The sequence below is a fragment of the Chiloscyllium punctatum genome, chromosome 21, assembly GCF_047496795.1.
Source record: "Chiloscyllium punctatum isolate Juve2018m chromosome 21, sChiPun1.3, whole genome shotgun sequence".
Taxonomy (NCBI): Eukaryota; Metazoa; Chordata; class Chondrichthyes; order Orectolobiformes; family Hemiscylliidae; genus Chiloscyllium; species Chiloscyllium punctatum.
In genome coordinates, this window is record NC_092759.1 from 40982051 (window position 1) to 41126229 (window position 144179).

Consider the following 144179-nt stretch of genomic DNA (forward strand, 5'->3'; position numbering starts at 1 on the left):
AGACTGCTGACAGCTCTAAACGATGTCAGCTTGTGAGTGGATGAGGAGGATGTCAAAAAGGCTCCAAATTGATTGAGACAAGTGGAGTGACTGGGCAAATACCTGGCAGATGGAGAGCAATGGCAGAGATGAGAGGTTGTGTACATTGATGGGATCAATTGAATGGCAGCCTATCATTTGAAAAGGGATTGGTTGAAATTTGTTGATATATAAGTGAACTTAAGCTGCATTTTTGTTTAATTCTGCGCAGCATTCCGAGTCCATGTAGGGCAGTGAGTTCTGAACACGGAAGTCAATATTGGGAATGGCATTGGCGCGCTGTTTTTCAGTGTACGTAGACCCAGCAAGTAGGGAGCTGTAACATTGAAAAGAATCTGGATCTCCCTGTACACTAGTCACTGAAAGCAATATTGCAGGAGCAGAAAGCAGGTAGGAAGATAAATGGTTTATTCACCTTCATTTCAGGGTGATTTAGAATACAGGAGTAAGGGTCATTTACTGCAACTATACAGGGCCTTGGTGGGACCCCATCTCGAACATTGTGGAGTATTGTGTGCAGTTTTGGTGTCCTTAGCTAATAAAGGGCAAATCTGACATTGATGGAGTGCAGTGAAGGATGACAGACTGATCTCTGGGATGACAGTTAGTTGTGGGAGCAGAGTTTGGGGTGACTGGGCCTATATTCCATGGGCTTTAGGAAAATGAGTGGAGATATCAGTGAGATATATAAACTCTGACAGGATGTGACAGATTGGAAGCAGGGATGTTAGTTCACTTTATAGAAAATGGTTCGTGAATCACATTGCAGTCAAATCATACTTAATAAACACGTGTTATCAGAGAACTCCCAAAATATTGATGGGCCAAAGGCACTATATTTCATAATGTTTAAACATATTTTGGGATATGAACATTGTGTGGGGAAAACTGCTTTGAGGAGATGTTCGGCCATGAAATAGTATGCGGAAAGCTCAATGTGCTGAATGACCTCCTACTCTCCCGATGTTTCTGTTCAGTCTGTTGGAAAGCTCTGTAAAGGTTGTCATAAGCTCTCAGATGTTAGGAAGGATGTCTATGCAGGGTCGACAGAACTGTGTTTCTCACTCCCTTTTCTGATAACGAGGCTGATGCTAGATGATCTGTCAGGTTTTATCCTTTAAGACCTCAGAGTAGTTTGATACTATTGAGTGTCTCACTTGGCCGATTCAGAGACCATGTTTGTGTATCTGGAGTCACTTTTAGGCCAAGAAAGCACGGGAGATCACTTGGGGAAGGAGACCGATGTTTACAATCAACATTGGACACTATTACAGACACCAGATTTTAGGTATCGAGATTTTATTAATTATTTTTAACTTCCAACAGCTGCCAGATCATTGGCCTGGACTGGATTCGTAAACCAATGATATGTCCACTGCAGCACCATCCCCACATGGGGACCTATCAGAAACCACACTGACCTGATTATTTCGGTGCTACTTGACAGCTTTATCGAAAAGTATTCCCACCAATTTGTCTGTCGAGATGGGACTGAGAGTGTGGTAATTGGTCAGATTGTAATTATTCTCCTATGCAGGGACTGGATATAGTTGAGTAATTTTCCTCATCGCCAGGGACATGTCAGAGTTGGAGCTGGAATGAAACGTAGGATGGCGTATTTACAGGGGGCAGGGTGGGAAGAGGTGTAATCTAGGTCGCTGTGGGAGTCAGTCGGTTTAGTGTATACGTCCGTGTTGAGTCGGTCGTCCGAGATAGAGATGGAGAGGTCTCGGAAGGGGAGGGAGGAGTCTGAGACTGTCCAGGTAAATTTGAGGTCTGGGTGGAAGGTGTTCGTAAAGTGGATGAACTGTTCAATCTCCTCGTGGGAGCACGAGGTAGCGCCGATACAGTCATCAATGTAGTGGAGGAAAAGGAGGGATTATATTCCCAATTCCTTCGCCTTCACCGCATCTACTCCCAGGAGGACCAATTCGAATACCGAACAATCCACTGGCTTCCTTCTTCAAACACCGCAATTTCCCCTCAGACGTGATTGACGATGCTCTGCACCGCATCTCCTCCACTTCCCGCTCCTCCCCCCTTGAACCCCGCCCCTCCAATCGCCACCAGGACAGAACCCCACTAGTCCTCACCTGCCACCCCACCAACCTCCAGTAACATCAGATCATCCTTCGTCATTTCTGCCACCTCCAAACGGACCCAACCACCAAGGATATATTTCCCTCCCCACCCCTATCAGCGTTTCGGAAAGACCACTCCTTCCGTGACTCCCTTGTCAGATCCACACACTCCACCTACGCAACCTCCGCTCCCGGCACCTTCCCCTGCAACTGCAAAAAATGAAAAACTTGCGCCCACACCTCCCCCCTCACTTCCCTCCAAGGCCCCAAGGGATCCTTCAATATCCATCAGAAATTCACCTGCACCTCCACACACATCATTTAGTGCATCCACTGCACCCGATGTGGCCTCCTATATATTGGGGAGACAGGCCGCCTACTTGCAGAACGTTTCAGACAACATCTCTGGGACACCAGCACCAACCACCGAACTGGCCCGTGGCTGAACACTTTAACTCCCCCTCCCACTCCGCCAAGGACATGCAGGTCCTTGGCTTCCTCCATTGCCAGACCATAGCGACACGACGCCTGGAGGAAGAGCAACTCACCTTCTGCCTAGGAACCCTCCAACCACAAGGGATGAATGCAGATTTCTCCAGCTTCCTCATTTCCCCTCCACCAACCTTTTCTCAGTCCAAAGCCTCAGACTCAGCACCGCTTTCTTGACTTGCAATCTTCTTCTCGACCTCTCCGCCCCCACCCCCTCTCCGGCCTATCACCCTCACCTGAACCTCCTTCCACCTATCGCATTCCCAATGCCCCTCTCCCAAGTCCCTCCTCCCTACCTTTTATCTTAGCCTGCTTGGCACACCCTCCTCATTCCTCAAGAAGGGATTATGCCCGGAACGTTGATTCTTCTTCTCCTTTGATGCTGCCTGACCTGCTGCGCTTTTCCAGCAACATATTTTTAAACAACTACCTCATTGTCCACTTTAATTTGAGGAATATCCGAATCAGAATCCTCTGAAGTTGTTTTTTTCCTTCTGTGCCGTAATCATTAACACCTAGTTCTCTGGCTGTCCTTACCTGTCAAAGTACATTTTGAGCATATTCACATGACATACGCTGTGAGATTTCTTTCTGTCTGGAGTCCCTATCATGTAGTTACTCTCACTCAATATCCGTTGTGTTTGATAAGGTCTACTAAACCTTGCTTTTCAAGGTTCACCTACAACTGGAAGTAACAGTAATATCTTATCCCCGATCGCAAAATTGCATTTTTTTATTCCCTGTCCACTTCCTGTTTTATTGTATGTTGCATTTCTTTTAAATGCTGTCGAACCAACTCCCCAGCGCTATTAATCGTTCCTTAAATTTTGAGACCTAGTCCAAATATGTGGCCTTTGAACTCTAATTTACTATTTTCTCCTTAATCAATTTTAATGGTCCCCTCACTTAATGCCCCAAAAATAATTCCAATGGAACGAATTTGCTCTGTTAATTTGGGGTATCCCTGATCACAAAAAGTGGAAATGGAATTCCCTCACCCTAATCATCTGGATAATCCTGATTATAAGCCCTCAACATGGCATTTAATGTTTAATGTCACCTTTTTAGTGCTCCCTGCAATTGTGGATGGTTTGAAGTAGATTTGAATTGCTTCATTCCTAAGACATTATCGTGATTAATTAGATGTGAACTTTGAACCTTAATCTCACTGTATCTTCATTGGTAGTCCGTATCTATTTTTAAAAAAAGACTAATTCCTTTACAATTCTTTTAGCTGTGATACTGCACCTTGGGATGGCCTCTAGAAATCTAGTCGATGCATCCATTATTGTAAAAAAAATACTGATGCCCAATCTTTTGATTGTGGTCTGGGACCTAGCCAATCATTTAAGACTCTTGTAAAAGGTTCCTCAAATGCTGGAATAGTTAAGAAAGGTGTAGGTTTTATTATCGCTTGTGTTTTTCCAATTACCTAACATGTATGATGCATCTGGAAAAATTCAACTACATCCTGTTGCAGTCCAGGCCAGTAAAATGTCTCTGTATTCAGTCTGTTTTTTCATCACTCCGAACTGATGCACCATTCGCACCACCTCCTTTCTGTAACCTATTGGCAATATGATTTGATGAATCTCTTCCCATTTCTCATCTCCTTGAATATATGATAGTCTCCATTTCCTCATTTGGACATCATTTTTAAGGTAATAAAGCTCAGGGATACATTCAAAATTCCTAACATATGTGCTTTTTGATACAACTGCTTTAAACTTTTATCTTTCTGCTGTGACTCAGTTAGTTTAGCTGAGCAAAAAATATTTACATGATCACCTATTTGCTCCTGTTTTGTCTCAACTTTCTGATGGAACAAAGTATCTGTTCATGCCACTTCAGCTTCCTTATCTTTACATTTTTGGTATTTTCTGTTTCGACTCGTGACATTGGGACTTTGTTACCCACAATCAGGAAAATTTCAAGGATAAGACTCCTACATTGATTCAGTTGCCTGCATATCCACTGGCTTTCCAACGAGAGTAGCAGTAATCCTACCAATGAATCAGCTATATTTTCCGCAAGGACAAGTTGTATTCCTGGAGCTGAGAGTTTGTCCAATACCTCTACCGCAATTTTCCCACACTTTTCTGGACACGCTATGCTCACTTTACATGATTTTGCACCTTTTAACTCATGGTGAATTGCCTTTCGCTGTACCTTGTCTGGAAATATTCCTTCAGGAGTACATATCTCCTTTTCTATTCACAGAGGATCCTGTGTCTCTTAATATTCATCCTCTTTAACTGCCCTATGTGAATAAACTTTCCCTTTGCAGGTATATTTTATAAGCAGATCTGGTACTCCCTCCGTAACAAACCTCCAATCAGATTATACACTCTGATGCAGCTTTCTAGTTTCCACTGTGCATTCTGTTACCGCTCCATAAAAACTCCCAGATTTATTCCTTTTTCCTACGTCTGTGTTTTTTTTCTGAATCCACCAAAACAGTGATTTCATGTGCCCTAATTTGTTGCAATGAAAACACCGGAGTTTTTAAAAAAGTCTTCTCTGCCTCCTTCAAGTATTGCCTTCACCGAGATCTACGTCTCCCTTTCTACGTGGGGATTTCTCTTTGCCCCAATTTTTATCCATCATGGACTGAAATTGACTCTGGAAGCCAAAACAAGTTTGATAACAATAATCACTAGTCATAATCATCAGCCACTTCAGCTACCAGTCTTGCCTTTATTACTCTAGTATCTTCCAAATGAGTTTGCACTATGTGAATGCTTAAACTCCTCCAAAGTAATTGTCTCTCTCAGAGCATTGTAGGTTTGCTCTCTTTTTAAAGCTCTTATCCATCCATCAAAATTACTTTGTTTGATTCTTTCCAACTCAATATGGGTTCGACCAGGATCCTTCCTTAAATTCCTCACGTTGTCTGTAGGCTTTTGGCACGTGCTCATACGTATATTTTCCTCTCCTCATACTCCCCAGATCCCTCCTCTGATAGTGTTGCACATACCTCACTAGCTCTACCTACAAGTTTTGTCTGGGTCAACAAAACCTACATGGTCACTGCCCACTGAAATTCTTTAGCCACTTCCCTACTCATTAATCTCGGCAAGGTGTGAATATACTGAAACACATTTCTCACCAGGCTTTGGACGACCATGGGTTTACCCATCTTCAGTCTGTTCCTCATGAAGCTTACCTTCAACCTTCATCCTTATCCTTTTCAGCTGACTTTCCATTCTAAGTGTCCACCTCGGAAGCTCAAATGCTCCCTCTTTTTCTTTCTCTCCTGCTGAAGCTATTTATTTTTTTCTCTTTCCTCTGTTAAACCTATTCGTTATCTTTCTTCCTCTTCTGATTTTAGTCGTAGCTCAAACTGCTTCACCTCTGCTTCCAACTCAAGCTGCCTCTTTTGCGATTGAAGTTTAGTCATCTCCACAGATCCTGATGGAGTTTGCAGCAAATTGGAATGCCGAGCTACTGCTGCAATCATCTCATCTTTCCTCATAACAGACGGTAGCTTTACCTCCCTTTGTCTTCTAATTCCCACGGCTTGGACTTATGTGCATTTTGTAAAACCCCCAAGGTCACTTTCTCCACCTCCAAAACAAGCTTGGTTCCAGCAAGAACCATTGCTGTCTGAAGGTCTGTTTACTCACCAAATCAACACACGAAATAAGAGACATAATACCCGCCACTCGCTGTCTAAATCCCGCGAAGGCCCCTAATCTGTTATGGACCAAACCCGAACCCTCAAAACATTTTAAGCAGGTAGCCGGACGGTAAATTTGCTACTTGTTGAAGGTTAGTGTATAGCTGATATTCCCAGAGTGAATGAGCTGGTCAGACTGCCGAGTTTTAAACAAATGACATTTATTTGCCAAATTACATTAGATTACTTACAGTGTGGAAACAGGCCCTTTGGCCCAACAAGTCCACACCGCCCCGCCGAAGCGTACCCACCCATACCCCTACATCTACATCTACCCCTTACCTAACACTACGGGCAATTTAGCATGGCCAATTCACCTGACCTGCACATCTTTGGACTGTGGGAGGAAACCGGAGCACCCGGAGAAAACCCACGCAGACACAGGGAGAACGTGCAAACTCCACACAGTCAGTCGCCTGAGGCGGGAATTGAATCCGGGTCTCCGGCGCTGTGAGGCAGCAGTGCTAACCACTGTGCCACCGTGCCGCCCATTAAACGTAAGGAACCAAAAACAGAATACCTGAATAACGTATCGTATCCGAACCTGACAGTCTATCCCGATTTAAGGATGCTGTTCCAATATACTTGCAACAATTCCAATAAACAAAACGCCTTCGCACCAAGAATAAAACTGACACAACTGCTTACAGGTTAAAATGTCGGAAGTGCAGAAGGAGGCAGAGAGCGTCCAGTGACTCTGACTCAACTAACCCCGAACTGATCCAACCTGTCCAGCTAGGGAGCAGGACAGTTCCTCCTGATTATACAGGGTACTTTCCAAAGATTTGAAAGGCTTCTGGATGAGGAATTATCTGTTAGGTATAAACAAATGGACCACAAAGAACCTTTCAAAATTCTGACATCTTGGAATCTTGGGTCCTTTAGACCTTCTTTCAAAAAAACCAAGGACAACATAACCCTGTAAAAGGACTGGCTTTGTGAGAACATGCACATTTGGCGTTGGACTGAATTCCAAAAATGTAAGTCTTACAGCTTTGAAGCCAATATAATGTATTAAGGTGTTTGTTAGTTTACATAAAACAGTGCTCAATCATATTGTGTGTTGAAGATTCAGCATTGTCACGAGTGGAATGTCCAGAAATATCCACACTTCCTGTGTATGGTCAGGGCAAATATATCCACTGAGAATCTGTGGCTTAGCGCCTGTTCTAGTCGAGGAGAGACCAGCATGGAAACCACATCTAGATTGTGATTTTTCTTTTGTGGATGGTCATGGTGGAGCGTTCAGGTGGTTACAGCATTGCAAATGAATAACACAGCAGAATCATCTAATCCGCGATAAGAAAACGTCAATAATTCTCCCTCACAATTAACTTCACGAGAGCAAATGGAAATGGGAGATGTGACCATTAGCCAGCAATGTCAACATTCAGTTCAATCCAGTTGTTATTTTGAACTGAAGGTCGCATTCCAAAAGGAGTTATCTGGATCTGTTTGTTCAGTGACTGTGATTGATGTCAGTCTCCATGGATTCTAATTATGTCACTGGATGGTTTTCTTCTTCACTTTGTACGGGGCTTCTTCCAATGCTTTACCTCATTGTTGCTGCAGATGTATCAGCAGCAACACTGACAAGGATCAGCAGTTGCAGCGAACATCAGAATCTGAGAACCATAGACTGGAATGTTTCAACAGTGGATCAGAATCTGACAGCATTAGACTGGAATATGCCAACATTGGATCAGAATCTGAGAACAGTCGACAGGAATGACGCATCAATGGTTCAGAATCTAAGAAAAATAGACTGGAATGCTGCAACAATGGACAGGAGTTTATCTTGGGGTCTTTTGTATCTTTCCTGGTATGGGCACATATTACCAGAGAGGATATACGGTGTACTGCTGATTATTCAGGCTGGTTACTATCCAATGCTCGCTATTGTTGGTGTTCCTGGTAAGTCTTCCCATCACTATCGATTTATTAATCCCATGGTGAACTTCAGTGCTATTTCTGTTATCTATATTTAGTAAATGCTGAAACTGTCATCTTCAGTTTTAAATGCAAATGCATTCATTACCCACAAATTCAGAACCGCCCACACCCCCGCACACATAAACATCTGAAAACAAGACTGTTCACAATCACAAAGTACCTATTTTCCCCGAATTGATTTATGTCTTGGTATTCTTTCCATCACCAAAGCTACCCACTCCCAGCTCCATGGTATCGCCAGACGCCGTCTTGACGTCAGTGCGAGTGCTAAATAACCCATTATCTATACCTTTGTAAAAGTCAGACTTTATGGTTCCTGTTCTCTTCTAATCAGTCTTTCCGTTACAAATGTTTCCATCAAAATCTTGTTCTTGTCTGTAAATTAAATTCATGACAGGGACACTGTGTCAGAGTAGTAATGTCGATGGCCACGTAATTCAGTGGCCCAGGTAACTACACCATGGACACTGTTTCAAATCCTATCACAGATGATGACAGAACTTAAATTCAAATGACAGGAACTGGAAATAAAAGTGAATTTTACTAGTATAATCCCACCAGCACTTTGTCAATAAGTTTATCTATTTCACTGTTGCCCTTTGGTGAAGAAATCTCACATTATTGTCTGGTCTGAATTAAAACTGACGTCAGACCCAATACCTTAAGGTATGGCCTCACAGTAAAAGGCATTTAGTGAGGTCCACAAATGCTGCCCTGTCAGTGATGCAGACATCCCATGAAAGGTAGAGGCAAAAAAAAAGAATGTTGCTAGAGATTAGAAACAAAAGGAGCGAGTAAGTGCCAGAGAAACTGAACAGATATGGTAGCCTCAGGTCGAGAGAATAATAGAAGTGACATTTCGCGTCCAATGACCATACATCAGAACTGAATGCAGTTGGTATATAGTGTGTTTATTGTTGATGACAGAGATGGCTGTTGTGAAAGGGAGAAGCAGTGAGTTGAATAGATAGAGAAAGAGAGAGGTAGAGAGAAAGAGACAAACAGAGGGAATGTTGATGATTAGCTGGAATGGAAATAATAGTCCAGACTAATCTTATTTATTTTTCTCCTGTTCCCATATTACTGAAATGCATGCCCATGTGAGGTGTACCTCCATGTCCCAGTTTGAAGTCACTATGTCCCTTTGTCTCTCTTACTTGAGTGTCATCATCTTCTTTTATTCAGTAATGGGATGTTGGGCCAGTAATTAATTCCTTTCCTGATTGTCCTTGAGAAGGTGTTGGTGAGCCACCTCCCTGACCCACTGCAGCCTGTGGGCTGTAAGTAGTCAGTGTTGTGGTCCGCACCGGTTTCATTTATTTGAAAATTTTAGTGAGTGATATAACGGAGCGGCTGGCTTGGCCATTTCAAACTACAACTGTATGTTAACCACAGTGCTGTGGTCTGGAGTCACAGGTAAATCCGACCAGGTGAAGACAGTAGATTTCCTTCTCTGAAGTGCATTAGTGTTCCAGGTAGGACAAACACAATGGTTTCATTAGATTCTCAATTCCTGATATTTTATTGAATGCAATTTCCAACATTTGCCGTGGTGGGATTCGAAACCGGGGTCTCGGTTATCACCTGAGTCTCTGGGTTATTATTCCAGAGAAAATACAGCTAGGCCATCACCTCTGCAGCATCTGCAACCATCTCCAACCATCTCCAATGGCAATAGTGGTGTTGTTGTTGGCGTGGCTGTGCTTAAAGCATAGCGTTTTTCAAGGCAACAAAATGATTTGGCAAAACATACCATCCTTCCCAGTTTGTATTTATGCGAAGGTGAGATGATGGGAAGTGTTCTTGGTGAAAAGGAGGTGGGTGTCCTTGGTCATGAGCCACTGATAGAATTCATACGGAGCAGTAGGTAATCAGCACAGTAATGTGCAGTGTCCTTCATTGTAAAATGATGGAAGTATAAGTATGAAGACACCTTACTGAATTGGTAAAGTGTTATTGAAACAGTACTTGGGACGCTGTGAACAGATTTTCTCTCCTTTATGAGGAATGATCTCCTTGCCACAATGAGACAGAATACAGGCAATGCGCCAGAGTAATCCCTGCGTTGAAGGTACCACAAGGAGAGTGTGAAGGAAATGAGTGATTAATCTGTAATGCGTAAAAAGAATAAAAAGTGATTGCAATAAAGCTTGAGCGTTCTGGACCAGTATTCATTATTTTCAAAACTAAGCATTGATACCGTTAAATATTACGTGTTTCCCGCAATTTATGTTTTCTCATTTGGACAAATATATGATAGGGAATGTTAAGAAGGACATGGGCCAAGTACAGGAAAATGGAGTTAGCATGGATGGACATTTTAGTCTGAATTGACCAGTTTGGGCTAAAGGGCCTGTTGAACTCTATGACTCTGTGATAGTTTGCATGTCCCTGTGGAGCCCACATGTTGGTTGAGAGACAGCTCCAGGCTCTGACCAAACTCTCTCCGTCTCAATGCACGGTTGGAGTGAGACCCTGCACTGAGCATCATGTTGTTCACAAACTTGTCAGCAGCCACATTCTGACAGGGTTGGTCATTCTCAAAGGCTTCTGACATCCATACAGAAGACTAGCCCTGTCTTCTCGGAGAAGGAAGATGCCTCCTTGAGATGTGCCACATACCATCCGGTGTGCCTCCTTGCCATCAGCGAACCATGTTAATGTAACACGTGTGAAACATTAGCAAAGGAGCCAGGAGGCACAACATGGAGCAATCTGTTTATGCAGCCTCTGCTTCATTAGTTTGTAGTGTTGCAGCATCAATTACATCCTCCAATTTCAGTGTAACTGTTTGGACGGGCTGAATGGCCTCTTCTGTTCATTTGTCAATGTCTCGGGTGGCTGAATGTCCTCTGCCTCGTTCCAGGGAAGAGGTTCATTATTGGGTGAGCCGTGGGAGCTGCTTACCTGCGTGTTGTGCTGACTAGATTCCTTATCTCCCTGTGTAACATTAGACAAACAGGAGGCTGGAAGAAACAGCAAGTTAGGCAGCATCAGGAGGTGGAGAAGTCAACACTTCAAGTATACCCGTTCTTCAGGACTGCGGGTGGGGGTAGGGGGAACTGCAGATAAAGAGGGAAGGGAGTTGTTGGGGTGGGAAGAGCAGCAGGATGGTGAGGTAGCAGATAGGTGGACACAAGTGGTGGGTGCAACCTGGTTGGTCGATGGGAGGGATGAATCCGGTTGGGAGCTAGAAGGTGGGTCATTTGGTGCAATGAAAGGGAGAAGGCGGGGCTGGAAAGGGAGTAGGGCCATGGCTGGGAAGTTTATTCCAAATTGGAGAACCCAATGTTGAGTCCTTCAGGTTGTAGGCTAACCAGGCAGAAGGTAAGATGTTGTTCGTCCAATTTGCGGTCTGACTCACTGTGGCAACAGAGGAGGCCAAGGAGGTCACGTTGGAAAGGAATTGGGAAGGGGAATTGAAATGGGTGGTGCCTGGGAGTTCAGGTCGGCCGCTGTGGGCCCTGTCGTGATGCTCGGCGAAATGAGCCCTTAGTTTACGTTGCTCTCCCCGATGTGGAGAAGACCACACCAGGTGCACCTGATGCAGTAAACTAGGTTGAAGGAGAGGCATGTGACCTCTGTTTCACGTGGAAGGACTGTCTGGGGCCTTGGATGAGATGAGGGAGGTGGTGTGCCAGCAGGTGATGCATTATTTTCATCTGCAGGGTCAGTTACCAGTGGGGCGTGGCGGGTTTGGTGGGGATTGTGGCACGAACCAAAATTGGCGAAGAGATTGGTCCTTGTGGAAGATGTGTCAGGTGATGGGATCCAACCTACTTAACTGTATCTGGTGGTACTGATGTGGTCTTCTCTATGTCAGGGAGACCAAATATAAACTAAATGGAATGCTTTGCTGAGCATCTCAGCTGGGCCTGAAAGGCTGATTTGACCTCACAATCACCTCCGATTTCAATTCCCCCTCCCACTCCATTTCCGACATGGTCATCCTTGACCTCCTCCATTGCCACAACGAACCAAAGCACATCTGGAGGAACATTGAATATTCCACCGGTGCAGCCTAAAGCCCGGGAGACTCAACATTGAGTTATCCAAGTTCTAGTAACCTCCCTTCCAATACCCCGACTCCCTTCCCAGCCTCTCCTCCTTCCTTTCCTCTGATCAACCCATCTTCCAGCTGTCAACTGGATTCATTCCTCCCATTGACCAACCCAGTGGTACCCTCTACCTGTGTTCCCCACCTCACCACACTGCCTCCTCCGACTCGTGCACCTCGACCCTTTATCTGTACACACCGTTACCCCACCCCCAGTCATGAAGAAAGCTTATGCCTAAGGAGTGGACTTCTTCTCCTGATGCTGCCTGGCCTGTTGTGTTGTTCCAGTCTCCTGCATTCCAACATTTGTAATGGGCTGTGCCTCTTCTTATCCAATAGCTTCAATGGGCTGAATGGCGTTCTCACATTTCTGTGACACCAGCTTGGGATACAGAATGAGCTACTCTTTTTTAGTTCTTTGGAAATGTTCAGGGTCTAGTAGTACTGTTACATGAATGTTACCTAGATATTAACAGCATGAGCTTGAATGTTGAACAGGTTTTGATGCTTTATGCGATATTTTCTCTTTCCTCTTTCTGATCTAATGACGGAGGGTAAGACGTTAATGAACCCGCTGAAGATGTTTGTGCCGAGGAAGCTACCCTAAAGATCGCCAACATAGATATCTAGGGACTGAGAGGATTGATCTGCACCAGCCACATGGTGTCCTGAATGGCCCAACCACCTGGGAGTTTACAACTGATTCCCATTAGGTTCAATGTTATTCAGTTTCCTTGACACATTCCTCAGTCACGCCCTGCCGTGATGTCAGGGCCAGTCACTCTGATACTGTGCTCATATATTTTGTTCATGTCAAAGGTCAAGGTAAATCCGTGGGGACTGTTTCCTTCTCTCAGAGGGTAGTGACTATTCTGGCCTCTCTATCCCAGACAGCTACATCTCTGAACTGTTTGGGGGAGCAGAATGGTGTTAATGGATCTTGACACATCAGGGAGTTGAGGGCGACAAAGAATTGGGCAGAGAAGAGAAATTAATGCCGGAAGCGATCAGCCCTGACCTTATTGAAGGGAAGGGCAGGCTTTACAGGCTATATAGTCTGGTGTTATTCCAGTGTACCACATAGGCCAGTCATTTTGTTGCCTCTTCCATTTCCTGTGTTATTGACTTCAAGTAGCTGAATAGCCTGATCATGTTGCTGCATGATCTAGAATGGGTCTAGTTCTGTTGCCTTGAGGGCTGATTGGCCTCCTCCTGTAACTGTATATCATACTCCAGGGGCTGAAATGCCTCATCCTGTTCTGGTGTAACTGAAATCCATATAGTCCAGATCTACCACCCTCGGAGAAAGTGAACACTGCAGATGCTGGAGATCAGAGTTGCAAAGTGTGGCACTGGAAATGCCTAGCTGGTCAGGCAGCATTCAAGAAGCAGGAGTATCGAAACCTTGGACATTCCTGATGATAGACATATGCCGAAAACGTCGATTTTCCTTCCCCTCCAATGCTGCCTGACCTGCTGTTCTTGTCCAGCACCACACATTTGGACGTCTACTGGCCCGCCCTAGTCAACCTTCCTGGTCACATCATCAAAGAAATTTAACAAATTCTTCAGGCATGAACTTCCACTCAAAAAGCCATGCTCACTATTCCTAATCAAACACTGTTTTCCGAATGCATGTAAAACTTATGCTTCAGAATCTTCTCAAGTAATTTACCTACCACAGATGTTAAGCTGACTGGTCTGTATTTCCCAGGCTTTATTTTTTCAGTCCTTCTTGATTAAGTGCACATTTGCTCTCCTTCAGTCTTCTGGGATCTCATCTGTGGTAACTGATGGTCAAAATTATCAGCCACGGCCCCCACAAATCCTTCTCTTGCCCCTTTCAGTGTTCTTGGATATATCTGGTAAGGACCATGAGATTTCTCCAACTTCAAAGATTCTAGTACATCAATTACCTTCTCTACTGTGATACAGACTGTCCCTAAGATATCACCACTAATTTCCCCAAATTCCCATATATTCATATCTTTCTCCAATGTAAATATAGAGGAGAAATATTTGTTGAGGACATCACCTATCTCTTCTGGTACTACACATGCATGTCCACTTTGGTCTTTGAGGGGTGTTATTCTCTCTTTAGTTAATGATTTTCCTTTAATATACTTAAAGTGCCTCTTTGGATTCACCCTGATTTTCTCAGTCAAGGTTATCTCATACCCCCTTTTTCGCCCTCCTGATTTCCTTCTTCAGTGAACTCCGATATCCCCTGTACACCTCCAGGGATTTCCGTGATCCAAGCTGCCTCTACCTGAGCCACGCCTCCACATTTTGTATGGTCAAAGCATAAACATTTCTTGTTATCCAGTGTTCCTCATTCCTGTCAACGTTCCTTTCATCCTCACAGGAACATATAGATCTTAAGCTCCCAGTTGCTGGAGGTCCATTTGCTTGCAAACTGACTACTTCGATCAACCCCTGCAAATGCCTGTCTGAGTTTATCAAAATTAACCTTGCCCCAATTTAGAACTTGAATCTGTGGACCAATTTCTTCCCTCTCCATAACTATTTTCAAATTAACAGATCTATGGTCACTGGTCCCAAAGTGCACATCTACTGTCACCTCACTCACCTATCCTGATATATTTCGTAAGAGTAGGTCAAATATTGCCCCTTCCTGATTAGGACCCTCTATATACTGCTGGAGGAAACTTCCCTGACGCACTGAATTGATTCCATCCCATCAAATCCCTAAATGCTCTGGCAGTTACAGTCTGTGTTATAAAAATTAAAACCCCTATTATGACAACCCGAATGTTCCCTGCAAGTCTCCCCAACCTCTCTAGATATTTTTGTTACTGTAATTCCTGTTGACTGTTAGGGGGTCTATAGTACCACCCCAATAAAGTCACCATCCGCTTCTTATTTCTTAGTTCCACCCACAAAGCCTCACTGGATGATTCATCAGTTATTTTATCTCTGATCAGTGCTTTCTACTCCCCTTGATTAGAAATGCTACTCCCCTCCAACTTTCCACCATCTCTGTCCCTCCTAATGCATTTATCCTTTTACATTCAAGGTCAGTCCTACCCATCCCTCAGCCATGTTTCTGTAATAGCGAGACTATCCAGCGCCGATTATCTATCCACACTCTGAATTCATTGGCCTTACCTGTCAGCCCTTTCACATCGAAATAAATGCAATTTAATCAACAGGAAATTCCTTGCTCCCTATCATGTTCCAGCCTGGTCTGTCTCTTCAACGTACTATTTCTGAATACTGTATCTCCTTCCAGCCTCATATTTGCCTCCCTGCTCTTGAGGATACCACCTCCTGCCAATCTCGTTTAAACACTCCCTTGTAGCACGATCAAAACTGGCTGCGAAGATATTGGTCCCCCGTCCAGTGCATGTGCCACCAGTCCCTCTTGAACAGGTCAACTCTGTCACAGAAAAGCTCCCAATGATCTAAAAATATGAATCCCACCCCCTGCATCAATTCTTTAGTCACATACTTATCCGCCATATCTTCCTGTTCATACCTACACTAGCTCATGACAATGGAAGTCATCAGGTGACTGTCAAGGTCCTGTTCTTTTCACTTTTCTTCGAGATCTCAGTAATCACTCTGAAGGACCACATTCCTATGTCTACCTGTGTCATTTGTGCCAACGTGCATAATGACTTCTAACAGTTCACACCTCCCCCCACCCTCCACCCCGCCAACTCCAGCAGACACTCAGAGACATCCTGGACACTGACAACTGAGAGGCAACACACCATCCTGGTTTGCCGTTTGAGGCCACAGAATCTCTTATATCGAAGACCCTGTTTAGCTTTATCCTTTCCCATTGCTCCCCAGACCCAGTCGTAATGCAACTAAGCTGGCTACTGCTGCTTTCCCCTAAACGGTCATTTCCTGATACCCATTTCCCAACACCACAAAGTCAGTATCAAAAATGGTATACTTGTTTTCGAGAGGAATGCCACAGGGGATTCCAGCACTCTCTGCCTACTCCCTTCCCCATTCCTGGTTGTCGTCCAGCTACTCTCTGCCTGGAACACGACAGGAAGCAAGGAACGCCTGTTGGATTAAATTGCGTTTATTTAAATGCAACACGGCTGACAGGTAAGGCTGATGAACTCAGGGCGTGGATCTTTACATGGGACTGGGATATGACAGTCTTTAAAGAAACACGGCGAAGGGAGGGACTTGGGTGTGACCACCTCACGAAAGCTCTTATCTCTGAAGTGCTCTGTATCTGGATGATCCGGAGAACAGCCAACTCCAGATCCTGAACACTGTCTCCCAGGAGCTGCAGCTGGTTGCACTGCCCACACGTGTAGTCATCAGGGACAGTGGAAATCTTCCTGAGCTCCACATCCCGCAGGTGGAACGTGCAACTGCCCTAACTGCCATCTCAACTGTTGTCAAACTAGCATTAAAAAGACTTTACGTGAGCTAACCTGTACCTTTGGCTGAGCCTCTGCTCACCAAAGCCTCTGGAACCAAAGCATTACGACCTATTCTGCCACTAACAGCACGTCAATAGACCACTCCACATTTAGTTTTGGTTAAGGCAGGAGGGAAACACGACAGTGATGCATTGTTTGGGACTTAAGCACCCCTTGACACCAGACCAAAAAACTTGGACTTGGAGAGTGTCTTGCTGAGGTTTTCTTTCTCGTCGTGGTGACTGCACAGATGCAAATATTCACCCTGACAGCCAATCCACGTTGTCGCAGTCCTCTGATCTTTTCTGTCTATTAGTACTGCATTTGTGAATTCTTTGAATCTATTGATTGCTTTCCAAACTGTGTCTCATTCTGGAGGAAGAGATGCTGGTGTTCCAGTGAATACAGGCTATTTGAAAAGGTTTACCATTAGACATATGAGCGATATAATGCCCATCCGCTCGCTGACTCAGTTTTTCCTTTCAATTAGGGTACATTTATTCTGATAACCTTCAATTCCATTTTCCAGCATTTTCCCTGCAACCCTTGTTTAAAACTCTGTCCATCTCAGCCTTGAACATATTTAGTGATCATTCCTCAACAGCTATCTCAATTTTCTACAATTGTTTCCCTCCCACTGATGTGAGACTTGGTGGTCTTTAATCCCATGGCTTTTTTTTCTAGCTTTCTGTGTGGAAGTTAAACCTACATTAGATGTTATCATGTTCGATCATACCAACTTTGTGGCCAGAGGCAAAACTAAAAAAAAAACGAAACACAACGTTTAAGAACCTGTAATCTCCTCCCTCATCTTCCACATCAGTCTAAGATACAGTTCATCCGGATCAAGGGATTTGGCCACATTTTATCATACACCAACTTCCAATTCTTCCTCAGCTTCTGTGTCAATTTGCTCAAGGTCACACTGTCAGGAACAGACATTGAATACAGTAACTGCTCCTCCAAATTGAAGACCAATATGTAATAGGTCTTTGACATATTCTCTGGCTCTAAGCACAGTTTGCCTCCTCGGATCCTAATACTCCCTATTCTTTCTCTAGTTATCCCTCTTACCCTTAATAAACCGATAAAATGTCATTGGAGTCTTGAAAATACTGCCCACTAATATTTTTATCACCGCTGCACCCCTACCCTCTTTTTGCTCTTTTACTTACTTTCTTGAGTTTAGACCTTCACGTTCTCTCCTCTTCTGGGACCTCCATTGACCTGCTCCCTTTATGCCTGTTTTAAGCTTCTCTTTCATTGTTAATTCCATTCTGAATGTGTGTAGATACCCCAGGCTCTCCGGGCTGGTTTTCCTACATTTCATCTTTGGTGTAACATGTTGTGGTGACACTCTCATCAATTCCATTGTGAGCATGTGATTCCCCCCCCCCCCCCCCCCGCCCCCACCTATACGCTGTTCTGTTACAGTTTCACCCAGAAGTAACTGTACTGTGGACAGATCCTGTCTTTCTCTTGGTAAGATCTGCCTCCATCATCCAAATTATTTTTAATTTTCAAACCTTTTTCTTTTGGTCTTTTCCTTAACAAGCTAAAAATGCTTGAGTCACGGTCACTGGTCCTGCAATGCTCTCCCAAACCTGCCTGGCACCTGACTGGCTTCGCTCCCCACAGTCACGCCTATGCACTGCTCCGCCCATCGTTGTATCTGCTCCATGTTGATATAAGAGTCTCTCTGGAATAAATGTCAAGTCATCTTCCCCTTTTTAAAAAAAATCACAGTCCTAATGAATATTTGGAATTGAAATGTCTAAATATAAAAATCCTATTATTGTTTTTACACACCTCAGTGAATTGGTTATATATCTGCTGCTGTATTTTCTTTTATCTGAGAGTCGGTATTATATCCCCAGCAGTGCATTTGTCATCGTTTTGATCCTAACCTCAACCCACAAAGCGTCATTTGAATACCCTTCCAAGATATGATGCTAGCTAAATGCAGTCATTGACTCCATAATTAATAAGGCAACGCCACCTTCTCTTTTACCCTTCTCCTGTGCTGTCCATAGTTCTTGTACCACAGAATATTGAGTTGTCAGCCCTGACCACCCTCAAACACATCTCTGTGATGGCAAAAATGTCACACTGCAAAAATGTCATCTCATTCGCTTATCAGTCTTATAATATTCCCAACATTAAGGTAAAGGACATCCAGCCTGGAATATAGCACACGGAATACTCTGTACCTCGCAGTTCTTCAGTCATTTATTGTTTGTTATCAAACTGCCTTTCCATGAACTAAAACTGTAACTCTGGGACTGAATGAATAATTGTTGAATTGTAATTTCTTTTTTGATTTATGTGTTAATCAAATGCAATGTTCCAGAACTGAACAGTCAGCTCCAAATATCTTACTTTGCTTCGTGTGTAGAGGGGTCAGCCCTCAGTAATGGAAAAAGTGAGGACTGCAGATGCTGGAGATCAGAGTCGAAAAGTATGGTGCTGGTAAAGCACAGCGAGTCAGGCAGCATCCGAGGAGCAGGAGAGTGAAAACTTTGAGCACAGTCCCTTCATCAGGAAGACATTGGTGCATTCACATTTTTTCCATTCCATGGGAAATTTGGAACTGTACTTGCTCAGGAGGGCAGCACTGTATATAGCCCTGAAATGGAAAGCAGTCAATCAGTTGTTTGGACAGGGGGTAGACAAAGTAAGGTGAGTACAGACTGATTGAAGTACAAACATAAGGATAGATAAGTCCCCTGGACCAGGCAGGAGGCACCCGAGGTTACCAGAGGAAGTGAGGGAAGAGATTGCTGCGCCTTTGGAGATGATCCATGCGTCCCCACTGTCCACTGAAGTATTGCCTGATGATTGGAGGGTGGCAAAAGTTATTCCCTTGTTCAGGAAAGGCAATAGGGATAATCCTGCGAAATACTGGCCAGTCAGTCTTACTTCTGTATTGGGAAAAGTATTGGAGAGGATTCTGAGAAACAGAATTTATGATTACTTGGAAAGTGATAGTTTGATTAGAGATAGTCAGCATGGCGTTTTGAGGGACAATCATGCCTCAAGGAACTTATTGAATTCTTTCAGGATGGGATCAACCACATTGATGAAGATAGAGCAGTGGATGTGATGTACATGGATTTTAGCAAGGTGGTTGATAAAGTTACCATAAGATCGGCCCATTCAGAAAGTAAGGAGCCATGGGGTACAAGGAAACGGAAACCTGTGTGTGTGGATACAAATTGTCTGACCTGTAGAAGACTGATGGTGGTAGAACATGGAAAGGATTCATCCTGGAGGTTGGTGACCAGTAGCGTTCTTCAGGAATCGGTTCTGGGACTGCTGTTCTTTGTGATTTTTACAAATGACTTGGATGATAAAGTGAAAGGGTGCTTTAGTAAGTTTTACAATGTAATAAAGATGTTAGAGTTATGGATATTGTTAAGGGCTGTCTTAGGTTGTAATTGGACATTGACAAGATTGGCTGGTAAATGGAAGATGGAGTTCAACTTGGATAAGTGTAAAGCGATTCATTTTTTAAGGTCGAATTCGAATGCAGCATACAGGTTTAAAGGCAGGATTATTGGTAGACTGGAGGACCATAGGGATCGTGTGGTCCATATCATAGGATGCTCAATGTTGTCACCCAAGCTGATAAGGTTGTTAAGATGTCTGGTGTTTAAATTAGCCAGGGATTGCGTTTAAGAGCCTCAAGGTTACGCTGCAGCGCCAAGAATCTCTCTTGGGATTACACTTGGAATATTGTATTCAGTTCTAGTCGCCTCATTACTGCAAAGATGTTGAGACTTCGGAGAGGGTGCCGGGGAGATTTACCAGGATGCTTACGAGACTAGATGGCATGTCTTACAAAGAAGCGTTGAGGGAGCGAGGGCTTTCCTCCTTGGAGCAATAAAGAATGGGAGTTGACTTCATAGACGTGTATAAGATGATGAGAGATATAGGCAGAGTTCATAGCCAGAGACTTTTTCGCAGGGTGGAAATGGCTATCTCGAGCGGGCATAAGTTTAGTATGATTAGAAGAAGGTTTGAGGAGATGTCAGAGGTAGGTTCTTTAAACAGAGAGTGGTGGGTGCTTGGAATGCACTGCCAGCAGCGTTAGTGGAGTCAGCTGCATTACGGATATTTAAGTGACTATTGGATAGACACATGAATGATAGTACAATGAAGGGTATGTCAGTTAGTCTGAACTTCGAGTAGGATAAAAGTTCGGCAGGACAAGAAGGCTTGAAGGGTTTGCACTAAGCTGTACTGTTCTGTGTATTATGTTTCACCCAGCCTCTGGATTCTTTTCAATTGTTGAATGTGTGAGGGAGTGATATGTGTAAGATCAGGAAGCTGGGGTGGGGCGTTAGCCCAACACTTCCAGTTATGTTGTTCATTGTTACATTATCCAGAATGCCAGTGCAATATGTGACGTGTCCTACACCAGACAGGCTCCGTCAAGTTCAGTTATTAACGTAATTCTTGACTTGTCATTTGCTGCCGTTTTCTTCAGATACAATCTGTTGGGTGACCCATGTATTAATCAGATATTTGCTATGTTTCGTGAATTGCGCAAAAATAAGACGTCAACTATGATTATTCAAATGAACTATAATCTCTGAAAAGAATTAGGCTGATTCTATATTTATGGAACAAAACTATAAACTCCTGTCAAGATTTTCTAACACAGAAATAAAGAATGTACATTTTATTTTGTATCAAACAAACAACATGGATGTAACTTTTTTGGTGATCAGAATTACACACACAATGTCAGGATTCAAAACAATGCATTATCACTAAAACATTTTGAAAGTGGTTGGCTTCTGAGTGATTACATGTTCAGGGTGAGCAAACGATTGAATAATCAAATAGAATTAGCATTCTTATATATTTATATATAATCAATCAGTTCAATTTCTCACTAAAATGTACAAGCTTCAGCTATTTGTCAGCGAATTAGAAATGGCTATAGTTCAAAATGCTCTGTGAATATTAAACTAACTAAATGATTTGTGCTATCAAATTTTAGTGAACGACAATTTGAAAACGTTTAACTTTTAGAAAGAATGTCATTTAATTTGAAATGCAGACAGTGAACAAAAACGATGAGCATATTATCGTGTAAGTGAAAAGTCAAACCTTTTCAAAGAGATTTGTGCCAAAGCAATGACAGATTTGTTTTCGTAATTGGAATTCAACATTTCAAATATTCATATTCTGAGTAATAATTAGATTATTTAATGAAGCTGACCTTGCAGTAGTTGCATTTTAAATGCTTATGCTGCACTAAATAATCAGATATTCGTGAGTATTTACAATGGGAAATAATCGGATCCTGACTTTTATTCACATCAGACACATGATAGAGTGCAAAACCTTAAAGTACAGGAGGAGGCCATTGGCCACTGTGTGTGCATCAGCTCCAGGAATGTCTCCCAAGCCCCTCCCATTTGCCAGCCCTATCTCTGCAGCCTGTTAAATTCATATTTCCAAATGCATATCCAGTTCTATTTTTTAATGTTCATCCACAACTCTCCCAGGCAGTTCCATTCCAAATCCTAACAACTCTCTCAATAAAGAAGTGTTTCCTTATCCCATTCCGGGCTCTTTTGCTGACAAGCTTGAAATTAGAACTCCTTGATGCTGTAATGCCAATTAACGGAAACAGAGTATTCCTGTTTTACTCTACAACGTTTTTTCATACTTTTGAGCACTGCAATAAGTTCACATATTTGTCTGTTCTGCTCAAGCAAAAATAATCCTTGCAAGAACTGTTACAAGCACTACATCGGAAAAACAGTCAGAAAACTAGCCACCTGGATACATGAACAACAACTGGCCAGAAGAAAAAGACATGACCCACTATCACTAGTATCCTTACTTATAGATGAGGAAGTACACGATTTAGACTGGGTCTGCAAATCCATCTAGGACAAGCCAAACAGAGACACGCACAAGAATTCCTAGAAAAATAGCATTCCAACCTGAACTCTATCAACAAACATATCGATTTTGATTCCATCGAACACTCTCTGACAAAAAGAACTGGACATAAAATCACCAATACTGGAAATTACATCACTGACTCAAGGAAACCTAAACACATAAATAGCAAATGGGACATAATACCAGCACTTCACCGAAGGCTCACTGATAATGTTCCCTAGTACAGTGATGAACCATCTGAAAATGAACTCTCCAACTCAGCGAGCAAACTGACATCCAGAAGAAGCACAATTTCTCTCATCCTCCCTTTAACTAAATACTTCATTCCACTTGTCATTCCGATTATTTTAAGGTTATTTGCATTCTTTTGCAAAGTAATATAGTGTCTTTCTGTGTGTGTTTGAATGTGTGTGTGTATATGATAGAGAGAGAGAGACAGCGAGCGAGAATGAGAAAGAATAATCCTCTGTAATCCCTGGATTACTCCCCGTGCCATGTGGAAAAGAGAGAAGGATGAGGAAGACACTAAAGCTTAACATGTTGTTAAAAATCTAGTTCAGGGGTGAGAGTTCCAGATTGTTGTATCATTGGGATCTCTTCCAGGACAGGTGGGGACCTGTACAAAAAAGACAGATTGTATCTTAACTGTACAAGCACCATCATCCTTGTGGGGATGTTTTCTAGTACAAGTCAGATGGATTTGAATAAACCAGGAGAGTGAGAACCAAAGCAGAAGATCAGGAACTGAACAGAAGGTTAGGTGAATAGGACATCAGGCACGGCCAGTCTAATGACCATGCCGAGAGAAGGAATCAAAACAGTGAGTTGGGAGTTGGAATAAATTATAGAGAGGAGGTGCAGGTTTTTCAGAGATTAACAAGTAAGGATGGAGAGTGTGGGGGATGTGAGGGAGTGAGGTGTGTGGGATCAGGGAGACAGTGCACAAGAAAATGTTAAATGGGAAAGAGGTTGGGCTGGGAAATTCCATGATAAACAACTGGCAGCAAAACACAGGAAAACTTGCTGCTTGTAAAAGTGAATACCTGGGAAAGAATTTATTATGCTTCAGATAAAGAACACCCTTATTGCTAGAGGTCTGTATTATAATGGAGGAAAAGCTGTCTTCATATTATGGCTGTCGCTTTACTAATGGTTGCATACAGCTCGAATAGTGTCAGTGTTGTTGTTGGACAGCTTCCACTGAGAATATGAATTCCACTGGATGGTCCCAGAGATGGCCTCGGCTGCATTTGGTTGAGTGAGTGCTGAAGATGCATGAGATGATGCTGGTTTCTAATATAGCCACTTACTGAGTACAGTCAAAGGAACAAAGCAGCAACTGCCATTGTTAATTGTTTCAGAATATACCAGAGTGTTCATGGCTGCCACTGCAAAGAGTCATGCAATGAAAAACAGGCCTATCACGTCTGTGCCAGCAAGTGCATATCCAAAGACATTTTAACCGTTTGTGAGGTTACCTGCCTCAACCACCCATCGAGACAAAGTATTCCAGATTCATACCATCCTCTCAGTTCGAAACACATTCCACAAATCCTCTCTCAATCCCCTGACATTCACTTTAAAAGTGTGTCTCTTTGTTTTTGATCCTTTGACGAAGGAAAACAGCTGCTGTCTGTTCATCCCCTCCATACCCCATTTGCTCATGTACACCTGTACCATATTCCCTCCTTAACTTTCCCAGCTGCAAAGAAAAAAGGAGCAAATTTAGCCCTCCTCTTTCATACTCACTTTTGAGTACTCACTTGTCTTGTTACTTCTGACTTGCATCTTCCCAAATTATCGGTGTTAAGTTTCATCAGGCCATTGCTCTGGCTATCTGAATAATCTGTTTCTATCCTTCTGTTGCCTAACACTTCCCTCCTGACTGTGATCCACCCCGCCCATCTTTGTGTCATCTATAACATTGATCATTATTTCACTGCTCCCCACCTCCACATTCTCACAATCGTCATTTCTGAATATCACAAACAACCAGTGATTTCCTTCCTGTTCGCCAGATGTTATTTAGATGATGATTGGACAATTACAGTTTCTTGCTTTTCCTATTTTGGTGAATTTATGAGTGATGTAGTTAACGCATTTTATGAGGGATCCACAATTAACATTTTCGACACAGAGTTGAATTCACCTTTTACACTCCGCCCCTCTGCATGTTTTGTTTATAAACATTGTAAATAATTTAGGATAAACTAGGATTTGGCATTTTGCGGTAGAACATTAGCATTTTGTGTGGCACTGTTCTTTGTAACATTCCCTGCAATACCCAGAGCTGAAGAAATTTTTCATCTGCAGGATGGACATGCACTCATTCATTGTTTGTTTTAATCAGCGAGTGTGATGAGGATAAATATTCAAATAAATTCTATATTATGGGCAAACTGCAGAAGATCAAATCATATTCTCATATCCACCTTGAATTGGAAGCAAATATATACTGTAAAAATAAAATCAAAAATATTGAAACACCACCGTAGGGGAGAAAGAAACATGTCTTCTGTACTTGATGGAGATATAGAAATATATAGTACATGTACAACCTGAACAAGAATCAAGTGATAGATGAGAAAGTACAAGAAATCCTTTCTTAATTTTGAATGGAAACCAGATCCCGATTTTCTTGTACAGTGATGTTTTCTCATCCAATCTCACTTCCTCAAAAGCAAGCTTTTCCCTGTCACTAAAACTTCATCTGCCTTTCTTTCTCCTCTGTCCTACTCTTTTCGTACAGTCCTACTTCCCTTGCACTGCCCCTCCTGCTGCTACATTCTCTTCCACTGATGATCTCCCATCACACTCTTCTTCTGCCACTCCCACTGTAAGTTACACCAATTCCCCAGTTCCTCCCACTTTCTCTGGCTATTCCTTCCCCATTTTGCTTTCCAACTGGGATGATGGGAGCTGCTGGCTTCTGGGCTGCTATTGAGCATCAGTGAATGATGAGATTGAGATGATCAATGTCCAATAGGAACTGACAATAGTTGTTTCTGTCACTGTCTGATGCACCGTAAACAGGGTTGTTTTGTTCCCCATGGTACAGAGTTGAGTGTCTTTCTGTCTCTCTGTCACAGCGCTTAACCAAACAGCCTCATCACAAATAGGACAAACCTCTCCTCACAGTCAGAAATCCATGCATCAGTTTTACCTTAAACATTGTGAGTAGAGTGAGCACATTGTTCTAACAGGCTGTGTACTGGCCTTTTATTCGTTATTCATTTAACTGATCTTCCAATATCAGTTGAGGTGAGATCAGAGTAACTTGCATTGCATTAAAGTAGTATTTGACTCCTGTGACATCAGAGATCCTGAGTAAACTGTGGTCACTGGGAATCGCAGGAAATTTTGCGCTGGTAATTTCCTCACTAAACAGTAACACCTTCCCCAGAGCTATTGGGAATGCCAAATAAACTCTGCCCTTGCTAGTGTCTTCCAAAACCATTGATAATTTTTTCTTGTTAATAACATCAAGACTTATTATATTTTAAAGTTTGGTCTAAAGTCTCCGAAAAAAATAAGACCTTGCCGCTTGAGTGTCACTCCATTGAAATAAGGATGTTACAATAAGTATACCTTCCCAATTATAGTCAATCATTTACTTTCTGAGGTCTGATCGTGCGATATCAGTACCACTGAGATCAACGTTTTCTCTGTCCAGCAGAATCGCATTATATTGTCTAAAGACTGCACCACTCTACAATTCTAATTTATTCACCGGCTCATTCGTCATGCTGAACAGATGCACTGGTCACACAATTTGCAACAAGGTAGAGATGCCCTTGACCCTCTGGAACCTTCCTCCACTCTCATACCTGCCCTCTGACTCCATGCCCTCCCCCAGCTCCACCTCCTATCGTTTATTCACCGTCCCTCCTTAACTTCCACTCTCTGATGCTGAATGTTCTGTACTCAGCAAATATCTGAACATTACCTCTCTGTGCCCCCACTTTAAGGAATTTTAGGCATGACATTTAGTTGAGCTCTTCTGCTGCGTTCGCCTCAGTGCCCATTTCTTTCAGCAATATTCCTCTCCCTGTTCCAAATACGCCGTTACCCAGCTCCAACACTCTCCCTCCACCTGGACTCCTCCCTCTGGCCTTTACCTGAACTAAATCGGTTCGTTGATAAATCTCAACTTGACATTGGTTGTCGTAATTTCTCTGCACTTGCCTCACCAAATCCATACTATCAATGTCCGAACAGCCTATACTCCATGTGCTTAGGTCCAACTCTGACTGTGTTATTCAGCCTGTGCTGACAAGGGTGGTGCTGCTATAGTCTGGTGGACTGACCTCGACATTGCAAAGGTTGAACGCCCACTCTCAGGTACTGCCTCTAATCTCCCCCTAGACCATGACCCTACCATGGCACATCAGGCCATTGTATCAACTATGATAACTGACCACATTTCATCTGGAGATTTCTGCCCCACTCGCCCCACGCCCCTAACTGCCCCCGAGCTGATAATCTTCTGATAGCAGAGCTCGCTTCTATCTCCTCTCAAAAGTTCACAAACAGAACAGCCCAGGCAGACCCATTGCTTCAGCCTGCTCCTGCCACACGGCGGAAGTGCACGGATACACACTTGGGCCCCAGTTATGCCTGTTTCTTCCTGGGGAACATCGACCATTCCCTGTTCCAGTTCTACTCCAGCACCCATCCACAAATCTTTGTCCGATACACAGATGATATCATCGCTGCTGCATCTCTCTCTTGTCCGGAATTGGAAAAGTTCACCGATTTCACTTGGAATTTGAAACTCTCCATCACTTTCACCTGGTCGATCTCTGGCTCCTTACTTCCTTTCCTCAACATTCTTGCTTCCATTTCTGGGGATAGCCAGGCAACTGATATCCAGTATTAACCCACCGACTCCCACAGGTTCCTGGAGTATTCATCCTCACATCTGGTTTCCTGTTGTAGACTCAATTCCATTCCCCCAGTTCCTCAATCTCCACCGCATTGCTTCTGATGATACTAAATTCAACAAGGAAGCCTTTGAAATGTCCACCTTGTTCCTCAATCAAGGGATTCCCCATCACTGTTGACAACAGGGTCCTCAAATGAGTCTGATCCCTCTCGCAACGGGGTTTCCCTTGCACTTGCCTACTATCCCAGCAGCATTCACATGCAGAGGATCATCAGCCCACATTTCCCCCACCTTCAGCGAGATGCCCCACCTGCACAAATTCACCTCTCCTCCCTTGTCCACCTTCTAGAGGGATTATTCCCTCCAGGATACACTGGTCTACTCTTTATTCACTCCCACCACAGGTCCACTTCACTTTCCCCTGCCGGAGGTATGACACATTCCCATTTAGATTAGATTAGATTAGATTACTTACAGTGTGGAAACAGGCCCTTCGGCCCAACAAGTCCACACCGCCCCGCCGAAGCGTAACCCACCCATACCCCTAGATCTACATCTACCCCTAACCTAACACTACGGGCAATTTAGCATGGCCAATTCACCTGACCTGCACATCTTTGGACTGTGGGAGGAAACCGGAGCACCCGGAGGAAACCCACGCGGACACGGGGAGAACGTGCAAACTCCACACAGTCAGTCGCCTGAGGCGGGAATTGAACACGGGTCTCTGGTGCTGTGAGGCAGCAGTGCTAGCCACTGTGCCACCGTGCCGCCCATTTACCTCCCTCCTCATCAGTATCAAAGGGCCCAACTATACCTTCGAGGTGAAGCAGCACCTTACCAACATTTCCCACAATCCAGTCTACCTCATGCGCTGCTCACAATGTGGTCTCCTCTACATTGGGGAAATGAAGGGTAGACTGGGCGACCGCTTCACAGAACATCCAAGTTGGACCGCTGCAGATGACTCTGAGCTTTCAGTTGCTTGCCAGTTTAACAGCCCATCCTGTTTCCTGACCAATATCGCTGTGTCAGGCTTGCTGCAGTGTTCCAGGCAAATTCAACGCAAGCTAAAAGAACTACACCTCATTTTCCATGTGCGGACTCTGCAGTCCTTTAGACTCAAAATCAAGTTCAATAATTTTTGGGCCTGAAATCCCCAATGTCCTAGCCCCCTATCCATACACCAGGCCGAGTTGTCACATTGCCTTCCATTACTCACACCCTATTGTTAGCTACTAACAGTCTCCATTAAGAGCTATCCAGTCTCTTCTGCATATAAAACAACATTTTCCGTGTTACTATCAGTTCTGAGGAAGGGGCACTGGACCTGAAACGTTAACTCTGATTTCTTTGCACAGATGATGCCAGACCTGCTGAGCGTTTACAGCAACTTCTGTTTTGTTTCAACATTTTCATCGCAAGGTCTCACAATGCAATACGTCATCGATATTTAGAGCCCTGTCAAACATAGGAACTGTGTAATTTCTCATTTAAAATCAATAACAAATTACTCGAGATTCAACTAAGATAACAGCTTTGCTGCTATCATTCAGATCAGACACTTTGTCACAGTTCAGAAAGAAGAAAGAAATCAAAAGAGCTGGAGCGAAACTCAGTAAATCTGGCAACATCTGAACAGAGATGCAAAAAATTAACCTTTGATTCTAATAGGACTTTTCAGAACAGTGTCACATCATATTACATATGTTAATTGTGCTGCTCTCTGCAGACACATCCTCACGTTTTTTGTTTATCCAGGATTTTCTGTTTGCATTTCATGTTTCCATTATCACTTTATTGCATGTTTCTTGACAGGTCTACATGTTGACCTTGGTAATGTTTGGACAATGTGGTACTTTCATGTTTCTATTACTGTTGGTGTGTCTGTGATACCTGAATTACAGCCGAAATCTGTCTCTTCTTTAAGATCAAAAGTAAAAAGAAAATCTCAACATCTTGTAAATCTCAGGAAATCTATTTTGTTTGACAATACATTTTAGAGGCAGCTGAACTTCATGAAATAATAGCAATAGATTTTTGATGATGGAACACTTGTGCCCTTCATTGAACAAGCTTGTCTCCCCAATCTCCAAAAGCTTTCAATGCATAACATAGAATTATTACAGCAAAGGTGGTGAAAACTCAGCCCATTGTCTTTTCCAGTTTGGAATGAGCGATATTTCTACAGTCATTTTCTTGTATTGTCACCACACCCCTGTACAGTTTGTTATTAGCATCTGCTTTTAATTGCAAGCATCCTGCCAGATATGAACAACATGATCAATCTCAGACAAAAACAGACGTTGGAGGGAAAGCTCAGCAGGTCTAGACGTATCTGTGAAGAGACATCAAAGTTAATGCTTCAGATGCGGTGACACTACTCAATCTGTATTCCCAATGATGAAATGGTGTGTATATATAATATAGTTCACTTTATCACATTTACAATTATCCGGTTCACTTCACATTGTCATTGAGCATTACATATCCCAAGCCTTGGCTCGTTCCTTGTTGTGAACTATATTTAATTCTATCTGACGTTAAGAGTGATGATGACTGGGGAATATCATTGTACTCCCCATGCAGTCTCCACAGCCACTATCCCCATTCCGCCCGATCTACTCGGTAAGTCTGACTTATTAATTCATAAGTCTTAATGAATAAGTTCACTTTTGGTTTTGGGCTGAGGGGAAAAAAGGTGAAAAATTATTGCTTTACAGCAAATAAAACTGCATTAAGATGTTTGTCAATTTGTATAAATTAATTACTGAAGCATATTCTATATGGAAGGTCCAACGTTTCTTTATTAGAGCAGTGAGAGGACCATTCAGAGAAGTCCACACTTCCTGTCTATGTTCAGGGCAATTGTGCCCAGTGACAGTCTGTTGGCTGGGGTTTGTTCCCGTGAAGGAGAGATCAGCACAGTAACAACATCCTGACTGTGTTTCTTTATTTTGTGGAGGGGCAGAGATTCCGGGTATGATGACGACAGCATTGCAAACGTACATCAAGGTAGAGTATTCTAGCCTGCGATCAGAAAACTTCCATCATTCTCCCTCACAACTGACTTCACTCGAGGAATTGGCGATGGGAGATGTGACCAATAGCCAGCAATGTCAGAATCCAGTCCAGTCCAGTCCAGTTATATTGTGAACTGAATGTGCTGTATTGAAAGCTAGACCTGTTTGCTCAGTGACCGCGATTGATGTCAGTCTCCATGCATTGTAACTGTGCCCTATTGGTGAGGGGCTTCACTCAGTGCGCTGTCCCAGCCGAGGAGCCAATGCATCAGCTTCAACAGTAACAGAGATCAGCAGCTGGAGAGACGTGGAGAGGACAGATCTGAATCTGCGAATAATGGACTGGATAATTACACAAATGGAGAGGAGGCTTTCCTTGGGTCTTTACAACATTTCGCTCTGTCGGAAATGTTTACCTTATCGGATATTAGTGGTGCTGATTGGGCGGAGTGGAGAGTGTGTTACTCCTCGTGGAGGAGCGACGCTCCGAAATCTAGTGCGCTTCCAATTAAACCTGTTGGACTATAACCTGGTGTTGTGTGATTTTTAACTTTGTACACCCCGGTCTAACAGCGGCATCTCCAAATCATAACCTATTCTCGCTATTGTTGGTGTTCTCTACCTCTGTCCATTCATTAAGCCCATAAACAATTTTGAACTTCATTGCAATTTCTATTATCTATATTTGCCAATGAAAAAAACTTTTATCTTCAATTTCAATTGCAGTTTCCATTCATCTGAATTGCAGACCACTCCCTTACAAACATCTGAGAACAAAACTGTGCACAACCTCGATATCTCTTATTGCCCTGAACTGATTTATGTATCTTGTTCTCTCTGTCACGAACCCTGTCCACTACCAGGTCATAATATCCCCAGTCTTCATCTCTGCGTCAGTGCTGTGGCTGAACAAACCATTGTCTGCTCGTTGGTAAAATTCAGACTTTATGTTTCAAGCTCTCTTCTGGCCACTTTTCCAGTTACAAGTATTTCAATCACAAAATTGTTCATGTCTCGGACATTACTTCATGATTAGGACAATGTATCAGAGTAGGAATGTCGCTGGATGTAATTCAGGAGCAAAGCTTATTAAACGAAAGACATTGTTTCAAGCGATTTGTTTCAAGTCCTACCACAGCTGATGGCAGAACTAAATAAAAATAATAAGAATTGGAATAAAAGTGAATTTCACGAAAAACAACTATAAAACCACATTTTGTCTGAACATCTTCCTGTTTCACTGATGACCTTCGGTAAAGAAATCTAATGTTACTACCCATCCGGGTTAAGTGTGACTTCAGACCCATATCAATGTGCTTGACTTTCTATTGGCTTGTGGAATGTCGTCAGAGTCAGGACAATTAGTGATGCTTAACAAATGTTGCCCTGGGCAGAGATGCCGACTTCCCATGGAATAAAAAATTTGAAGGTTAAACAAATTTGAAAGATGCTGGAGATCTGAAATTGCATAAATAATGCAAGGAAAAGATCAGAAAGTTCTGGGAAGCTTTTCTAAACTGAAAGCAGCTGGAAAATAGTGTGAACAATGCTGGTGACAGGGAAGTCAGCTTTGAAGGGCAGGAGGAGTGAGTTGAATCGATAGAGAAAGAGATAGAAGACAAAGAGCAAACAAAGGGAATGATGATCAGCTGGGGTGGAAATAAAATGTGAGAATCACCTCATTTATTTTTAACTTTTCAAATCTTCCTGAATATCACGCCCATGCTGCTACACGTATCCCCCGCTTTTAAAAAATTCGCATTTTGCCATTTCCCTTTCCGAAAAACCTCCATTACGTCCTGTTTTCACTAATCAAAAGAAATCCGAAGAGGATTTTCGCTTTTAACAAGAAACGTAAATTTTCCCCACATAAATTAATGATACCTCACTTTATGCCATATCAGCTTATGAAAGGCTTTGTCGGAACACTCTACTTTCAGATACCGAGGGCAATCTCTATCTATCTAAGATCATGTTTAAAGCGATTTGATCCCACCTGTCTGTGTTCCCTGAGTATTGTCATGTTCTTATATTTATTAATGGGATATAGGTATCGCTGGGTGGGCCAGCATTAGTTCACTTTTTTGATTGCCCTTGAGAAGACCTTGAGCCTCACAGGGCACTTACACAGAGTGAGGCACACAAGGTGACAGCAACACAGGAGCAGTGCGATTCAAGATCGAATTTAGCAAGATTAATATTATTTGAAAAGTTAGAGATGTCAATTCGCCAGTGTAATTAGGGTGGGGAAGAAGGTGTTCCTGAGCATACTGGTCCATGTTTTCAAGTCTCTGTATCTTCTCCCTTTTGGAAGAGGTTGTGGTAGATCATTACCAGTTTGGGAGAGATATTTGATGTTGCCAGCCATTCGCTGACAATGAGAAGTATAAATGGATGGAAGGTTGTCCTCCATGATAGTATGGGCTGTGCACAAAACCGTCTGTAGTTTCTTATGGTCCTGGGAAGAGCAGTTACCGTCACACTATTATGCACGTGAATAGAATGCTTTCAGTTGCCAGTATGCAGAGCACTGGGAGAAGGCAGTTCCAAAATATTTAGATATAACAATTGGTTGTTCAATGGATATCTACATTCTGGTTGCTGTTTTGACAACAATTGAAATTTAACCAATAAATTTAAATTATGTTTAAGATACCAAAACATAATTGAATTTATTGTATTGCCAACATCCAACCAAAGAGCCATCACATGCTTCAAAAGAATAGAGAAGCCATCACCATCACAACGAGAGAGAAAGAGATGGACACGTAGAAGGAGAGAGAGAACACAGCGAGGCAAACAGAAGGACAGTCAATAAAACAGAGAAAGGAAACAAAATAAGAAACAGACATTCACAAGAACAGGGAGAAGGGGAGACAGTAAGTTATGGGAAAGAAACAGAAGACAGATAAAAGGAAAATACAAGGAAACAGACAGTGTGAGAGAAATAGTGAGATACAAAGCACACAGGGAGCTGGGGATGGGGTCACAGTGTGCTGGGGGTGGGGAATGGGAGGTTCTGGGGCTGTGGACCAGAGACAGGTGGAAGTGAGCACTGTAGTAACTGGGGGAAGGGAGGTGAGGATTTACTTTGACCTTTACCAAGAAATGCAGACAAAGCATAGTAAACAATGATGTACAGAACAATGGCTCTAAAATATGTTTGAGAGCCATGCAGGTTACGATGCACAGGGCGTGTGCGAGGCGAGATCAGCAGGAACAAGATCAGCATTATCTGAGAATAGGGAGTCCAATCATCAGTCTAATAACAGTCAGGAAGAAACTGTTCCTGAACCAGCTGCTCAGTGATTTCAAGGTTTTGTACCTTTTAGTCTGAGGGAAGAGGTTGGAGGAGACCATTACTGGGGTCTGATGGGTCATTGCTAATCTTATAACAAAGAACATTCCAGCACAGAAACAGGCCATTCGGTGGTCCGAGCCTGCGCCGATCCAAATCCTCTATCTAAACCTGTCGCCTATTTTCTAAGGATCTCTATCCCTTTGTTCCCAGCCCATTCATGTTTCTTTCCAGAAACATCTTAAAATAAACCACTGGTCACAGTTCTCCATTTTGAGAAAATCCCTCCCCTTACTATTCTCTGCCTCCTGTTGCCCAGCCAGTTCTTTATCCACCAGCTCGTGCATCATGTGACTTCACTTTCGACATACCTCGACCATGGGGAAACATACCAAACGCCTTCCTGAAGACCACAACATGACATCTACATTGCCTCCTTCGTCAATCAACTTTGTCACTTCCTCAAAGAAATCTATTGATTTGGTAAGACATGACCTTCTCTGCACAAAACCATGTTACCTATCACTGATAAGACTATTTTCATTCAAATAAGAATAATTCCAATCTCTGGACCCTGTTTTTGTGGAGTTTATTTACAATCTCCCCGTGTCTGCATTGGGAGAATTAACTCTTTTCTCTCTCCACAGTATGTTTCTATGTTTGTTTCAGTTTTCTGCCATCTGCAGTATATTTACTTGTATTTGATGGAGAATTGATGCAAATATGACGGGTTTATTGTAAAAGTGGCACTGGTGCTCGGGCTCCCCGAGTACATGGGAATCTTGCCCAGCTACTGATGTGAGTGCATGTCTCTGATTACCTACTCCGTCTCTCTCGAGCCCTGAGTCCATCCGTTATTGCATGCAGCCTTTCACCGAGCCATCCCGGGGTTCCCCAAACCCCATCGCCTGGCACTGGATGCTCCCTATGCAAGGGGCGCACAAAGACACTGGGCACTTTCTGACACGCTAGGGATCTGGGGTAAAGCCTCAGCCATTAAAAAAGGAACAGAATAGCTAAAATCCAATTGAACAGCAAAGCAAACAGGCTGAATGACAGCCATCTGTTATGACATTTTCAGGTCTTTTAGACTAATTTCTGTTTATCCACGTCCATCTACAAATAGATACTCCATATGTATACCTTGTCACACAGGTTTGGTGAAGGTGTAAGATATCAGATCCTATGGCCATTGCGACTGATTCGTTGGGCTCCACTTTCATAGTTACTGAGATCACACTAAGTTTTTATTGTCAAGTCTATCCATTTCAAAGTAAAGATCGTGCCGGAGTTATGCTGAAAGGATTTTTGAATGTTGGAGAGAATAGATTATGCCACGTGCCAGTGAAGTTAGGAATAGGAAGGCAGTATAGTTAAAAACATGGCCAAAGAGCTGGTAGGGTAGGCAGCACTTGCAATATGTGGATCATTGGGATTCCCGGGTCAGTAGGATATAGACAGGAAGGACTGGATGCATCTGAACTGGCAGCAATCTCCAATATGTGGGTCATTGGGAATCCTGGGTCAGTATGAAATACACAAGAAGGACGGGATGGACGTGAACTGGCAGCAATCTCCTGGCAGGCAGGTTTGTTATTGTCACTCAGGAGGGTTTAAACTAGTGTGGGGGGGGTGGTGGTAGGGGGGGAGTACGTCCACAAGCACATGACTGAAGAGTAGGTGGCAACTAATCCCAGTACAGCTAAGACCAGCAACAAACTGGCAGTGTGGAGTGAACACAATGGGACTGGCAGTCGGAAGTATGCTGATTTTAATATGAGCAGTATGACAGGCAAGACAGATGAGCTTGGAGTTTGGAGTTTGATTGAGTATATATAACTATGATATAACTATTACAGAGATTTGGTTGAGAGAGGGAACAGAAAACTGTCAATCCAATGGGTCAAGAGAGAGTTGAAGAATGTGCATTGAGAGGTTGGAGACTGTTGTTTGAAGCATAATAATTATCCAGTAGTTTATTGGAATTGGACAGTGTGTGATGAAATGTTCATATAGAAGGGACAATGGAGGAAACAGAAATTGTCTGTTTGCAATATTTTCTGCTTTACTGACAGTCTTTTCTAATCTCCTAATACCAGAGAATAGACAACGAGAATTTACATCAGGGAAACACAAACCAAATATCAGGTCAGGATCTGATGGAGTTGGGCTGAAGTGTTTTTATTTCAATGGAAGAATTATTATGGTTAAGACCGATGAACTGACAGCCTGAATCCGTGCATTGGACTATAATGTTGCAGCTTTACAGAGACTTGGTTGAGAGAGGGAAAGGACTGGCCATTTAACATTCCAGGGTTGCATTGTTTTATGCGAGATGGAGAGAAAGGTAAAAGAGGTGGACGAGGTGTTTTAATAATCGGGAGAATGCTACATCTGTACTTGAAGAGGACATACAGGAGGGACTATCCACTGCAGCAATATGGTTAAAGCTCAAAAATAAGATGGCTGCTAGCACTGCGTTACTATAATCCCTCCAACAGCCACGGAGGGATTGAGGAACAGAAATGTACGTCGATTAAGGAAAGGTGTATTAAAAACAGAGTGGTCATAGTAAGTGACTTTAATATCTCCAATAATGACTGGGAGCCCCTTGGAGCAAGAGGCTTCGACGGGGCAGAATTTATTAACTGCAACAGTTTGTGGATTGTCCAACCAGAGGAAGCGCCATACTGGACCTCGTATCGGCTAATGAGCCTGGCCAGGTGACTGACCTTTCAGTGGGACATAATTTTAGAAACAGTGGTAACAGCTCCTTCAGATTTAAGATAGTTACGAACATGGATAAGTCAGGACATTGTGTGAAGCTACTGAATTGGCGGAAGGCAAATTACGTGAGCATCAGGCAGAGCTAGGCCGTCTCAATTGGGAGGAGCTGCTATCAGGCAAATCCACATTTTGTTTTTTTTATGGGGAAATCAAAATTTTGTATGTGGGATCTGCTTGTTAAATCCTGACAGCATAATCATCTGGTGATCGTCCTCCCGCCTGCACGAATTTCAATCTATTTTGTTTGAACAGATATTTCAAGGCCACTGCACAACAGGCAACAGGAAGAGATAAAGGATAATTCTGCACTGTGTCCTTCGCAGAACCAGCTTGTCTCTCCAGGCACCTGATGTCTTTATTGTGCTGAAGTCTTCATAGTGGTTCAGAGAGCTTCAGAATTAGTAGAGCACTGAACGAAGCCGTTTAGCCAATTGTACAACGATGAGCTCTCCAACATCACAATTTGAAAACAGAGTGAACTGTGTGTGCGTGAGAGAGAGAAAAATTAACAGAGAAAAAGGAAGTGAAGAGAGATAAAAGGAATGGAGGGAAAATGGAGCGACAGAGTGAGTGAGAGCAAGGGGTGTCAGACGAGTATGAAGTTAGATCAGAAGACAGCATGAGGACAAACATACAGAAATTTTATTTAGAAATTCCCACAGACTGCAAGCCCTTTGTCTGGTGCCGTACCCTGTGAGCACTATGCTGTCATCCCAGATCATTTATCGCCAATAATTTCACAGAGCCGGGTTGCTGACGCTGAACAAGTTCCAAAATAACAATAGATTGGTTCCAGGGAGAAGGTGAATTAATTTAAAAATTTTGGGCCAACTAGACAATGTTGAGACAGGGCGAGAGAGTCTCAGTGAGGTGGATCACTGACTGGGGGGAAATCAGTACCTCAGCTGTGGGTCAGATAATGACCAATAAAGCTTGAATACCTCGTCCGTGGTTTTGTAATTCACATTTCAATTCATATAGCTCCACATCGTAAGTGAATTTTAACAGACTTGTCTCTTTGTATTTTTCATGTTTTGGTATGTGCTGAAACGCTTGTTTTTTGTCCCAGTATTTTGTGTTGAATAAACACATTTTATTGTTGTGGTTCTGTTCGCCAAGCTGGGAATTTATGTTGCAGACGTTTTGTCCCCTGTCTCAGTGATATCCTCAGTGCTTGGGAGCATCCTGTGAAGCGCGTCTGTGATCTTTCCTCTGGCATTTATAGTGGTTTGAATCTGCCGCTTCCGGTTGTCAGTTCCAGCTGTCCATTGCAGTGGTCGGTATATTGGGTCCAGGTCGATGTGCTTATTGTTTGAATCTGTGGATGAGTGCCATTCCTCTAGGAATTCCCTGGCTGTTCTCTGTTTGGCTTGACCTGTAATAGTCGTGTTCTCCCAGTCGAATTCATGTTGCTTGTTATCTGCGTGTGTGGCCACTAAGGATAGCTGGTCGTGTCGTTTCGTGGCGAGTTGGTGTTCATGGATGCGGATCGTTAGCTGTCTTCCTGTTTGTCCTATGTAGTGTTTTGTGCAGTCTTTCCATGGGGTTTTGTACACTACATTGGTTTTGCTCATGCTGGGTATCGGGTCCTTCGTCCTGGTGAGTTGTCTGAGAGTGGCTGTTGGTTTGTGTTCTGTTATGAGTCCTAGTGGTCGCAGTAGTCTGGCTGTCAGTTCAGAAATGTTTTTTTATGTATGGTAGTGTGGCTAGTCCTTTGGGTTGCGGAATGTCCTCGTTCCGTTGTCTTTCCCCTAGGCATCTGTTGTTGAAATTGCACTGGATCATTAACGCCACACTCTCAGGAATCCGATTCACTAGAGAGGAAGAAAAGGGCAACCAACTCCCATTCCTAGACGTGATGGTACAGAGAACACCAAACGGAGAATTCACCACAAAGGTTTACAGGAAAGACACACACACACAGACCAAGTCCTGAACTACGAAGGCAACCACCCCAACACACACAAAATAAGTTGCATCAAGACACTATTCAAAAGGGCCAGAACACACTGCAGTACACCAGAACTGCAAAAAGAGGAAGAGGAACACTTATACAAGGTATTCGCCAAAAACGGATGCCCCCGCAATTTCATCAACAGATGTCTAAGGGAAAGACAATGGAACGACGACATGTCACGACCCAAAGGACTAGCCACACTACCATACATCAAGAGCATTTCCGAACTGACAGCCAGACTACTGCGAACACTCGGACTCATAACGGCACACAAACCAACAGCCACTCTCAGACAACAACTCACCAGAACGAAGGACCCGATAGCCAGCATGAGCAAAACCAATGTAGTGTACAAAACCCCATGCAAAGACTGCACAAAACACTACGTAGGACAAAGAGGAAGACAGCTAACGATCCGCATCCATGAACACCAACTAGCCATGAAACGACACGACCAGCTATCCTGAGTAGCCACACACACAGATGACAAGCAACATGAATTCGACTGGGACAACACTACTATTATAGGACAAACCAAACAGAGAGCAGCCAGGGAATTCCAAGAGGCATGGCACTCATCCACAGATTCAATCAATAAGCACATCGACCTGCACCCAATATACCGACCACTGCAATGGACAGCTGGAACTGACAACCGGAAGCGACAGATTCAAACCACTATAAATGCCGAAGGAAACATCACAGAAGCGCTTCACAGGAGGCTCCAAAGCACTGAGAATGTCACCTGGAGAGGCGATGAAACGTCTGCAACACAAATTCCCAGCTCGGCGAACAGAAATACAACAATGAGCACCTGAGCTACAAATCTTCTCACAAACTTTAAACACATTTTATTGCTGAGGAAGAAATAACCTGTTCTGATGGGACAGTCTTCGTATGAACCGTGCTGGGACCAGAGTCCAAGTGAATCCTAACCAAGGATGTTGACAGAGCTTTAAACTGATTAGGAGTGTGTGTGTGTGAGCGCGCGGGGTAGGGGTTTCCTGAAAGGGTTTAATAAGAAAAGAGGAGGTAAGAGCACAGAGCTCAAGAGAGGTTATTAAAATCTTCAGCATAGACGCAAATAGAACAGAGTGTATGGGAAGTGTAAGCAATCAAACTTCAATCACACTGGACAAACAAATGGCAATAGAAGAGGGAACGTTAACACAAGATTGAAGGGTTATATCTGAATGCGAGCAGTATAAGGAATAGGGCATACGAGCTTGTGGCATAGATTGAAATTGGTAGGTGTGACGCAATGGGCATTACAGAGAAGTGGCTGCAAGGGGATCAGGATATTCAAGGACATATATCGTATCGAAAAGATCGAGACAGTGGATTTACATTATTAATAAGAAATGAAATTTAATCAACAATAAGAAAGAAAGTAATGTCAGATAGTGTGGAATCTGCATGGTAGAACTGAGGAACCACAAAGGTAAGACAACCACAGTTGGTGACTTGCTCAGGCCTCCAAAGAGTAGTCAGGAGCTGGGGCACAAGATACACCAGGAGATAGAAAAGATCTGTAGGAAAGACATCGTTACAGGGATCATGGGGGATTTCAATATGCAAGTGGAATGGGAAACCAAGTTGGTAGTGAATCGCAAGAAAAGGAATTTGAGGAATATCTACGGGATGGCTTTTTGGAGCATCATGTGGTGGAGCCCACTCGGGAACAGATGACACTGGATTTAATGACGCAGGCTAGACAAGGGAGCTTAAGGTGAAGGAAAACTTCAGAAGCATTGATCAGAACATGGTTGAATTTATTCTGAAATTTGAGAGAGAAGATAGAATCAGAGATAACAGTATTTCAGCTGAATAAAGGCAACTGGAGAGGCATAGGGGAGAAGCTGGGTAGAATTGACCTGGACAGGCGTCTAGCCGGAAAGACAGGGTAACAGCAATGGCTGGAGATTCCATGATAATTTAAAAGACACTGCAGAGATGCGTGCTGAGTAATAGAGGTATGGTACAGGGAGGATGAGGCAACCAGGGCTGACAAGGGAAGTCAGGGATTGCATATAAGCAAAAGAGCAAGCAGAGTGAAGGGCAGTGGGGAACTGGAGAATTGAGGCCAACAGAAGACAAGAAAAAATAAATAAGGAGGGAGAACATTAAGTATGGGGCTAAGCTAACCAGTAATATAAAGGAAACTGTAAGAGATTCTTTAGATATATAAAATGCAAAAGAGTCATAAATGTGAATATGGACCACTGGGAAATGATGCTGGAGAGACAGTAGTGGGAAGCAAAGGCATGGCTGAGGAATTTTGCATCAGTCTTCACGGTGGAATACACGAGTAATTACCCAAGAATTGAAGAGAGTGAGAGGGCAGTCCTAAATACAGTGGCAATCACCAAGAAGAACATGTTAGAAAACGGAATGGCCTGAATGTGGATAACTCACCTGGACCAGATGGACTACACCCCAGCCTTGTAAGGGAGATCGCTGAAGAGTTAGTACAAGCGAAAGTGGTAATCTTTCAGGAATGACTAAAATCAGGAAAGGGCCAAGTGGCTGTATAATTGCTAACATGACACCCGGTTTTATAAGGGAGTTAGGCAGAAGATGGAAAACTGCAGACTGATTTGCAGACTTGGTTGTGGGTAACATCATGGAATTAATCGTGAAGAATGGGATTTCTGAATACTTGGAGGTCTTTGGTAAAATAGGACAGAGTCAGCATGGTTTCATCAAGGGGAGGTCATGCCTGACAAACCTGCTAGAATACATTGAGGGAGTAATGTGCAGATTTGATGAAGGAGAACCAATAGATGTTATCCATCTGCACCTCAAGAATCCTTTGACAAGGTGTCATGCATGAGGCTATTGAGAAAGATATGCGTCCATGGTGTTAGAGGCAAGGTGGAAGTTGAAGTTTGGCTGTCTGACAGAAAGCAGAGAGTGTGGATTAAAGTGTCCTTCTCAGGATGGCAGCCAGTGACAAGTGGTGTTCCACAAGACTCAGTTTTGGGACCACAACTTTTCACTTTGTGCATTCATTATCTATATGACAGAACTGAGGGCATTTGGGTTAAGCTTTCAAACTGTGCAAAGATAGATATAGGGACAGGTAGCATTGAAGAGGTGGTTTGGCTGCAGGAGGGTGCTCTGGCGCATCTCCTCAACTGCCCAAAACTCCGGCCTTGAGCTTCACCCTTCCAACTACAACAAGTTAGAACCTCTCTGGTGCGTGCCTTCCATCCCACCAACCTCAGTATACAACGCATCATCCTCCGCCATTTCTGCCACCAACAGTCAGACCCCACCACCAGAGATATACTTCCCTCCCTACCCCTATCATCATACTGCTGAGACCATTCCCTCACAGCTCCCTCATCAGGTCCACGCAACCCCAACAAGCCACCTTCCACTCCCAGCACTTTCCCTTGCCACTACAACAGGTATGAAACCTGTGCCAACACCTCCCTCCTCACCTCCACCCAAGGCCCCAAAGGATCCTTCCACATCAGCCAGATTGCATCCTGTGCATCCAAATACCTCTTCTAGTGTGTCCATTGCTCCTGGTCTCCACTACATTGGCGAGACAAGACGTCAACTTGCAGAACAGTTCAGGGAACACTCTCAGACACACACACCCAACAACCCCCCTGACCCGTGGCTAAATACTTCAACTCCCCTTCCGATTCCGCCAAGGCTTTGGAGGTTTGTGGCCTCATCCACTGTCAAATTCTAGCCACCTGACGTCTGAAGGAAGAACGCATCATCTTCTGCCTTGGGACCCTTCCAACACACGGTATCAAGGACAATCTTACCAGTTTCCTCATCTCCCCTCCACCTTATCCCAGATCAAACCCTCCAACTCAGAACCGCCCTCTTGAACTGTCCTAGCTGTCCATCTTCCTTCCCATCTAGCCACTCCACCTTCCACTCTGAACTATCACTATCACCACCCACCTTCATCTAGCTGTCACCTTCCAAGCGACCTTCCTCCCAGCACCAGCCCCTCCCATTTATCTCTCTGGCACCATGTTGCTGTCGGAACTTACCTACACTAACCCACTATCCTCCATATACCTATCCAATGCCCGCTTAAATACCCATAAAGAGGGAGAGTCCACTACTGCTACTGGCAGGGCATTCCATGAGCTTATGACTCGCTGAGTGAAGAACCTACCCCTAACATCAGTCCTATATCTACCACCCCTTAATTTAAAGCTATGCCCCCTTGTAATATCTGACTCCATACGTGGAAAAAGGTTCTCACTGTCAACCCTATCTAACCCCCTAATCATCTTGTACACCTCTATCAAGTCACCCCTCCTCCCTCACTTTCACCTCGTCTTTCTCTGACTCATCACTTCCTTTCCTCGGTATCTCTGTTTCCATTTCTGGGGATCGACAGGCCACTAATATCCAGTATTAACCAACCGACTGCCACTGCTACCTGGAGTATACACCCTCACAACCTGTTTCTTGCTAATACTCCATTCCATTCCACCAATTTTTCTGTCTCCACCGCATTGCTTCTAATGATGTCAATTTCCAAAATGTCCATCTTCTTCCTCAACTGAGAATATCCCAGCACTGTTTTCGAGAGGGCCCTCAACCAGGTCTGACCCACCTCTTGCATTTCTATTTTCACCGTCTCTCTACCTTCCTGCAACAGCGAGAGAATTCCTCTTGTCCTGGCCGACCATCCCACCTGCATTCACATGAAGTGGATTATCAGCCGCCATTTCCCCCACCTCCAGCAAGATGCCATCACCAGACACATATTTTCCTCCTCAAAATTGTCCACCTTCTGGAGGGACCAGGACACCCTGGTTCACTCTTTATTCACTCCCATTACCCCGCCCTCACCCCCACCACAGGTCCACTTCACTTGCCCCTGCCGAAAGTGTAACATGTTCGCACTTCTGTCCTCCTTTCTCACTATCCAAGGGCCCAACCACACCGTACCGATGAAGCAGCACCTTACCAACATTTTCCACAATTAGTCTATTCGATTCACTTCTCACAATGTGGTCTTCTCTACATTGGGGAAACTAACGGTAGCCTGGGTGACCGCTTCTCTGAACATCCAAAGTGTATCTATACAAATGGTCCTGAGCTTCCAGTACCCTGCCAGTTTAATACCGCATCCTGTTCCCTGACCAATATCTCTATGTCAGGCTTGCTGCAGTGTTCCAGGAAAAGTCTATGCAAACTGACACGACAACACCTCATTTACCGTGTGAGGATCCTACAGCCCTTCAGACTCAAAATCAAGTTCAATAATTTTCGGCCCTGAACTCCACAATGTCCTCGCCCCCGACCAATAATACACCAGGCCTAGTTCTCACATCGCCTTCCATTACACACCCTCTATGTTTAGCCACTAACAATCTCCATTAACAGCTGTCCATCCCCTTCTTCATATCAACCAACATTTTCCTAGCTACCATCATTTCTGATGAAGGGTCACTGAACCCGAAACGTTAACTGTGATTTCTCTTCACAGATTCTGCCAGACCTACTGAGCTTTAAAACCAACTTCAGTTTTTGTTTCAACATTTTCATGGCACGTTTTCACAATCTAATACGTCATCAATATTTAGAGCCTTGTCAAACATAGGAACTTTGTAATTTCTCATTTAATATCAATAACGAATTACTCGAGATCCAAGTGAGACAGGGGCTTTGCTGTTATCGTTCAGATCAGACAATTTGTCACAGTTCAGAAAGAAAAAGAAATTGAAAGAGCTGGAGCAAAACTCAACAAATCTGGCAGAATTTGAGCAGAGTTGCATAGCATTAACCTTTGACTTTTCAGAAATGTCACATCATAATCAATATGTTAACTCTGTTTCTATCTGCAGATACTTCTTCATGTTTTTATTTCGTTTCTCCACCATTTTCAGTTTGTATCTCATGTTTGCATATCATTCTGTCTCATGTTTCTTGACTGGTCCATTTGCTGACCTTGGTTATATGTGGACACTGTGGTCCAATTACAGATGGTGTGTCTGTGACACGTGTATTAAGGCCAAAATCTGTTTCTTTTATAAGATTCAAAGAGAAAAAAAAACGTTTCTGAATATCCTGGAAATCTCAGAAAACCACTTTGTTTTAAAAAACTTTTCATTGCAACTGAACTTCATGACACAATACGAATCGATTTTTGTTGATGGAACAGTCTGTGTCCTTTATTGAACAAGCTTGTCTCACCCCCCCTCCATAGGCTTTAAATACATATCACAGAATTATTAAAGCAAAGGTTGCGGAAACTCAACCCATTGTCTCTTCCAGCTTAGAATGAGCTGTCTCTCTTATTGTTATTCTGTATACTGGCAACCGAAAGCATTCTATTCATGTGACATGGTAATTGCTCTACCCAGGACCATAAGAAACTACAGACGGTTGTGTGCACAGCACAGACCATCACGGAAGGCAACCTTCCATCCATTTATACTTCTTATTGTCACCGAAAGGCTGATAACATTAAAAAAAACTCACTGTGACACTCTCTGATCTTATCTGACACTCTCTGAGACACACCGAGACACTCTCTGAAACCCACTGTGACACTCTCTAACAGACTGTGAAACTCTCTGACACACTCTGCAGCACAATGTGACACACTCTGACAGACTGTGAAACACTGTGACACACTCTGACCCTCTCTGACACTGACTGTGACACTCTCTGACTCTCCCTGACACTCTCTGAGGCACAGCACGACATCTGTGACCCTCTCTGACAGATTTTGACAAACTGTGACACTCTCTGACTCTCTCTGACTCACTCCGAAATATACTGACACCTTCTCTGACAGATTGTGACACACTGTGACACTCTCAGAGACAGACTGTGACACGTTCCGACTCTCTCTGACTCTCTGAAACACGCTGAGACTCTCTCTTAGACACACTGTGACTCTCTCTGACACTCTTGAACACACTGTGACACTCTCTGATACTCTCTGTGGCACACAGTGACACTCTCAAAAACAGACTGTGACTCTCTCTGACTCTCTGAGACACACTGTGACACTCACTGAGACTCACTGAGACTCACTGTGACACTCTCTGACAGACTGTGACTCTATGACTCTCACTGAGACTCTCTTAGACACACTGTGACACTCGCTGACTCTCTCTGACACTTTGAGATACATTGTGACACTCTCTGGTCCTATCTGGAACTCTCTGAAACACAGTGTGACACTCTCTGACGCACTCTGAGACACCCTGTGACTCGATCTGACTCTCTCTGAAACACACTGTGACTCGCTCTGACAGACTCTGACACACTGTGTCACTCTCTGACACTTTCTGAGACACACTGTTACACTTTCTGACTCTCTCTGACTCTCTGGGACACACAGTGACACTCTCTGACCCTCTCTGAGACCGACTGTGTGTCTCTCTCTCTCACTCTCTCTGACACTCTCTGAGGCACAGCACGACACACTGTGACACTCGCTGACTTTCTCTGACACGCTCTTAGGCACACTGTGATACTCTCTGATTCTCTCTGACCCTCTCTGAGACACACTGTGACACTCTCTGACTCTCTCTGACACTGTGAGACGCACTGTGACACTCTCTGATCCTAGCTGACACTCTCTGAAACACATTGTGACACTCTCTGATTCTCTCTGAAAGACACTGTGACACTCTCTGACTCACTCTGACTCTCTCTGAAACACACCGTGACACTCTCTGATCCTATCTGACTCTCTGAAACACACTGTGACACTCTCTAACAGACTGTTACACACTCTGACCCACTCTGAGGCACACTGTGACTCGCTCTGACAGACTGTGACACACTGTGTCACTCTATGACACTTTCTGAGACACACTGTTACACTTTCCGACTCTCTCTGACTCTCTGAGACACTGTGACACTCTCTGAGACACACAGTGACACTCTCTGACCCTCTCTGAGACCGACTGTGCCTCTCTCTCTCTCTCTCTCTCTCTCTCTCTCTCTCTCTGAGGCACAGCATGACACTCTCTGACATGCTCTTAGGCACACTGTGATACTCTCTGACTCTCTCTGACCCTCTCTGAGACACATTGTGACTCTTTCTGAGTTATTCTGTCTTTCTCTGAAACACACCATGACACTCTCTCACAGACTGTGACCCTCTCTGAGACAAATGCTGACCCTCTCTGACACTCTCTGAGACAAAGTACGACTCACTGTGACACTCTCTGATTCTCTCTGACAAACTCTGAAATACATGTAACCATTTCTGACGGACTGTGACACTGTGTGACACTCTCTGAAACACACTGTGACACTCTCTGAGACACACTATAACACTCTATGAGACACACTGTGACACTCTCTGAGACACATTATGACACACTGTGACATTCTCTGACGGTCTCTGACTCTCCGAGGCACATTGTGACAATCTCTGACCCTCTCTGAGACAGACTGTGACCCTTTCTGAATGAATGTGACATTCTCTGACAGACGGTTACAGCTGGAGTGAACAAGGTCGGGAACGGGACTGAGGTGTTAGTGGGGGAGCACTTTGGAAAGTTACCACAATTGTATTAGTTTGAAAATAGCGATGGAAAGGGACAGGCCTGGTCCACAAGTTCAAGTTATTCAATGGAGCAAGATAGTATTAGACAGGACTTTTTAAAGTAGATCTGGGGAGGATATTTACAGGTAAAGGGAAGTCTGGCAAGTAGGAATATCTTAAAACCGAGATAAAAGGAGCGTTCAGCGCCAGCGTGTTCCTGTTATTGTGCAGCTCAATGCTGACTGAATTAGGAAACACTGGCTGAGTTTCGAGGCTGTGGTCAAGAAAAAAGGGGTCACATGTCAGATATAACTGGCTGACTCAAGGGAATCCCTTCAGGAGCATCCGGTCTGTTGGAATACACTTAGGATGGAAATCAGGAATGTAAAAAGGGGACACGAGATAGCTTTGGCAGAGAAAGTTAAAGAGAATCAAAAGAGACTCTACAAGGGTATTAAGGGCAAAAGAAGAGCTCGGGACAAATCCGGTCTCCTTAATGATCAATGAAGGCAACGATGTGTGAAACTACAAGATCCAAAACAAATATTTCATTTTGGAACTTACTTTGGATAAAGACTGGGGCGCTCAGGGAACTAAACAGTGTTTGGCCCGACTACTATTCGAATACTGTGTGCAATTCTGTTCTCAATGCCACAGGAAGGATGTCGTGAAACATGAAAGGGTTCAGAAAAAATGAACAAGGATGTTGCCAGGATTGGAGGGTTTGCGCGTTAGGGAAATGCTGAATAAGCTGGGGTTGTTTTCACTTGAATATGGGAAGCTGAGAAGTTAATAGATAGAGGTGTTTAAAATCATGATGATCATCGATCGGGTCAATAGACAAGGTTTTTCCCCAGGAGCTGAAAATCTGCATGAATTCATGTAAAACTCCGTTATCTCAATTTTTAGCTTAGAATCAATCTAAACATCATGGCATAGTCAGAGAACACAGGGGGCCAACACTTTCAAAATTTTGTTTTGCTATCACCATTGTTCACAGCTCACCTGAGAATGCAACTTTTTTTTAAAAAAAGGTTTTGGGATTTACACATGAAAGAAGTGAAACTATCATGGTATTCTAACAGATGAAAGACTTAACAGAGAATCAATTTTTCCATGTATAATTTCAGTTACATCATACTGTAAATTTTTGCTCTAAATTCTGTGTTATGATCGAGCCCTCCACTATCACCTGATGAAGGAGCGATGCTCCAAAAGCTACTGTGCTTCCAATTAAACCCGTTGGACTATAACCTGGTGCTATGTGATTTCTAACTTTGTACACCCCAGTCGCACACCGACATCTCCAAATCAGTACTGTTCTTTGTTCTGTGTTCTGTGGAAGTGCTCAATAATACATGGACATTAAGAAGATTTGAGACTTGGAGCAGGTCAGCCTTGATCTTAGTGAAGGGCAAGGCAGGCTTGGGATGTGAATGCCTTGCCCCTGTTGCTGATGCTCTCCCCTTCTGTTATTGGAAAGTTCGTATGTGTTATTTTCCTGGAAGGTCTTGTATGGAATGTTGCAATCAGGGAGACCCGTGGACTTTGTGAACCATCACGGGGTGAGATTTGGGGGCTGTATTCACGGTGAATCTGGGTCTACAACATGATCAACAAATGAAGCACAAGATACAGAGAGGGGAAGTTTTGTAAAGAGAAATGAGCAACCTCTTCCATATCCAGCCTGGGTCTTCCAATTACATTTTCCAAATCTCCCAAACCGAGTGGGACAGTCTCCAGGGACCGAACTGACTCCTCTATTTCTGTGCACCATGCTATAACAATAAGTGGACTCTAACTGCTCCTGTCTAGCAGGTTAGAGGGGTTGAATGGAACACAGAAACATGGGACTGAGGAGCAGGAGTGGGTCATTAGAGAATTTGAGCCTTCTCCACCAGGCATTAAGATTGTGGCTGATCAGATTGTGGTCTCAGCCTCATCGTCCTGTCTGTGTCCCATTATCTGTGACTCACTTTTCTGTCAAATCTTTTGCTAACTCAGCTGTGAATACTTGTAATCAGAGAGGCACCACAAACTTCCGGGGAAGAGAATTCCCATTCGAATGACCCTTTTAGAATTCTTCCTCATCCCGCTGTGAGAATAAGAGAATCATACAGCGTGGAAAAAGATCCTTTTGTCCAATTTGTCCATGCCGATCAGGCATCTTAATCAGATCTCGTCCCACTTGGCAGCATTTGGCCCACATCACATGATCCATTCCCATTTATGTAACTATCCAGTTACATTTTAAACGTGTAATTGTACCCGCTTTCACTACTTTCTCTGGCAGTACACCCACCAGCCTCTGTATGAAAAGGTTTCCCCTCAGGTCCCTTCTCAGTCTTTGCCCTGTCACCTTCACACTATGCTGTCTAGTTCTGGAAGCCCCTACTCTGGGAAAAAAGATCTTGTCCAATCAGACTATCCATGCCCCTCAGGACTTTATTAAACCTCTGTCATGTCACCATTCAGTCTCTGACAGTCCAGGGGAAAAAGCCTCATCCTGTTCATCATCTCCCTGTAGCTCAAACCCTCAGGTTCCAGATAATCTTTGTAAATCTTTTCTGCACCCTTTCAAGCTTAACAACATCCATCCTTTAAAAGAGTCAACTGATATGTACGCAGTTTTATTAAAGTGGCCTCACCTCCGTCCTGTCCAAGCCCCTCACGCTACCCCGACTCTAATTCTCAATGTTCTGACCGATTAAGACAAGCATGTCAACCACGTTCCTCACTACTCTACCGACCTAAACTCCACTTTCAAGCAACTATGAATCTTCACCCATAGTTCTCTTTGTTAAGCAACATTTCCCAGGGCACTACCCCGCTTTAACTTACCGAAATGTCAAACCTCACCAATATCTAAATTAAACTCCATCTGCCAGTCCTTGGCTCATTGTTGGTCAAGGATCCCGTTATAATCTGAGATAATCTTCTTCATTGTCCACTGAACCAATTCGGTGATGTTATCTGTAAACTTACTAACCATGCCTCCGATAATCACATCAAAGTTGTTTATATCCGTGATGAAAAGCAGTGAGCTCAGCACTGATTCTTTCAGCACACCGCTGGCCACAGGACTTCAGTTTGGAAAACAATCCATTACCTTCAATCCAATTTTGTATCCAATTGGTTAGCTTTTACTAGATTACATATAATCTAATTTTAGTAATCTGTCTACGATGGGGAACCTTATTATATGCCTTGCTGAAATTTATGTAAAAATTGTACACCACAGTGTATTCTTCAATCTTCTTTGTCATCTCTTTATAATACTCAATCACATTAATTAGACATGATTTCACAAATTCATATTGACTATCCCTAATCATTCCTTGTCTTTCTAAATAAATGCAAATTCCATCCCTCAGAATCCCCTCCAAGGAACTCCTCGTCTCTGACCTTGGCTGATTGAGTCGATAATTCCCTGTGTTGTTTTGGCTCACTTCTCCCTTTTCTGGCCCCACTCCTCCACTGCCCACAAAAAATAATTATAACTATGTTGGTGATATGGCCAAAGATATAGTTCTCAGAGTGTGTCAGGGTCAGTGTTCGGAACAAGTCAGGCAGATTTCTTTAATCTACTAAAACAACATGTCTATGACCAAAACAAACTATGATGGAAAGTGGAATGACTAGAGGATATTGCAAATATGTACAGTGATATTTCCCTTTGAAAAATACTGAGAAACACACACACACACACACACACAAAGACACACACACAGACACACACGCACACACAGACAGACAGACAGACACACACACACACACACACATACACACACACACACACACACACACACACACACACACACACACGTATTGTCGATAACAAACTGAAAAGCAAAATATCTGCAAAGTTAACTTGAAAGAACATTGTCCAAATATGATTCGAACTTATGACCTAAGGAAAAATGAGAGTTTGACCCAAATACTGTTCTATGTGTAGAGTCATCAAGTCCTAGATCATGGAGAGAGGCAGAGAGGCCCTTTGGCTCAAACTCGTCCATGCTGACCCAAATATCCAACCACACTAACCTCATTTCCCAGCACTTGGCCAATAGCATTCTCGTCCTTTCCTGTCCATGTACTTGCCCAAATGCCATTTACGTATCCTTAATATAAATGCATCAACCACTTCTGTTGACAGCTCATTCCCTTTGTGTGCCACTCTCTGTGTAAAACAGTTTCCATCAGTTTCCCTTTTATTCTTTCCCCTCTGACCTTAAACTGATGCTCTCCCCTCCTTGATTCCCCAACTCTAGGAAAAATTTGTTGGGTCCATTCACCCTATCCATGTAAACTTCTATAGGCCCCTCTCCTGTGCTGTAAGGAAAAAAAGTCCTCGCTTGTCCAACCTCTCCCATTAATTCATACTGTTGAGTCCTGGCAACATTTTTATAAATTCCGTCTGCACACATTCCAAATTAAAAACATCCTTCCGATCTCAATGTGACTAAAACTGAACACAACACTACAAGTGCAGCCTCACCAACATCCTGTATGACTATAACATAACTTCCCAACTGCTCTCCTCCATGTCCTGACCGATGCTTGCTAGTGTGGCAAAAGCCTACTTCACTACCATATCTAACTATGACCCCACTTTCAGAGAACGGTGGACCTAAACTCCATGGTCCCTCTGCTCAACTACACTCCTTAAGGTCCTACCAATCAACATGAAACTCCTACCTTGATCTAACGTTGCCAAAATATTCCTCGGCCCACTTCTCCAGTTTGATCAACGTCCTGCTGCAATTTCTGATATACTTCCTCATTGTCCACGATACCACCTATCTTAGTGTCATCTTCAAGTTTCCTAGCCATGCCTTGCACATTCGCAAGAATATCATTGATACAGATAACAAATAGCAACGGGCCCAGCAGCGACCCCTGAGGCACTTCATGTGTCACAGGCCTCCAGTCCGAGAGAACCCTTCCACTATTACCCTCTGCTTACTACCATGAAGCCAATTGTATATCTAATTTGCCAGGTCCCTCTGGATTCCATGCGATTCTAACCTTCCAGACCAGCCTATCAATGGCAACCTTGTAAAAGGCCTTACTGAAAACCACACACTCTACCGCCCTACCCTCATCAACATTCCTGGTCACTTCATCAATGAACTCAAACAAATTTGAGAGGCATGATCTCCCACTCACAAAGCCATGTGATCTTTCCAGTATAAAAACAACTATTAATAATAATTATTAAAATTAATAATATCAAACTAATAAGATATAAAACTAATATCAAACTAATAATAAGATGACACTTTCAGTGGAGAATAAATTAACCATGGTATGTGATATTCGAACGTGCATCATGGGTGAAGGGCAGAATAGATTTTGTACCTGTGTCATTGAACTGTGTTGAAAAAAAGCAAGGGTGACATGGTAGTTCAGTGGCTAGTACTGCTGCCTCATAATGTCATGGATCCGGGTTTGGTTCCAGCTTCGGGTGACGCTCTGTATGGAGTTTGCACATTCTCACTGTGTTTGTGTGTGTTTCCTCTGGGTGCTCCATTTTCCTTACACAATCCAAAGATCTATAGGTCAGGTGAATTGGCCATGCTAAGTTACCTATCGTGTTATGTGCATTCGTCAGGGGTAAATATAGGGTAGAGAAATGGAACTGGGTGGGTGACTGTTTGGAGGGTTAGTGTGGTCTTGTTGTGCCAGACGGTCTGTTTCCATACTGTAGGGAATCTGTCAAAAAAACTATTTCTAAACAAACCTTATATTTCCAAATGCATGCATATCGCACACCTCAGAGTCTTCTCAAGCAACCTTCGTACCACAGATATTAGACTTCCTGGTCTATCGATCCCAGATTTTTCTTTTCTTCCCTTTCTGAATAATGGCACAACATTTGCTAATCTCCAATATTCTGGAACCTAACCTGTTGCTAACGATGATGCAAAAATATCAACCAGGGTCCCCGTAGTTTCTTCTGTAGCCTCTTGCAGTGTTCTTGGATGCATCTGTTTACAACCAGGAGATTTATCCACCTTCATACAGTCTAACGCATCCAACACACCTTCTCCTGTGATATTGACTCACCCCAAGATAACACTACGACTTTTGTCAGCCTCCCAAGGTTCATGTATTACTCCACGGTAAAGACAGAGGAGAAATATTCATTGAGAATCTCGCAAATCTTCAGGACATGCACGTCCATTTTGGACTTTGAGGGGTCATATTCTCATTTAGCTATTCTTTTGACTTTAATATATTTAATGAACCTCTTTGGATTCACACTAATCTTATCAGCCAAAGCTATTTTGTGCCCCCTTTTCACCCTCCTGATTTCCTTTTTCAGTAAACTACTGTACCCCGTGTACACCTCCAGGTATTCCCTCGATCCCAGCTGCCTGGACCTGAGCCACGCCTCCTTTTTGCTGGTCAAAGCCTCAATATCTCCTGACATCCGAGGTTCCCTCTTCCTACCAACCTTGCCTTTTACCCTCACAGTAACACATAGACCTTGAACTGTCGACATTTCACTTTTAAAGTCCTCCCACTTGCAGGAGGTCCCTTCGCCTGCAAAGAAACCCCTCCAACCAACCCCTACAAGCTCCTGTCTCATTCCATCAAAATTCGCCTTGCCCCAAGTTTGAACTTGAACATGTGGACCAATTTTATCCTTCTGCATAACTATTTAAAAATTAATAGAACTATTTTCGCGGGTCCCAGAGGGCTCCCCCACTATCACCTCAGACACCTGTCCTGCCCTAGATCTTAGAGTAGGTCACGCTTCGTCCCTTCCCGATTTGCACTCTCTACTTACTGCTTGAGGAAACTATTCTGAACACACTTAATAAATTCACCCCATTTTAGTCCTTAATTCTATGTCATTCCCAGTCTATGTTAGGAAAATTAAAATCTCCTACTAATGCAATCCTATTGGCCCTGTGCGTCTCCCCAGTCTGTCTACATATTTTTGTTCCACTAATTCCTCGTTTATTATTTGGGGGCCTATAGTACAATCTAAATCCTATCACCATTCCCTTCTTATTTATTAGCTCCCCAGACAAATCCTCACAGGATGATTCATCAGTTATTTTATCTCTGATTACTGCTGTGTTACTCGCCTGAATCAAAAATGAAACTCTCTGTCCCGTCTTTCCACCATCTCTGTCCCGTATAAAGCACCTGTCCCCTGGTACTTTAAGCTGTCAGTGCTGTCCCTCCCTTATCCATGTTTCAGTAATGGCTATAATGTCCCAGTCTCACGCAGCGATCCATGTCCACAGTTCATCAGCCTTACCTGTCAGCCATCTTGCATTGAAACAGTTGCGATGTAATCCAACAGACATTCCTTGCTCCCTGTCGTTGTCTAGCCTGACCTGTCTCTTCATTTTACTGTTTCTGATTACTGTATCTCCTTCCAGCCTCGCACTTGCCTTCCTGCTGTTGAGGATCTCACCACTCCCCAACCCCAGCCAATCTCGTTGAAACCCTCCCTTGCAGCAGTTGCAAACCTGCCTGCCAGGATACTGGTCCCCTTCCAGCTCAGGTACAACTTGTCCTTCCTGAACACGCCACCTTGCCCCACAAAAGATCCCAGTAATCCAAAAATCTCTGCCCCCTGCACCAATTCTTTAGCCACCCCTTCATCTGCCATATCCTCCTATTCTTACCCTCACTAGCACGGAGAACTGGAAGTAAACTGGATATTACCGTGCATTTTATCCTTTTCCGTCGCTCTCCACAATCACTCTGTAGGATGTCATCACTATTTCTACCTGTGTCATTCTGTCCTTTGTACCAATGTGCACAATGACTTCTGGCTGCTTCCCGCTCCCACCACCCTCCCCCTACTCCCGGTGAGAACGTTCTGCAGCCACTCTGAGACATCCTGGACCCTGGGCATGTGGGAGGCTACACACCATTCCGGATTCCCATTTGCTGCCACAGAATCTCCTGTCTGTTCACTATCGAGTCGAATAATTACTTCTGTTGTTATTCTACTTGCACAGCCTTCTGACAATGGTATTTCTTCATGAAACAGTTTAATTTGGCAGAATTGTTTTGCTTCAGGTAATGGGGAGATTCCAATGAATCCTCATCAGGAATCCTCCATTAGTGGGAAAGACGACTGGGCTTTTTTTCACTCCCACACATTGCTGTGATGAGCGATTGGGAAGCAGAAAGGGAGCAATAGAATGTTTCTCCACAGATAGGCTATATTTTCCATCTGTAAGTTAAATCAGTAACGTTTCCAGTCCCACACTGGACTCTGTGAGCTCTTCTTGAACATTGTCCGAACTATATGACTCCATAACATTCTCGACTCCAGGTCAGTGTGTTATTGCAGAATCAATTCATTCACAATAAATGGTCCTACTTGTTTTGAAGATGTATTACTATGTGCTTGTATAATGTAAAAATAAGCGTTTCATGTCTTCACAAAGTCTGTGTTAAAATGAATATTCTTAAACATGTACAGTAATTGCTGGAAAAGCTCAGCTTGTCCGTCAGAATATGTGTGAAGAGAATTCACAGTTCAATTTTACTGTCCAATGACCTTTCCTTTGAAACTGACTTATTCTTAAATTATTTCCCCAGTTTTATTCTCCCACACCATAAGAAATATCCATCCAGTATTCACCAACTACACTCTTCTCCAGATCTTATATGGTCAATAAACCATCCCTCATTCTCAGGCCTAACTGTTCATTCTTCAAAACGTAATGTCTTCATCCCAAGAATGCATAACGAGAAACATCTTTGAGACATTTCGAAAGCAATTTTTTTTCAGTTTAGGCAGTTATAACTACACATTATACAACAGATGTAATCTCAGCAATGCCCTGTACTGATGCAAAAAACATCACTAAGATCATGCCCAACACCCCTTGCACGAAACAGGATCATGACATTTACCTTCCAAATCACTTGCTACATCTTCAGGTTAATTTGATATGATTCATGTACTACGACCCACAAATCTCTCTGTAACACTGAGTTCTGCATTCTCCTTGCAGTTAAATAAATTTCTGCTGTTTCGTCTTTTCCACAAAACAGAAAATTTCCATCACATATATATTGTACTGTTTTTGTTTTCTGCTGAAGCTTTGATCACAGCCATCCTCTGTCTTTATGCCATTGCTTATTCTGCCTTCCCCTGTCCGTATCCCATTGCAGATGCTCGGCCCTCCCCCTGTCTGTATCCCATTGCTGATGCTCTGCCCTCCACTGTCTGTATCCCATTGCTGATGCTCTGCCCTCCCCTGTCTGTATCCCATTGCAGATGCTCTGCCCTCCCACTGTCTGTATCCCATTGCAGATGCTCTGCCTCCCCCAGTCTGTATCCCATTGCTGATGCTCTGCCCTCCCCTGTCTGTATCCCATTGCAGATGCTCGGCCCTCCCCCTGTCGTATCACATTGCTCATGCTCTGCCTCCCCGCGTCTGTGTCCCATTGCTGATGCTCTGCCCTCCCCTGTCTGTATCCCATTGCAGACGCTCGGCCCTCCCTCTGTCAGTATCCCATTGCAGACGCTCTAACCTTCCCCGTCTGTATCCCATTACAGACGCACTGCCTTCAGCTGTCTGTATCGCATTGTAGATGCTCTCCCCTCCCCTGTCTGGATCCCATTGCAGACGCTCTTCTCTCCCCCTGTCTGTATCCCATTGCAGACGCTCTGCTCTTCCCCTGTCTGGATCCCAATGCAGGTGCTCTGCCCACCCCATCTGTATCCCACTGCAGACGTTATGCCACCCCTGCCTATATCCCACTGCAGAAGCTCTGACCTCACCCATCAGTATCCCATTACAGGCACTCTTCCCTCCCCCTGTCTGTATCCCATTGCAGACGCTCTTCCCTCCCCCGACTGTATCCCATTTCAGACGCTCTGCCCCTGCCCTGTCTCTATCCCATTGCAGACGGTCCGACCTCCCCTGTCTATATCCCATTGCAGACGCTCTCCCCTCCCCCGTCTGTATCCCATTGCAGACGCTCTCCCCTCCCCCTGTCTGTATCCCATTGCAGACACTCTACCCTTCCCCTGTCTGTATCCCATTGCAGACGCTCTCCCCTCCCCCTGTCTGTATCCCATTGCAGACGCTCTTCCCTTCCCCTGTCTGTATCCCATTGCAGACGGTCCGACCTCCCCTGTCTGTATCCCATTGCAGACGCTCTCCCTTCCCCTGTCTGTCTCCCATCGCAGACAATCTGCCCTTCCCCTGTCTGTATCCCATTGCTGATGCTCTGCCCTCCCCTGTCTGTATCCCATTGCAGACGCTCGGCCCTCCCTCTGTCAGTATCACATTGCAGATGCTCTGCCCTCCCCTGTCTGTATCCCATTGCAGACGCTCTAACCTTCCCCGTCTGTATCCCATTACAGACGCACTGCCTTCAGCTGTCTGTATCGCATTGTAGATGCTCTCCCCTCCCCTGTCTGGATCCCATTGCAGACGCTCGGCCCTCCCTCTGTCAGTATCACATTGCAGATGCTCTGCCCTCCCCTGTCTGTATCCCATTGCAGACGCTCTAACCTTCCCCGTCTGTATCCCATTACAGACGCACCGCCTTCAGCTGTCTGTATCGCATTGTAGATGCTCTCCCCTCCCCTGTCTGGATCCCATTGCAGACGCTCTTCTCTCCCCCTGTCTGTATCCCATTGCAGACGCTCTGCTCTTCCCCTGTCTGGATCCCAATGCAGGTGCTCTGCCCACCCCATCTGTATCCCACTGCAGACGTTATGCCACCCCTGCCTATATCCCACTGCAGAAGCTCTGACCTCACCCATCAGTATCCCATTACAGGCACTCTTCCCTCCCCCTGTCTGTATCCCATTGCAGACGCTCTTCCCTCCCCCGACTGTATCCCATTTCAGACGCTCTGCCCTTCCCCTGTCTGTATCCCATTGCAGACGGTCCGACCTCCCCTGTCTGTATCCCATTGCAGACGCTCTCCCTTCCCCTGTCTGTATCCCATTGCAGACGCTCTACCCTTCCCCTGTCTGTCTCCCATCGCACACGCTCTTCCCTCCCCCTGTCTGTATCCCATTGCAGAGGTGCATATCTCCCCCAGTCCGTCTCCCATTGCAGACACACTGCCCTTCCTTGTCTGTATCCCATTGTAGACGCACTGCCCTCACTCTGCCCTCCGCTGTCTGTATCCCATTGCAGACAGTCTTCCCTCCACTGTCTGTATCCCATTGCAGACGCTCTGCCCTCTCCCCGTCTGTCTCCAATTGCAGGTGATCTGTCCTTCCACTGTCTGCATTCCCTTGCAGACGCTCTACCCTCCCCCTGTCTGTATCCCATTGCAGACGCTCTGTCTCCATTTGACATCTTATTGAATGACTAGCCTGGTGCATGAGCAAATTGAGCTCCATCTCCTTCATCCGGTTCATTAGAATAGATTGTAATTTGTTGATGACCTCATCCAGATCCCTGAAGAATTCCACTCGTTACAGCTTTCCAAACACAAAATGAGTAATGATCTATACTCTGCATTTCCTGACAGCTACCTAGGGCTCACCCTCTTCTGCATAACAGCCTGGGATGGTTATAGGGCGTCCCCCTGTGCGGTAATTTACTGAATACTTCATTCTGTTTGGTGGGGTCTGTTTGGTGCAGCCCATTTTGCCGCAGATGCATTTAGGCACAGAACTATTTCAGCGCAGCTCATATTTATTCCTTTTCAGGCTTAGGTAAAAGCATTAATCAAAGCAATAAAAATAAAAATAATGTTTATTGCCTTTAGTAAAAATGTTAAAAAGACACCTGAGTAAGTATAACATTGACTCAGAGTTTTATTTCAGAGCTAAAATGATAATCGGTCTTGCATTTATTCACATTGAAAACATTCATGAAGCTATTGAACATTTGACTGATACGCTTCCAGATGAACTGCAACCGCTGCTGGACTGGTTCGAGGATAACTATGGAGGTAGAAGATTACGCAGTGGAAATGGTCGGCGTTCACCGCTTTTTCCAGTTGGAATGTGGAATTTATATGAAAGAACTTTAAACAATGACGACAAAACAGACAATAATGCAGAAGCTGCCCACAGGAGATGACAATGCGGACATGATGTGGAACATCCAGTTATTTGGAAATATATTGACAGTTTACCAAAGGTTTAGAGAGGAAGGGACATTTACTATGAGCATTTGATAGCAGGGCACGATAGTCCGTTGAAATTAAAGAAGCAGATGCTAGATTACAAACACTCGTAAGAAGATTTCGTGAGAGAAATGATGTCGAGTATTTACGAGGATTGCCCATAATTTTGAATGAACGTCATGTTTTAGATTTTTCGGAATGAACTTATATCATTTACTTTTTTTCTTTTTAACATTTTTACTGAAGAGAAGAAACATTATTTTTATTTTTAGTCTTTCATTAATGCTGTTAACTAAGCCTGAAAAGTGAGAGAGATTAGATTGGAACTGCCAGCGAGTTTAAATTGAGAATTGCTCTTTACTGAACATTGATACTTACTTGGTTGGTGGGACGTCGATGTTTCAGAATCTCCACACAAGGTGTCCTGGTCCTCTCTGGCTTTTTGAAGGATCCTCCCCATATGTCGAGGTAGACAGTGAGGGAACGGATATCGGGCCCTCTACTTCGTTACAGCATCTGTAAGCCGCCCTCTCTCTCTCTCTCGCCTCCCTATCCCTCTCTTTCATCCCTCCCTCTCTCTCTCACCCACTCTCTCTCTCGCCCCCTTCACTCTCTCGTCCCCCTCCCTCTCTCTCTCGTCCCCCTCCCTCTCTCACTCGTCCCCCTCCCTCTCTCTCTCGTCACCTCCCTCTCTCTCTTCCGCCCCCTCCCTCTCTCTCTCCCGCCCCCTCCCTCTCTCGTTCCCGCCCCCCTCTCTCTCCCGCCCCCTCCCTCTCTCTCTCACCCACTCTCTCTCTCGCCCCCTTCACTCTCTCGTCCCCCTCCCTCTCTCTCTCGTCCCCCTCCCTCTCTCACTCGTCCCCCTCCCTCTCTCTCTCGTCACCTCCCTCTCTCTCTCCCGCCCCCTCCCTCTCTCTCTCCCGCCCCCTCCCTCTCTCTCTCGCCCCCTCCCTCTCTCTCTCGCCCCCTCCCTCTCTCTCACCCCATCCCTCTCTCTCACACCCTCTCCCTCTTTCTCACCCCCCTCTCACCCTCCCTCTCTCTCCCTCTCCCGCCCACCTCTCTCTCTCGCCCCCTGCCTCTCTCTGTATCACCCCACCCTCTCTCGTCCCGCACCCCCCTCTCTCTCGCCCCTCCCTCTCTCTCTCACCCACCCACCTGTCTCTCATGCCCGCCGCCTCTCTCTCTCACCTTCTCCCTTTCTCTCTCGCACGTCCCTCTCTACCTCGCTCCCCTCCCTCTCTCTTACCTCCTCCTTCTCTCTCTTGCTCCCCCCTCTCTGTCGCCCGCCCTCCCTCTCGCTCTCGCTGCTCCCTCTCTCTCTCTCAACCACCCACCTCTCTCTCTCTCTTGCCCATCCCCTCTCTCTCTCTCTCTCATGTCTCTTCCTTTCTCTCTCACCCCTCTCTCTCACCTCCACTTAGTGGAGCTGCTGGGGATGGTTTGCAGAAGGTTGTGCTGTGAGCTGCCTCAGATATCCCGGAAAACCTGATGATTTGGTGACGCAACTCTGAATGGAACATGGGTACTGTAGTTACAGCATCTGGGTCTGCAACATGAACAACAAATGGAGCAGAGGCTACAGAGAGGGGAAGCTCTGAAACCACAGACTGAGTGTATGTGGGGAAAGGGACATGCCGTATTTGTCTGTGCCTTAGTCTGGACAAGTACACATTCTCACTCTCCCCGTTACATACACTGATGCACACTCTCCCTATCTGCCCCTCACACACATTCACACTGCCCCTCTCTCACGATCCACACATGCACTCCATTCTGTCACACACACGGATGAACACAGACCCGCTCTCTCTCTCCCTCCCCCGCACACACGCCCAATCCGCCTCACTCTCTCTCACATACAGAATGGGTGTCTCTCACTCCCCTTCACGCAGACACGCCCTCTCTCTCACACATACACATGCGCGCTACTCCTACTTTGTAAACAAAACCAGTCTGACTCCAGGGCAAGACACAGACAGAGTCCAAACAAGGCCTCAAGCTTAGAATACATTATCTGACCGCAACTGTTACTTCATTTACATCGATAGTACCTGAAGGTGTCTCCAGGCAGTGACTTGAAATAAATTCTGTGATTTGCATTTTAATCAAACAAACCCGCCTCTCCATTCTGACTGATTAAGTACTTAAGAGCCATCTTAGGTGTGTACAATTCATGTGCATGACTTGTACAACCCTTTGATCTTGGATAAAGATGGCTGGAAGTGAAGACTTTATGGTGGAACCGTTGATGAACAGTGGAAGGCTTTCAAAACAATTTTTCAACGTTCTCAGCAACAGCATATAATGGTGAAAAGGAAGAACTATAGGAAAAGCGTAATCTGCCATGAATGTCTCAGGAAATAAGGGAGGCTATCAAATTAAAATAAATGGCATAAATAATGGCAAAGACCAGTGGGGAAGTAAAAGATTGGGAAAACTTTAAATGTCGAAATAATGTCAAAACCTTTAAATGTCAAAATAAAGCAACAAAAAAGTTATCAAGTCACATCCGATAGGTTACAAGAGTAAACTACCTCAGAATATAAAGACAGATAGCAAAATATTCTATAAATATACAAAACGAAATGAATGGCTAAGGTAAGCAATTGTCCTTTAGAATGTGAGAAGTGGGATCCAGTAATGAGATATGAGGAAATGGACAAGGAATTGAAGAGTTATTTAGTTGGTCTACACAATGAAGGACACTAATAACATGTCAGTAATTGTCAAAGACAGGAAGATAAGTGAGTACCTGGAAACAACCATTCCCAAGAGAGAGATATTGTTGGGCAAGCTCATGGAGCCAAAGGTAGATAAGTCTCCTGGCCCTGATGGAATGTATCCCAAGGTACTAACAGAGGTGATGAGAGAAATAACAAATGCACTTTTGGAAATTTTTCTGATTTCACTGGACTCTGACACAATTCCAGCAAATTGGAAAACAGGAGTACAGACACCACTGTTTAAAAAGGGAGATAGACAACATGACGGGAATTATAGACTGGTTAGCCGAACATCTGTAGGAGAAAATATTTCAATCTATAATCAAGGAATAAATGGCAATGCATCTTGATAGAAATTGTCCCGTTGGGGAGACACAGTGTTGGTTAATGAAAGGCAGGCCACGTGTAACTAACCTACTGGAATTCTATGAAGACATTACACGGTAGCACAATGGTTAGCACTGCTGCCTCACAGCGCCTGAGACCCCGGTTCAATTCCCGCCTCAGGCGACTGACTGTGTGGAGTTTGCACGTTCTCCCCGTGTCTGCATGGGTTTCCTCCGGGTGCTCCGATTTCCTCCCACTGTCCAAAGATGTGCAGGCCAGGTGAATTGGCTATGCTAAATTGCCCGTAGTGTTAGGTAAGGGGTAGATGTAGCTGTAGGGGTATGGGTGGGTTACGCTTCGGCGGGGCGGTGTGGACTTGTTGGGCCGAAGGGCCTGTTTCCACACTGTAAGTAATCTAATCTAATCTAATCTACAGGAGCCCAGTAGGTGTAGTGTACTGAGATTTCCAAAAGACATTCAATATAGTGACGCCAAAAAGGCTGCTGCGTAAGGTGTGGCATTACGGGCAATGTATTAGCATGGAGAGAGGATTGGTTAACTAACATGAAGCAACGAGTGGGAATACATGATTGTTTTTCTGGTTGCTGATCAGTGACTAGTGGAGTGCCTCAGGGACCGGTGCTGGGACTGCAATTATTCACAGCTTACATAGATAATTTGGAGTAGGGGAGCACGTGTAGTGTCTCAAAGGTTGCAGACGATACTAACATGACTGGCAGAGTAAAATGTGGAGAGGATGGTTGAACTTTACAAAGGGACATAAAGAGTTGAAGTGAGTGGGTCAAGGTCTGGCAGATGGAGTGCAATTATAATAAATGTAAAATCATCCATTTTGGTAGGACAAATACTAAAGAGGACTCTTATTTGAATTGTTTAAAAATGCAGCATGCTCTTGTGCAGAGGGACCTGGGTGTCCTTGTGCATGAATCACAGAAGCTGCTCTGAAGGGGCAACAGGTAATTAACAAGGCAAATTGAATTTTGTCCTTCATTGCGAAAGGGATTGAGTGTAAAAGTAGGGAGTTATGTTGCAGATTTAAAGGGTGCTGAGGAGACCACACCTGTAGTACGTGCAGTTTTGGTCTACCCGTCTGAGAAAGGAAATACTCGCACTACAATGTATGCAGAGGAGGCTCGTTAGGTTGGTTACAGAGGTGAGGGGTTTGGTTATGAGGAGAGACTGAATACATTGGAATTATACATTGATTGGAATTTGAAAGATTGAGGGAGGAAGGAATAGAAACATTTATAATTGTGAAGGGAGTAGGTACGATAGAAATATAAAGGATGATTCCAGAAGCATGGGAAATTAGATAACAGGGCAAAGCCTCAAAACTATATGGAGCAGATTTAGGATTGAATTGAGAAGGAACGTCTTGATCAAGAAGCTTGTGAACCTGAAGAATTCTTGAGGATTTGTCATTGAATGTGTTTGAACTCTTATAGATAATTATTTGAAGATTAAAGGAATGATGGATTATGGTGAGTGGGCGGGTAAGTGGAGCTGAGGCTATGAAATGATCAGCCATTATCTTATTGAATGGTGGCGCAGGCTTGAAGGGCCCGATGGCCTACTCCTGCTCCTAGTTTGTACGTTCTTATGTAATGGGTCAACATGAAATGGGAATTATATTTGACAAACTGACTGGTCGATGCATACAGAAAAGAAATGGATGCAATGCATTTAGATTTTCAGAAAGATCTTGATAAAGACTATGGCTGAGTGTGCAAATTCAAATGTTACGGCATTGGGACTAAAATATGAACATGATTTTAGAATAGGACAACTGACACGAAACAGTGAACAGGAATAAAACAATCTGTTTTGAAGTTGAAGGATCATGGCGTGTCGTAGGGATTAGTGATTGTGACACAGCTATTCTCAATGCTTACCATCATTTAGATGAGGGAATCAAATGCAATATTTCTCAGTCTGCTGACAGCACTAAATGATGTCGGATTGTTAGTGGGTGAGGAGGATTTTTAAAAAAAAGCTCCAAATTGATTGAGACAAGTGGAGTGAATGGGCAAATATGTGGCAGATGAAGATCAATGGGGGTGGATGTGATGGTGTGTACTTTGATAGGTACAATAGAACAGCAAACTATCATTTCAAAAGGGATTGTATGAAACATGTTGGTCTTTGAAGGGATTTATGTTCTTTCTTTTTTTCCTGTTGCGCAGCCCTCCGAAGTCAGTGCAGGGCAGTGAGTTCTGAACCCAGAAGTCAATACTGGGAATGGCATTGACACGCTGACCAGTGTACATAAACCCACCAAGTGGGGAGCTGTAACATTTTAAAGGATCTGTATTTCCTTGTACACCAGTCACTGAAAGCAATATTGCAAGAGCAGAAAGCAGGCAGGAAGATTAATGGTGTGTTGACCTTAATTTCTAGGGGATTGACTGACAGAAGTAAGGGTGTCTTACTGCAGCTGTACAGGGCCTCGGTGAGAGCCCATCTCGAACATTGTGCAGTATGGTGTGCAGTACTGGTCTCCTTACCTAATAAGTGACAAACCTGACATTGAGGGAGTGCAGTGAAGGATGACCAGACTGATCTCTGGAATGACAGGCTTGTTGTGAGAGCAGAGTTTGGGGCGTTTAGGCCTGTGTTCTATGGGCTTCAGGAAAATGAGTGGAGATCTCAGTGAAACATATAAAACTATAACAGTGTGAGACATATTGGAAGATGATAATTCCCCGGCCTGGGACGTCTAGAACAAGAGGCCACCGTATTAGGTACAGACAGGCCACTCTGCATTGAGATGAGAATAAATGTCTGCACGCAGTGACTGGTGACTCTGGGAATTTCTCTGCCACATAAGCAGTGGAACACAAGGCACTGAATATGAGTAAGGATTTCTCGACACGAAAGGGAGCGGGAGGCATCTGGAGTATGGCGGTCACAAGCTCTCAGATGTTAGGAAGGAGGCCTCTGCAGGGTCAACAGAAATGTGTTTCCCATTCCCTTTTCCGATACTGAGGCTGGTGCCGGGAATTCTGTCAGTTTTATCCTTACAAACTTCAGAGCAGTTTGATACAATTTTGTTTCCTACTTTGCCGTTTTCGAGACCATTGAAAAGTTTATCACATGCATGTGTGTACAGAGTATCGTTTAGGCCAGACCAGGAATGCATGGAATTCACCAGGCCAGAATTAACTTCCTGAATGTACATTGATGAAGCAAATTGGAGTTTGCAATCGGCATTGATTTCAGCATCATCATTACTGATACCAGATTTTAGATCTCGATATGTTGTTAATTGCTTTTCAATTCCATCAGCTATCCAGGGCATTAGCCTGGACCGGATTAGTAACCCAGTGATATTTCCACAACAGCACCATCTCCACGTCGGGACCTATTGGAAACCACACTGAGCTGGTTATTTCTGTGCGGATTGACAGATCTGTCCAAAAGAATTTCTACCAGTTTAACTATCGTGATGGGACTGAGGGGGTGGCAAATGGTCAGATTGTAATTATTCTCCGCTTCGCGGACTGGACATAGTTGAGTAATTTTCCACATTGCCAAGAAGATGTCAGAGTTGGAGCTGGAATGAAACAGCTTCTCCCAGGGACACGGTTGTTGTGCAGCACAAGACTTCAGTCCTGTTGCAGGAATCGTGTCAGGGCCCTTTGCCCTTGTCGTATCTACTCTGTTCAGCTGTTTCTTCATTTCACTTGAAGCAAATCGAATTGATTGAAGACTGGCATCTGTGATTCTGTGGGCATCATGGCGAGGGTGAGGTGGATCATCCACTCAACAGGTCTGGCGGAGTATCTTGCCAAAAATACATCATTATCTTTTACACTGATGTACAGGACTGTTCCATTATTTAGGATGGGGATAATAGTGAGCCCTCTCCTCCATGAAATTGTTTAACCGTCCATCACCATTTATGGCTGGATGTGACAGTACTGTTGGTTTGTTGGTGTTGTGATCATTACACCCTCTCTATCACATGTTATTGCTGCAGTTTGGAATGCAGACAGTTAGTTATGGTAGCTTTAACGGGTTGTCATCAGGTTTAGGTACACACGATTGGGACACTGGCACGTTCACCTATACATCACTAAACCATAGATCAACTTGGTTGGCATGGTAGACTGAGGGATTATCCCAGGAAAAACGTTAATTTAAACAGAATTTAATTCTGTTTCTGCTGCTGCTGTGGTCTGCAGAACCACATCAATATCAGGAATTCTCTATTTCAGAAGGTTTGGAGAGTTGGATCATTTAAAATATCTACAGATGAGCTTTGACCTGGAAATGAATTGAATGCAATTAAAGACTAGTGATGAAGGAGGCGTGAAAAAGTCATAGACTCTTAGAATAATACAATATTCAAACAGACATTTTGGCTCAACTCGTCCATACTCACCTGGTTTCCTAAACTGAATGATTACTATTTTTCTTCTTTAGACGCACACCCCTCCAAACCTTTGGTATTCATGTACACATCCAATTGTCTTTCAAATGTTGTAACTGTACTCCCCAATGCTACTTCCTCTGAAAGCTCACTACATATACACGCCACCCTCTGTGAGAAACAACTGTCCCTTAGATCTCTTTTAAATGTCTTCACTCTCACCTTAAACCTATCCTGTCTGGTTCTGGACACACCCACCTGGAGGAAATGATCTTGTCTATTTATCCTATCCATGCTTCTCATGATATAATAAAGGTCACCTCTAAGCCTCCAACGCAAAAGGAACAAAATCCCAGCCTATCCTTATATCTTAAAACTTCCCGTCTCTGTCACATAATTTTAAATACTTTTGTCCCCTTCTCAGTTTATAACATTCTTCCAATAACAGGACAACAAGAATTGCTTCAAATGTGGCCTTACCATTCTCTTGTAGAGCCACAACATGATGTGCCAATTCCTATAATCAATCCTCTGACCATTGGAAGTCAGCTTGCCTTACGCCTTATTCACTGTCCTGTCAATCTGCGACTCAACTTTCACGGAACTATGTACCTGGACCCGAGGTTTCCCTGTTTGGCAACACTCCCCCCAGCGCGCTACCATTTTCTGAATAAATCCTACACACTTTTGTCTAACAAAATGCAAAATCTCGCATTTATCTGCATGAAGATCCATCAGCCAATCCTCAGCCCACTTGTCAAGTAGATCAAGATATCTTTGTTCTCTAAGACAGCCTTCTTCACTGTCCACCATAACTCCAATTTTGGGGGTTTCACCTCCAAATTCCTATCCACGGTTCCAATATGCTCATCCAAACCATTTACAAAAACCATGAACAACAGCAGCCTGGTCCTTGTGGCACCACGCTGGACACAGGCCTCCAATTGGAACAGCAGATCTCTCCCAGCACCCTCTGTCTACTACAGTCAAGTCTGTTTGTATCTAAGTGGATCGCTCTCCCTGATCTCCTGCGATCTAACCTTATTAAACAAACTACCATGTGGAACCTTGTTGAGCCTTAATAAGGTCCACATAGACAACGTATGTTGCTTTACCTTCATCTATCTTCCTGATCACTTCTTCAAAAACTCCAATCTAGTTTGTGAGACATGGATTCCCAGACAAAAAGACGTGCTGAATATCCCTAATCAGTCCTTGCCTTTCCAAATGCATGTAAATCCTGCCTCCCAGAATCTCCTACAAACACTTATTCACCCTTGACATCAAACTCACTGGTCTGTAGTTCCCTGGGTTTTCTTTGCAGCCAAATTACAAATAATGTAACAACATTAGCTGTCTTCCTGTCCTCCAGGACCTCAACCGTGGCTGTCAATGATACACATAAGAAAGTCAAGAGAACTTCAGATTTCGGAAACCAGAAACTAAGACAGAAATGTGCTGGAAAAGCTCTGCAGGTCTGGCAGCATCTGTGCAGAGAAATCCGATTTAATATGTTACAACACGGGGGAAACCTTCCCCCCCTCCCACCATCTCCACCACCCCACGCTAATTTAAACTTGCAACACAGAAAAGATTTAACCCATGCTGTAATTTGTAAAAATTCGGAAGGCCAATAACCATCCTAAAGGTCACTATTTAAAGCAAGAATTAACATTTTTTTAAAAAATGTCTAACAGGGAATAATTACCTAACAACTTTTTGCAACTCCTTTCTCTGACCAATCTTTTACTTACTCTTCAATAATACTGGTCCGATAATCCCCCCACCCCACCCCTCCCCCAATTAAGATATACCAAAACATTCAAATTTCAGAACCAGCCAGCTGTCGAATCTTCTCTTTGTATCGTCCTCTGTCTTCGCTTCTTCTCCTTAGAGCTTCTGTTTCACAGGTCATTGATAAATAAAGGTACATTTTGGTGACCTATTCTCCGGTCAGTCTGCCGATGTTGGTGCCGTGGCAGTTCTCCCCGAACTGGTCAAATTCCTTTTCAGCTTTCTATCCCAAATCATCGGGTAATTTCCATTTTTTTATAATATTGCCAAATGCCAAATGTAAACTCGATTGTAGTTTAGCTTCTTGGGACATAATTTAAATGAATTGATCAAATTTGATTTTATTTTTTGTCTCATAGTAACCCAGGTACTGCAAGCTGCTGGACCACATGTTACATTGTAAATTTTCCAGAACTCACTGTGCTTGGAAATCCTTCAACTCTCTTAAAGGTACAATACCCTTTACACATTCATAACCCCTTCTCTCTCAAAAAAGAACAATCATAATGAAAACACGGTCTCATTTGTTTTTCTATTCTTTCAACACATTACCATAACACACCGATAACCTAAATCTAAGTTCACCTTAACTTCTTCCCCTTATCCTATATGTAACATTGGATAATTTCAAATCTCGTCTAATCTTTATCAGTTAAATCTGTGAGAACGCATCTGAGATTACATACTTACGACACGCTACGTGTACAATTTTTAAATTAAAAGTCTGTAACATAAGACTCCAATGAAATAGCCTTTAAAGCGTTCAAAAAATGTCAGCAGATTGGGGTCCGTGTACACAACCATCTCCAACACTCTGTTTGTGAGTACACATTAAAATGTTATAACTGTAATACCAAACTCAACAGTCCTTTCTCAATCGTGGAATATTTTCTCTGGTGAATGTTGAGCTTCTTTGAAAAGGACGATCCCATCTCATCACAGTGCAGCTCCAACTCCTATGCCACTCACATCGACGGCAACTTTGAAATGTTTTCAAGCATTTGGTGTAGCTGAAACTGATTTGGTGCTCAATATTTCTTTTTAATGGTCGAATGTCTCCTGGCATTGTTCTGTCATCCAATACTTTGTGTTTTTCTTCAGCAAGTCGGTAAACGGTGCTACTACACTGCTGACATTTGGAACAAACTTCCGATAGAATCCGCTGACTCTGAAGGAGCGAAGCACCTTTTTTCTTCGAGGTTGGCCGTGGAAATTCCTCGGTTGCTTTTGTCTTTGCGTTCCATGGTATCAACCTTCCATGACAGATATTTTGTCCCTAGAACATCATGTCTGCTTTCACAAATTGTGTTTTGTTTAATTTTATCAGCAGTTTTGTTTCTCGTATTCGTTCAAAAAGCTCTGCCAACTGTACCAAGTGATCTTTCCAGGACTTAGTGAAGATCACGACATCGCCTAAACGGACTGCACAGTTTATTAATCAGGCTACAACTCTGTTCATGAGTCTTTGGAATGTGTTGGGTGTGTTTGTCATTCCAAAGGGCATCACTTTGAATTGATACAGACCATTTGCTGTTACAATTCAGAAATTTATTTCACTGTCTCTGATAAAGGTACCTGCCAGAAACCACGCATTAAATCCAACTTCGTGATGTAACTGACTTGTCCAACTTTCTCGATACAGTCCTCCAATGTCGGTATTGGATGTAAGTCTGATTTTGTAACAGTCTTGATCTTCCAATAATCCAAGCAAAATCATTGAGTCCCATCCGGTTTTGGAACTAAGATGATCGGCGAGCTCCACTCGCTCGGGCTTGGTTCAATGATGTCCTCATTGAGCATAACCTCCACCTCCTTCTGGACCTGTCTGGCTTTGAGGGATAAAGCCGATATGGATTGTTTTATCGGAACAGTACTCTCTACAACAACTTCATATACAATAGTGCCCACCATATGATTCTAACATATGTCCTCATTGCAATAACAAACCTTTCAACTGTGTTCTATGCTCCTGAGACAGATAGTTTACTAATCTACCCCACTGCTCAAGGACTTCTACGTTTTTGACATATTTTGAGGCACATCAAAATCCACGACATTTGGAATTGATTCTTCACTCTGTGGGGGAGTAAATAACACCTGTTTCTCCAATTCTTTCTCTCCTCTACTTTTCAGGAGGGGACCTGCACACTCATTTATAAGTCACATGAAGTGGTCTTCAAATGTGGGAATTGGCAACAGAGGTGCTAGTTTCATTACTGTCCGTGTCCTACCTACCATCTGGCATGAATGACATGTATGCCAAACGTTAACCACATCTTTGTGCATTTCAGGTCAATAAAAATATTTTTGTCCCTTAGCCCGAGTCTTTCGTACCCCTCAGTGACCTCCTTCAAGTAGTTCATATCCTACCTGTAAAACCTCCTGTCTCTATGCTATCAGCAACACAATCTGGTGCACCTCAGCACATTTCTCCTCTGCACTAACCTGATGTGGTCTCTATTTCTGTCTTAAGGTCTATCTTTCAGATAATAACCCTCATGAATATCCTCTGCCTCCTTTTCAGAGTACACATCCACATATATATCTTTTATCGTCTTGTCTGTCTGTTTCAAGTCCTTTAGCCTTTCAGGACAAAACACCTCTGTCTGACCCACTGCCTGTTCAGGTTTTCCCTGCACCATTACGGCAAACAGGGTGTCCATTAACTGAATCTCAACTCCTTCATCTTTGTCGATAGTTTGACCTTCGTGCTGTGACTTATAATAGTGGAATATGGTTACTGCACAGCCTGGGAAAATACCAGGATATTTCCGATTTAACACTTCCGTTTCTTTGTCTTCCTTGGGCTTCTCCACAACAAGCGATGTCACTCCCAACTTGGACCCTGCTAAACCGTTCCCAAGAACAAACTGCATTCCTGGATGTGACAGTCTGTCAATCTTTCCCGCTATAACTTCCCCAGTCTTGATTAGGCACTCCAACCTGATCTTACATTGGGAAATGCTAAATTTCTGTCCATCCTTCCCATAAATTAATGCATTCCCGGGTAACAGATCAGAAAGACTGCAAATTCATTCATCTCTTCCTATTATCGTCTGGTTAGATCATGTATCTCTCAAAATGGTAACTTCTTGCTCTTCTACCCCCGTTAGTTCTGAGTAAACTTTACTCAGACGCAAATTCTTTATAGAGATCAGGTACCAACTCCATACCCAGCCCCTGCCTTGGCTGTGCACTTTCCTGCAGCTCTTCGGTCTTGTTGGGGTTTCCTTTAAATCCTTCACTAATGCCACTGGCTTAGCTTCTTTTACCACATCTTTTCCCACAGTCCTTTTCTTAACAATCAGCACTGTGACCATACATTAACCTCCTTATGTTGGTGAAAACACCTTTTCCCAATGCCCTTCGGAAACCACCGGCACTGTAATTTTCTGTGTTCCACTCCATTACAGTGAAAACACCTGAGGCCTTTCACCTCCTTTTCACTCTCTTGGGCAGCTTCTTTAACCTGTGGTAAACTCATATGTTCTACTCTTTCTTTTATAGTGTAGCATCTCCCCTTCTCCCAAACTCTATCCCTCACAGGACAAAATTCTGGCTGGAAACTTGTCTTATGCAGCAGCATGTATTCATCTATTAATTCTCCTGCCCTTCTCAATTTCTGAACTTTCTTTTCCTCCACATGAATTATTATCATCTCTGGAAGTGAGGTTTTAAACTCCTCCAGCAGAATAATCTCCCTTAGAGCTTCATAGGTCTTATTTTTAGATTAGATTAGATTACTTACAGTGTGGAAACAGGCCCTTCGGCCCAACAAGTCCACACCGCCCCGCCGAAGCGCAACCCACCCATACCCCTACATTTACCCCTTATCTAACACTACGGGCAATTTAGCATGGCCAATTCACCTGACCTGCACATTTTTGGACTGTGGGAGGAAACCGGAGCACCCGGAGAAAACCCACGCAGACACGGGGAGAACGTGCAAACTCCACACAGTTAGTCGCCTGAGGCGGGAATTGAACCCGGATCTCAACATAAGGCTGATCTTGTTCCTTCTTTATGTTTCTGAATTGCTATCTGTATGCTTCCAGTACCAATTCGTAAGCACATAAAATACCTTGTTTCACGTCTTCATAATCTCTTGACCCCTCAACTGGCAGGGCAGCAAATACCTCACTAACTGTGCCGACCAGCTTAGCCTGAACTACCATTACCCATACATCCTCTCACCACTCTACCTGCCTAGCCATTTTTAAAAAAGAAATAAAGAAGGCTTCAACATCTTTCTCATCAAAATGTGGCAGAATTTTGACATAGTTGTATACATCACTAATGTCCCTTTTACTCTCCAGCCTGTTCACTTGACTTTGCTTACTAAATCACAACTTATCAAGTTTAAATTCACTCTCCCTTTGCACAGCTGAGAACCTTCTCCTCTCTTTTTAATCCCCTATCTCAAAAGCTTCTGACCTCCATGCAGAAGACTAGACTGTCTTCTCAGAGATGGAAGATGCCTCCTTGAGACATGGCACAAATCATCCGCTGTGCCTCCTTACCATCAGCAAACCACGTTAATGCAACACGCATGAAACATTAGCAATGGAGCCAGAAGGCACAGCATGGAACAGTCTGTTTGTGCATTCTCTGCTTCATTGGTTTGTATGGTTACAGCATCGATGACAACCTCCTATTTCCGTGTAACCGTTTGGAGGGGCTGAATGGCCTCTTCTGTTCGTGTGTCAGTGTCTCGGGTGGCTGAATGTCCTCTTCCTCGTTCCAGGGAAGAGGCTTATTATTGGGTGACCCGTGGTAGCTGCTTACCTGCGTGCTGTGCTGACTAGATTCCTTATATTCCTGTGTAACATTAGACAAACAGGAGATTGGAAGAAACAGCAAGTCAGGTAGCATCAGGAGGTGAAGAAGTCAACAGTTCAAGTATACCCATTCTTCAGGATTGCAGGTGGGGGTAGGGGGAACTGCAGATAAAGAGGGAAAGGAGTGGTTGGGATGTGGAGAGCAGAAGGATGGTGAGGTAGGGGATAGGTGGACACAAGTGGTGGGTGCAACGTGGTTGGTCGATGGGAGGGATGAATATAGTTGGGAACTAGAAGGTGGGGTCATTTGGTGGAATGGAAGGGAGGAGGCGGGGCTGGAATGGTTATTTAAAATTGGAGAACTCAATGTGGAGTCCTCCAGGCTGTAGGCTAACCATGCAGAAGGTAAGATGTTGTTCGTCCAATTTGCGGTCTGACTCACTGTGGCAACAGAGGAAGCCAAGGAGGTCATGTTGGAAAGGAATTGGGAAGGGGAATTGAAATGGGTGGTGACTGGGAGGTCAGGCCAGCCCCTTTGGACCGGGCTGTGATGCTCGGTGAAATGTGCACTTAGTTTACGTTGCTCTCCCCGATGTAGACAAGACCACATCAGGAGAACCTACTGCAGTAAACTACGTTGAAGGAGAGGCAGGTGAACCTCTGTTTCCCCTGGAAGGACTGTTTGGGGCGCTGGATAGAGGTGAGGGAGGTGTGTGCCAGCAGGTGATGTATTTTATTTTTCATCTGCAAGTGTCAGTTGCCCATGGGGATCGACAGGTTTGGTGGGGAGTATGGCACGAAACAAAATTTGTGAAGGGATCAGTCCTTGTGGAAGATGTGCCAGGTAATGGGATCCAACCTAGTTTACTGTGTCTGCCATTCCTGATGTGGTCTTCTCTATATCGGGGAGACCAAATGCAAACTAAGAGGAATGGTTTGCTGAGCATCTCAGCTGGTCCTGTAAGGGCTGACCTGACCTCCCAGTCACTGCCTATTTCAATTACACCTACCAATCCCATTCCGACATGACATCATTGACCTCATCCATTGCCACAAAGAACCAAAGCACAAATTGGAGGAACAACGCTTCATATTCCACCTGTGTAGCCTACAGCCGGGGGTCTCAACACTGAGTTCTCCAATTTCTAGTAACCTCCCTTCCAATCCCCAGATCTCCTGCTTAGCCCCTCCCCTTTCCATTCCTCTGATCAACCCATCTTCCAACTGTCAACTGGATTCATTCTTCCCATTGGCCAACCCGGTGGTACCCTTTACCTGTGTTCGCCACCACAACACGCCGTCTCCTCCTATTTCCCCACCTCGCCTCATTATCAGTACACACCCTTGCCCCCACCCCCAGACATGAAGGAAGGTTATACCCAAGATGTGGACTTTTTCTCCTGATGCTGCCTGGCTTGTTGTGGTCTTCCAGTTTCCTGAATTCCAACATTTGAAGTTTTTTAAAAAAAATCTCTTCTTGTGTAATAGGTAAGAGAGAGTGAATGCGCTGTGTCTCTACTTATCCAATAGCTTCTATGGGCTGAATGGCATTCTCATATTTCTGTGAAACCAGCTTGAGATGCTGAATGAGCTCCTCATTTTTAGTCCTGTGGAAATGTTCAGGGTCCAGCAGTGCTGTTACATGAATGTTGCCTACACATTAACAGCATGAGCTTGAATGTTGTCCATGTTTTGCTGTTTTATGCGATCTTTTCTGAGCATCCTCACTTTTGATCGAATGACGGAGGGTAAGACGTTGCTGAAGCGGCTGAAGATGTTTGTGCCGAGGAAGCTACCCTGAGGACCGCCAACAGAGATATCCAGGGACTGAGAGGATTGATCTCCATCAGCCACATGGTGCTCCAAATGGCCCAACAGCTTGGGATATTTACAACTGATTCCAATTAGGTGCAATTTTATTCAGCCTCCTTGACATCTTGTTCAGTCATGTGCTTTCAGGGCCAGTCATTCTGACGCTGTGTTCATATCTTTTGATTTGGAGATGGGTGTTGGACTGGGGTGTACAAAATTAAATATCATGGTATTCAAACAGATGAAAGACTCAACAGACTATCAATTTTTCAATGTTATAATTTCATTTACATCACACTAAAGTTTTGCTCTAAATTCTGTGTGTTACGATTGAGCCCTCCACCATCAACTAATGAAGGAGCGATGCTCCGAAAGCTAGTGTGCTTCCAATTAACCCTGTTGGACTATAACCTGGTGTTGTGAGATTTTTAACTTCATAGCTTTTGTTCATGTCAACGGCCAAGGTAAATGTGTGGGGACTGTTTCCTTCTCTCAGAGGGTAGTGACTGTTGGGACCTCTCTATCCCAGACAACTACAGCTCTGAATGTTTGAGGGAGCAGGGTGGTGTTAATGAATGTTGACGCATCAGGGAGTTAAGGCTACAAAGAATTGGGCATGAAAGAGAAATTGCGGCCAAGAGAGATCAGCCCTGACCTTACTGAAGGAAGGACAGGCTTGACGGGCTATATAGCCTGGTATTATTACAATAAACCCTATAGCCCAGTCACTTTATTGCCTCTTCCATATCCTGTGGTACTTCAAGTAGCTGAATAGGTTGACATTGTTGCTGCATGATCTAAACTGGGTCTAGTTCTATAGATTGGAAGGGCTGATTGGTCTCTTCCTGTAAATGTATATCATGGTCCAGGGGCTGAGAAGCCACATCCTGTTCTGGTGTAACTGAAATCCATATACACCAGATCGACCACCCTTGGAGAATGTCATCACTGCAGATGCTGGTGATCAGAATTGAGAAGTGTGGCGCTGGAAAAGCTCGGCTGGTCAGCCAGCATCCGAGAAGCAGGAATATCGATGTCTTGACCATTCCTGATGATAGAGTTGTGCCCAAAACGTCGATTCTCCGGCCCCTCGAATGCTACCTGACCTGCTGTGCTTTTCCACCACCACACGTTTAGATGTCAACCGGCCCGCCCTACTCAACCTTCCTGGTCACATCATCAAAGAACAGGCATGAACTTCCACTGACAAAGCCATTCTTACTATTACTAATGAAACCCTGTTTTCCCAATGCATATACATTTTATCCCTCAGAATCTTCTCAATTAATTTACCTAACACAGGTATTAAGCTTACTGGTCTATATTTCCCAGACTTTATTTTTCAGTCCTTCTTGCTTTCCTCCAGTCTTCTGGGATCTCACTTGTGGTAACTGATGATCAAAATTATCAGCCAGGGCCCCCGTAAGTTCTTCTCTAGCCCCTGCTCTGAGAAATATTTGTTGAGGACATCGCTCATCTCTTATGGTTCCCAACATACATATCCATTGAGGGGTCCTATTCTCTCTCTAGCTACTGCTTTTCCTTTAATATACTTAAAGCATCTCTTTGGATTCACCCTGATCTTCTCAGGCAAAGTTATCTCATACGCCCTTTTCTCCCTTCTGATTTCCTTCTTCAGTAAACTCCTGTATCCCCTGTACACCTTCAGGGATTCGCTTGATCCCAGCTGCCTCTACCTGAGCCACTCCTCCACATATCTTTTGGTAAAAGCCTAAACATCTCTTGTAATTCAGGGTACCTCATTCCTGTAAACTTTCCATTCACACTCACAGGAACATATAGATAGTAAGCTCCCACTTGCTGGAGGTCCCTTTGCTTGCAAACATACTACTCCAATCAACCCCTGCAAACTCCTGCCTGAGTCCATCAAAATTAACCTTGCCCCGATTTAGAACTAGAATCTGTGGACCAATTTCTTCCCTCTCCATAACTATTTTAAAATTAATAGATCTATGGTCACTGGTCCCAAAGTGCACATCTACTGTCACCTCACTCACCTGTCCTGACCTATTTCTTAAGAGTAGGACAAATATTGCTCCTTCCCGATTAGGACCCTCGACACTCTGCTTGGGGAAATTTTCCTGACGCACTTAATTGATTCCATCCCATCAAATCCCTTAATGCTCTGGCAGTGCAAGTCTGTGTTATAAAAAATATTAGAGCCCCCATTATGACAACCAAAATATTCCTGAAAGTCTCCGCAATATCTCTACATATTTCTGTTCCTGCAATTTCTGTTTACAATTTGGGGGCCTACCGTACAACCCCAATAATGTCACCATCCCCTTCTTATTTCTTAGTTCCACCCACAAAGCCTCAATGGATGATCCATCAGTTATTTTATCTCTGATCACTGCTGCGATACACCCTTTATTCAGAAATGCAACTCACCTCCTCCCGTTCCACAATCTCTGTTCCTTCGAATGCATTTGACCCTGGTACATTAAGCTGTCAGTCCTATCGATCCCTCAGCCATGTTTCTGTAATAGCTAAACTATCGAGCACCTATAACCTATCCACACACTGAATTCATCGGCCTTAACTGTCAGCTCTTTTGCTCTGAAATAAACACAATTTAATCCATGGGCATTTCTTGTTCCCTATCGTGGTCCAGCCTGATATGGCTCCTCAACGTACTATGTTTGATTACTGTATCTCCATCCAGCCTCTCACTTGCCTCCCTGCTGCTGAGGATTCCACCTCCTGCCAATCTTGTTTAAACACTCCCCTGTTGTACTAGCAAAACTGACTGCGAAGATATTGATTCCCCCTCAAGTGGATCTGTCACCAGTCCCTCTTGAACAGGTCAACTCTGTCACAGAAAAGCTCCTAATGGTCTAAAAGTATGAATCCCTCCCACCAATTCTTTAGTCATATATTTATCTTGATATCCTCCTATTCTTACCTTCACTAGCTCATGACACTGGAAGTAATCTGGAAATTATCACGACCGAGGTCCTGGTTTTTAACTTTTCTCCTAGTTCTCAGTTAATCATTCTATAGAAACACATTCCTATATCTAACCGTGTCATTTGTACCATCGTGCACAATGACTTCTGGCTGCTCACCCGCCCTCTTGAGAAAATTCAGCAGCCACTCAGAAACATCCTGGATCCTGAAATCTGAGAGCCAACACAACATCCTAGTTTCCCGTTTGAGGCCACAGAATCTCCGATCTTTGCCCCCTAACAATCAAATCTCCTATCTCGAAGACCCTGTTTACCTTTATCCTTTCCTGCTGCCCCCCAGATCCAGCGCATCCATCTTGGCTACTGCTGCTTTCCCCTGAACAGTCATTCCCTGACACCTATCGCCCATCTCCCAACATACACAAAATCAGAATCCAGAATGGTATACTTGGTTTCGAGAGGAATAGCCACAGGGGATTCCTGCACTTTCTGCCTACTCCCTTCGCCATTCCTGGTGGTCGCCCAGATACTCTCTGCTTGGAACACGACAGGAAGCAAGGAAAGCCTGTTGGATTAAATTGCTTTAAATTAAATGGAACTGGGCTGACAGGTAACGCAGATGAACTCAGGGCGTGGATCTTTACATGAGACTGGAATATTATAGTTCTTACAGAAACATGGCTAAGGGAGGGACTTGGGTGTGATCACCTCACTAAAGCTTTTATCTATGAAGTGTTCCATATCTCGGATGATCCAGAATGCTCCTGAACACGGTCTCCCAGGAGCTGCAGCAGGGTGCACTGCCCACACGTGTAGTCATCGGGGATAATGGAAATCTCCCTGAGCTCCCACAAACCGCAGGAGGAACATACAACTGCCCTAACTGCCATCTCCACTGCTGTCAGACTAGCGTTAAAAAAGAGTTTATCTGAGCTTACCTTTACCTTTTGCTGAACTGCTGCTCACCGATTTCTCTGGAACCAAAGCATTACTACCTATTCTTCCACTCACAGTACGTTAATAGACCACTCCACATTTAGGTTTGGTTAGGGTAGGATGGAGACACTACAGTGATGTATTGTTTGGGCCTTAAGCACTCCTAAACACCAGGCCCATGCTTGGACATGGGGGGTGGGGGTGGGGTTGTCTTGCTGAGGTCTTCCTCCTAGTAGTGGTGACTGCGCTGATGCAAATATTCACCCTGACAGCCCATCCGCGTTGGCGCAGTCCTCTGGTTTTTTCGGTCTCCTAGTACTGCATTTATGAATTCCTTGTAACTACTGATTGTATTCGAAACTGTGTCTCACTCCGGAGCGAGAAATGTTGATATTCCACTAAGTACAGTCTATTAAAAAAGGTTTGCCAATGGACATACGAGCGACAGTATGTCCACCCGCTCTCTGACTCTGCGTTTACTTTCAATTGGGGTACATTTATTCTGATAACATTCCATTTCATTTTCCTGCATTTTCCCTGTAATCCTTTTTTAAAAATCTGTGGATCTCAGCCTTGAAGATATTTAGTGATCATTTCTTAACAGCCTTCACAATTTTCTGCAATTGTTTCCCTCCCACTGATGTGAGACTTAGTGGTCTTTCATCCCATGGCTTTTTTTTTTCTAGCACTCCTTGTGGAAGTTTTACCTACATTAGATGTTGTTCTGTTTGATCACACCACCTCGCTGGCCAAAGGCAAAACAAAATAAAGCACAAAATGTAAGAGCCTGTAATCTCCTCCCTCATCTTCCACATCAGTCTAAGAGACAGTTCATCCAGATCTAGAGATTTTCCCACTTTTTATCCTGCATCAACTTCCAATTATTCTTCAGCTTCTATCAGGAACTGCTTCTCCAAAGTGAAGACCAATATGCAGTACGTGTTTGACATTCTCAGGTTCTATGCACAGTTTGCCTCCTCGGTCCCTAATACTCCCTATTCTTTCTCTTGTTACCCTCTTACCCTTAATAAACCGATAGAATGTCTTTGAATTCTTGATAATATTGCCCATTAATGTTTTTATCACCCCGCTTTTTGCTCTTCTACTTACTTTCTTGAATTTAGCCCAACACGTTCTCTACTCTTCTGGGACCTCCATTGACCTGCTCACTTTATGCGTGCTTTAAGCTTCTCTTTCATTTTTAATTCTGTTCTGAATATTTGTAGACATTCCATACTCTCTGGGCTTGTTTTCCTCATTTTTATCTTTATTGTAACATGTTGTGGTGACACCTTCATCAATTCCATTTTGAGCATGTGATCCCCACCACGCCCACGCTGTTCTGCTAAAGTTTCACCCAGAAGTAATTATACGGTGGCCAGATCCTGTCTTTCTTTTGATAAGATCTGCCTCTATCATCCAAATTATTTTTATTTTTCAAGCCTTTTTTCTTTTGGTCTTTTCCTTAATAAGCTAAAAATGCTTGAGTCATGGTCACTGATCCTGAAATGCTCAGCCAATCCTGCCTGCAACACCTGACTGGCTTCATTCCACAGTGAGGCTCGGCATAGCCCCACCCATTGTTGTATCTGCTACATGTTTATATGAGGAGCTTTCTGGAATAAATGTCAAGACATTTTTGCCCTCTTAAAAATAATTATCGCTGCCCTAATCAATGTTTGTAATTGAAATGCCTGAATATAATGATCCTATTATTGCATTGACACACCTCAGCGAATTGGTTATGTACCTGCCCCTGTATTTTATTTTATCTGGGGGCCTATAATATGTCCCCAGTAGTGTGTCTGTCATTGATTTGAACCTAATTCCAACCCACAAACCGTCATTTGAATGCCCTTCCAAGATATCATCCTTCCTTACTGCAGTCTTTGACTCCATAATTAATAAGGCAACACCACCTTGTCTTTTACCCCTCTCCTCTGCTGCCTATAGTTCTTGTACCACAGAATATCGAGTTGTCAGCTCTGACCTCTCTCAAACGCATCTACGTGATGGCAAAAATATCCACTTCCCCATGTCACCTTGTTCTCTTATCAAATCTGAAGATCTGATAATATTACCAGCATCATGGTAAAGGACATCCAGCCTGGAATATAGCACCTGGAATATTTCGTACCTCGGAGTTCTTCAGCCATTTACTTTTTGTTATCAAGTTGCCTTTCCATGAACTAAAAATGTAACTCTGGGACTGAATGAATAATCGTTGATTTGCAATTTATTGTTAATTAACGTCTTAATCAAATACAACGTTCCAGAACTGAACAATCAGCTTCAAATAGAATGAATTCCTGCTGATTAATTCCCTGCTCAGTGTGCAGCGGGATCAGCCCTCAGTAATGGAGAAAGTAAGGACTGCAGATGCTGGAGATCAGGGTCGAAAAGTGTGGTGCTGGTAAAGCACAACGAGTCAAGCAGCATCCGAGGAGCAGGAGAGTGAAAGCTTTGGGCATAAGCCCTTCATCAGGATGGCATTGGTGTGTTCAATTTTATTTTCCATTCCATGATTCGTGGAATATTTGGAATTGTACTTGCTCAGGAGGGCAGCACTGTATATAGCCCTGAAATGGAAAGCAGTCAATCAGTGGTTGGACAGGGAGTAGATAAAGTGAGGTGAAGTACAGAATGAGTGAAGTCCAAACAGAAGGATAGATAAGTCCCCTGGACCATACAGGAAGCATTCGAGGTTACCAGAGGAACTGAGGGAAGAGATTGCTGCACCTTTGGCGATGATCTTTGTGTCCCCAGTGTCCAATGAAGTACTGCATGATGATCGGATGGTGGCAAAAGTTATTCCCTTGCTCAGGAAAGGCAATAGGGATAATCCTGCGAAATACAGGCCAGTCAATCTTACTTCTGTTTTGGGCAAATTATTGGAAAGGATTCTGAGAGACAGAATTTATGATTACTTGGAAAATCATAGTTTGATTAGAGGTCGTCAGCATGGCTTTTTGACGGGCACGTAATGCCTCACACAACTTATTGAATTCTTTCAGGATGGGATCAAACACATTGATGAAAGTAGAGCAGTGGATGTGATGTACATGGATTTCAGCAAGGTTACCATAAAATCGGCTCATTCAGAAAATAAGGAGGCATGGGATACAGGGAAATAGGGAAATCTGTCTGTGTGGATACAAAATTGTCTGGCCTGTAGAAGACTGATGGTGGTAGACCATGGAAAGTTTTCAGCCTGGAGCTTGGTGACCAGTGGCGTTCTTCAGGAATCAGTTCTGGGACTGTTGTTCTTTGTGATTTTTACAAATGACTTGGATGATAAAGTGAAAGGGTGCGTTAGTAAGTTTTACGATGTAACAAAAATGTTGGAGTTATGGAGAGTGTGGAGGGCTGTTGTAGGTTGTAATTGGACATTGACAGGATGCAGAACTGGGCTGGTAAATGACATATGGAGTTCAACCTGGATAAGTGTGAAGTGATTCATTTTGGAAGGTTTAAATTGAATGCACAATACAGGGTTAAAGGCAGGATTATTGGCTGTGTGGAGGACCATAGGGATGGTGTGTTCCATATCATAGGACGCTCAATGTTGTCACCCAAGCTGATAAGGTTATTAAGATGGATGGTGTTTTCATGAGCCAGGGATTGAGTTTAAGAGCCGCAAGTTTATGCTGCAACGCCAAAAAGGTCTGGTGAGACTGCACCTCGTATATTGTGTTCAGTTCTAGTTGTCGCATGACTGGAAAGACATTGATGCGTTGGAGAGGATGCCGGGGAGATTTACCAGGATGCTGCCTGGACTGGAGGGCATGTCTTACAAAGAAAAGATGAGGGAGCTAGGGCTTTCTCCTTGGAGCAATAAAGAATGAGAGGTGACATGATAGAGGTGTATAAAATGATGAGAGGCATTGGTAGAATGGGTTGCCAGAGACTTTCTCGCAGGGTGGAAATGGCTATCTCGAGTGAGCATAATTTTAAGGTGATCGGAAGAAGGTTTGAGGAGATGTCAGAGGTAGGTTCTTTACACAGAGAGTGGTGTGTTCTTGGAATGCACTGCCAGCAGCGTTAGTAGAGTCGCCTGCATTAGGGGATATTTAAGTGAGTATTGGATAGGCACATGAAGGGTATGTCAGTTATTCTGATCTTCGAGTAGGATAAAAGTTCAGCAGGACGTCAAGGGTCGAAGGGTCTCCACTGTCCTGTACTGCTCTGTGTTTTATGTTCACCCAGTCTGTGGATTCTTATCAATTGCTAAATGTGTGAGAGAGTGGTGGGTATGAGATTAGGAACCTGGGGAGGGGCGTTAGCCCAAAACTTCCAGTGATGTTGTCCATTGTTCCATTCACCTGAATGCCAGTCTGTGTGGTGTCCCACACCAGGCAGGCTCCGCTAACTTCAGTTATTAACATGATTCTTGACTTGTCATTTACTGCTGTTTTATTCAGGTACAATTTGTTGGGTGACCCATGTATTCATCAGATGTTTACTATGTTTCGTGAATTGGGCAAAAGTAAGATGTCAACTATGATTTTTCAACTGTACTATAATCTCTGAAAAGCATTAGGTTGATTCTTTATTTATGGAACAAAAATATAGCCTCCTGTCATGATTTTCTAACACAGAAATAAAGAATGTGCATTTTATTTTGTATCGAACAAACAACATGGATGTAACTCTTTTGGCGATCAGAATTACATACACAATGTCAGGATTCAAAATAATGCATTGTCACTCCAACATTTTGAAAGTGGTTGGATTCTGAATGATTACATGTTTAGGGTGAGCAAATGGTTGAACAATCAAATAGAATTTGCGTTCTTATACATTTATATATAATCAATTTGTTTAATTTCTCACTGAAATGTACAAGCTTCAGCCATTTGCCAGCGAATTAAAAATGGCCATAATCAAAAATGGACTGTGAATATTAACCTAAATAAATGATTTGTGCTATCAAATTTTAGTGAACAATAATTTGAAAACTTTTAGTTTTTAGAAAGAATGTTATTTAATATGAAATGTAGACAGTAAACAAAAAACGATGAACATATTATCGTGTGAGAGAAAAGTCAGACCTTTTCAAAGAGGTTTGTGCCAAAGCGATGACAGATTTGTTTTAGCAATAGGAATACAACAATTAATATATTCGTGTTCTGAGCAATAATTAGACTACAAAATGAGGCTGGTCTTGTAATACTTGCATTTTAAATGCTTATGCTGCACTAAAATAATCAGATATTTGTGAGCATTTTCAATGGGAAATAATCTGATACTGACTTTTATTCTAATCAGACACATGATAGAGTGCAAAACTTTAAAGTACAGGAGGAGGCCATTGGCCACTGTGTGTACATCAGCTCCAGGAACGTCTCCCAAGCCCACGCCCCCCCCCCCCCCCCGCCATTTGCCAACTCTATCGCTGCAGCCTGTTGAATTGATAATTTCAAATGCATTACCAGTTCTCTTTTTAATCTTCATCCACAACTCTCCCAGGCAGTTCCATTCCAAATCCTAACAAGCCTCTCAATAAAGAAGTTTTTCCTTTTCTCACTCCTGGCTCTTTTGCTGACAAGTTAAAAAATTAGAACTGCTTGATGCTGTAATGCAAACTTACGGAAACAGAGTATTCCTGTTTTACTCTTCAACTTTTTTTCATACTTTTGAGCACCGCAATATGTTCACACATTTATCTGTTTTCCCCCAGGAAGAATAAGCCTTGCAAGCACTGTAACAGGCACTACATCGGAAAAACAGGCAGAAAACTAGCCATCTGGATACATGAGCAACAACTAGCCAGAAAAATGACATGACCCACTATTACCAGCATCGTTACATACAGATGAGGAAGTACACCATTTCGACTGGGTCTGAACTTCAATCTAGAACAAGCCAAACATAGACATGCACGAGAATTCCTAGAAAAAATTCCTGATGAAGGGCTTTTGCCCGAAATGTCTATTTTACTGCTCCTCGGATGCTGCCTGAACTGCTGTGCTCTTCCAGTACCACTAATCCAGAATTGCTAGAAGCATAGCATTCCAAACGGAAATCAATCAACAAACAAATAGATTTTGATTCCACCTAACACTCTCTGAGAAAAAGAACCGGACATAAAATCACCAATACTGGAAATTACATCACTGACTCAAGGAAACCTAAACACGTAAATAGCAAGTGGGACATAATACCAGCACTTCACCAGAGGCTCACTGATAATGTTCCCTAGTACAGTGATGAACCATCTGAAAATGAACTCTCCAACTCAGCGAGCAAACTGACATCCAGAAGAAGCGCAATTTCTCTCATTCTCCCTTTAACTAAATCCTTCATTCCAGTTATCGTTCCAGTTATTTATATTCTTCTGCAAAGTAATGTGGTGTCTGTCTCTGTGTGTGTGAGAGAATGTGTGTGTGCGTGAGAGAGACAGCAAGAGAGAGAGAGAGACAGAGAGAGAAAACAATCATCTGTAATCTCTGGATTACTTTCCGAGCCATGTGGAAAAGAGGGAAGGATGAGGAACACAGTATAGCTTAACATGTTGTTAAAAACCTCGTTCAGGGTTAATGGTTTCAGATTTTTGGATCATGGAGATCTCTTCCAGGACAGGTGGGACCTGTATAAAAAAGACAGGTTGCATCTTAACTGGACAAGCACCAACATCCTTGTGGGGAGGTTTGCGAGTGCAAGTTAGATGGATTTGAATAAACCAGGAGGGTGAGAACCAAACAGGAGATCAGGAACTGAGCAGAAGGTAGAGATGATTAGGACATCAGGCATGGCCAGTCTAATGACCATGCCGAGAGAAGGAATCAAATCAGTCCAAAATGTGAGTTGGGAGTTGGAATAAATGATCGTGATGAGGCACAGGTTTTTCAGGAATTAACAAATAAGGATAGAGAGTGTGGGGGATGTGAGAGAGTGAGGAGTATGGGATAATGGAGACAGTGAACAAGAAAATATTCAAGGGGAAAGAGGTTGAGGTGGAGTGAGTTGAGGAATTCTGTGATAAACAACTGGCAGCAAAACTCAGGAAAACTTGTTTGTCAAAGTGAATACCTGGGAAAGAATTTATTATGCTTCAGAGAAATAGCAATCTTATTGCTAGAGGTCTGTATTATAATGAAGGGAAAGCTGTGTTCATGTCATGGCTGTCGCTATAATAATGGTGGCAAACAGCTAGAATAATATTGGTGCTATTATGGGACAATGCTTGCACTGAGCATATGAATTACCCTGAATGTTCCCTGAGATGGCTGGGCTGCCTTTGGCTGAGTAAGTGCTGAAGCTCCATGAGATGATGCTGTTTTGTGATGTAGCCACTTACTGAGTTCAGTCAAAGGAACAAAGCAGCAACTATCATTGTTTATTGCTTCAGAATATATCAGAGTGTCCATGGCTGCCACTGCACACAATCATGCAATGAAAACCAGGCCTAACACGCCTGTGCCAGCAAGTGCATATCCAAAGGCTTTTTCAACGTTTGTGAGGTTACCTGCCTCAACCACTCTACTAGATAATGCATTCCAGATTCATACCACCCTCTCAGTTCGAAACACATTCCACAAATTCTCTCTCAATCCCCTGCCTTTCACTTTAAAAGTATGTCCCTTTGTTTTTGATCATTTGACTGAGGAACACAACTGCTGTCTGTTCATCCTCTCCATACCCCATATGTTCTTGTACATCTGAACTAGGTTCCCTCCTCAACCTTCCCTGCTGCAAAGAAAGAAACGAGCAAATTTAGCCCTCCTCTTTCATACTCACTTGTCTTGTTACTTCTGACTTTCATCTTCCCAATTTATCGGTGTTAAATTTCATTGACCGTTGATCTAGCTATCTGAATAATCTGTTTATATCCTCTTGTAGCCTTACATTTTACTCCTGACTGTGATCCACCCAGCTTATTTTTGTGTCATCCACAACATTGATCATAATTCCACTGCTCCCCACCTTCCACATTCTCACAATCGTCATTTCTGAATATCGCAAACAAATCGTGATTTCCTTCCTGTTCTCCAAATGTTATTCAGAGAATGATTTGACAATTCCAGTCTCTTGCCTTTCCTATTTTGGTGAATTTATGAGTGATGTAGGTAACATATTTTATGAGGGAGTTTCGATAAATAGTAGTTTCGACACAGAGTTGAATTCACCTTTTACACTCTGTCCCTCTGCATATTTTATTTCTAAACCTTCTAAATAATTTCGGAAAAAAGTGCGTTTTGGCACCTTGCGCTGGAACATTAGTATTTTGCGTGGCACTGTTCTTTCTAACATTCCCTACAATAGCCAAAGCTGAAGAAATGTTTCATCTGCAGGATGGACATGGACTCATTCATTGTTTGTTTAAATCAGCGAGTGTGATGAGGATAAATGTTCAATTAAGTTCTATGTTGGGGCAAACTGCAGAAGATCAAATCATATTCTCATGTCTACCTTGAATTGGAAGCAAATACATACTGTGAAAAAAAATCAAAAATGTTGAAACACCACAGTAGGGGAGAAAAAAACATGTTGTCTGCTGTTGATGAAGATATCGAAATATACAGTACATGTACAACGTGTACAAGAATCAAGTTATAGAAGGAAAAGTACAAAAAATCCTTACTTAATTTGAATGGAATCCAGATCCCGATTTTCTTGAACAGTGATTTTTTTTCTCATCCAATCTCACTTCCTCGAAAACAAGCTTTTCACTGTCACTAAAATTTCATCTGCCATTCGTCCTCCGCGGTCCTACTCTTTTCTTACACTCCTATTTCGTTTGCACTGCCCCTTCTGCTGCTACATACTCTTCCACTGATAATCTCCCTTCACACTCTTCTTCTGCCACTCCCACTGTAAGTTACACAAATTCCCCAGTTACTCCCACTTTTTCTGGCCATCCCTTCCCCTTTTTGCTTTCCAACTGGGATGATGGGAGCCACTGGCTTCTATGCTGCTATTTGTCATCAGTCAATGATGAGATTGAGATGATCAATGACCAATAGGAACAGACAATAGTGCATTTCTGTCATTGTCTGATGCACCGTGCACAGGCTAGTTTTGTTCCCCATGGTACAGAGTGGAGTGTCTTGTTATCTCTTAACAGCACTTAGCCAAATGGCCTCATCACAAATAGGATAAACATCTCCTCAGAATCAGAAGTCAATGCATCAGTTTTCCCTTAAACATTGTGAGTAGAGTGCGCACATTGCTCAATCAGGCCGTGTACTGTCCTTTTGTTCTTTATTCATTTAACTAATTTTCCAATGTCAGTTGAGGTGAGGTCAGAGTAACTTGCGTTGCATTAAATTAGTATTTGACTCTTGTGACATCAGGGATCCTGAGGAAACTGTGGTCACTGGGAATCGCAGGAAATTCAGCGCTGGTAATTTCCTCACTGAAGAATGACACTTTCCCCAGAGTTATTGGGAATGACAAATAAACTCTGCCCTTGCTAGTGCCTTCCAAAACCATGGATAAATTTGTCTTGATAAAAACATCAAGACATATTATATTTTCACAGGTTGATCGAAAGTCTCCGAAAAGTAAGATCTTGCTGCTTGAGTGTCACTTCAGTGAAATCAGGAAGTTACAGTAAGATTACTTTCCCAATTATTTTCAATCAGTTAATTTCTGAGGACTGATCGAACGATTTCAGTGCTACTGAGTTCAACAGTTTCTCTGTCCAGCAGTATCGCATCACATTAACTCAAGGCTGCACCACTCCACAATTCTAATTTATTCATCGGCTCATTCGCCGTACTGACCAGATGTACCGGGCACACAATTTGCAACAACGTGGAGATGCCCTTGACCCTCTGGAACCTTCCTGACATCCCATACCCTGCCTCTGACTCCATCCCCTCCTCCAATTCCACCTCCTGTCGTTTATTCACCATCCCTACTGAACTTTCACTCTCTGATGCTGAATGTTCTGTTCTAATCAAATGTCTGAAATTTACCTCTCTGCCCCCACTTTAATGAATTTTAGGCATGACATTTAGTTGAGCTCTCCCGCTGTCTTCGCCTCAATGCACATTTCTTTCAGCAAGATTCCTCTCCCTGCCCCATAGACCCCGTTACCCAGTTGCAACACTCTCCCTCCTCCTGGAATCACCCCTCCTTCTAGTCTTTACCTGAACTAAATCGGTTCATTGAGAAATCTCAACATGACATTGATTGTCTTAATTATTCTGCACTCCCCTCACCAAATCCAACCTATCACTGCCCGAACAGCCGACACTCCATGTGCTTAGATCCAACCATAACTGTGTTATTCAACCTGTGCCGATAAGGGTGATGCTGCTGTAGCCTGGTGGACTGACCTCGACATTGCAGAGTTTGAACGCCCACTCTCAGATACCTCCTCTAATCTCCCCTGGACCATGACCCTACCATGGCACATCAAACCATTATATCAACTATGATAACTTGACCACCTGTCATCTGGAGATTCCTGCCCCATTCGCCCCCTTCCCCCTAACTGCCCCCGAGCTGATGGTCCTCTGATAGCAGATCTCGCTTCTATCTCCTTACAAAAATTCACAAACAGAGCTACCAGGACATACCCATTGCTTCAGCCTGTACTTGCCGCACAGAGGAACTGCATGGATACACACGTGGGCCCCAGTTATGTCTGTTCTTTTCTTGGAGTACATCGACTATTCACTGTTCCTGTTCTATTCTAGCACCCACCCACAACTCTTTCTCCGATACACAGATGATATATCATCGCTGCGACTTTTATCTCTTGTCTGGAATTGGAAAGGTTCATTGATTTCGCTTGGAATTTGAAGCCCTCCATCACTTTCACCTGGTCTCTCTTTGACTACTCCCTTCCTTTCCTCAACATCTCTGCTTCCATTTCTGTGGATAGACAAGCCACTGATATCCAGTATTAACACACCGACTCCCACAGCTTCCTGGAGAATATGTCCTCACATCTGGTTTCCTGTTGTAGACTCAATTCCATTCCCCCTGTTCCTCAATCTCCACCGCATTGCTTCTGATGATACTAAATTCAACAAGGTAGCCTTTGAAATATCCACCGTGTTCCTCAATCAAAGGATTCCCCATCATTGTTGTCAACAGGGTCCTCAACCGAGTCTGACCCATCTCCTGCACTTCTAGCCTGCCCCTCCCCTTCTCTCTCGCAACAGAGTTTCCCTACTATCTCAGCCGCATTCACTTGCAGAGGATCATCAGCCTGCATTTCCCCCACCTCTAGCGAGATGCCCCCACCTGCACATATTCACCTCTCCTCCATTGTCCACCCTCTGGAGGAATCATTCCCTCCAGGATACACTGGTCTACTCTTTATTCACTCCCACCACAGGTCCACTTCACTTTCCCCTGCTGGAGGTGTCACACTTTCCCATTTACCTCCCTCCTCATCAGTATCAAAGGGCCCAGCCATAAATTCCATGTGAAGCAGCCCCTTACCAACGTTTCCCACAATCCAGTCAACTGCATGCGCTGCTCACAATGTGGTCTCGTCTACATTGGGGAAATGAAGGGTAGACTGGGTGACCTCTTCACAGAACATCCAAGTTGTACCGCTGCAAAACACCCTGAGCTTTCTGTTGCCTGCCAGTTTAACAGTCCGTCCTGTTCCCTGACCAATTTCTCTGTTTCAGGCTTGCTGCAGTGTTCCAGGCAAGTTCAGCGCAAGCTGGAAGAACAACACCTCATTTTCCATGTGCGGACCTTGCAGCCCTTTAGATTCAAAATCAAGTTCAATAATTTTCGGGCCTGAACTCCCCAATGTCCTAGCCCCCTATCCATACACCAGGCTTAATTCTCACATCGCCTTCCATTACTCACACCCTATTGTTAGCTACAAACAGTCTCCATTAAGAGCTATCCAGTCTCCTCTGCATATAAACCAACATTTTCCCTGTTACTATCAGTTCTGAGGAAGGGGCACTGGACCTGAAACGTTAACTCTGATTTCTCAGCACAGATGATGCCAGACCTGCTGAGCGATTACAGCAACTTCTGTTTTGTTTCAACATTTTCATCGCAAGTTCTCACAATGCAATACGTCACCGATATTTAGAGCCCTGTCAAACATAGGAACTTTGTAATTTCTCATTTAATGTCCATAACAAATTATTCGAGATTCATCTGAGATAACAACTTTGCTGTTGTCATTCAGATCAGACACTTTGCCACAGTTCAGAAAGAAGAAAGAAATCAAAAGAGCTGGTGCGAAACTCAGTCGATCTGGCAACATCTGAGCAGAGATGCAAAAAAAATTCCCTTTGATTCTAATAGGACTTTTCAGAACAGTGTCACATCATATTACATATGTTAATTCTGTTGCTCTCTGCAGATACTTCCTCATATTTTTCATTTCTCCAGCATTTTCTGTTTAATTTTCATGTTTCCATTATCTCTATATTTCATGTTTCTTGACAGGTCTACATGTTGACCTTGGTAATATTTGGACAATGTGGTCCTTTCATGTTTCTATTACAGTTGGTGTGTCTGTGACACCTGAATTACAGCCGAAATCTGTTTCTTCTTTAAGATAGAAAGTAAAAAGAAAATCTGAACATCTTGTAAATCTCAGGAAATATATTTTGTTTGAAAATACATTTTAGATGCAGTTGAACTTCATGAAATAATAGGGATAGGTTTTTGATGATGGAACACTCCGTGTCCTTCATTGAACTAGCTTGTCTCCCCAATCTCCAAAAGCTTTCAATGCATAACATAGAATTATTAAAACAAAGGTGGTGAAACCTCAGCCCATTGTCTCTTCCAGTTTGGAATGAGCGATATCTCTACTATTATTCTCCTGTATTGTCCCCGTAGCCCTGCGCATTTTGTTATTAGTATGAGCTTTTAATTGTAAGCATCCTGCCAGATATGAACAATATGATCAATCTCACACAAAAACAGACGTTGGAAGGAAAGCTCAGCAAGTCTGGCTGTATCTGTGAAGAGAAATCAAATTTAATCCTTCAGGTGTGGTGACCCTACTCCCAATGATTAAATTGTGTGTATACTAAATATAGTTCACTTTATCACATTTAAAATTATTCTGTTAAGTTCACATTGTCATTCAGCATTGCATCTTCCAAACGTTGGCTCGTTCCTTGTTATGAATTATATTTAATTCGATCTGACGTTAAGAGTGATGATGACTGGGGAATATCATTGTACTGCCCATGCAGTCTCCACAGCCGCTGTCCCATTCCACCCGATCTCCCAGCATAAAAAATACTGCTTTACAGCAAATAAACCTGCATTAAGATGTTTGTCAATTTTTATATAAATTAATTACTGAAGCATATGTTGTACGGAAGGTCCAACGTTTCTGTATTAGAGCAGTGACAGGAACATTCAGAGAAGTCCACACTTCCTGTCTAGGATGTAGATGGATTCATCATCGTCATTTGGCACTTAATTCCAAATTTAAAGTGACTGTCGATAAAGGTCTAAACCCAGTAGGAATATACATTAGAGGGAAATCCGGAGGCCATAAAAGGGACATGAGATAGTTCTGGCAAATAGGGTTACGGAGAATCCAAAGGGACTCTACACATACATTAAGGACAAAAGAATAACTCAGGAGAGTTTTGGGCCACTTAAAGATCAGCAAGGTTGCCGATGTGCAAAACTGCAGGAGATGGAGGCGATACTAAACAAGCATCGTGCGTCGGTATTGGCTGGGCAGAAAGATATGCAAGCTAAAGAACTTTGGAAATAAATCTTGACATGTTGAAAAGTGCCTGTATTACAGAGAAGGAGATGCTGGAGTTCGTAAACCCGTTAAGTTGGGAAAATCTTCAGCACCTGATCAGATGGACCCGAGAACTCTGTGGGAAGCGAGTGAAGTGAATGCTGGGCCCCTTGCTGAGATATTTGTACCGTCAATTGTCACAGATGAGGTACCAGAAGATAGGAGGCTTGTGAACTTGATGCGATTATTGACAATGTTTAAGAAGGATGGTAAGGAAAAGCTAGTGAGCCAGATTCAGTGGAGGGCAAGTTGTTGGTGAGGATTATGAGGCACAAGGTTTGCCTGGATTTTGAAAAGCAAGGACTCATAAGTGATAGGCCACATGGATCGAAGCACTAAATTGACTGAGTATGTTTGAAGAAGTGACTAAGAGGCAGAGGTGTATATTGTTGGTATGGACTTCAGTAAGGTATTTGCCAACTTCCTGCATGGTAGATTGGTTAACAAGTTTAGTTCATATGGAATACAGGGAGAACTAGCCATATGTATACAGAATTAGCCCGAAGGCAGGAGACAGAGGGTGGTGGTAAAGGATTGTTTTTCGAAAAGGAGGGTTGTTACCGTTGATGTACCACAAGGGTTAGTGCTGGCTCCACTGCTTTTCACTATTCACATAAATCATTTGGATGTGATCATTGCAGCAATAGTTGCTAAGTTTACAGATGAAACCAAAAATGATGGTGCAGTGGACAGCAAAGAAGGTTTACCTCAGAGTACAATGGAATCTTGATCAGATGGGCAGATGGGCTGACAATTGGCAGGTGGTTTTTAATCTAGACAAATGGGAGGTGCTGCATGTTGGAAATGCAAATCAGGGCAGGGCATGTACACTTCATGCTAACGTCCTGGGGAGTGTTGCTGAACAAAGAGACCTTAGAATGCAGGTTCATAATTTCTTGAAAGTAGAGTCGCAGTTAGGTAGGATTGTGAAGAAGGCATTTGGTATGCTTGCCTTTATTGGCCAGTGCTTTGACTATATGAATTGGGTGGTCATGTTGTTGCTGTACAGCACATTACTTTGGCCACTTTTGGTGTACTGCATTCAATTCTGGTCTCCTTCCTTTTGGAGATATATTGTGAAAGTTGAAGGGAGTCAGTAAAGATTTACAAGGATGTTGCCAGGATTGGATCTATAGGGAGAGTTCGAGTAGATTGGGTTCTCACAAACTTTGATGATTGGGTTATTTTATTCCTGTAGCGTGAGGAGCATTTATAGTGTGCATAGCTAAGGTCTTTTTCCCCAAAACTAGAGGGCATGGATTTCCGATGAGAGGGAAAAGATTTTAAAAAAGACCTAAGGAGCAACTTTTTCCCACAGAGGGTGGTGCATGCGTGGAATGAGCTGCCAGAGGAGATGGTGGAGGATTTTTACAATTATAACATGTAAATGATATCTGGATGGGTACATGAAGAGGAAGGGTTTACATCAATATTGGCCAAATGCGATTAGTTTAATTTAGGATATCCCATCAGCATGGACGAGTTAGACTGAAGCATTTTATTCTGTGCTGTACATCTCCGAGACTCTGACTCTATCTGACCTTGCACCAATATCGTATTAATTCATCATTCCCGGACATGCTAACCTATGTTGCTAGATATGAACGAAATGTCTTCATTTCAGCATTCTGAAACCTGCAAACACATCCTTCCATAACACTGACTCAGAGTCTCTCTCCCTCTGTCTATTGCCCAAATCCCTCCCATTTGTTGGTGTTGAAACTGCTTCCCCACCATCTAGTTTTAACTGTCCAGTTTCAATGTGAATAACTCTCCTATAGCTTTTCCTGCCCTTGAATGTTGCTCACTCAAGAGCATCAGCTTCCAACACTAAGAAGCTGTGAAACAGTGTTCAAAAAAGCATTGCTTGCGTTTTCGTTGACTTCCCAGTGTCCTGCCCTGTACTCCATGTTGGATATTGGGGTTTTAACAGTTTCGAGGCACACCTTTGTAACTTGCTCTGTTCCTATTCGTTGAACGCCTGTGTTAATCACTATCGGCTGATCATGTGCTCAGTTACATGAGGAATCCTCACAACTGTTAGTGATTCAGACCAGGCTTCTCATTTGCCTTTGACTGACATTTAACTTAACTCTAGTTTTTGTACGTTCGGGGATTGTTTTCTGGAGGCTGTGTTTTAAGCTGCTGTGGAAATTCAGGAAGACCAGTGGCTTTGGTGACCCAACTCTGGATGAAGCATGGTGACTGTAGTTACAGTATCTGGATCTGCAACATGACCAATAAATGGATCAGAGACTGCAGAGAGGGAAATCTCTGTAAACTAGAATGGGTGAATTACAATCAGATCAGCCATGGTTTTGAAGAATGTTGGAGCAGGATTGAATGGCTCGTTCATGCAAATTATTCAGATATTTCTGTTAGTACCAAGCCAATTCCTCTTCTCTTCCAGTGTCTCACAGTGGTGGACAGTGAGTCACCTCCTCCTGTTCCTGGGGAACAGAAATCTGGGCCTCACTAGCTTCCAGATTTCCCTGTATCGCAGTCTCGAGCAGTTGAGTGACTGCTTCCTGTTCCTGTGTCCCAGTCACGAGCAGTTGAGTGACTGCCTCCTGTTCCTGTATCCCAGTCTCGAGCAGTTGAATGACTCCCTCCTGTTCCTGTGTCCCAGTCCCGAGCAGTTGAGTGACTCCTCCTGTGCCTGTGTTCCAGTCTGGAACAGTTGAAAGACTGCCTCCTGTTCCTCTGCCCAGAATCGAGCAGTTGAGTGACTACCTCCTGTTTCTCCCTGTTCCTGAGCAGCAGTTTGAATGCTCTGAATGATGTCACAAGGATAAGAAAGGACTTGAGAACAGGGAATTTCAAACTTGGAGCAGCATTACGCAAAGGTATCTAGAAACGTCTCCACCAAACATTTTATGCAGCTCGTCTGTTATTTTATTCCTGTCTCCTTTTATAAACAGGGTGAATCATATACAACAGTGCAGTGTTCTGACAATACTCCCATATATAGGAGAGACAGATTAAAAAGATTGCAAGATTTATGATCAATCCCTCAGCAACTCTCATCCATTCAATCCAAACCGAGTAAATGTTCCCTTTCATTGTGTTATGTAAAATGATGTAAGGAACTGGTTAACTGAACGTGTTTGTTTGCTAACTGTGAATAATGTTAGTCTCCATGGATTCTAATTATCCCAGTGGACAGTTTCCATCTTTTAATGATAAAAGGGCTCGATTCAATATGTTATCCCATAGTATGGGCGGGAGCACCACCGATAGCACTAACAGGGATCAGTTGCTCCAGAGACAGGGAGAGATCAGAAACTGAGAACATTAGACTGGACAGTTCTCACAGTGGATCAGAATCTGAGAATGTTATACTGGAATGTTACAACAATGGATGAGAATCTGAGAACAATAGACTGGAAAGTTACAACAATGGACAAGGGTTTATCCTATTATGTTTGGTTTTTTTCTACATATTATTGGTGGCCGTTATCATCGCGGATCAGATTTGTACTTTACCTTATTCAATGTTTTTATTATCCTTTCCTGGCTATTGTTGGTGTCCCTGGTAAGTTTCACTGTTGATATATTATTTGCATTAACCATGTGCGACTGTATTACTGTTCTTTTCATTTACTCTACTCTGTAAGTATTCACGCTCCAAACCACAACAAAGCAATATTGTTCATTCTTTATCTCCTTTAGTTCTGGTACTGGGCCTTGTTGGTTGACCTACTCACTTTCAGGTATGAACCAGGATGCATTGAATCACTGCCCTTGCTATTTAAATATTGAGAGCTTGGAGGTCACTGTCTTCTGTTCTGGATGCAAATTCCATTTCCTTCCTCTGACTCCATCTCATCCCTGGCCAATAACTGAGGCTGAAACAGACCAGTCACAACTACGGTGATCCCTTTGGCCACAAGCTGATTACCATATCCTGACCATTCCTAATTTTAACTATTGTCATCTGCACGATATACTTCACTGGGTCATTCCATCTGCTGTTTGAACCTTCAGCTATGAAACACAGTCTTATTAAAGCCAATAATCTGCTGTTGCTTAACCAAATCTGAGTCGGTATTCCATGGCTTGTATCTAAACGCAGACCAAAATCCCATCATTCCTGTACGGATTGCTTTATATTGTTGTTGGGTCTGGGAAAGCCTTTACTTTAATATTCACAAGCACATCGTCACCTCTGTCTATAACACGGTCCTCAGTCTCCCTCTGTTAATGACACAAAGCCCTGTCAGTTGTTCTCATTTGAACTGATTTCCTCTATGTCTATTCTCTCTCAAATAATACTTTTCATATCTACTACCACCAACACACACAGACACACACACATACACACACACAGACACAATCTCTTATCTTTTTCTTCGGCAGTGGAGATACTGAGCCATACATTTGTGGGAGTCCATTTACTGCCACTTACTGCATGGGTTACGCATCTTCCCGTACAAGACATTTCTGTAGTCCAAGTATAGTAGCCATATACTGGCAAAGGTTTGCACTGTTCCCCATGCTGGGCAGGTAGTCCAGTTTATAGAGCAGTCCAGTAGCATGGTCTGCACAGCTCTCCATTCTGGCTGGTGCCTTGTCCCAGTTTATGGTGTCTTGGATGGTTCTGTGAGGCAGATTCACAATTTGATGTAACTAACCATTTCAACTGAGCTGGCAATAATTTTTTTGAATGCTCCTATTCTTGTGATTGGACCCACCGTTGTCTCACTTCTCCAGTTACTCCTACTCCCCTGTCTCCTTTTCCATATTTTCACAACATGTTATCAGTTAATTAATTGTTTGTTTTTCTGTACCTTTCCCTGGTGTTGTTTTTTTTCACTCCCGAGTGTATCGAGTGCTGGCATTGTGAATCTCAGAAAAAATGCAATGGTATGTAGCGGGCTGTTGCTCCAAGTTGGAAAGGGGGTTCCAGCAGCTTTGAGACACGTCTTTGAAACTTGGCCTGTGCCTGACCTCTGAAGGCCTGTGTTTGTCCCTCTCAGTTGATTGTGCAGTCCATACCATGAGGAAACCCCTCGAGTATTATTGTCAAGGAACAGGAGCTGAGGAGTATCTGACTGCCTCCTGTCATGGAAAGGTTAGTGGAGGTGATGGAGATGGTTTACTGGAGGTTGTGCTGAGAGCTGCCTTAGACATTCAGGGAGACCTGAGGATTTGGTGACCCAACTCTGGATGGAGAATGGGGACTGTAGTTACAACATCTGGGTCTGCAACATGAACAACAAATGGAGCAGAGGCTGCAGAGAGGGGGAGAACTGGAACCATAGAGTGTTTGTGTGGAAAGAGATCTGCCAAACCTGCCTGTGTTTTAACGAGGAGACACACATCCTTTCCCTCTCCCCTTTAAATACACCCATGCAAATTCACCCTCTACTTCCCGCACACAAACACACTCTCCCCTCTCTCACACGCACGCATACACTCTCTCTCCCTCCCAAAGACACACACACTCCCCCTCACTCTCTGACAAACACACACTCTCTCTCTCCCTCTCACAGACACTCCACCTTGTTTTCAATCACACACTCGCACGTGCGTGAAAACACACACACACACACACACACACACACATACACACACACACACATCTAATCTGTAAGATGAATTTTCATTTGCCGGTTCGTATTTCCAGATGCATTATATTTTCTCAAAAAAAGTATGATTTATATACAGTCAGTCAAAATGATATTTTCTTAACTCCTACTTTGTAAATAAACCTAGTCTGATTCCAGGTGAAGACATATGCAGACTTCAAACAAGACCGCATGCCTAAAATACAATGTCTGACTGGAGGGATCACCTCCTTTACATCGATAATACCTGAAGGTATCTCCAGGCAGGACTTGAAAGAAACGGATTGTAGTTGAATACAATTCTGCTGCTGCTTTGATTCTACCACACTACATGAATGCCCACTTTGAGCTCCAATATGTTCAATTCAATTCTACTAACTATCCCTCAGTTCACACCAAGACCCATTCACCCATCAGCTCTGTACTCAATGTCTTAACCTGGTTTCTGATGTGGTAACACTTCCATTTTCCTATTCTCATTCTGCTGAAGGTCTCTCCCTGGTGTTACGCCTCCAATTTGTTACTTTACTCAAACCCTTAACCTATGCATCTGAATCTTTTCCATTCCCCCAATGCTATCTTCTGTGTTTGATGTGAATGTGTTCCTCTCTGTTTTTCTCGCTGAGCATGATTAAGAGCTCTGCAGTGTCAGTGATGCCAGCCTTATGCAGTTTCAGATCAAGTAATCTTTGCACCTTGCATTATCGGTAACATCCCAGTGGATTCCGTGTGAGACAGAGCGTTTGAGCAGCTTTAACACACGTCTATGGAACTTGTTCAAAAAAAGAAATTGCTGATGAAATTCAGCAGGTCTGGCAGCATCTTGTGGAGTGAAAGCAGAGTTAATCTTTCAGGACCAGTGAACCTTCTACAAAGCTCCCATTTTCTCCAGCAATTTTTGCATTTTCATTTCCAGTCTCCATAGTTATTTGTTTAATTGAAAATTTGTTCTGAGCCTATTCATTTCTAGAGAAACTCAACAGGTCTGGTATAATCTGCAGAGACAGAGAAATAGAGTTAGCGTTTCAAGTCCAGTATGACACTTCTTCAGAACTGAAAAAGGATTGGAAAATAAGCTTTATAATCCCTTGATAGATGTGGGGAGTGGTTTGACGGGTAAAAGAGGGTGTGGCAAAAGATAAACATGCTTTTAGTAGTGGTGAACGAGTAGATCATGTGAAATAGCTTTAAATTAAGATGTGAATGGGGAAAAGGGGTTATCTCTATTGAGTGAAAGATAAAGAAGATACAACCACACAAGGTCATAGGGAGGCCAGGAGGGAGATTGTACGGAAACTAGAGAACAGTTATAATGGGGTCAGACTGTGAAGTTATGAAATTGTACATTAACTCCTTCAGGCTGTAACGTACGCAACTTTAAAGTGCGTTGTTACTCGAGCTTGGGTTGTGCTGTCTTGGGACATTGCAGCAACCCAGGGCCGAAATGTTATCATGAGAGCAATGTAAGTTATTGAAATGGGAAGCAATGAGAAGGTCAGAGTTATTTCTACAGACAGAGTGGGTGTGTTCCTCAAAGCAATCTCTATTTGGTCTCGCCAATAAAAAGGACTGCATTATGAGCAGCAATGACGGGAGATCAGATTGAAAGGTTACAAGTGAAATGCTGCTTCACCTGGAAGCTATGTTTGGGGCCTTGGATAGTGAGGAGGGAAGAGATGAATGGACAAGTGTTGCAGCTTCTCCAATTGCATGGGATGGTGCGATGGGGGAGTGGGGAAACGTTCGGGGTGATGGACGGTCACACAGAGGGAACGGTCGCTGTGAAATACTGAAAGTGGGCGGGAGGGGGAGTTGTGTTTGATGGTGCTGTCCTGTTGGAGATGGTGGAAATGGCGTAAGATGAATATGTGAATGTGGATTCTCGCGCAGGAGGAAGTGTGGACAAGGAGGAATCTATCATTGTTCTGGGAGGGAGGGGACGGATTGAGGGCAACACCGTGGAAGATGGGACAGTCATAGCTGAAGGCCCTGTCCACCAGAGTTCGGGGATTTCTGGTTTGATGGAAAAGGAGGTCACGTTAGACCCAGCTCACAGGAATGTGGCGTCGTTAAACAGAAACAACAGAGATGCAGAAACTTGGAGAATTGAGTCAGCCTCCGCTGATCATGTGTTCAGCCACAGGCAGAAGTGCCTCCTGAATGATTGAAAATAACCAGACATCTAAATTGAGGATTTCTGCCTCACATCTGGTCTGAAGCGGAATGTGAAAATAGACCCAGAGGAAGGTCAGTGAGTATACGTGAGCAGACATTCAAGCAGATATCCCAAACAGCCCAGAAATTATTGTTTCTGTTCAAAAGAAGAACTCAATAAGAAGATGAAGCACCCATGGTTGACAAAGGCTCTCAAGGATACTATGGATGAGCATGAGTGGAGGGTCAGATTTAGGATGTTTATTTCAGGGACCAGAAGCAGATGCTAGGTATGAATTTCAGCTGTGCTTCCTGAATTCCCCCCAGAAACTGCTGCCATTGCTGTTCCATCTTCTTCCCTGCTCGTGTCCCCTTCCTGATTCCAGGTTCTCCCTCTCAAATTACAGAGTACATTATCTTACCTTATGGTCCCTCCCCACTTCACCTGAAACTCTTTGATCAAGTCTACCTACTCTGCAGTAGCATCAAGCTGCGTTTTGTGCTGCCACTTTGCCTCTGGTCTCAGTGTGGCTTGGCCTCTCCATTCATGCTGTTTTACACCTCCCACTCACATCTCACTCAGGAAAGTTTCCATCTTTGAGTAAACCTTATTGAAGACCCCTCTCCCCCTTTGCACTGAATTCACACTGTGATCCAAATTTCAAAAGTATACTCAGCCTTCATCTCACTCTGCTAAAGGCAACTGCACGCTGACAGTGTGGTACAAAAATTGCCCTTCTTATATGGTTCATGCCAGTGATGTGCTTTCACTGTAGAGATCATCACCCCATTTGGACAAAGCAATTCAGGTGTTTGACCTCTTACTGGTACTCGTCACAGTTTCCTGCTGCCTTAGTATTATAACATGGAGAAAAATAAATCACAGTATGAAGCTTGGGCTGAAGGTTGTTTACCTGTCATTTGAATACTGTTTCAAATTTGCAGTGCTTTATCTGTAAATGTTTGTTCGTAAAGTTAGTGTCAGACAGCGTGTCGGAGGTTGAGGGGTGACATGGTAGAAGTTTATAAAATCATGAGAGGTATGAATAGAGTGACCAGCTAAGGTCTTTTCCCGGGGACGGGGGAGTTCAACCATAGAAGGCAGAGGTTTAAGGTAAAAAAGGGGAGATTTGAAATGGACGAAGGGTCAATGTTTTCACACAGAGGGTGATGTGTGTATATGGAATGAGCTGGCAGAGAAAGAGTGGGAGATGCAAGTACAGCTACAACATTTAAAACTCATTAGGACAAACATATGAATGGGAAAGGTTGAGAGGCATATGGACAAAATGCAATCAGATGGGACTAGTTTAGTTTGGAAAACCCTGTCAGCATGGACAAGTTGGACCAAAGGGTCTGTTTGTGCACTATATGGCTGTATCAATCAAGAAAGCGAGGAAAAGGGGAGAAAACACATGATGTAGTAAATTGGCAAGAAATACAAAAACAAGTAGCACGATCTTTTCCGAGCATATAAAAAAAGTTCAAGATGAGTGTGTGATCTTAGGTGAAATTAATTAGGAAAGTATACTGAGGATAATTGGAGGGTGTGACTGAAGAATTGGCTACAGGGAGCAGATAGATAATTTACACCCATGTTTTACATTTTCCTCACAGGGGAAGGCACAGTAAGTATTTTAAAGACGTAAACAAAATGGTAATAGGAGGGAAGTTCTTGAACTGTCTCTAACAAGAGGATCAAGGATTTTTCTAACAGAAAAGAGGAAGAGTAGACAGGCCATCAGTAATTCATAGCTGGTTTTAAAAGAACTGGTCACAGTCTTGGGATCATGGCGCCCTCTCTATCAGATGTTACCTCTGCTGTTTGTTAATGTAAGCAGTAAGTGCAGTAGCTTGATTGGGTTATCATCAGGTTTAGGTACACACGGTTCTGACCGTAGCATGTTCACCCACACTCATCACTGAAGCGGAGATCAGCTTCATGGTAATGGTAGACTGAGAGATTATATTGTGGTTGAATATGATTCTGCTGGTGCTACAACGGCTGCTATGATTTACAGCATCACATGAATGCCCAGTTTGAGATGCAATATCTGCAATACAATTCTGCTGCCTGTCCTCATTCGCACGGGGACACGGTCGTCCTCCTCCCCTGGACACAGTGCCCTATCCCAATTTCTCATGTGGGAACACTTCCTTTTTTAAAAATTCTCATCCTGTTTGGGTATCTTCATGATGCCATGCCTCCAGTTGTCGCAATCCTCAAAAGCATTTAACGTTTTCACCTGAATATTTTCCGCTCCAGTAATGCCATCTTCTGTTTAAAGCGAATGTGTTTCCCGCCGTTTCTCTCCATGACCATGATTAAGAGCTCTGTAGTGTCGGTGATGACAGCCTTATGTAGTTTCAGAGCAAGTGAATTCACTTCCCGGTGTATGGCTCTCCATGTTGGACAGGGCGTGTGAGCAGCTTTGACACACATGCTTGAAACTTGTTCAAAAACAGAAATTTCTGAAGATACTGACCAGTCTGACAGCATCTGTGGAGTGAAAGCAGAGTTAATATTTCGGGTTCTATGACTGTTCCTCAAAGCACCCAGTAAGTCCAACAATTTTTGTTTTTGTTTCAGATTTCCTGTATCCAATGATCTTTGCTCTGTTGAAAATGTGTTTTGTAACTTTTCATTTTTGAAGGAACTTAGGGGACTGGCAACATCTGCAGAGACAGAGAAACAATGTTAATGTTTCAAGTCCAGTTTAAATCTTCTTCAAACGTGTAAAGGATTGGAAAGTGAGCGCTTTAGTATCTTGGCAGAGGTGGGAAAGAGTGTTTGGAGGCCCAGTGTGAAAGACAAATGGGCTTGAAATTGTGGTGAAAGAGACACAGGTATATAATGGGTGTAAATAAATGTGTAAATATTAGAAATTGATTTTCTCTGTAGAATGGAACATAAGCAAGACACGTGCTTAGGGACCCCAGGAGGGAGAGTGTACAGAAAGTGGAGAACAACCACAATGGGTTCAGGCTTTGAATTTATGGAATTGAATATTAACTCCTACAGACTGTAACGCATCAAAGTGTAAAGTGAGCTGTTACTCGAGCTTGGGTTGTGCTTCATTGGATCATTGCAGCAGTCTGCATTTTCTTAGAATCCCTACTGTGTGAAAACAGGCCCTTCAGCCCAACAGGTTTATACTGACCCTCCAAAGAGTATGCAAACCAATCCCATTCTCTACCCTAATACTATACGTACACCCTTGATTATTGCACCTTACATCAACATCCCTGAATACAATCGGCAATGCAGCATGACCAGTTCACCTAACCTGCACAACTTTGAACTGTGGCAGGAAACTAGAACACCCAGAGGAAATCGAACCCAGTTACCTGATGTTGTGAGGCACCAGTGCAAACCACTGAGACACCGTGCCATCCAGGACCGAAATATTATCAGGCCACAACTCAATACGAGCAGAAATGAAGCCATTCGGACCATCAAGTCTGCTCCGCCATTTGATCACGAATGATAGATTTTCAACCCTATTTCCCTGCTTCCTGTCAGTTATCTTTGATCCCCTTGTCAATCAAGAACTTATCTGTGTCTGTTTTAAATATACTAAATAGAACATAGAACATAGAACAGTACAGCACAGAACGGGCCAGTTGGACCACGATGTTGTCCTGAGATTTAATCCTAATGTAAAATGTAGTAATTTAACCTACGCTCCCCTCAACTCACTGCTATCCACGTGCATGTTCATCAGTCGCTTAAATGTTCCCAATGACTCCGCTTCCACCAACAGAGCTGGCAATGCATTCCATACAATCATAACTCTCTGCAAAAAGAACCTACCTCTGACGTCTCCCTTTTACCTTCCTCTTAATGTCTTCAGACTATGACTTATCATACTAGTCAATCCTACCCTGGGGAAAAGTCTCTGGGTATTGACTCTATCTATTCCTCTCATTATTTTGTACACCTCGACCAGATCTCCTCTCTCCTCCTTGTCTCCAAAGAGAAAGGTCCAAGCTTGTTCAACCTTTCCTCATAAAGCAAGCCCTCCAGGCCAGGCAGCATCCTGGTAAACTTTCTTTGCACCGTCTCGATAGCCCCTGCATCGTTCCTATAGTAGTGGGTCCACAACTGGACACAATTTCCAAGTGTGGTCTCACCAGGGACTTGTGGAGCTGCAGAAAAACTTTGCGGCTCTTAAGCTCAATCCCCCTGTTCATGAAAGCCAAAACATCATATGCTTTCTTGACACCCTATCCATTTGCGTGGCAACTTTGAAGGATCTATGCACTTGCGCACCCAGATCCCTCTGTTCTTCCACACTGCCAAGAATCCTGTATTTAATGCTATATTCAGGATTCGAATTTGACCATACAAAATGAATCACTTCGCATTTACCCAGGTTGAACTCCATCTGCCATTTCTCAGCCCAGCTCTGCATCCTATCTATGTCACGCTGCAGCCTACAGTAGCCCTCTATACTTTCGACGACGCCTCCAATCTTTGTGTCATAAGCAAATTTACTAACGCACCCCATAACCTCCTTATCCAAGTCATTTATAAAAACTACAAAGAGCAGAGGCCCAAGGACATAGCGATGTGGGATCCCTCTCAACACTCCTCCAAGCAGAATATTTTCCATCTACAACCACTGAAGTTCACATGCACCACGTCCACTGCTCGACTGTCGTCGACCTGTCTTGACACCTCCTCAAAGAAATCAATCAGATTTGTGAGGAATGACCTGCCCCCCACAAAGCCATGCTGACTGCTTTAATCACACAATTCTTTGTCAAATAGTCATACATCCTATCCCTCAGAATTTTTTCCAAACTTTGCTGACCGCTGACGCAAGACTGACTGGTCTCTAATTGCCAGGGATTTCCCTATTACCCTTCTTGAAATAAGGAACAGCATTCGCCTCCTTCCAATCCTCCGGTATGACTCCTGTGAAGACTGAGGAAGCAATTATCCTCACCAGCAGCTTAGCTAACGCCTTTCTCGCTTCCCGGAGCTCTCTAGGATAAATCTGGCCCTGGGGACGTATCTATCTTAATGTTTTCCAAAATTTCTAGCACATCAATTTCATCAATCATGATCAGGACCAGCTCCTCTAAGTTTTCATTTACAACAAGTTCCCTTTCACTGGTGAAAATTGAAGCAAAAAACTCATTTAGGGCTTCCCCTATCTGCTCAGACTCCACGCATAAGTTCCCTATGCTATCCCTGATTGGCCCTGCCTTCTCCCTGATTATTCTCTTATTCCTCACGTATGAGAAAAATGCTTTTGGATTCTCCCTAATCCTTCTTGCCAAGCCTTTTTCGTGCCCCATCATGGCTCGCCTCGGCCCATTTATGAGCTCCTTTCTAGTAAGCCTGTAATCCTCTAAAGCTGTGTTAGATTCTTGCTTCCTCCATCTTCCGTAAGCTGCCTGCTTCATTTTGACGAGACGTTCCTCTGTTCTCGTCATCCAAGGTTCCTTAATCTTACCCCTTCTTTCCTGTCTCAGAGGAACAAATTTGTGTATCACTCGCAACAACTGCTCCTTAAACAGTCTCCACATGCCCACTGTGCCCTTTCTGTGGAACAATTGCTCCCAGTCTGTACTTCCCAACTCCTGTCTGATAGCATGATAATTTCCTTTTCCCTAATTAAATATCTTCCTTCAGACACTGCTCCTTTCACTCTCCCAGACTATGCTCCATGTGAGGCAGTTGTGATCACTTTCAACAAAGTGCTCTCCCACCATTAGTTCTGACACCTGTCCTGGCTCGTTGCCGAACACCAAATCCAAAATGGCCTCTCCTTGTTGGTCTGTCTCCATACTGAGCAAGGAAACCATCTTGAACACACCTGACAAAAACGGCTTCATCCACATCATCTGCACTTAGGAGGTTCCAGTCGATATTGGAAAAGTTGAAATCGCCCATAACATTAACCCTACCACTTTTGCATTTTTCTGGAATCTGCCCGCCTATGAGATCTTCAATCTCTCTACTGCTTTTAGATGGTCTATAGAAAACCCCCAAATGCGGCGACTGCTCCCTTGCTGTTCCTAACTTCCACTGCACTGATTTGGGTGGTGTGCTCAGACCATGGTCTGGGAAGAGAATGGTCCCCCTCTATACTAGACCATTCACCATGACCTCCATGCCTCTGTCGTCAAGCTGTGGTGTAATTTCCCTTTATCTGCCATGCTCGGGTAAACTGTGCAGGGCAGCTCCAAACTGACAAAACTCAACCGTGTGCCCATTGGACTTTTCATGATGGCAGCAGTACCAGGGATCACTGAATATCCAGGGGCATCCGGGCGATGGTGAGCACCTCCAGCCATAATGGGTGGGAAAATCGTGCTGGCGTTGAATGAGAGGGACACCATGAGGTAGGGTGGGTAGTTAATTAGGTGAGTTCGATAAGATAACACCAGGAAACTAACTGCCTCGTGCAGACATTCCTTCTGTCACATTCAATGAAAATGGCACTGAGACAAATTATTGTTCGATTCAGCCCAGTGAGTCGAAAACTCTGCTGATCCTACTCCCAGTTACAACGCTGCAGGACAAATGCTTATCCAAAATTCTAAATCATCATAACTTACACAAATATCCTGCTCACCCATCATTCCTAGAAACTGTGGCTTATATTGCAAGATGCTATCAAAATGTTCTCATTTCACAATTTTAAAACCTACCATCAGATCATTCTCTGAAATTCTCTCTCAATCTTCCCCTCGCTTTTAACAAAGTTCCACCCATTTGTTGGTATTTAAACTGATTCCCCCACCATCCCGCTCTGGCAGTGAGTTTCACACCCATAGCACTCCTGTGTCATGCCACATTGGACGTATGGAGCTGTAAATGGAGAGGTGCTGCACATCCTGTCGCTTCCACCATGAGCTGCAAGGTTCCCCACGCTGGGCAGTGATCTAGTACAGTGTCACACAGCAATGCATCAATTGGTGCACACAGCTGCGTGTGCTGGGAAGGTAACTGCTCCAGATTAAAAGATAAATTCACTGCTATTTACTGCACAGCTCCCCATGCTGCACAGATATCCAGTCCGTGTGAATAGAACAATGCCTTTGTGTGTTCTGCACAGCGCCCTGTGTTGAACAGATCATTTAGTCCAAATTTATAGCTCAGTACACTGTTGGACACATAAGTAGTGAACTTGTGAGCTCTAAACAGTGTTCGATCCTGAACGGATTGCTGAGCAGTACACTAGCCTGGTCTACGCAGCACTTCATGTTGAGGAGGTACCTCATCTGGGCTTATACGTGTCTTGGCTGGTTCTGAGAGGTGGATTGGGTAACCGATATAATTCTTGACATGATTATCACTCCTCCAGCTCGGCCCATTCCGCTGGTAAATGTAAGGTGCTGTGTTTGAGATAGAATTTACTTGGTCAAAATATTCGACATTAAGCAAAACACAATTTATTCGAAGACTGTCGATAAAAGACAACAAAAGGAAGACGAACTTGCAATAACTTAATTCTGTTCAAAAACTTAGCAAATAATAGTTTATTTAACTACTATACAGTAACTGCTCCAATATGGTATCATCCAATAAGCACACAAAGGTCAAAAAACATATGCAGGAAACAGATTGTCTGACATGCAGTTCTCCAATCCAGGAGGAAAGAACATCAAAAGACAGTTCCGAGAGAAATCACAGACAGAGTGTGTAGAATCGGGGAGAGATTTCCTGCCTTCCAACCCTGCTGAGACCCCAGCAATAATTGGTGAAAGTTAAAATTAAGAGTCCTGGTTCTGTGAGAGTTTGACCATCACTCCACAGGACCAGGCCGTGGCTGCAAGAACACAAGGAATGGACTGTATCTATACCGTCTATGGCTCTGTAGGCATCTGTCCAAAATGCCTAAACCCACCTAAGCCGTTAAATGCTGGACAGACAAAAGTCAAAGTTAAACAAAAATAAACAAAAAGATGCAGCGGGCCTGGTGATCAGACACAGACGGCCTCGGGAGCCCAGCAATTCCTATACTACCAAAACACAGCAGAATAATCGAGCTTGTAAAGAGAAAGAATGATGTCTCTCCCCCACCTCGATGTTTACAACTGGAGATGTGCCATGAGCCCAATAATCATCGATATCAAAATCCCACCCACACCAATTATTGTGATATATCAGAGTTGCCATGAAATGGGTTAACTTGATCTGTTTGTTCAGTGACTGTGATTAATATCAGTCTTTCTGGACCCACCTGGGTCACTGGAAGCTTTCCCTCTTCCATAATTAGAGCCTTCTTTCAAACTTTATGTCATAGTATTCGGCGCAGAGTCAACCTCAACAAGATTGAGATCAGTAGCTACAGAGGAAGAGAGAGAAATCAGACTCTGAGAACATTAAAATGGTCCAACAATTGATTTAATTTGAGAATTTTAGACTAGAATGTTCCAACAATGGATCCGAATCTGAGAACATTAGACTTGAATGTTATAACAATGGACAGGAGTTTATTATTGGGTTTTTCCTGGCTTTCTCAGGATTGGGCATGGTTACAGTTGCGAATACGAGCCGTACTGCTGATTAGTCAAGCTGGGTACTATCCCATCCTCGCTATTATTGGTGTTCCTGGTAAGTCTATCTCTGTCGATTCTATAAATAATGCTGAATGTTATTGCTATTCTGGTTGATTATATTTAACAAATACATAAACTTGGAGTCACAAACGCCACGTCCTTCTCATGCATTTCCAAAGTACTTACTCATAAACATGTGAGAAGGAATAAGACTGTACGGAACCTTGAGTTTCCTTTATACAGTGAACTGTTTTATGTCTCCATATTCTCTCTGTGTGATCAAACCCGCCGCCACCCACCTTCATAATATCCCCAATCTCCACCTCTGCCTGTGTTCTGTTGCTGACTTCGCCATCATCTACCCCTTCGTTAATGACAGATTTTATGGCTCCAGTTCTCTTCTGACCTCTCTTCCAGTTACAAATAGTTTGACCACAAGCTTGTTCTTGTCTCTACAGTTACTTCACAACAGACATTCGTAAACAGAGTAATAATGTCACTTACTGTTTAATTCAGAGGCGCAAGTCATGACTCAAAAAGCATTGTCTGAAATCCTACCACAGCCGATGACTAAAGTTAAATTCCAATATCTAAAATTGGAATAAAACCTAATTTCACTCATGGCAAGCATAAACCATCAGGATTTATTTTCTTATTTTATTGATAACCTTTGGTAAAGAAGCCTAACATATTTCCCCAGTCTGAACTAAGTGTCACCTCAGATCCACAACAATTTAGTTGCCTCCATATTGCCTTGACAAATGTCCGCGTGGTCAAGGGCAGCTAGGATGGACAATAAATACTGCCCTTGCCAGTGATGCTGGCATCCTGCGAAGCAACAACATTAAAGATGAAATAACCAAGGAAATGTGGATGCTGGTGATCTGAAATAAAATTCTCCCCTTCTGAAAGAGTGTTGGAGAATCTCAGCAGGTATGGCAGTCTGTCGGAAAAAAAATGTTTCGAGTTCAGTGAACCTATCAAAACTGAATGCAGCTGAGAAATAATATTATTATATCAGGGATGGTAGGAAGGGTGAGCGGGAGGTTTGTGTTGAGGGGATGATGTCCATCAAGAGAGAGAGAGAGAGAAAGAGAGAGATATGGAGAGAGAGAGAGAGAGAGAGAGAGAAAGGAAAAGCAAGTAAAAGGATTGCTGATGATGGACTGGAAGGAAAACAGAATGGGAAGTTATTCTACCATTTCCCCTTTTCACATATTCCTGAATATCATGTTTATTATGGGATCTCCCTGCTTACCGTGAGTTATTTTCCCTCTATCTCTTGTCTCTGAGTGTGGTGAGACTCCATCAGCATTACTTATAGTCGCTGAGATAGAGAGCAACGTAATGTTCCATTGTCAACTGTTTATTTGGAGACAGGAACTGTTACTGTGCGTCTGTGTGGAGATGTAAGAGCTTTCTCAGCCAGGAAGAGAAACTGAGCAGCTAAAAAATGTATTGCTGGAAAAGCACAGCAGGTCAGGCAGCATCCAAAGATCAGGAGAATCGACGTTTCGGGCATGCCCTTCTTCAGGAATGAGGAAAGTGTGCCAAGCAGGTTAAGATAAAAGGTAGGGAGGAGGGACTTGGGGGAGGGGCGTTGGAAATGCGAGAGGTGGAAAGAGGTTAAAGTGAGGGTGATAGGCCGGAGAGGGAGTGGGGGCGGAGAGGTCAGGAAAAAAATTGCAGGTCAGGAAGGTGGTGCTGAGGACGAGGATTGGCATTGAGACAAGGTGGGGGAGGGGAAATGAGGAAGCTGGAGACATCTGAATTCATCACTTGTGGGTGGAGGGTTCGTAGGCGGAAGATGAGGTGCGCTTCCTCCAACAGGAAGAGTGCCTCATCTTCCGTCTGGGAACCCTCCAACCACAAGGGATGAATTCAGATTTCTCCAGCTTCCTCATTTCCCCTCCCCCCACCTTGTCTTAATCCCAATCCTCGAACTCAGCACCACCTTCCTGACCTGCAATTTCCTTCCTGACCTCTCCGCCCCCACCCCCTCTCCGGCCTATCACCCTCTTTCCACCTGTCGCATTTCCAATGCCCCTCCCCCAAGCCCCTCCTCCCTACCTTTTACCTTAGCCTGCTTGGCACACTTTCCTCAATCCTTAAGGAGGGTTCATGCCCGAAACGTCGATTCTCCAGATCTTTGGATGCTGCCTGACCTGCTGTGCTTTTCCAGCAACACATTTTTCAGCTCTGATCTCCAGTGTCTGCAGTCTTCACCGTCTCCTAGAGAAACTGAGGAGACCGAGGCATTTTCAGTCGTGATTGGATGCATTGCAGGTGTGGGGAATTCACTTGCTGCTGTCATCTGGAAAGTCAGTGGAGGCTCTGTGGATGGTGTTCTCAGGATTGTGATGTCAGCTGCTGGGTTCAATCATGGAGCCTCGGTTGTCTGGGAAGTCCATTCTGGATACTGCATTTACAGTGTGTTTGGGTCCATGATAAACAACTGGAGCTGAGACTACAAAGAAGGGAAGCTGTATACACAGGGAGGAGCGAGGCACGATATTTTCCTCTCTGGGATTTCCAGGAAGATTTGTCTAAGCTGCAGCCATTCAGGTGTAAAGTGTAAAACCTGCTTGTCTCAAAATTGAGGTGATCACTGAGCTGTATCCTCTCCTTCAGTATAACCTGTGTTCTCACACCAGTAGCAGGACTGCGCTGACACTCACAATAAATTAAACTGGATTGATTCTGGAACTTTGCAGGCAGCAGTGGGTAATATGTCCACTATCACTGAAGTGCAGTCTTCCAATGTATTCACGAGTTGACTGAAACCATCTGCCTGCTGAGAGGAATGCATTGGTTCCATCTCCGCAAGGGAAGGTACAGAAACTACTTTCCACAAATATTAGGGAACAGAGGGACTGGTAAAAATTGGAAACTGAAGGAAATCAGAATTAATGAAGCGTATGTTAATGAAAATCTAATTGAATTGAAGTTTCATAAGTTGCTGCATCTGATGAGTTACATCTCAGAGTGATTGAGACGAGAACAGAGCTAGTGAAAAAATTACTGATTATTCTTCAAAGCTAGTTAAATTCTGGAAAGGATCCTGCAGACTGGACAACAGCTAATGTCAACCTAAATATATAAAACAGGATGGAGAGGGAAAACAGAAAACTAAATAATTTGATGTCAACTGTGAGAAAAAAAAAATTGGAACCTTTTTGAAGGAACATGACGACTAGACACTTGGAGAATAATGATATGATTTGGTACATTCAGCCTAGATTCAGGAAAGGGAAATGATCTTTGATAAACCTGTTTGTGGAGATTGTCCGTTGTGACATCGAAAGTTGAGAACCAATGGGAGTGGAGTATTTGTATTTTTAGAAGACGCTTGACATGTCTGAATACAGGTGAATGGGGAATGTTAGAGTCCATGGGTAGGTAGGGGTGGAATATACACCACATGGATTAAAATTTGAGTAACGGAGATATGAGAAGAGTAGCGTTTTTCTCTGGACTGAAGGATTGATGGATGGCAGCAGGATCAGTGTTTGAGCAATAGCTGTTCACAAGGTATAACAATTATTCAGATGTGAACAACAAATATCATCATGTACATTTATATTTATTAAATGGTAGAGAGGTTGGTGAGTGCTTTTGTTGAAAAAGACCTGGATGTCCTTGGTAATAAGTCACTGATAGAATTCATACAGGGACAGGAAATAAATGATATGTGGCTCTTCAGGCAAAATGATTGAAGTATAAAAGTTAGAATATCTTTCCCACTGATCGTGTTTTGTTGAGATAGTATTTGGTGCTTTGTGTAAAGGTTTGGTCTGCTTTATAACCAATGATCTCTTTGTCACCGAGACAGTGCAAAGGAGTCTGACCAGACTAAACACTAGCATGATGTTACCATGAGGAGAGAGTGTAGCAACTATGTGCTTAATCTGTAGCGCTGTGAAAGAATAAGAAGTTGAAGCTTGATGGGTATGGACAGAAACTCATTATGTCCCAAACAGCTGAATTGGGTGACAATGTCATACTTTTCATTGAATGTTTAATTCACGACAGTTTTCATGCATCTGCAGAACCCTCACGCCGATTGACAGAGAGGTGCAGACTCTGAATGAACTCTGAACACTTTAATGCACAGTTACTGTGTGACACTGCATTGATTGTCACTTTGTACACAATCCTGTCAGCAGCCAAAATGCCATCATTCTGAAACAGTTTGTTATTCCCCATCGGTTTCTGACCTCCACGGAGACCATGGGTCTGCCTTCTTGGAGATGGAATCTAACTTGGAGAATGGCTAAAAAATGTTGGATTCATTCTGACTGCCTGAAACCCATGTTAAAGTAACACATATGTGCCATGAGTAATTAAGCCATGTGGATCAATTTGGAGCAGTCTGTTTGTGCAGCCCCTGCTCCATTTGTTTGTGATGTTGGAGAATCTCTGACACTTTCCTGTTCCTGCGTTAGTGGCTTGACAAGCTGAATAACCTCTTCCTGTTCCTTTGTGAGTGACTGCGGGTGTGAAATGGTTCTTTCTGATCCCATGTACGTGACATGTGGGAGAGAGCAGACTCCCACGTTCCTGTGCAACAGGCAGGAGGCACTGAATGGGCTCTCCTTCTTTTGCCCAGTAGTTTTGATGGGATGAATGGCTTCCCCACATTCTCGTGAAACCAGATTGAGCTGCTGAATGAACTTGTCCTTTTACTGTGGAAATGTACTGTGCTGTTACATAAATGTTACCCAGACTTTAACAACACGGTCTTGAATGTTGTCTGAGTCTTGCTATACATGGTCACAGATTGTTTCAAGAGCTGAAGAGGGACAACCTGTCCTGAAAACTTTGTAGACTTCATGCCCCCTCATCTGCTGGCACGGTGAATCAGTAGCTAACACTGCTGCCTCACAGCACCAGGGTCCCAGGTTCGATTCGAGCCTTAGCTAACTGTCTGTGTGGAGTTTGCACATTCCCCAGTTGTCTGCATGAGTTTCTTTCGGGTGCTACGGTTTCCTCTCACAGTCTGAAGATGCGCACGCAGGGTGAATTGGCCAGACTAAATTGTCCATCATGTTAGGTGCATTAGTCAGACTGAAATGTGTTTGGGTGGGTTACTCTTCGGAGGGTCGGTGTGGACTGGTTGGGCCGAAGTACCTGTTTCCACATTGTAGGGAATCTAATCTGCTCAGTTTGGACTCAATGGGATGAATAGCCTCCTTCCACACTGTAGGGATTCTATGATGACAAACTGGAGATGCCTGAGCTGAGGAAGCTACGCTGAGGATCTCCTGCAGATGTGCCCCACGGCTGAGATGATTGATGCCCACCAATGATAATCATCTTCCCTTGTGCCGTGAATGACTCCAAGCAGTGTAGAGGTCATAATTAATTCTCAGTAAGTGTGATTTTGTTCAGGTTCCTTGATGTCATCCTCAGTCAAATACTGCCTTGAGCTCAGGATCAGTCTCTCTTACCTGAGCCCCTGCGTTACCGCTTTTGTTCATATCAATAGGTCATGGTGCTGAAGCAGAAAAGGTGTTCTTCAAACAGAGAGTAGTGAATGTCAGGAACTCTCTTACACAGAGTGTTAGGGGAGCTAGATCACTGAAAGGGACCAGTGGTGTCCCGCTGGGATCAGTTCAGTGACCTCTGCTCTCTGTTATTTACAAAAAATGACTTGGATGCGCGTGTTGAAGAGTTGGATAGTAAGTTTGCCGATTACACAAAGGTGGTTGGAGTGGTACAGAATGTGGAGGGCTATTGTAGGTTGCAATGGGATATCGAAAGGATGCAGAGCTGGGCTGAAAATGGCACATGGAGTTCAAACTGAAGTAATTCACTTTGCAAGCTGGAATGTGAATGCAGAATACATGGTTAAAGGCAGGATTCTTGGCAGTGTGGAGAAACAGAGGGATCCTAGCGTCCGTGTCCACAGATCCCTCAAAGCTGCCACCCAAGTTGATCGGGTTGTTAAGAAGGTGTATGGTATGTTGGCTTTCAGTTGCAGGGGGATTGAGTTTAAGAGCCGCGAGGTTATGCTGCAGCCCGATAGAGCCCTGCTCAGACCTCACAGGGAATATTGTGTTCAGTTCTGATCTCCTCATTATAGGAAGGATAATGAAGCTTTTGAGAGTGTAAAGAGGAGATTTACCAGGATGCTGCCTGGACTAGAAGTCTTACGAGGAAAAATAGATGAGAGGTGACTTGACAGAGGTGTACAAGATGATGAGAGGCAGATAGAGAGTGAATAGCCAGAGACATTTTCCCATGGCAGAAATGTCTATGACGAGGTGGCCTAAATTTAAGGTAATTGGAGGAAGTTTTAGGGGAGATATCAGAGGTAGATTCTTTACACAGAGAGTGGTGGGTGTGTTGAATGCACTACCATCAGTGGTAGTAGAGTCAAATACGTGAGGGAAACTTAAGAGACTCTTGGATAGGCACATGGAACAAAGTGAACGGAAGCATGTAGGTTAGAGTAGGACAAACAACACAACGTCGAGAGCTGGAGGTCCTAACAGCATGCATTAATGTAGAACCTTGAGCTCAAAATCTGCAGGAATTCATGTAAAACTCCGTTATCACACTTTTTAGCTTAGAATCAATCTAAACATCATGGCATAGTCAGAGAACACAGGGGGCCAACACCTTCAACATTTTATCTTGCTATCACCATTGTTCACAGCTCACCTGAGAATGCAACTTTTTTTTAAAAAAAAGGTTTTGTGATTTACACATGAAAGAAGTGAAACTATCACTTGGATTTGTGAAGGGTAGGTCTTGCCTTACAAGTCTTATTGAATTCTTCGAGGAGGTGACCAAGCATGTGGATGAGGGTAGAGCAGTGGATGTAGTGTACATGGATTTTAGTAAGGCATTTGATAAGTTTCCCCATGGTAGGCTTATGCGGAAAGTCAGGAGGCATGGGATAGAGGGAGATTTGGCCAATTGGATAGAAAACTGGCTCACCGGTCGAAGGCAGAGAGTGGTGGTAGATGGTAAATATTCAGCCTGGAGCCCAGTTACAAGTGGAGTTCCGCAGGGATCAGTTCTGGGTCCTCTGCTGTTTGTAATTTTTATTAATGACTTAGACGAGGGAGTCGAAGGGTGGGTCAGTGAATTTGCAGATGATACGAAGATAGGTGGAGTTGTGGACAGTGAGGAGGGCTGTTGTCAGCTGCAGAGGGACTTAGATATGATGCAGAGCTGGGCTGAGGAGTGTCAGATGGAGTTCAACCCTGCCAAGTGTGAGGTTGTCCATTTTGGAAGAACAAATAAGAATGCAGAATACAGGGTTAATGGTAGGGTTCTTAGTCTGGTGGAGGAACAGAGGGATCTTGGGGTGTATGTACATAGATCTTTGAAGGTTGCCACTCAGGTGGATAGAGTTTGTAAGAAGGCCTATGGAGTATTATCGTTCATTAGCAGAGGGATTGAATTCAAGAGTCGTGAAGTGATGTTGCAGCTGTACAGGACTTTGGTTAGGCCACAGTTGGAGTACTGTGTGCAGTTCTGGTCGCCTCACTTCAGGAAAGATGTGGAAGCTTTGGAGAGGGTGCAGAGAAGATTTACCAGGATGTTGTCTGGAATAGAGAGTAGGTCGTACGAGGATAGGTTGAGAGTTCTCGGCCTTTTCTCGTTGGAACGGCGAAGGATGAGGGGTGACTTGATAGAGGTTTATAAGATGATCAGAGGAATAGATAGAGTAGACAGTCAGAAACTTTTTCCCCGGGTACAACAGAGTGTTACAAGGGGACATAAATTTAAGGTGAAGGGTGGAAGGTATAGGGGAGATGTCAGGGGTGGGTTCTTTACCCAGAGAGTGGTGGGGGCATGGAATGCGCTGCCCGTGGGAGTGGTAGAGTCAGAATCATTGGCGACCTTTAAGCGGCATTTGGATAGGTACATGGATGGGTGCTTAATCTAGGTTAGAAGTTCAGCACAACATCGTGGGCCGAAGGGCCTGTTCTGTGCTGTATTGTTCTATGTTCTATGTTCTATGTTCTATCATGGTATTCTTAACAGACAATCAATTTTTCCATGTATAATTTCAGTTACATCACACTGTAAATTTTTACTATAAATTCTGTGTTACGGTCGAGGCCTCCACTATCACCTGATGAAGGAGCGTTGCTCCAAAAGCTACTGTGCTTCCAATTAAACCTGTTGGAACATAACCTGGTGCTATGTGATTTCTAGCTTTGTACACACCAGTCGAACACCGACATCTCCAAATCAATACTGTTCTTTGTTCTGTGTTCTATGGAAGTGCTCAAGAAGACTTGGACATTAATAAGATTTGAGACTTGGAGCAGGTCAGCCTTGATCTTCGTGAAGGGCAAGGCAGGCTTGGGATGTGAATGACCTGCACCTGTTTCTGATGCTCACCCATTCTGTTATTGGAAAGTTAGTATGTGTTATTTTCCTGGAAGGTCTTTTATGGACTATTGCAATCAGGGAGACCCGTGGATTTTGTGAGCCATCACTGGGTGAGATTTGGGGGCTGTATTCACAGTGAATCTGGGTCTACAACATGTTCAACAAATGAAGCACAAGATACAGAGATGGGAAGTTTTGTAAAGAGAAATGAGCAACCTCTTCCATATCCAGCCTGGGTCTTCCAATTACATTTTCCAATCTCCCAAACCGAGTGGGACAGTCTCGAGGGACTGAACTGTTTCCTCTATTTCTGTACACCATGCTATAACAATAAGTGGAATCTAACTGCTCCTGTCTATCAGGCTAGAGGGGTTGAATGGAACACAGAAACATGGGACTGAGGAGCAGGAGTGGGTCATTAGAGAACTTGAGCCTTCTCCACCAGGCATTAAGATTGTGGCTGATCAGATTGTGGTCTCAGCCTCATCGTCCAGTCTGTGTCCCATTATCCGTGACTCACTTTTCTGTCAAATCTTTAACTAACTCAGCTGTGAATACTTGTAATCAGAGAAGAACCACAAACTTCCGGGGAAGAGAATTCCCATTCGAATGGCCCTTTTAGCATTCTTCCTCATCCCGCTGTGAGAATAAGAGAATCATACAGCGTGGAAAAAGATCCTTTTGTCCAATCAGGCATCTTAATCAGATCTCGTCCCACTTGCCAGCATTTGGCCCACATCACATGATCCATTCCGATTTATGTACCTATCCAGTTACATTGTAAACATGTAATTGTACCCGCTTTCACTACTTTCTCTGACAGTACACCCACCAGCCTCTGTATGAAAAGGTTTCCCCTCAGGTCCCTTCTGTCTTTGCCCTGTCACCTTCACCCTATGCCGTAAAGTTCTGGACGCCCCGACACTGGGAAAAAAATCTTGACCAATCAGACTCTCCATGTCCCTCAGGACTTTATTAAACCTCTGTCATGTCACCATTCAGTCTCTGACAGTCCAGGGGGAAAAGCCTCATCCTGTTCATCATCTCCCTGTAGCTCAAACCCTCAGGTTCCAGAAAATCTTTGTAAATCCTTTCTGCACCCTTTCAAGCTTAACAAGAGTCAACTGATATGGACGCAGTATACTTAAAGTGGCCTCACCTCTGTCCTGTACAAGCGCAACACGTTACTCCAACTCCTATTCTCAATGTTCTGACCGATTAAGGCAAGCATGTCAACCACGTTCCTCACTACTCTACCGACCTAAACTCCACTTACAAGGAACGATGAATCTTCACCCCTAGGTCTGTTTGTTAAGCAACATTCCCCAGGGCACTACTCCGCTTTAACTTTCCAAAATGAAAAACCTCACAAATATATAAATTAAACTCCATCTGCCAGTCCTTGGCTTATTGATGATCAATGATCCCGTTATATTCTGAGTTAATCTTCTTCACTGTCCACTGAACCAATTTGGTGATGTTATCTGTAAACTTACTAACCATGCCTCCGATAATCACATCAAAGTTGTTTATAGCCGTGATTAAAAAGCAGTGAGCTCAGCACTGATTCTTTCAGAACACCGCTGGCCACAGGTCTTCAGTCTGGAAAACAATCCATTACCTTCAATCCAATTTTGTATCCAATTGGTTAGCTTTTCCTAGATTACATATAACCTAAGTTTAGTAATCTGTCTACGATGGGGAACCTTATTAAATGCCTTGCTGAAGTTTGTGTAAAAATTGTACACCACGGTGTATTCTTCAATCTTCTTTGTCATCACTTCATAATACTCAATCACATTAATTAGACATGATTTCCATCACACAACTCCATATTAACTATCCCTAATCATTCCTTGTCTTTCTAAATAAATACAAATTCTATCCCTCAGAATCCCCTCCAACGAACTCCTCGTCTCTGACGTTGGCTGATTGAGTCGATAATTCCCTGTGTTGTTTTGGCTCCCTTCTCCCTTTTTTAGCCCCACTCCTCCACTGCCCACAAAAAATAATTATAACTATGTTGGTGATATGGCCAATGATATAGTTCTCCCATAGCCATGTTTCAGTAATGGCTATAATATCCCAGTCCCATGCACCAATCCATGCCCTGAGTTCGTCAGCCTTACCTGTCAGCCATCTTGCATTGAAACAGTTGCGATTTAATCCAACAGGCATTCCTTGCTCCCTGTCGTTGTCTAGCCTGACCTGTCTCTTCATTTTACTGTTTCTGATTACTGTATCTCCTTCCAGCCTCGCAATTGCCTCCCTGCTGTTGAGGATCCCACCACTCCCCAACCCCAGCCAATCTCGTTGAAACCCTCCCTTGCAGCAGTTGCAAACAGGCCTGCCAGGATATTGGCCCCGTTCCAGCTCAGGTACAACCCGTCCTTCCTGAACACGTCACCTTGCCCCACAAAAGATCCCAGTAATCCAAAATTCTCTGCCCCCTGCACCAATTCTTTAGCCACCCCTTCATCTGCCATATCATCCTATTCTTACCCTCACTAGCATGGAGAACTGGAAGTAAACTTAATATTAACTCTGTCTTTTATCCTTTTCCGTAGCTCTCCACAATCACTCTGCAGGATGTCATCACTATTTCTACCTGTTTCATTCTATCCATTGTACCAACGTGCACAATGACTTCTGGCTGCTTCCCCCCACTGCCCCCCCCAACCCCCAGTGAGAACGTTCTGCAGCCACTCTGAGACATCCTGGACCCTGGGCATGTGGGAGGCTACACACCATTCCGGATTCTCTTTTGCAGCCACAGAATCTCCTGTCTGTTCCCTTCACTATCGAGTCAGATAATTACTTCTGTTGTTATTCTGCTTGCACAGCCTTCTGACAATGGGATTTCTTCATGTAACAGTTGAATTTGGCTGAATTGCTTTGCTTCAGGCAATGGGGAGATTCCAATGAATCCTCATCAGGAATCCTCCATTCGTGCGAAAGACGACTGGGCTTTTTTTCACTCCCAAACATTGCTGTGATGAGCGATAGGGAAAGAGAAAGGGAGCAATAGAATGTTTCTCCACAGATAGGCTACATTTTCCATCTGTAAGTTAAATCAGTAACGTTATCAGTCCCACACTGGACTCAGTGAGCTCTTCTTGAACATTGTCCGAATTCTGCATTCTCCTTGCATTTAAATAAATTTCTGCTGTTTCATCCTTTCCCCAAAACAGAAAATTTCCATCACGTATATATATTGTACTGTTTTTTTTTGCTGGAGCTTTGCTCACAGCCATCCTCTGTCTGTATGCCATTGCTTGTTGCTGTGCCCTCCCCAATCTGTGTCCCATTGCAGATGTTCTGCACTCCCACTGTCTGTATGCCATTGCAGATGATCTACCGTTCCCGTCTGTATCCCATTACAGACGCACTGCCTTCAGCTGTCTATGTCGCATTGTAGATGCTCTCCCCTCCCCTGTCTTTATCCCATTGCAGACTTTCTGCCCTCCCCGTCTGTATCCCATTGCAGACGCTCTGCCCTCCCCCTTTCTGTATCCCATTGCAGAAGCTTTGTCTTCCCGTAACTGTATCCCATTGCAGACGCTCTGCCCTTCCCCTGTCTGGATCCCATTGCAGATGCTCTGCCCTCCCCGTGTTTGTATCCCATTGCAGACGCCATGCCTCCCCTGTCTGTATCCCACTGCAGACTCTCTGCCCTCACCCATCAGTGTCCCATTGCAGACGCTCTTCCCTGCCCCTGTCTGTATCCCATTGCAGACACACTGCCCCTCCCCTGTCTGTATCTCATTGCAGACGCTCTGCCTCCTCCTGTCTGTATCCCTTTGCAGAGCAGCATCCCTCCCCCAGTCTGTCTTCCATTGCAGACACACTGCCCCTGCCCTGTCTGTATCCCATGGCAAACGCTCTGCCCTCCCCCTGTCTGTATCCCATTGCAGATGCCCTGCCCTCCCCCTGTCTGTATCCCATTGCAGATGCTCTGCCCTTCCCCTGTCTGTATCCCATTGCAGAGGTGCATCCCTTCACCAGTCTGTCTCCCATTGCAGGCACACTGCCCTTCCCCTGTCTGTATCCCATTGTAGACGCACTACCCTCGCTCTGCCCTCCGCTGTCTGTATCTCATTGCAGGCGCTTTTCCCTCTCCCTGTGTCTATTCCATTGCAGACTCTCTGCCCTCCCCCCGTCTGTATGCAATTGCAGGTGATCTTTCCTTCCCCTGTCTGTATCCCATTGCAGATGCCCTGCCTTCCCCCTGTCTATGTCCCATTGCAGACGCTCTGCCCTCCCCCGTCTGTATCCCACTGCAGACAGCGTTCCCTCCACTGTCTGTATCCCACTGCAGACGCTTTGCCCTCCCCCCGTCTGGATCCAATTGCAGGTGATCTGTCCTTCCCCTGTCAGTATTCCATTGCAGATGCCCTGCCTTCCCCCTGTCTGTATACCATTGCAGACGCTCTGCCGTCCCCTGTCAGTATCCCATTGCAGATGCTCTACCCTCCCCCTGTCTGTATCCCATTGCAGATGCTCTGTCCTCCCCCTGTCTGTATCCCATTGCAGATGCTCTGTCCTCCCCCTGTCTGTATCCCATTGCAGATGCACTGTCCTCCCCCTGTCTGTATCCCATTGCAGATGCTCTGTCCTCCCCCGTCTGTATCCCATTGCAGATGCTCTGCCCTCCCCTGTCTGTATCCCATTGCAGATGCTCTGTCCTCCCCCTGTCTGTATCCCATTGCAGATGCTCTGCCCTCCCCCTGTCTGTATCCCATTGCAGATGCTCTGTCCTCCCCCGTCTGTATCCCATTGCAGATGCTCTGTCCTCCCCCTGTCTGTATCCCATTGCAGACGCTCTGCCCTCCCCCTGTATGTATCCCATTGCAGATGCTCTGCCCTCCCCCTGTCTGTATCCCATTGCAGATGCTCTGCCCTCCCCCTGTCTGTATCCCATTGCAGACGCTCTGTCTCCATCTGACATCTTTTAACTTAGCATGAAAAGTGAGAGAGATGAGATTGGAACTGCCAGCGAGTTTAAATTGAGAATTGCTCTTTAGTGAACATTGCTGTTTACTCGGTTGGTGGGACGGCGATGTTTCAGAATCTCCACACAAGGTGTCCTGGACGTCTCTGGCTCTTTCCAGGATCCTCCCCACATGTCGAGGTAGAGGGTGAGGGAATGGATATCGGGCACTCTAACACCCTGCTTGGCCTTTTATGTCCTATTCCAGGATGTTTCTCCTGGAATGGGAGAAGAGGAGGGACGGAGTGAGGGTGGGAGTGGGTGTCCCTGCTGTTAATGCTGGTATAGGGGAAGGGGGAAGGGTGAGATGTCCGGAGGGAGCCTGACCAAAATGTTGTATCCATGCAGTGGTGTAAGTGTGCGGGGCTATTGCGTCAGTGACAGAAAAACTGAGGGAAGGAACGTGCTAAATTCAACAGTGAGTGTGGTCGTGCTTGAGCCTTATTTGGAGATAGAGTGTGAGCCTTGTTCGGGCGTAGGTGTTATAACAGATACACAGTGAGTGTGAGGGAGCAGAAGAATATGGTGACACTTATCCTAGAAAAGTGGGGGGCAAGAATATTGATGCTTGTCCTGTATTGCTGACCAATTCTTCAGATCATCTCAGCGTTGAGGTGAGTCTCCCTGAACGTCTTGTCCAAGTCTATCAGTAATAACGCCACAGACCCTTTCCATAACTTCCCACAGAATCAGTTTGGGTGGATCTTACAAATAGCAAGGTGAAGCAAACATTAGTGTATAATTATCAAAACCAAATTTGTCACGGAAATACTTTACAACATAGGTTCTGGAAATTAGGTATGCAAGTATATGCAAGGGGGAGCAATGACACAGTGATATTATCGCTGGACTCTTAACCCAGAGACCCAGGTAATATTCTGGGGACATGAATTCAAACCCTGCCATGGTGGAATTTGAATTCAATATGTATCTGGAATCAAGGGTTTATGATGACCAGGAATCCATTGTCGATTGTTGGAAAAACTCATCTGGTTCACTGATGTCCTTGTGGGAAGGATACTGATGTAGCCTGGTGTAGCCTGCATGTGACTCCAGACTCAAGACAACGCTACTGACTCTTAACTGCCCTCTGGCATGAGCAATAAATGCTGGTTATCCAGCGACACACTCATCCTGTGAATGAGTAACAAATAATCGTGTGTGCTGCAGTAATAATAGATGGTCTCAAGTTGCACCGAAACTGCAGTGACTACTAATACTGTGAAGATAAACTTCCGTAAGTGTGTATTAGGTAGGTTGAACAGTATGTTGTGAACCAAACTAGAGAGGAGGTTATTTCAGATTTGGTATTGTGTCGTCAGGAGGACTAATTAATAATCTTGCTCTGAAGCAGCTTTGGAGGAATAGTGACTTCAATATGTTGCATTTTTACACGGCGTCTGAATACAATATCGAGTGTTTGAACATTCTGGTTAAGCATCATGGAAGCCCGGAGGCTAGAGGGTCAAGCACGCTCCAATGAATTGGGGAAATATAATATAACATTCAATGGGAGAAGCAATGATTGTGAGAATCATAGAGTCCGACAGCACGTAGAAAGGCTCTTCAGCCCAAACTGGTCCATTCCGAACAAAATGTCCATTCACATTTCCCTGCCCTTGCCCCATATCCTTCTTATTCTTTCCTATCCGTGTAGTTGTCCGAATGCATTTTAAATTTTGCGTATCTACCCACCTCAACCACTTCTGCTGGCATCTCATTCCATGTGCACACCACCCTGTGTGTAAAAGAAATTGCCCGTCAGGTTCCCTTTTACTCTTTCCCATCGGATCGTAAATTGATGCCCTCTCGTCCATGGTTGCTCAAAAAGACTGATTGAATTCACTCTATCCATGCTTCCCATGATCTTATACACTGGTATCAGATCCCCCGCTGTCTCATACACTCTAAAGTAAAAACTTCTAGCTTGCCCAACCTCTCTCTATAACTCAGACCATTGAGTCCGGGCAACATCCTTGTAAATTTCTTCTGCACTATTTCCAGGATAATAACATCCTTCCCGTAGTAAAGTGAACAATACTTCACGTAAAACTACCTGTATTGCCTCACCACCATCGTGTATAACTGCAACATAACTCCCTAATTTCGATACTCATTACTCTGACTGATGAAGCCCAGTTTGCCAAATGCCTTTTTCACTACCCTATCTACCTGTGACTCCACTTTCAGAGAACCTTTAACTTGAATTCCAAGGTCTCTTTGTCTCAATACACTTCTTAAGGCCCTGCCATTCACCATGAAACTCCTACCTTGATTTGACTTTCTAAAATGCAAGAACTTACACTTATCTGTATTAAACTCCATTTGCCATTTCTCGGCCCACTTTCACACCTGATCAAGGCACTGCTGTAATTTCTGAAAATTCTGATAATCTTCCTCACCGTCCACGATACCGCCTATTTTAGTGTCATCTTCAAACTTATAATTCATGCCTGTACATTCTCGTCTAAATCATAGATGTGTGTAAGATGTAAATACAAATACAATATACATGCATAAAATAAGCAGTAATAGTCCCAGGACCGACCCCTGAGGCATTCCACTCATCACAGGCCTTCAGCCCGACAAGCATACTTCCACTATTACCCTATGTTTTCCTACAATGAAGCAAATCTATGATCTGATTTGCCAGCTCCCCCTCAATTCCATATGATCTAAACTTCCAGAGCAGCCTACCATGTGGAACCTTACTGAAGGCCTTACTGAAATCCATATACACCACATATACCACCATGCCCTTGTCAAAGTACTGGTCATTTCACCAAAGCACTCTAACAAATTATTGAGCCATGATCCCCCACGCACAAAGACGTGCTGACTGCTCATAATCACACCCTGCCTTTCCAAATGCATGTATATTGTCTCTCTCAGAATCTTCTCAAGAAACTTGTCAACTAGAGATATCAGGTTTGCTGGTCTATAGGTCCCAGGTTTTTCTTTGTAGCTCTTCTCGAATAAGGGAACAGCTTCGCTATGCTCCAGTCCTCCGGGACCTCACCCTTTGGCTACCAACCAGGGCCCCCACTATTACTTCTCTGTCCTCCTGCAGTGTTCCTGAATATATCTGGTCAGGACCAGGAGATTTTTAGAAATACTACATAATCTGAAAGATATGTCTACTTATTTCAGGTGAAAACACCAAAGAGTGAGTAAGTGACTCAATGATGATTAACATAACAAATTAAGGAATATAATAATCACAGGAAGTGACTTCAGAAGAATTCCAGACATTGGGGAATCCTAAGAATTCTCAGAAAATTGCAATCCAGTAAAGGAGGGCCATGAAACTGATCAGGAAATCAAAAAGCGAACATGCATGCAAACAAACAGAAACACAAAGATTTCAAAAATCTATGATCTATATTCCAAAAGAAAAAAAAATGTCAAATGTGGAAATTTGCAATTGGGAGAGACGAGTTTATGGTGGATAACAGGGAAATGGCAAAGCAAATGACCAATTACTATACATCTATCGTAATGGAGTAAGATCCAGAAAATCACCCAGAAATACGAAGTGATTGTATAGGACTTATGGAAGTAAAGACATAAAGTCAATTCTTATCAGTAACAAGGCAATATTAAACATGCAGCTGGATTGAGCATTGCTAAGCTTGACAAACCAGATGTACTTCATACCAAAATCTTCAGAACTAAATCACAAATAGAAGTATTGATTGCATTGTCGATGACTGCGTTCTATTTTCCTGTACATTCTGCAGAGTCTGGAAGCTGGTGTAGATAAATGCACATTAGTAAACGTGATCCAAGCACTATAGATGAATGGTAGGGATACAAGCATCTACAAAGAGAAGAAGAGACAGTGTGGAGAACTGCTGACAAATTAACTTGACATTTGTGGGGAAACTGTTGGAATCTATTATATAGGATGTGATATTGGATACTTCGACATTAACAGCAACATTGGAGAGACTCAGTATGCATTTCGGAAAGGGAAATCATACTTGACAAACTTCGGAATTGTTTGAAGTTGATTCTTACAGCATAGATAATGGGGATCCAGTAGAATTGATATAGATTTTAGATTATCAGAAGGCTTTCTATAAGAACTCACAAAGTGAGTTCGAAAATGCAATGATGTGAAGGGTATTTGGAGGAATATATGTAAGTGGAACCCTAAAGTTGGTTGCCTTCCTTTAAGGGAGTCAGAATATAGATGTAAAGACACGTTGAAGCAGTGTGTTGGTGAGACTGTACCTGGAGTATTGTGCACAGTTTTGGTGACCGAATCTGAGAAAAAATATACAGACCACAGAGGAAGTGCGGTGGACATTATCCAGACGGCAACCTATGTTCTCTTGAGGTTCAAAGATCCAGCGGTGGGTCACTGTGAACTTTAAAAAACTCACAAAACATACGACAAGTTTGAAATTAACAGGATGTTTATCAGTCTGTCTAATCCACATTCAAGGCAAATAATGGCAGGATAAGGGACAAACCATTTAAGACTGCAATAAGGAGGAAAGTCTGCGCGTGGAGGGGAATGACTAACACATGGGCAAAGCAGGGCGAGATTACAGAGAATCTCCAGATAACTTACAAGTATGTCAAGTGGAGCAGAATAACCAATGAACACGTAGGACTCATTAGTAACTTGCCAAGTTGCATCTAAATCAACTTTAGTAGTAAGAGAAAGAGGGGAGTGGTGGAAGGCTGTTTGTGTGACTGGAGGCTAGTGTCCAATGGTGTACCACGGGCATCAGTGCTGGGTCCCGTATTATTTGTGATTCGGAGGTGCTAGTATTGGGCTGGGGTGGACAAATCTAAAAATAGCATAACACCAGACCATAGTCTAACAGGTTTATTCGGCAGCACTAGCTTTCGAAACGTAGCTTCTTCATCAACGTGCACAACCACGTGATATAACTGATGTTGAGAGATTTTTAACCTTATTATTTGTGGTATTCATAAATGATGCAGCTGTGAATATGGACGAGGGGTGGGGTGTGTAATAAATAAGTTTGGATTTGATACAAAGATTGGCGGGGTGGTTGGCAGTGAGGAGGAAGGCCTTATGTTACAGGTAGATACGGATGGAATGGTCAAATGGGTGGATCAATGTCAGATGGAATGCAACCTTGATAACTATAAGGTGATGCAACTTTGGAAGAAGGAACCAGACAGAGGAGTACTCAATGAATGGCAGCACACTAGAAAGCTCAGAGGGTGTTTCTCCACACATCACTGAATGTGACTGTACAGGTTAATACACAATCTGGGAAAGGCTAGGGGAATGTAAACATAGCCTTTATTCATCGAGGCAGAGCTGATAAGAACTATGCGGAACTGTGGTGAGAGCAAGATCGAATACTGTGTGTAGGTCTGGGAACAACATTATAGGAAGGATGTGATTGTAGTGGAGGGGGTGCAGAGCAGATTCACCAGGATGTTCCCTGGGATGGAGCATATCAGCTATGGAGAGAGGCTGGATAACCTCAGGTTGTTTAGTTTGGAGGAGAGAAGGCTGCGAGGTCTGTGATTCAGAAGGATAGGATTACGAGGTACATGGACAGGGTGGATAGACAGCAGCTGTTGCTTGGACTCAAAGGGCAACATTTTTAAAGTGAAGGATTTGTGGTTGAGTGAAGATTTGAGAATTGTTTTTCAACCAGAGGGTGTTGGGGTCTGGAATGCACTTCTTGAGAGTTGAGTTGTCATGGTAACCTCAAACCATTAGAAACCACATGGTTGTGCACTTCAAATGCTTTAAGATCCACGGCTACAGTCTTGTGTCGGAAAGTGGGCCTAAAGTAGACCGTGCTGTATTTCTGGTAGTACAGAGTCTGTGCTTCTGTGATTGTATGGCAGTGGAAGGTCAATGATTGAGTAGCTTAAGGTAGGAATTGATGGGTTTCTGAAGAATATCTTAAGAAAGTTGTTAATAGAGAACTTGTAATATTTTCTGGAAATTTGTCAATGGCAAAATTAAGAGAAAAAGGTTGCAGATTTCTTACAGTCTGATGCCAGATAATAAAGGACCGAGAAATAGCAGGACTATGGAGCAAATACTTTAGTTATGCTTTCACAGAAGAAAACAAAACAAAAAAGAAAACTTCCAAGCAATACTAGGAAATTTCAGTCTCGTGAGAAAAAGGGAATAGAATGAAAATAGCAACTAAACGGTTTAGAGAAAGTATTGGACTGAAATTAATGGGAATAGACAAAGTCAACAGAGATTTATGAAATGGGAATCATATTTGAGAAAGTGGCTTTTAGGAAAGTTATCTAGGAGATATCAATGCCATGCGAGTGGATTATCAGAAAGGTTTTTGATAAAGCCCCAAGCCTATTGTGCAAATTCGAATCCTATGGGACTCGGGCTAATATATGGTCATAGATTTCGAATGGGAGAGCTGGCAGGAAACAGTGAATAGGAATAAAACAATGTTTTATTTTTATATGGAAAGCTTGGAGGATATTGTAAGGATCGTGTCTTGGTTTCCAGCTATTCTCAATACACATCATATCTTTGGGAGAGGGGCGCAAATGCAATATTCCCAAGTCTGCTGACAGCACTAAACGATGTCAGCCTGTGAGTGGATGAGGAGGATGTAAAAAAGTTCCAAGGTGATTGAGACAAGTGGAGTGACTGGGCAAATACGTGGCACATGGAGAGTAATGGGGTGGATGAGATGTTGTGTACTTTGATGGGAACAATGGACTGGCAGCCTCTCATTTGAAAAAGGAGTGTTTGAAAAATGTTGCACTGTAAATGAACTTAAGCTGCATTTTTGTTTATTTCTGAGCAGCCCTCAGAGTCCATGTAGGGCAGTGAGTTCTGAAGACAGAAGTCAATTCTGGGAATGCCATTAGCACGCTGACAAGTGTATATAGGCCCAGCAAGTGGGGAACTGGAACTTTGAAAGGAAACTGGATCTCCCTGTACACCAGTCACTGAAAGCAATATTGCAGGAGTAGAAAGCAGGAAGGAAGATAAATGCTGTATTCACCTTCATTTCAGGGGATTTGAGTACAGGAGTAAATGTATCTCACTGCAACTGTACAGGGCCTTGGTGAGACCCCATCTCCAACATTGTGCAGTATTGTGTGCAGTTTTGGTCTCTTTTCCTAACAGACCACAAACCTGACATTGAGTGAGAGTAGCAAAGGATGACCAGACTGATCTCTGGGATGACAGACTTTTTGTGGGAGCAGAGTTTGGGGCGACTGGACCTGTATTCAATGGGCTTTAGGAAAATGAGTGAAAATCACAGTGAAATATATAACACTCTGACAGGGCGAGACAGATTAGAAGCCGATCAGTAAATCGCCTGGCTGGAACGTCTAAAACAAGGGGCCACAATATTAGGTACAGACAGGCCACTTTGCGTTGAGATGAGAATAAATGCCTGCACTCAGAGAGTGGCGAACCAGGGGTACTCTCTCCAAGATCAGGCTGTGGAAGTCAAGGGCCTGAATATAAATCAGAATTTCTGGAAACTAAAGGATAGGGAGAGAGCAGGAGTATGGTGTGAAGATAGAAGATCAGCTCTCATTCCAGGTTGTTCTCCAATAACATAATAACTGGGTTCCTGTACAACACTGTGTTGTAGAAAATCGTGCAATATTAATAATGGGGTCTATGGAAAAAAGAGGGTAAGTGGCGAACTCCTAAAAATATCAGTAAAAACCAAAATTTAAATTTGGTCTAACACACAATAGGACAGTCTAAATAAATCTTTAAATTACATGTTGTAATGGAACAGTGCTGTAAATCTAACGCTTTCACACTACAATCACTCACTGGTGCACTGTACCTTTCACCACAATCTTCACCAGAAAGCACACGGGGGCTGAGTGACCATGTGATGCCGATGCCGAATTCCAGTTTTCCCCAAGATTCTCCCCACAGTTTGAAATAAAGCTCTTTCGAAACATAGACTACAATTCCCAGATCAGGCTCAGTTTCAAGGCCTGCAGAGTCGATTGCACTCCTGTTTTAGCTGAACACATTGATTGTACCTTTTGTAGATAGAGGGTTTCTGAGGCTGGGTTTGATGTTCAGCTGGTGCCCGACAAGGAATCGCGTCACAGTAAACGCCAGTTCACTTTATAGAAAAAGGTTCATGAATTGCATTGCAGCCGAATTGTATTTAATCAACACGTGTTATTGGTGAACTGCCTGTACATAGAATGGAGGCGAAAAACTGGTGGGCTGAATGGACTACAGCAGTTCTCATTTTATGTTTCACAATTTTTAAACATATTAAGGGATATGTATATTGTATGGGGAAAACTGCGTTGAGGAGATGTTCGGCCATTAACGAGAATAGGGAAAGCTCAATGAGTTGTATGATGTATTCCTTTCCCGATGCTTCTGTGCAGTGTGTGGGAAAGCTCTGTAAATGTTGTCACAAGCTCTCAGCTGTTAGGAAGGAGGTCTCTGCAGGGTCGACAGGATTGTGTTTCCCATTCCCTTTTCTGATAACGAGGCTGGTGCCGGCTGTTCTCTCTGGGTTTATCCTTTAAGGTCTCGGAGCAGTTTGATACAATTGAGTGCCTTGCTTGCCCATTTCAGAGACCATTGAAGAGTGTATCACGTGTCTGTGTGTCTGGAGTCACTTTTAGGCCAGACAGGAAAGCACGGGGGATTCACTTCCTGAAAGTACACTGGGGAAGGAGATCGACATCTATAATTGAACACAAGATCAATATTACTGACGCCAGATAATAGATCTCGATATTTTATTAATTGTTTTTAACTTGCACCAGTTGCCAGAGAATTATCCTGGTCTGGATTAGCAATCCAATGACAATTCCACAACAGCACCATCTCCACATGGGGGCCTGTCGGAAACCACACTGAACCGATTATTTCTGTGCTGTTTAACAGCTCTATCAAAAATAACCCTAACCAATTTGACTATCGTGATGGGACTGAGGGCGTGGCAATTGGTCTGATTGTAATTATTCCCTTCTTAGGGGATGGGACATAGTTGAGTAATTACCCACGTTAGGAGAAAGTGAGGACTGCAGTTGCTAATTACCCACATTGCCAGGGAGTTGTCAGAGTTGGAGCTCGAATGAAACATCTTCCTCAGGAACACGGCTTGTTGTGTAGCAAAAGTCCTCAGTCCTATTGCAGGAATGGTGTCAGGGCCAAATGCCTTTGTCATATCTACAGTGTCCAGCTGTTGCTTCATGTCACGTGCAGTGAATTGAATTGGTTAAGATGGGCATCTGTGCTTCAGGGTATCATATTCAGGGTGAGGTGGGTAATCGACACAACACTTCTGGCTGAGGATGGTGCAGATACTGCATCTTTTACACTGTAAGTTGTTTAACGGTCCATCGACTTTTATGCATGGATTTGACAGGACGACAGAGCTTATATCTGATTTGTTAGTCTTGGGATCATCTCTCTCTCTGTATCAGATTTTAGTCCTGCTGTTCATACTGTAACCAGTCATGTGCGGTAGCTTTAATGGATTGTCATCAGATTTAGCTGCATGTGATTCCGACCCGACCATGTTCACCCACACTCGTCACTGACCCATGAATCGGCTTGATGGTAATGGTAGATGGATGGACTATCCTGGGGGAAAGGTTACAGATTGTCATTGAAATCTACAGCATCCGATGATAATCAAGTTTTAGCTGCAATATCTACAGTTCAATTCTACTGACTGCCCCTCAGTTCACACCGAGACCCATTCACCCATCAGCCCTGTGCTCAGTGACCTACTCTGGTTTCTGATGCGGAAATACTTCAATTTTCATATTCCCATTCTGCGGGAAGTCTTTCCTTGGTGTCACACCTCCAATTTGTTACATAAACAATATCCATTTAAGGTACTAATCTGAAACGTTTCCTTTCAGTAATGCCATCTTCTGTATTTGAAGTGAATGTGTTTCCTTCTGTTTTTCTCCCTGACCATGAATCAGAGCTCTGCAGTGTCAGTGATAACAGCCTTATGCAGTTTCAGAGTCAAGGAACTTGTCACCATGCGTTACCGTTCAGTTACCAGTGTACAACGCTCCATGTTGGACAGGATGTTTGGGCATCTTTGACAATATGTCGTTGGAAATTGTTCAAAAACAGAAATTGCTGAAGAAATTGCGAAAGATGTTCAAGGATTTTCTGGAGTGAATGCAGAGTTAAACTTGCAGGTCCAGTGAACCTTCGATAAAGGATTTGTATTTTTATTTCCAGTATCCATAATTATTTATTTAATTGAAAAATTGTTCTGCGCCTATTCATTTCTGGAGAAACTCAGCAAGTCTGTCAACATCTGCAGAGAAAGAGAAACAGAGTTTTCCAGTCCAGTGTGACAATTCTTCAAAACTGAATACAATTGCAAAATGGTCTTTTAATCCCTTGCCGGAAGTGGAGGATGGGTGGCAGGGAAAAGAGGGTGTGGCAAAAGAAAAACGGGCTTTTCGCAGTGGTGAAAGGAAAGATTCTGTATAATGGGTCGAATTTAAGGTGTGAATGGAGGAAAGGGGTTCTCTCTATTGAATGCAAGATAAAAAAGACACAACCACACAAAGTCATACGGAGGCCAGGAGGGAGAATGTTGACTATGTGGTATATACATCTGGCCACAGGTACGTTTTCACTGCCGTGATCATTACCCCCTTTAGATAAAGGAATTCAGGTGCTTGACTTCTTATTGGCACTAGTAAGCGTTTCATGCTGCCTTAGTGTTGTAATATGGAGAAAAACAAATCACAGTTTGACTTTTGTGCCGAGTGTTGGTTACCTGTCATTTTTAATATTGATTAATTTTGCAGTGCTTATCTTTAAACGCTTGTTCTTGAAGATTGTATCAGATGGAGCGTAGGATGTTGAGGAGTGACATTATAGAAACTTATAAAATCATGAGAGGTATGGATCGGGTGAATAGACAAGGTCTTTTCCAAAGGGTAGGGGAATCCAAACATAGAGGGTGAAAGAGGGTAGATTTAAAAGGGACAAAAGGGCAGCTTTTTTACACAAAGGGCGGTGTGAGAATGGAATGAGCTTCCAGAGGATGAGTGGGAGATGCAAGGACAGCTACAACATTTAAAACTCATTTGGACAAACATATGAATTGGAAACATTTAGAGGCCCATGGACCTAATGAAAACAGATGGGACTAGTATAGTTTGGAAAACCTGCCCAGCATGGACATTTAGAAAAGCTTCACGCAGAGTCAGGGTGGTTTTGTGAAAGGGAAATTATATTTTGCCCTGTAAAATCATGCAAAGTATTTCTGGAGATGCCTGTAAATGTAACAAGTGGACTTGATAAAGGGGATCTGGTGGACACCAGGCTTTCCAGAGATTTTCCACAAGGTATTACAAAACAAAAGTTCTTACACAAAACAGAAGCTCCAGGACGTCGGATACTTTATTAACATGGGATGATGATTGTTTAACACAGAAATCGAAGAGTCAGGATTAATGGATCTTTATGGTAAAGGTTTACCTGCTGGAGGACCACAAATAACAGTCTGATGGTATCAGTTATTTACAATCTATACTGACAGCCTGAAGGAGGGAGCTGAGTGCAACATACATCCGTGTTTGAGGATGACATGGAGAATCAAAAGGCAGGCTGTTATCTAATGGGGAGGACTTCCAGAAAAGGAACATTAAAGGCATTGGAGTCTTCCTGTGTATGAAACATAAAGTCAGCATGATGATGTAGCAAGTAACTTGGATGGTACATTAGGGGGTTTCCAGGGAAGGAAGGGTTGTGTTATTGAGAATCTCTAAGATGGTGAGGCGATTATTCATTGGGGTTTAAATGAATGAGGAGTGATCCTGCTGAAACCTACAAGACACAGAAGGGGTTGAAGAAGGTAAATGTTGAGAAGTTGTTTCTATTCTTGAGCAAAGTGTTGAACTCGATGATATAGATACCGAATATGGAACATCGATTTCAATCTGAGATGCAGAGTCAGAGCTTCATTCCAAAGGTAGTGAATGTCTGGAACTCCCTAACCCAGAGAGGTGTGGAGGGAGACAAGGAGTCGGCAAGAGAGTGGAGTTGAGCCCTGGAGGAGATCAGCCATGTTCTTATTAAATGACAGGGTTAGCTTGAGGTGCCGATTGACCTACTCCTGTTCCTATTTATTCATTTCACATGTTATGCTTTTGGAAAGTATCGGGTTATTTTGCTGGATATCGTGTTGTACAATAGTGCATTCAGGGAGACCAGAGGATTTGTTGTTTTAACCCTGGGTGGGGTATGTGGCTATATTCCCAGCGTATCTGGGTCTGCAACATGACCCACATCTGGAGCAGAAGTTACAGAGAGGGGAAGCCTCGAAACAGGGACTGGGGGGTGGGGGTGGTGGTCACTTCCTGATCCAGCCTGGATTTTCCAAGTACATTTCCAAAACTACACCTAACCATCGGAGTGGCCTCGATCTGTCCCTGTTTGACATGTCCGAGGGCTGAATGGAACATCAGAACATAGGGCTGAGGACACAAGTGGGCCATTCGGCCCTTTCGCACTACTCCACCAGTAAATAAGATCATGGCTCATCTCATTGCGATCCCAGCTGCACGTTTCTTTCCATGCACCATTATCCCTGATTCACCTGTCCATGGAAAATCAGACTAAGCCAGCTTCGATGTAATATAAAGGTCAAGCCACTCCAAACTTCTGGGAAAGAGAATTCCCACTTGACTGAAATCCCACTTTGTGGATTTATCCTAATTCCTGCTCTGACGAAGGTTGGAAGGTGTCACTGTTTCCTTTTCTCGTCCCATTCCTCCACTGCTGACACCAAATTTTAAATGTAACCAGGTTGGTGATATGGCCGATGATAAAGTTCTCAGATTGAGTCAGGTTCAGTGACAGGAACAAGTCAGGCAGATTTCTTTAGTTAGCCACAAGTAACTAATAGAACTAACGGATGTGCTTGGTGGATCTGAGGTTAGCACTGATACCTCCCGTTAACAAGTAGCTGCGTTCAGTTCCAACCTCGGGCAACCCTCTATGTTGATTTTGAACATTCTCCCCATGTCTGTGTGGATTTCCTCCCAGTGTTCTAGTTTCCTCCCATTGTCCATAGATATGCAGCTTAGAGCGGATTGTCCATGCTAAATTGTCCATAGTGCCCAGGGGTGTGTAGGTGAGATAGGTTAGTGATGGGAAATGCAGGGTTACATGGATAGATTAGGGGGGCAGGTCCGGAGGGGATACTGTTCCGAAGGGTCAATGTGCGCTTGATGGACGGAATGTCCTGCCTCCACACTGTAGAGATTCTATAAAAACAACAAGAAGTTTGGACAATACAAACACCCAGTGGGTATCTATCTGATCACTGTTCTCTTGGTTTTGTATGTTTCAATAAGATCACCTCTCGTTTCAAGAGTAACCTGTTAAAGCTTTCATAATATAATACATTCATTCCTGGAATACATGAAGTGAAACATCTAACTGCTTACAATTTAATTATATCCTTTCTCAGGTAAGGAGAAAAAAATAATCTCTCACACAGATGAAGTTATTTTTTGTTTTCTCAGTGGTGAGAGTATTTGGAACTCTCTTCCCTGCAGAGCATTGGAGGCAGACATATTGAATATGTTTGAGGCACTGCTCCAGCACATCCAGGAATATAATGCAAAATGAAATGATAATATCGATAAAATGTTAAGGGGAAATCCAAGATGGTGGTGATCTGGAAGGTCTGCTTTGTTGGGCTCTGCATCACAGCACGGGCAAAATGTTTCCCGAACCCACTCCATCCCAGTCATTTACTTAAAATGCTTAGTTTTTGAAAGTTCTGAGAGTTGGCAGTTGTAGTATTTTTAGTTCGTGTAGTTTTTAAGCTTTATGAGACTTTGTTTATTAATGAACAGTAATTCAAGTTCTTCCTCTCTCGAGTTCAAATGTTGCTATAGTGTGTTCTGGGTAATGATGTGCTTAAATGGTCTACCTGGAGCATTAAGGTGAGCCATTGGCCAGAAAAGAGGAAAAAGTTTCTTTCCAGTCTAAAAAAGAGAGGGTGGATGTTGTCCTATTGCAGGAGATGCACTTTGATGACAAGGAACATTTGACATTACAGCAGGTAGGGCTTGATCGGGTTTATTTCTCGTCTTTTAATATTACGAGGAAGGGAGAAGCCAGACTGGATAAAATAAATCTTCCATTTAACCTACTAGATTGTATTTGACACTCACGGGAGGTTCATAATACCCAAAGCCTTGAACTATAGTAAAGAATATAGTATTTTGAATGTTTATTGCCCTCCACCACCCCACTCCCGGCGCACCCTCTTAAACTCTTGGTAGATGCATTTTCCAAATTCTGTTATCTTGCATCGTGGCACATTATTGTAGAAGTTTTCAACTGTCTTATGGACCCCACGGTGGACAGAATGTCCAAAGGTGCCCCAATACCCTCATTATAATGTAAGCAATTAGTGGATATGTGTGCAGAACGAGAGCTGGTGGATGTCTGGTGGCAGATCTACCTCACAAGTCGGGATTTTATTTTCTTCTTTAACCGGCATAAATGCCACATGAGGGTTGATATCTTCCCCATCCCTGCAACAATCATAGATTCGGTGGCATCCTGCACAATTGGGAATATTACCATTTCTGACCATGAAGCAGTATACTTATTGATTAAGATTAAGGGCGATCTAACAGATTCGAGACACTAGCGAATCAATCTCTTTCGTATTAAGAGTAGTTGGTTAATTGAGTATTTAGATTAGTTTACTTACAGTGTAGAAACAGGCCCTTCGTCCCAAAAAGCCCAAACCAACCCACCCCCTGACATTGACCCCTTCACCTAACACTGCTGGCAATTTACCTAACCTGCACATTTTTGCACTGTGGGAGGAAACCCACGCAAACACAGGGAGAATGTATAAACTCCACACAGGCAGTCACCTGACACAGGAATTAAACCCAGGTCTCTGGCGCTGTGAAGCAGCAGTACTAACAATTGTACCACTGTGCTGACCACTGCAAAGAATTCAGATCTTTCTTAGCCATTAATTCAGATTCAACCAGTAACTCATCCAGTCTATGGGAAACTGCTAAGGCTAATGCCAAGGGAATAATTATTCTTTATGATGTAGCAGAAGGGGAAGCAGGAACACTGGTTTGAGGCACAGCTGAGGGCAGCCGAGAGTGCATACTGTGATAGACCCTCAGTGGCTAAGCTGCAGAGGATCACAACGCTTCAGTCTACAGTGAATTCCACGCTCACACAGACAATTAGAGAGGAACTTACTTTTGCAAAACAAAGGCTGTTTGAACATGACGATAAGCCAGGCAGGTATTTATTCTATCTTGGCAGGAAAACGAGCGCCCCTCTTAAGCCATTACCTCAATTAGGGAAGGTATTGGGATCCTTATCTTCAATTCCAAAAAGATTAATGTCTCCTGTCCGAGATTTTTCACCGAATTATTTCAGACTGAACATTTTGAGGATAGATGGATTAAGATGGAGTCATTTGTCAAGAACCTGGGTCTTCCAGGAGTAACCCCTGAATAGGTGTTGTGTCTTAATGCACCATTGTCAGCGCAGGAGGGTGTGAAGCAGCTTCAGAATGTAAAGGCGCACCTTCCTGACGGATTTCCTAGTGAATTTTATAAATAATTTATAAACCTATTGTCGGGGCTGATGTTTAACATGTTCCGTCACTCATACAGTCAGGACCCCTCCCTCCATCCTTAAGAGAGGCTCATATCTCTCTGATGATGAAGAAAGGAAGACCCTGGAGGATTGTGCTTCTTACACGCCAATCTCAATTTTAAATGTTTGATTCAAAATCCTGTCTGAGACTCGTGCATTTAGGCTGGAAACTTTGCTGCCTTTCATTGCCAAAGGGGACCAAACAGGCTTTATAAAGGGCCACAGATCTTCCTACAATGCGAAGAGGTTATTCAATATGATCCATGAGTCTCAACAACAATCTGCCCAGGGATTATTGATCTCTTTAGATGAGAGAAGGCATTTGATTGGGTTGAGTGGCCGGATCTCTTCTGTACATTAGAACGGTTTGGTCTATGAAAAGTTTTTATCAAGTGGGTGAGGGTCCTTTACCGTGATCCTCTGGCTGCAGTTCTCACTAATGGTGTGGCCAACCAGTAATATTAATATTTCTCCAGGCAGCAGACAAGGTTGAAACCGTTCACCATTCTTGTTTACGTTGAGGATTGAGCCACTGGCGGAGGCCATCCGTCGGGATACCAACATATCTGCCCCAGAAGTGGGATAGAAGTCACGAAAGATTACATTGTATGCAGATTAGGGTCTTATGTTTTTTGTCAAATCCCGCAATTTCGGTAGTTCATGTGATGCAATGCATAAATTCACTTGTTGCCTTTCTGAGTGATAAGATTAATTTTACAAAGTTGGAGGCCATGCTTATGGGAGGTCTTAGGGAAATACCTGATACTGAGGGCAAATCCTGGTTTCCTTTTCAGTGGTCACGCGGGTGGTTTCCCGATTTCAGTATATTCATTACATCTGTCTTTGATCATTTATTTAACGTGAACTGTGTCCATTTGTTTGACAAAATTAAACAAGACCTTCAAAGATAGGAGGCACTTCCAATATCTGGCTAGGTCAGATAGCGGTTATTAAAATGAATGTTCTTCCTCATTTCCTAGACCCCGTGCGAATGCTTTCTTTGATGTTTCCCACACAGATATTTAGGAAACATAATGGCGAGTTTAGCTCTTTTATTTGGTACCATAAGCGATTCTTTATCAAGCTAACAAAATTGCAACTGCTCCACAGATTGTGGGGGGTAAATCTCCCTGATTAAAAGCTATCAATTAAGCTCTTTTATCATCCTATGTTAGTGCCTGGACTGCTGAGGACTCGGCATCAATACGGCTAGACATTGAGCCCTCTCAGACAAAGTGAACCCTTATTAGTCTGTTATTCTTAGATAAAATGACAACATTTATGTAGCATTGTCAAAAAGCATTGGATATTATCTCAGTTATTTCATCTCCAAATACAAGAGTGATACGTGCCTTAATCAGAACTAATGGTATTTACATTGTTTCCATTTACATCTCTTCCTCGCAGTGACTTTCACATTTGCAGCACCCCTTGTCAAGGCACAGTGGAGATATGGAGCTGTAAATGGATGGGAGCTGCACATCCTATCAGTTCCAAAATTGGCTGCAAGTTTCCCCACACTGGGCTGCGATCTAACACAGTGTTACCGAACAATGCAACAGCCTTGGTTTATATATGAATGAACCAGTGCGGACTGCACAGCTACCCATGCTGGACATTTAGCCCAGGATTATCGATCCAGCATTGGTGTGGGCTGCATGTAGTTTCCCTCTGGACATAGCTGGGTTGCATTCAGCAGTACACTAGCCGGATCTACACAGTGCTCCGTCCTGAATATGTAATGGATTGGCTGGTTATGTGAGTTGGATTGCGAATGCGAGAGAAGTAAACATCTGGCAATGCCTTTATTTTGTGTTTTAATTCTTTTGATTGGACTCTTCAAATCGTGACTCATCCGGTTAGACCCATCCCTCTGGATGAGTCATGGTAACTGTTGTTCCAGCATCTTTGTCTGCAACATGACCAACAAATGGAGCAGAGGCTGCAGAGAGGACAGTCTCTGTGAAATGGAATGAGGGAATCACCATCAGATCAGCCGTGGTCTTAGTGAATGGTGGGGCAGGATTTAATGGAACACAAATGCAACTTATTCATATATTTCTGTTTGTTCCAAGCAAACTCCCCTTCTCTCCCAGTGTCCCATGCTGGTGGGAAGTGAGTCCCCTCCTCCTGTTCCTGCGTAACAGGATCCTCGGGCCTCAGTAGCCTCCAGATTTCCCTGTGTCCCAGTTTTGAGCAGTTAAGTGACTGCCTCCTGTTCCTGTGTCCCAGTCTCGAACAGTTGAGTCTCCTGTTCCTGTGTCCCAGTTTCAAGCAGTTGAATGATTCCCTCCTGATCCCAAGTTTGTGAAAGTAGGTGTCCTCCTCCTGCTCCTGAGTAACAGGCTCCAATAACTCTGTGCTCATCTGCTGCTCCTGTGGAATTGAGGCGAGGGACTGAATGGCCTCTTCACAATCTTTTCAGCTTTTCTTGACGAAAGGCCTTTCTCCTGTTTCTGTAAAACACCATCAAATTCTGAATAATGTATTTTTGTATTTGAATCTCAGTAATTGAACAAACAAGCCGCTTGGCCGAATTCATATGCTGAATCGCCTCCTCCTGTTCCTGTGTTATACACTGAAGAGTCAATAGACTCTCAGAGATGTACAGCACGGAAAAAGATCGTTCGGTCTGGTCATCCATACCGCCAAATACCCTAAATTAATCTCGTCCCCCTTGCCAGCAGTTGGCCCATCTCCCTCTAAACCCTTCCCATGCATGTACCCATCCAAATGCCTTTTAAATGGTGTAACTGTACCTGCCCCCACCACCTCTTTTGTCTGTTCAATTCATACACACAGCAGTCTCTGTGTGAAAATGTTGTCCCTCATGTCCCTTTTAAAATCTTTCTCCTCTCACCTTAAACCTTTGTCTTCTAATTTTGGACTCGTCTATCCTGGGAAAAGACATTGGCTGTTTACCTTATCTATGCCCCTCATGATTTTATAAACCCCTTTAACGTCCCCCCTCAGCCTCAACACTTGAAAATAGTCCCAGCCTATTCAAACTCTCCCTGTAACTCTAACCCTCCAACACCTGCAACATTCTTTGAAATATCTTCTGCATCCTTTCAAGTTTGACAACGCCTTTCGGACAGCAGGGAGAGCAGAATTAAAGGCAATATTACAAAAGTGGCCAAACCAATGTCCTGGACAGATTTAACATGTCATGCAAATGCTTCGACTCAAAGCACGCACCAATAAAGGGAAGATTATCAAATGCCTTCATCACTGCCCTGTCTACCTGTGACGGCACTTTCAAGGAACGGAGAACCTGCACCACGAGGCTAGCTTTGCTGCCTCACAGGGCAGTGACCTGGGTTTAATTCCATCCTTGAATGACTCGCTGTGTGGAATTTGTCCATTCTCCCCGTGTCTGTGTGAGTTTCCTGCGGGTGTTATGTTTTACTCCGACAGTATAAGGATATACAGGTAAGGGTTGATTGGTCATGCTAAATTGCGCACCCTACCCAGGGTTGTGTAGGGGAGGTGGATTAGCCATGGGAAAAGCAGGCTCAGAGGGATAGGATAGGGGTTTGTCCAATGGGATACTGTTTAGAGGTTCGGTTTGGCCTCCATGGGCCGAAAAGCCTGTTTCCAAACTGTAGGGATTCGATACTTTCTATGGAGTTCTATCATGTCTTGCGTTGATTTGTATTGCCAAAATGCAACACCTCACATGAAATTAAAATAGAATCTATCTGCCATTCCTCTGCTCACCTAAACAAGGTCCCATTATAGTCTGAGAGATCATTCTTCACGGTCACGAAATTTGTTATTATCTACTGACTTACTGACCATACTTCATATACTCAAGTGCTAATGATTTGTATGAGTGACAAAAGGCAGTGGACCCACTATTGATCTTTGTGAGCAGCGCCACTGGTCACAGGTCTCCAAGTTTAATTAACAAATGTCCACTCTCACGGCCTGTCTCCGATATTCAAGAACATTTTGGATCTAAATGGCAAGCTCTCCCTGGATCCCAGGCAGTCTAACCTTGCTAACCTGTCTACCATGTAGAACATTTCAGTTTTCTTACTGAATTTCATAAAGACAACATCCAATCTCCTGCCTTCATCAATCATCTTCATCACTTCCTCAAAAGATTACACCGAGTCAGTGAAACGTGATCTCCAATGTACAAAGCACTCTTCAGTCCTTGTCTTTTCAAATGTATACACATCCTTTCCCACAAAATCCCCTCCAACAATTTAGTCACCATTGACGTCAAGCTCAGCGATCTATGGTTACCTATTTTTTTTCCCTTACTTTCTTGAATAATGACACTATGTTAACAGCCCTCCAGTCTTTTGACACCTCACCTGTGGAAATCAATGATACAAATACATCATCAAAATGCTGACCAATCTCCTTCCTGGCTTCCCACAAACATTTGGGATACAACTGATCAGGTCCCAGGAATTTGTTCACCATTATGTGTTTTAAAATGTCAAACACCTCCTTGTAATATAGACACTTTTCAATGTATCACTATATATTTATTCATTCTCTCGCTCTTGTAGCCTCCTCCTCATTAAATACTGAGGAGAAATTTTTGTTTCATATCCCTCCAATCTCGTGTGGTTCCACACATAGGTAGTCTTACTGTTCTTTAAGAGGCCCTGTTCTCTCCCTAGTTAATCTCTTGCCATTAAAGGATTTGTAGAATTTCTTCAATGCCTCGTTAACCCTATTTTTAAAGCTATCTCATGTCCACATTTTTCTGTCCCGATTTTCACATTGACTGTGCACTTGCTGCCCTTATACACCTCTCGGGATTCACTTGATCTCAGCTCTGTTTACCTGACATATGCCTCCTTCCTTACCTTGACAAGAGCATCAATATATCTAACCATCCAGCACTCCCTGCACCCACCAGCCTTGCCCATCTCACTAATGGGAACACGTTGGCTCTGGACTCTCTGAAACCAAGTTTTGATGGCCTTGCATTTTCCAACCATCCCTTTACCTGTGAATAGGGTATTCCAATCAGCCTTTCACAGGGCTCGCCGAACACTTTCAATATTGGCCTTGTTCAAAGTTAGAACTTTAATGTTTACATCAGGTCTTTCCTATTCCACAACTAATTTAAAACTAATATTTATGCGTAACAGAAAGTTAACGAAACACTTGCTGCCCTTCTGTAACAGGCTCGAGAGGCTGAATGGGCTCCTCGTGGCCCTCTGTAATAGACTGGAAAGGCTGAATGGCCTCCTCCTGTCCTTGTGTAACAGACCCGAGACATTAAATTACACAGCAATCCGTGGATTACGAGCAGCCGTTAAACTGTATCTGATGGCGGTCCATCCCTTCTCAGTTGCAGAAACACAAACAACACAATGTACTCCAGGTGCCCTCTCAGTGACACCTCATACAGCTGCAGTGACACATCTCTTTGTTTTGAATGATTCTGTTGGCAAAATGTGCTGAAAAATGTATTGCTGGAAAAGCGCGAAACGTCGATTCTCCTGCTCCTTGGATGCTGCCTGATCTGTTACGCTTTTTCAGCAACACAGTCTTCAGCTCTGATCTCCAGCATCTGCAGTCCTCACTTTCTCCTTGTTGGCAAAATGTGCCAATGTTCTAGACTTCCATCTTTTCAAGTAGCAACAGGCTAATTTTGGCTGAATGGCCTTCTCTTATCCCTCTGTAAGAGGTCCATAGGGACAGAATTGCTTCAGCCTGTTGCTGAGCAGCAGCCTCAATGCTCTGTCTCAAGGTTATGAAAGGATTTGGTGGCAGGGCACTTAAAACCAGGAGTAGTCTCACTCTGGTCAATAAGGAATCTAGAAACCTGCCCACCCAAGTTTTCTTTATGCAATCGATCTGTTATTTTATAACTGTCTCTTTCATAAACAGAGTGGAACATATATAGACCCCTGCAATGTTCTGTTAATACTCTCATTTCCAAGTTTATCCCCCTGTGTTCTCTGTCTATGCCATGATGTTTAGATTGATTCTAATCAGGAAAGTGAGATAACAGAGTTTTACATGAATCCATGAAGTTTTGAGCTCAGAGTTTTACATGAATTCATGCAGTTTTTGAGCAAAATACAATGCAAATCTGCAAGTGCAAACTCATCCCACAAAATATATGTGTGCATGTGGGTCTCTGTCGATTTGTATATGTGTGTCTGTGTCTGTCTGGGTTGGGGGGTTATGAGTGTGAGAGAGAATGTATATGTGTGTGTAGTGATGTAGAGTGTCTTAAGTCTGTGAGGCGGTGCATGTGTGAGTGTGGAAGTGTGTGTGCGTGTCTGGGGTGGGGGGTTTTGAGTATCAGTGAGAGAGTGTGTACATGTGTGTTCATGAGTGTAGAGTGGTCTAAGTCTCTGAGAGAGTGCAGTATGAGTGTGGGAGTGTGTGTGTGTCTGTAAGGGTGTCTG